The 111,159-nt window shown below is 41.9% G+C and overlaps 1 protein-coding gene and 1 long non-coding RNA gene across 8 annotated transcripts; both read right to left on the bottom strand.

Moving 5' to 3' along the window:
- Positions 1-645: 645 nt before the first annotated feature.
- On the bottom strand, positions 646-40,216 carry SMAD5 (SMAD family member 5). 7 transcript variants are annotated; one of them, XM_043490464.1, is made up of 9 exons: positions 26,120-26,272; positions 20,937-20,998; positions 12,402-12,485; positions 11,935-12,302; positions 10,356-10,607; positions 9,540-9,659; positions 8,511-8,732; positions 5,518-5,774; positions 646-3,594 (listed from the first exon to the last, which is right to left on the bottom strand). In XM_043490464.1, the coding sequence occupies exons 4-9, from the start codon at positions 12,191-12,193 to the stop codon at positions 3,451-3,453; spliced, it is 1,254 nt and encodes a 417-aa protein (XP_043346399.1). In that variant the 5' UTR covers positions 12,194-12,302; positions 12,402-12,485; positions 20,937-20,998; positions 26,120-26,272; the 3' UTR covers positions 646-3,450. The 7 variants fall into 7 exon arrangements, with proteins under 7 accessions (XP_043346399.1, XP_043346397.1, XP_038270196.1 ...); XM_043490462.1 differs by lacking the exon at positions 26,120-26,272 and adding an exon at positions 40,150-40,216 and having other exon boundaries at positions 11,935-12,485; XM_038414268.2 differs by having other exon boundaries at positions 11,935-12,485.
- Positions 40,217-92,249: 52,033 nt separating this feature from the next.
- On the bottom strand, positions 92,250-98,998 carry LOC122455552. Its single transcript, XR_006273804.1, has 4 exons — positions 98,909-98,998; positions 97,590-97,860; positions 92,594-94,345; positions 92,250-92,355 (listed from the first exon to the last, which is right to left on the bottom strand). It is a non-coding gene; the product is annotated as an uncharacterized LOC122455552 (long non-coding RNA).
- Positions 98,999-111,159: the final 12,161 nt, after the last annotated feature.

Genomic DNA, 111,159 nt, shown 5'->3' on the forward strand with positions numbered 1-111,159 from the left:
AGGTTGAACCTGTAGTTTACGTTTTACACAATGTACTATACTGTATTTGCTCTTTTTGTTTTTTTCTTCTGGTGTGTCTCTGCTGCTCGATTGCATACTTCGGTTCCAAATGAGGTGTCTGGTTGACCGGTCACGTCGTAACTATGGTGTTCGTAACTCTGAGGTTCTACTGTATTGCTAAGATTATAGTACTGATGCACATATAGCCAGCCTGTCCATATTAAGCACTAGTTCTGTCTCGTGCACACCCATGCAGCCATTCCTGAATCATTTACTTAGCTTCAGCTAGGCATATACATGAGCACAGATGAAGCCAATTAAAAAAAAAAAAAAGTCAAGCTTGGATGCAGTGAAATCTTTCAATTTTAGTAGAGGCGCTGCAACTGAGATTTTACTCTTTTAACCTGCTGTGTCATGCCATTAATCATAAAAATTACTCTAGAAAAGATATCAAATATATGCAGATTTACAAACTTATGAAGAGAACTCAAATATGGGTGTAGGAAAATGTTTATTTTGACTCTGGAAGGCCTGATCTTGTGGGCAACAGCTGAATTTGTAGCTCTTAATAAAACCATCGTTGGCTGCAGTTTAAACGAACAAATAGTGGTCCAGAAGATAAATGACAAAATAACGTTACTCCTCTTTTTCCTGAAAATGTTTTATTTTTAAAATACTGGAGAAAGTGTTTAAGATCAAGTACAAATACTTATTCCTGTACAAGACAGCATTATAGATCTGTGAACGTTATCAGTTTAGCTTTATTCCTTTAAGGCATTTCATAAGAAACAGAATTTATCATGATATGTAAACAATTTTGTTCCTTTAAAAAGATTTACTTATGTATTATGTGATACAGGGATTACCACATTTAAGCACAAACTTTGTCATTCAATAAAAGGACACAAGAAGAACTTAAGTGATCAATACCCTTGGGCTCAAGTAGCTAACTACAAAGCATCCTTTAATAAGTACTTGAGTTTTAGGACCAGACTTCAAAGAGAAACTGCTGAGCTTCAGTTCATTTGCAAATTTGACACCATCAGCTCAGGATTAAATAAAGACTGTGAATGGCTAGCCAACTACAAAAGCAAATTCTCCTCCCTTGGTGTTCACACCTCAACTGCTAGAAGAGGGCCTCATCCTCCCTGATTGAGCTAACCTTGTTATCCCTAGCCTGATTCTTGCTTGCATATTTATACCTGCCTCTGGAAATTTCCACTACATGCATCCGTCGAAGTGGGTATTCACCCACGAAAGCTTATGCTCCAATACGTCTGTTAGTCTATAAGGTGCCACAGGACTCTCTGCTGCTTTTACAGATGCGGACTAACATGGCTACCCTTCTGCTACTTGAGTTTTAGAGTTTTCAACCTACCTCCCAAATATTTTATCTGGGTGGGTAAATAACGTACGTTTGCGACAGGGAAAGGGGAAGGTGAAGGTGAATAGTTATTATAAACAACAGGTCCTGCACTCTGCACATAAAAAACTTTAGAATTAAAAGAGTCAGGCCATAATTCACTTCACCTAGTATTCTCCACAATACATTTCTTTCCCTCATTTTCTTAGGAAAAGGCATTACCCATAGATTCCCCCCTTTTTTATTTAGTGTTTGTATTGACAGCCTGGGCATCAAAAGTCCTCCAATTAGTGACACAACAAATACAGCAGGCAGCTGCATTACAAGCCTTCTCACAGCCTTACACGAGTGTGCTTCAATCCTGACCCTGAAGGATTTCCTATGTGGGAGAAAGGACAATTTAATTTCCATCAAAAAGAACAGGAGTCTGTTCAACCTCTCTGGCCACTAAGTAAAAGATTTAAGGGTGGAATTTTGCAACAGAAAAGCTTCAAAAACAGACTCCAAGGAGAAACTGCTGAGCCTGAATTTATATGCGAACTAGATACCATTAACTTGGGTTTGAATAGAGACTGAGAGTGGCTGGTCATTACACGTATTGAATCTATTTCCTTAAGTTAAGTATCCTCACACCTTCTTGTCAACTGTCTAAAGGGGCCATCTTGATCATCACTACAAAAGTTTTTTTTTCCCCCTCCTGCTTATAATAGCTCATCTTAATTAATTAGCCTCTTACAGTTTGTATGGCAACTTCCACCTTGTGTGTGTGTGTGTGTGTATACACACACACACACACACACACACACACACACACACAACTATATATCTATATACATCTTCTTACTATACATGTTCCATTCTATGCATCCGATGAATTGGGCTGTAGCCCACAAAAGCTTATGCTCTAATAAATTTGTTAGTCTCTAAGGTGTCACAAGTACTCCTGTTCTTTTTGCGGATACAAACTAACAGCTGCTACTCTGAAACCTTTAATCTCCATCTACATGCAATCATTAGCTTCTCTGCTAAGAATGCCAACTGTAGGCCTTGACTATGTGAGGGGAAACTCAATCAGGATTGGGATGAAGACCACGATTTCACACAGGACAAGTCTTTACAGTCATGATTTTTGATAATTATCTACCACATCTGCATTTGATCTAGAAATAAAAGGCTCTGCACTCAATTACCATTTGCTAAGCCATTCAGTCTTCAAAACAGTATGAGAAAGAGATTAATCAAATCTGTATTGGAAGTGAAGTATAGGGTCATTACTAATACTGCAAAACAACTGCTAAGTGATTTAAGAGGCCTAAAACATGCCAATTCTGAATAGGTAAAATAGACAGCTAGAGAACTTAGCTCCTTTGCAATGTAAGTACTGCCATTTATAAAAAGTGGCGTGTATACTAAAATACAAAAGGGTACCTAAAAAGCTAGGTGTTGGCAATTACATCCAAAACAGCATGGGTGCATTATCAAGGCAAAACAAGAACTGACTAGTCCACAGCAGTGCGAAAAAGTTTACCTTGAATCAATTACTCTTTAAATGGTGGTTAAAAGCAATGTTATAAAATTGGAATGGGACAAGGCTAATAATTTATATTACTCGACAGAAGTCTTCTGTAAGATGTTACACAGCTACACATAAAATACTGATTGAAATCTGGAGCTGCACATGTTCAAACAGAATGTACAGTTCTATTAACACTAAAAATCTATGATATGTATTTACTCCTAAAATCTGTCTTCAAAATTCTTGTCCCTATGTGACAGTGAAGAAAATATGTTCCAGTTAGACATATACCTGTTTAAGTTTCATATGAAGAGGGGGAAAAGTGTTGCAATTTTTTCCAAGAAACTTTGTCGCACTCCCCTCTCCCCCAATAGGGCTCAATTGTCACTTTAGTATCACAAGAACAAACAAATGTAAAAATAAATCAACAATATGTAATGGAATTGGTCACAAAGGGGGTAAAAAGTTAAACCATATCTGTTCTCCATCTAGCTCACAGTATCCACACTGGAAGTTTCTCTAGAATTAAAATAAGTTCACTAAAGGTAGCGTTGAAGGTAATACTGCAGCACTATGAAACTGAAGAGATGGGATTAAGTGGTGAGCCCATTTGTGTAAGTACTTTATCCAGCCACTGAAGGGGCCCATGAAGATGAATTTCTATCCAGCATGGGGTGCTTGTGACATCTTGCCGATGATATTCCGCTCCCCAACCCTATAAAAATGAACAAATGTTATACCTTTGATGTTATGAGTGTATACTTTTAATCCAAACTAATTTTAGCAACAGGAAATACAAAAAGTTAGGCTGTAGGACATTTAAAGCTATTAGAGGCCCCCAAATAAGCAAGAACAATTGTAATCTAAAGGGGAAGAAGAGGAAAAAGGAAAAAGAGGAAGGATGGTGTTGAGGTTGTCACTGGACTACAGCTCTGGGTTCTGGTCCTGTCTCAAACACAGACTTCTTGTGTAGCCTTGGCCAAGGTTAATCCCCGTGTCTCCTTTCTCCATTTATAAAATGGGTACAAAACTTCCTAACTTCTGCCTGCATTGTTTAAGCTCTTCGGGAAAAAGACTGTCTCAGTACAAGTTTGTAGAGTACACAACGTGATGGGGTTCCAATCTAATTTTGGGCACCTAGGGACTACCATCAAACAAGTACATAACAGAAAAAGTGCTAATACTAACATTGTATGAGATCATTGATGGACTCCAAGTGATAGAGGCTGCAATTCCACAAGTTATTGGATTTGAAGCTTGTGTTAATTTAGGGAAGCCCTATGGCCTGTGCTACGCAGATGGTCAGACTAGGTGATCATAGATTTTTAAGGCCAGAAAGGACCATTGAATTAACTCTAGAGGCTCAGAAGAGTTATTTGTAAAGAAAGAATCCTAGGAGTAAATTAAAGCCATGCCTTTTACTTCAGCATATCAGAAAAAACAGATGCTTTTTTTTTTTTTTTTTACACTATGATTAACATCAAGTTTATTTTCAAAGTAAGTTCTTTGTGAGTACAAAAACACCCCACATGTTCCACAGAATACTGTGCAAGAACTACACAGACAGGTTGGAAGAGTGGCCTCCACAAGCAATAAAACCTAAGAGCATCACTGCTCCATGCCACTAACAAAATAAATTACTTTACAAATGTGTTAAGTCAACTGTGTTTATTAATTACCCATCAAACACCTTCTCCCTCCTTTAAAACCCACCTTTCAAAAATCTTCCTCCACTGATCACCTTACAGTGATCTCTACACACACTTCCTTTCTTTCACTGTGGAGACTGAGAACTTTAACCCAACATCTGTGTCTTATTCTATTTTCTGTAATGAGCCATGCACTACTATGGGGCTATACAAGTGTTCAGTATACATTTTGTTTCAACCTTGAATACCAATATTGAACATCCTTTTAAAGACCAGATACAGAAGAGCTTAGTGGCACAATTCACATATTTTACTGTAGTAAAAGAAAGAGTCAGACCATTTACTAATAGAAAACCAGGTTTTTTGAAAACTACAGATATTGCAGATTTTTTTAATTTATTTATTTTAAAAGGCACTGAATACAATTTGACTGCATAAATTTAAAAAATAATCTCCCTTCATTCTACAAAAAGGTATACTGAAGGCTCAAGAGGTTGATGAAATTCATTTGTCCAAGAACTCAAACTCTTTTGGGGAGCAGGAACTGAGGAAGGCACAAGGAGGAGTCAAACTGTTATGTATTCCTTCAGTTTTACCATATGGATCACAGCCACGTTAGTGGCCCAGCAGGTCACTTTATTCTTACCCCATCTTTCAAACTGAAATATGAGTGCACATTGCAAGTCTCCTTTAGAAATGGAAGTTTACAAGACTTAGAGCATGCTTTGGATCTGAGAAAGGAAGCATTTAACTGGACCAGATGGAGCAGGGGACCTACTAAACTACTATGGCCAACACGCTCACCTGGCAAGTATCACACATAAAAACAGTAATGATACTCCAACACAAGGTGTCAGATTCAAATGTAAAAATCATGTTACACTGCAAATAACTTTCTGCAGTATAGTATCAGTGCCAAGCTGAATACTTTTCTTGAACCTCTCTCATTCCACAGTAAATTTAAATGCTTAGATAAAGAATGTATTTACCTTTACAAAACTCATTCGAATGGTGCACATTTTGGTAAGCTCATACACTGCCTCAAATCCATGGTTGACAGACTGAGCTAAAAGCTGAGCAAACTCCTGATTGTTAAAAATTTTAAGGCTGCAGCCACTGGGAATCTTGCACACAGTTGTAGGGTGAAATCCATGATGGTAGTTGCAGTTCCTGCTCTGTACAAATATGCTGCTGTCACTTAAGCACTCAGCATAGACTTCCCCACCAACATAGTAGAGATGAACTCCTTAAAAACAAATTAAAAAATTGTTTCAGGTTATAATCAAGTTGTATTACTGTAAATAACTTCCTTGAGCTCTGAGACAATTTAGTCAGACTTCCATTTGAAGAACTTCCCTGAAAAGATATTTTTCCAGTCATATACACATAAGCAGTTCAACATACTTTTTCCACCTCAGACTACTTCATTTTATATCAGCCACTAGATGGCCTTCTCTCACCAATTATAGGACAAAATGCCTAGTGTCCAGCTCAAAGCAGCACTAGACCCTCCCAGAACAGATGCATAACCTACAGATATACCTTCACTGCTACGACTATCATCACCTCCCTCCCCCCCACACACACCACACCTTTCAAGGTCCATGGGTCCTATACATGCCTATCGCAAAATGTTGTGTACCTCAGTGTACTAAATGCCCCAATAGCAATTGTGTGAGTGAAACCAGATAAACAATCACTACACTCTCGAATGAACTTGCATAGGAAAATGATAAGAGACAAACACCATACCACACCACCTGTGGGTGAATATTTTTCACAAAGCAATCATTTTGTATCTGACCTATTAGTCCTCATCCTCAAAGGAAACCTGCAAACTTTCAAAAAGATGAGTCTGGGAGCTTAAATTAATAGCTTTGCTAGACACTAAAAATCAGACTGAAGAGACACACTGGATTTATGGATTACAACAATCTATAACCCTCTAACAACCCCTCCCCGCAGCTGATTTCCCTCTCCCCCTTCCTTTCTTCCCGATGTTGGGACAAAAGTTTGTCTCTCTCACCAACAGAAGTTGGTCCAACAAAAGATACTACCTCACCGATCTGGTCTCTCTAATATCCTGAGATGGACACAGCTAGAACACTGCATATAATAAAGGAAGACCTGAACTAATCTTTCAGACTGACAGCTATTGGTGAACTCATTAGGTCCACTGTGAGTCTGGGGTGGGATGAAGTTTGGGGAAAGTAACTTTGAAGCAGATTGCTTCGTCAGCTGATCAACTGCAAGTGGCTCACAGTAGATTTGGGGTTAGGCCTCTCTCCTATGTAATTCTGTTCTATTCTGCTTCTTTCCTGCCCCACTAGTCAGTTGACCTTCCCATGATAAGGTATTGATTGGGGATCTCTGAGGAGTTGAATTGGAGAGGTAGGCTGTGTTGAGTTGGAGAACAGAGGTACATAGCAGGCTGCAACAGAAATGTCTGCTTCTCCTGGGGAAAATAAAACTCAAGATGAAGAAATAAATAGCTTAAAAGTTAATTCTGAAATTTCAAAAGTGACCCATGGCTGGGGTGCAGTGCTTTTACAAAAATGTGAGAAGTTTGGCATTTTTGGTGGCTGTGTTGTATATAGAAAGGGGAGACATTCAGAGTAAATTTCATAAGTAGATAATGTAACTGTATTCCCTTGTAAGGTTAACAGAAATCATCCTAGAAAATTCAACTGTCCCAGGAACAGTGACTCTACACTTATCCTAGAGTTAAAATTCCATTATTAAGATTACAGATTTTAACTTTAAATTTTAACTTATGCAAGCCTATCTACCTAGTACTCCTGGGGGAATTCTGTACCCACCCAGGCCCCAACCACCTTCATCTGAGGGGGGGGGGGTCCAGAGTCCCACTTCTGTGCATCCAGTGGCCTGTGTTCCCCAATGCCATGCTGGAGCCTCCACATTTATCTGACAAATAAAACCTGCAGAATTGTTGAACGTTTTGGCACAGAACGCCCTCAGGACTAACAGTCATTAGCACAGCTCTGTAATATTGTCTCCATTTCTAATCTATTGATGGTTCCAGTAGTCCACATCAGAAGTAGCCCAAAAAGTACTTTGTTACAGTACCTTTGGCTTTCTAAGGCACTAGGCAACTGTTTCAGTTTGACCAATGGTAATGCAATTTTGAGAATAATCTAAACAATTTTAAGTACTAAAATGATCTTTATAAAGCAGAGGAATAAGAAAATGGTTCTCTTCTCAAGACATGAATAAGGAAAGGCACATGAAGAGACATTTTAAAAATTCACTAAAATACTTTAAGAGATTGAGCAGGCTTCATCTGTGTGAAAATTGTGTGTTCATATAGTGCTATCATCTGAAAAGCATGGCTGATCCAGGGGAAAACTGCAAGATCCTGTGAGACCTGTCAAACCCAGAACTACCCCCACCCATCTTGGATTCGCTCCAACAAAACAGATCCTTAAAGCCTTATTTTAGTTTTGCTTTCAACGTACGATATTTAAACATATTAGACAGCACTCAAATATCCTGTATGAACTGAGAACAAAAAACTGTGAAATATTATTAACCAGCAGCAAGAACTTTTTCCTGAGGAACATATCTAAAATGGTAGTTGTATATATGGAACTTGACAGATACTCCCAGGACCTACAATTTTGTTGAAGTGCTGGCACTGAATACAGTACAGTCACGGCAGGCATGTTTGCTAACTGTATTCCACCTACTCTAGAAGCAGGCAATTTTTATATTGTACATCATTTAGGTTAATTGGATGGATTCTGTGACCAGAATTCTTCAATGTGCATCACATATATACAAATTGTATAAATCACAATTTGTTTAAATAAACCTTTTCTCCAGCCTTATTATTTACCACTGCAACCACCATATATAATTTCAATTTTTGCACATTACAATATGCCTGTTTTCAATGAAGTCTTTAATAGCAATAGGTTGACAAGCAATCATAAAGGAGACATAACGTACACTTATGAATTACCTTTTCCAATATGTCGCCTAGTGTTCTCAATAGTTGAGTTGCGATTAACATTGGACAGCAAACCTAAGCAGAACCTGTTTTTATTGTTAGAAGGATCTGTAAATCCATCCACTAAGACACTGGTGGAAGATGCATGAAAAGCTTCTCCAACGCGATTGTTTAATTCATAGTACACAATTGAACACCAGTGCTTGGGCTCTTCATAAGCAACAGGTTGAACATCTATAATAAAATGGAATTAAAATCGATCAATATGTATTTCAAATTTAGAGGCATTTAACAATTCCTTTCACATAGCAGTAAAAAATTGCTCCCGCAATCTCACGTCTGTATCTTATGAAGGACAGTATGATATGTTTAAAAAGGCCACTACCAACTTGTCGAAATCTAGTCAGTTTAAAAAAGGTGAGTAAGAGCATCTTCAGGTACTGAAGATGCCCCGAGTTACTCTGAAAGTTTTGTTTCACAATATTTTCTTATTTTGGTGCCCTTCCCTCTTCCTGAGCTTTATGTGAAAGACTCATGTAAACAAAGGGGAAAATTATACAATAAGTGCTGCCAAACAAAACAAACAAACAAACAAACAGAGAAAGATTTTCTGTATAAACTTATTTAGAATTGACATTTTGAGGCATGATCTTCAGGGATGCCGAGCAAGCACAACTCCATGTGCAATCAAAGGTAAAAGATAGGGTCTGAACAATTCAGGGGGCGGAAATCAGACCCTTAGTTATTAAAAGAAGCGCCATTCAAAAAGAAGAAGAGGTTTTTTATTGTTTTCTTCTTAAGTGGTTCAAAAACAAGCCAATCAACAAAACAATGTAAAAATGAACTAGACAGAGGTTGTTTCATCTTGCATTCTCTTCCTGGTGGCTGCTCCTCCTGGTACAACCTGGACTTCTTTCATTTTCATTTGCAAGTTATATCTACTTAACACCACATCAATTACTCCAATTAAGTTACCACTGAATCTGGCTCTCAGCATTAAATAAGCCAACTAAAGATTAATTATATACCATACTATCTTACCTCTGCTGGATATATTTGGCATAATTTGAGGAATCATAGTGTTGCTTGTGTCCATAGACTGTGAATTATCCTGCCCCATCTGATCTTCGGGGGGCATATATGCAGGAGGTGGAGTATCAGCTTCAAATAGGAAAAAAACCACACAAGTTAAAACTATAAATGAAGACTGACAGACAGATGCCATCAAGCGGAGCATAAGGCCTTGCTTTGCTCACTCAGCTAGGCCACACTTAAATGTTGTCAGGTGCTTGGTTATTAGAGTGATGAGTAAATACACATGCTTAATTAGATGCATGTATTTATTAAGAGTCCCAAGTCAATACTCTTCAGCACAACTCATTGCCGCAGTATTTGAGGTCTTATAAGAAAGAACCATTCCGTACTACTGGATGATGTTTAATATAAGCTATGCCCTCTGTGAATTCAGAATTTGTTCATGTCAAATTCCTTCTGTTTTAAAAGAGGACTGTTACATATTAAGATACTTCCTCTCTGCTTTCCACCTCATATTTAAAAACAGTGAATTCATTTAGTAACCTCATTTTTCCATATCCTAGCCACAAGTCAGATGGTATTTGGAAAATAAAAACCATAACAAATAATTCACAAGAGCTCGTTTTGATCCATATCAAAGACTAAGGAAAAGTAGTAATGAATGATTAACATAGTACCAGAATTGGTTGATATTAAGCCTATATCAATTGATACCAGAAAACAAACAAACAGAGAGGCAAAAGGGGATTGCAATAGCTTTTGGTATTACTCTACAAGCATATTTTAATTTCTCATCAGAGTTTGCATATGGACTGTTCTCACCTGGTAGCTGAAATGGACTGGATGGTCCAGAACTGGCAGGGGAACTTGGGTAAGTGCTGCTCACTGGAGAAGGTGGGTAGGGGCTGTTTGGTGAAATGGAAAATGGAGTGCTGTTGGGTTGCTGGAAAGAATCTGGAAATGTAGCATTTTGTGGCATGTGCGGTTCATTGTGGCTTAGGTTCCTGAACTGAACTAGAAGGCTGTGCTGTGGATTGAATTCACTATGTCTAGGCACTAACACTGGAGGTAGAACTAAAAAAAAAACAAAAACAAAAAAACAATCAGACAAAACAAAATTGTTGAAAATATAGCTAGAACAAACAGCATAAAATAACGCAAACTATTCACTAACCACCAAAATAAATAAATAAATAAAAATTCCCATTACCAGCTGAGGAGAAGCAAGAAAAAGATGTTACAAGATGTAAGTGCTTCTTACAATTTGTGGATTTAAAGAATAAATAAATAAAATAAATAAATACACTTTGTAAAACTATTTTACACTTCTGCTCCGTTTCTTGCCAGACTTAATTTATACTTCACAGCATGAAAAATAGTCATTTGTTACCAGTTTAGTGAGCCTTTTGTGCAGAGCGTGCATACTAAGTGGAAAGTACTAATGATTTTAAAGGATTAGTGTCCGTCCTCCTAACATACATTAAGTGCAAAAAGCTACATTAAATAAATTGAACTCTAAACTCAAGTAAGCAAATTCAAAAGTCAATGTTTCCACAACAACATTAGCAATCTAAGTACACATCTGATATATGTTATTTTGGATTGTGTACACACGCTTTCAAATATACACCTTCCTACAAGCACCATTGCTGAGATAGTGGGAGAACAGCAACTTACAAATTCCTGATTTGTGTGTGCAAATTCTCCACTTTAACCTTGCATTAAATCTTCCTATGCCCACGCTAGTGGAAAGCGGATTCCCCTGCTAAACATACTTCCCAGAAATTACAAGTCTGCCTTTTCTCATTCCCAACTACAACTCTACTTTCCCCAATGTCTCCCATGGACCCATGCTTTTACATACCACCATGCTTACCTTTGGGAACCTTGTATAGGAACATGGCTTTACCTATCATTCCTAGGCTGCCCTCCCACAATCACCTGATGTCTAGAACTTGACTGGGGAGCACCAGTCTCTCCACATCTCTTCTTCCTGTCTCATGCCCACTGTGACTGATAGAACACCCAGTGAGTAAAAAACAAAAACAAAACCAAAAAACATACTGACCTACTAATAAGAATTCTGAGGTTTATAGCTAAATTTCTCAAAGAATATGAAGTCTTCAGTTGACTATTTTTGCATTTAGAGCCGAATGCTGGTCACAATAAAGTCAAAGACGACTTTGTTATTGACTATCGGAACCAGGATTTAGAAATCCCTTCCATAGATCATATGCTACACAGTAAACTGTAGTTGTAAGGTTTTTACCAAGAAAATTGTATCTATTCTAACCAGAATGTTATACTCCACCCCACCCCTTTCCCTGACAATTTAACTGGCAAAGCAACACTGTCTGTGGACAATTTGTTCAGTTTTATAGACAGCGATGCTCAAACTTACCTGGGCTCTCCACCCTTTTGTAGTGGTATGGATTAATACAAACTTCCTTCTGTTTAGATCCAAATGGAAATTCACAAATATCCAATGGCTTCAACTCATGATGACTCTGTAGATCAGGCCAACGCCAGACACGACAGTATATAACATGGGGCAGGCCTTTTCTGTGGGAAACTTGAAGTCTCCCATCTAAAGAACGAGGAATAGTAACACACTTGCTGGGCTGTCCAGGACTGCTCAAGGCTTTTTCTAGTTCTTCCATAGCACCCTTTTTCTTTTTCAACTTTTTTACCAAAGCATCAACTGCCTTTTCTGCCCATTTTTCCTCTTCATCTCCTTGCTTCCAGCCCAACAAACGCTTTACAGCTGGGCTAGTAAAAGAGAACAAACTGGCCATTGACGTCATTTGACACAAGTCTTCAGAAAACCTTTCTATAAATAAATGTCAATGTCTACAAGAAGCAACTGACCAACTGTATTATTTCTTGGAAGACAACACCTGATTGAATAGATGTCACTTATAAATCAAAAGGGACGATTCTTCTAATTTAGTCCTGTTTAAAACAAAAAAAAACAAAAAATAGCAAGTAGTTAGCCACTATGTTTTGTTTTGGGGTTTTTTGGTGGGAGGAAAGAGGAAGGCAGAGCTGAAAACAATTCAGATATTAAATATGAAGAGTGATTATTTCCACCCTTGATTTTAGATCTAATTTTTAAAAAAAAAACACTGAAGTCCCACATCATAACTACCATTCTTCTAACTGAAGGAAAATTTTGTAGGACTCCTTTCAGACTATCAGTGCTAGCTCGGGGGAGGCCAGGGTAGTTTCCAAGAGATGCAAGGTACTTCTCTCCACCTCCTATAACTTTGGATTTCTTGACATTGGTTGGTTTAATAGGACTTTAATGCAAAGCTTTCCGAATTAGCTTTTTATAGTATGCAGTTTAGTGTAGATATGGCATAGGTAAGAAACAAGTACAAAACTTATTTGCTTAATAGGTAAAAAGTTTACTAGACTACAAACAGAAGAAGAACTCACCAAAAGCTAGATAAAGACAAAATTGAGGGATATGGGTAAGCAGCAAGTTCCAAGGGCAATACGTTGGAGCAGTGGTTCTCAACCACTATACAGAGGTTTTCCAGAGGGTACATCAACTCATTTAGATATTTGTCTAGTTTTACAATATGCTACATAAAAAGCACTAGTGAAGTCAGTACAAACTAAAATTTTATTACAGACAATGATTTGTTTATACTGCTCTATATACTGAAATGCAAGTACAATATTTATGTTCCAATTGATTTATTTTATAATTATATGGTCAAATGAGAACAAACAATTTTTCAGTAATAGTGTGCTGTGACATTTTTATGTCTTATTTTGTAAGCAAGTAGTTTTTAAGTGAGGTGAAACTTGGGGGAATGCAAGACAAATCAGACTCCTGAAAGGGGTACAGTAGTCTGGAAAGGATGAGAGCCACGGTTCTGGAGAATCCTATCCTGCCATCACCTTACTGCCGAGAAGGAAGAGTATGCTGAAGCTTCTACTGTTGTACTGGGTGCTGTTCTTGGACATTTGATTTTTTTTGTAGCTAATAGTGATGAGATTGGAGGAACAACTGAGGATAGCTAATAAAAGATTTTAAACAGTCAATCACCTTGGCCACTTCACTTATATGCTTATCCATTTCCCCCAGTCTCCTGGCTGCTGGGATAGGGATTATAAGCAGTAGATTTTCAGGCTTTTGCAATACGTTTTCTTCCTAAAAAGGTGAAGAGACTGCAGAATAAGTGCCAGAAATAAGACCTTTACAATAAAATGTTTGAGGGAATTAGTTTGAACAGTACTGTTCTATACACAATATCATAAAGAAACAGTGTTCACACACTGCCTTTGTTTTCTCAAATACCCACCAGATTGTGGTGTAAATTTTTTTTTTTTTAAACAGGGAGTAAAGATGACATGAGGAAATGATGTGCTGTGGCAACTAGCTGATAAGAGCTCGTGAAATCCCATGTGATTACTACACAAGCAAGTTCAGACAATGAGCAGCTGGCGAAAAGCAAGAGCGGAGCTAAAAGAAAGGATGTCAATAACAAAAGATGCTTCCTTTCTTGCTACAGAGACTGCCAAACAATATTGTCTCTCAGCTTTTGATAAACTCTGGTGAATGAGAACATCTAACATACTCTGGAACACTGAATCCGCATACAAGAGAAAAAAAATCCATCTAAGTATTTCAGTACTAAACAAGATAAAATTATTCACTTTCAAGATGTCACTATTCTCATACCACTGTCTTTAATCATCAGAACTTGTGTTACTTTTCTTACGACCCATAAAAGTAAATTAGATTACCTAAAAGAGTTTGTGGTGTTTTTTAATTTCAGACCCCATGCTGTCAGACAGCTTTAAAAATATCTAGAGATAATGATTGGTACCTTCCTAATATTTAACATTTATCCACCAGAAAAACTGTTTAAGTCCCAGTTTACGGCACTGGTTATGACTGAAACTAAAGCATTAACTTAAGCCTACGTCAAGCAACCATTTTGAATATCGGCCAAGTGTAAGCAATTCAGAACCAAAACATCAATACTCTATCCACATTTTTGTTGTTTAAAAAAAAAAAGAACACGCACTTTGCCATTGTAAAGATAAAAAAGGTGAACACTACTTTGGACAGACTTTCTACAGGAAGAAAAACTATCCCAGATAGCCTACCTCTCAATGCAGCATCCGTTTCTATGAAAGCTCTGGGAGGTGTGCCTAAGTAATAAGGAATTCAAAACTAGGAAAAGCGTCAGGAGAAACCCTATTAAAAATACTTTACTTGCTCCTAAATACACACCATACTAACAAAAAAGAAAGATAGATAGATGTTACATGGCTTTGATAAGTACTTATTCTGTGTTCCATAACCATCTTTACGTTACAGGTGCTATATTTTAAACAGCAATTATTCATAAATTAGTTTCCAGACAAAATAGAGGGATGTGACAAATGGCTTTCATGTTATTTCAGTGAAAAGTTTGTTTTCTGCCTGAACCATCATGCACACAGAAATCTTTTACCTATATGCATCATTACAAGTAACAGGAAACACAGAAAAGGAACAAAGCTTGGGAATAAAAGAACAGACTAGGAACAAAAGAACAGACTAAGTTTATCGTCTTAAAAAGAATGCAAGTTTAGTGAAAGACAAGTAAAAGCAGCTCCGTCATAAATAACTTACTTTCCAGGTATGAGTACCACTCATTTGCTAGCTCTTATTAATACTCTCCACCTTCAAGCTTCCTTATAAACATTAATTCACTCCGTAAGGTAAATAAGTATCATGCTCATTTCTACCCAAAGCTAAGAAGCAACTCAGTGGCAAAACCAGACCAAAACCCCACAAAATAAACTTTCGGGAATTTTAAGGTCTTTGCCCTTGCTCACACCACCTCTAATAAATAAATGACAAAACCACTACACATGTCCACATATCAGGGAAAGGAATATCCAGGAAAGGAACAACAACAACAAAAATTTCCCAAACATGTTCTATTTTTGACGTTTTCACAAGCTTAAATGTAGCCCTGCGAGAGGGGAAAAAAAGCAAATTACAAGTTTTGCTATTTATATCATTTTAAATTAGAGCCATCTTTCTGTCCCAAATATATCAAATACTACCAAGTGGCAGAGCATAGCCATAGGAAACACTTATAATGGATTATTATTACAAATGCATACCCTAGAGATCCCTTAGCATTTATCTGATTTTAGGACATTTCTAGACATTTTCTTCTAAACTGTTCTGATATGGCTGTCCTGCATGTCACGCAATAGAAGTGAAGAACATGTACCGATCAACAGTATTTTATTTGGTATGTGCCATGACAACATGCAATATATATTTGAAATTTTACCAATTTTATATTCCTTGTGAAACATATGATACAGTAAGCAAGTGGCATTTAAAACCAAAATGAAAGTTAGAAAAAAGGTCATTAAAGACAAAGAGGTCCTTCACAACAACCAACCTAAGCAGCTCCAACACTGCTTTCCTGTTAGAAGTGCTTTAGTGTTCTCAATTTTGGCAAAGAGAGACTCAATTGGAAGGAAGCGTCAACAGAATTTTGTTAGATTTCTCCATCTTCCACATACATGATTTTAGGAAAAAATGTTGGAGTAGATATTGTCTGCTTTCCTGCTCTGAGTGCTCAATAATCAGACTGCAAAACTAAGAGGTGCTGTGTTCCTGAGATCTAACAACAGAAGGTTGAGGCTTTTAGGGTTCTTGTACGTCTTTGAGAAAAATGACCATATCCATTCCCATTTTTCAGGAGAATGACAAAGACTACAAGGGATAACATATCAAGAACTTGTCTACAAAGGCCAAGTTGTTAGAAATTGCTAAAGGGATATCATTCGGGAAAACATTTTATTTTAAGTATTGCTTATGCGCAATCCTGGGTTGTTTTTTAGAACAGCTGAAGAGAATAGGAGTAATAGAAAGATCATCTCCTCCCTTTGCATAGCACAATATTACGGAAAGAGGAACAAAACTCATATTGGAGTACGAGATCATGGTGTTCAACAAACCATTTCAAACTGGTCTTATCTTTTCCCATCTCTCAGTACTGGAATGCACCAACAGAGTCTGTTAAGACAGTTACACTGATACATACTTTGTGCAGCATTTTGGGATGTAGGCACCATCTAAAGGGAAAGATTTAAAATGAAGAAAGTTCTTTTTTCACTATTTGGCTCAGAGATCTTGAGTGCCAGGTGTCCTTATATTAGGGGCTTGTCTACACTGGCATTTTACAGCGCTGCAACTTTCATGCTCAAAAACACTGGCAAGTTTCAGCACTGTAAAGTGCCAGCGTAGACAGCGCTCCCAGCGCTGGTAGCTATTCCCCTTGTGGAGGTGGGTTTTTTGCTGTGACTACACAGCCACATTCATGTTGATAATCAAGACATGCCCTTATTCAACGTTGCTAGTGAAGTCTTGCCCTTATTCTCTCAAATGGAAAGGAACAATGGACAGTTCATGAAGTGCAGAATAAAGACTCATTTACACACAGGAATTTCAAGTACACCTAACTTTACTCAATACATGTGCTTGAAACAAAGTCTTATACAAACAGTAGTAAAACTGACTCAAGTACCCATTGTCAATTTATCAATGGTTATTGTACTAGATTGGCCTGCAAAATCCCTCTTAACTTCACAGAAGACCAGGCTCTAAGAATTTCAACTAGATAGACAAACTAAAACTAAGAAGATTCTGTTAACTGAACTATATAATCTGTACACCATAAAACACTCAACTTCATATACCATAAATCAATTTTGGCTAAATGACAACATGATCAGACTTCCTGGTCATCTTTAAGGAAAATTCATTTCCACTTTTCATTTAAGAGCAGTGTAAAATCAATAAAGCTTCCAGCAAGTTAAATGGTACTGTGAATTTTGGTTTCATTATAATCCCTTGGGAGATGGCATCTAGAGATCAATAGTGATGAAGGTTAAAAAGCCTTATTTTAATACAAAACATAGAATGCAAAAAAAAGTTTTATTTATTGGTAGATTAAAATTCTGATTTCTTGGGATCTTTATTAGTGCCATAAAAATCTTTTTTTAGATAAATAGCTTAAAAGGAAATGTGTTTTTATCTTAAAAACTGCAGTTTTTAAAGATTGTTAAAATTTATAAGCTACATATATATCCTACATTTAGATCCTTCACTTGTGTTTTATGCAGATAATATAGGGTCAAAAGACATTTATAAAAAGGTTCTGAGGTACCACAGTGACCGCTGCTTGAAATATTTCAATGGAACATCCACGTTCAAAAGTCAGCTTTCCTGATACTTTAAAGCAAGGACATATTTGTTATAATAGTTGTGGCTGCAGTGCAACACTGTCTCACCAAGGAGATCATTTGTTCAAAAATTAACTTTAAGATCAGGTGCTTATTCAGAAAGGTATACATAAATTACCCAAGAGCTCATCTCAGACAACAACAAAGTGTGTTCATTGTGTCTAGTTTCCTTTTCACAAATAATAATTAAAAAAAAAGCAATCATGAAGGGTTTTAACAGACCAAATAAAATCCCTTGAAATCTAGAGAATCCACAATGTATTTCACAAACATCTATCCTACTCAGCTATTTAAGTACTTGGAATGTCAGATTGTTTGCACAATATTTCGATAGCCTAAACTACACAAAAGTACTTTAACATGCCCAAGTAATGCACATGGCTCTTTACTTGTGGTATAAAAACATAATGTAACTCGGTAGGTGGCATGGTGTGTGCTTCATTACTGAACACAAGAGGAAGTAATCTCTATATCCAAACTAGACTTTGGGGCAGACTTGATTTATAGATCTAGGGTTCTTTCTAACAGTTGCAGCAAATGGAAGGAAACAATCTGTGTGAACAAGTCCATTGTTTGAGCCCCTTCTTAGTACCATATCTGGCCAGCTGAATATAAACAAAGCTGTTTATCAGTAGAAATGGCAGATTAAGTTTCATTTGTCAAGGAAATATTTTATTTGTAAGTCTTTCAGCTATTGAACGAAACAACTATGAGACTGGTAGCTGAAACAAACAACTGCCCTATCACCAAAATTAAACAATTCACAGCTCTGATTTTACACATTTCTCTTCCCCTCACACTTACCTATATGTGAAAAAAAATTACCAACACCTTTCATTACAAACACCTCTGGCCCAATATCATGGCAAATCAAGCTTCTGGATTAATAGGGCCTGAACAAGACTCATGCCAGAACATATCAACAAAAGATGACATGTGTTTGGTATATAATGATATGAGATAAACCCTCCATTTCTCCATCTGAACTGTTAAATGGATGAAATGGACAAGAACTGCATAATAGATAACACTGCAGGAGCAGAAGAACTATCCTCTTCCTGATAAATTAGTCTACTTAGTAGTTTTAAAAATGCAAGAGACAGAAACATAAGGATTCCTGAACACCATGTCCAATCTGATACAATGAACGTATTTGTCAGTAAAGAAGTGGCTTTTAGTGACTCAGTTTCATAATATAAACAACAAGCTGCCCACTAGAATTATCTACACAACTGGAAATTTGGTTAGAATCTCCGCAGTCATTACAAGGTGTGTACTATAGACACCATTTGCAGTTCACAACAACTTTATTTGTTCCACAAATATTATGTGCCATAGATGGTTTTCTTTATATTAACTATATACGTACATTTGCATATATGCTGATCTATAACACATGAAACCTTTATAACATCTCTTCCTATGATGGAAACTAAATAATTTGATAAATAAGATCTTTGAAACCATGAGGCAACTTTACGGTTCTTCCACTGCACCTGATTTTGTTTAGAGTCCATTCCTTCTGTTGATGTTTGCCCTCTATGCAGATATATTTTCTGGCATCACTTTGCCAACTCACAAGGGTCCCTAGTGAGCTAACTCATTTCATAATCACTGCTAGTTTATCCTGTAGCCACCGTCTATGTACCCACGTCACAGGATTCATTATAGTCTTTTCCTGAGGACAAATAATTCCTTGCTTGTTTCTAGGAACTGATAGTTACAGTAGTAGAGTTCAGAGTAGCAACCATGTTAGTCTGTATTCGCAAAAAGAAAAGGAGGACTTGTGGCACCTTAGAGACTAAACAAATTTATTAGAGCATAAGCTTTCGTGAGCTACAGCTCACTTCATGGGATGCATTTGGTGGAAAATACAGAGGGGATCTCCCCTCTGTATTTTCCACCAAATGCATCCCATGAAGTGAGCTGTAGCTCACGAAAGCTTATGCTCTAATAAATTTGTTTAGTCTCTAAGGTGCCACAAGTAGTAGAGTTGTCCATGTAATTCTACCACATATATGAAGGTTTGAATGGTCATTGAAGGTTTGTCTACACATACAATGCTGCAGCTGTGCCACTGTAGTGCTTTAGTGAAGACACTACTATGCCAAAGGGAGAGCTTCTCCTGTCAGCACAGTTAATCTACCTCCCCAAGAGGCGGTAGCTATGTTGACAGGAAAAGCTCTCCTTTCAACATAGTGCTGCCTACATGGGTGTAAAATATCCACACCCCTGAGCGACTTAGTTATACCGATATAGATCTATAGTGTCGACCTGGCCTGAGAACAAGTCACTTTCCCATGCTGAACCAGTTTCATTTCAAGTAATGAATGATGAACTTTCATGGGGTGGCTAAAAGGAAGTCTGCTTTACCACTGCTTGTGCCATACTTGTTCTGTGAATATCAAGTTTCCTCTTCAGAACTAAGAATTCAGCTTCTTTCACAAACACAATATAACCTTAAATTTAAAAAATAATCTACTTTCAGACTACTAAATTGGAAGTTGGGCAGATTTTAGAAAAATGGTTTTAACTTTCAGCCAATTGGATTTCCATATAAACCTTAGTGACAATTGATTTCATATTACCATTGAAGTCGCTTGCTTCTGTTCAAACATCCAAAGTAAGGCAATTTTGGGCGTGTAAAAATATAGATATTAGAAACAGAAAAATAGCTTGATCTTAAAAAACAAGCTTTTACATCCACAACTGAATGATTTAAACAACAAAAGCTATGAAGTACTTCAAATGCTGCTTTCCAATTCAATACTTTTTTTTATTTCCATAGTCCCACATCAGTTGAAACAGATTTTTTTAAATGAAGCTTACCAACAAAGGTAAATATAAATTTGTCATTCTAATCACTATCTTCTTAGATGATATCCATGTCTAACACTGTAACTCGATAAACTATGGCAGATGTCTATAAGTAGAAAACTCGCAATTAACAACCATTGACATGAGGAAGTCACCAAAACAAGGACACAAACTGATGCCTATGTGGGCAGTTTTAGCGGTTAAGATACCAAGGACCAGACGGTATCTTTAAAATGAACTACACTCATCACTAAAGGCACTCTCTCCAAAAAAGTATGGCAAAAATTCATTCAACTACAGCCCATACTATACCTGTTCTGTGGAAAAATGGAAGACTCTCTCCTGGTCTATCAAGACAGCCCTTTTCAAAAGCCCTACAACACATTAAAATAAAGAGACATTTAAGAAGCTGCATGAACCCTTCCAAAAGTTTAGCTGTCCATGTGCAAGAACCTAAAAACAGTACAAGACGCTAAACACTATCCATGAGAAAATGAACTGTACACAAAGACAGTCCTAGTTTTACCAGAAAGGAGGGATTTTATAAACTTCCATTAACATTTTTTCTTTTAAAAAGGAGGAAATATATACAGAAGATTCCACTATGTTAAGGCTGTTACAAGCTTACAAAAGCCCCAGAATTTAGAAGGAAGACTAACAATAGTAATTCTCTAATGTACTTCTTTCCCTTGCACTGCGAGTTAATGGCAAAACATTCTGGATGTGTCAGTTTGTGACCTCCACTGACCCAGAACTCAGAGACACTACCTCATAATTGGTGGATCAGCGTCAACTAGTCTGACAAAGGTCCTCTATGTCAAGGATGACAGTCATCTTTGGTAGTAGGTCAGTAGGGATACAAACTTGGCAGACACTGCACTACACCTTGCCAATCTGCACTGGACAAGCACGTTGATGTGCCAGCCAAACTCTTTTGCATGGATCCAGGAACATTGCTGAAGAGGTTTCCATCAAAGAGCAGCATAAGAATTTACAAGGCCACAGATGTGTGAAATAATGTATTAAATATTAAAATTAAATATTAAATATGAAAGTAATTTTAAATGAATTATTGTGAGCCATGAAATGCACAAATACTCCATGTGATAAGGATAAATACCATTAATTTGTATGAGCTTGTTCCCTTACTGCAGGAGCTTCAGTTTGATGACATATTTTATAGACAATAGCAGATAAGTCTTTTACAGTGTTCTTTGTAACAGCTATACTGATTTGTTTGAAGAGATTTTCATTTACTTTGCATTTCAAATCAGATCACCCATGCTCCTCACACCCCACCTCCCAAGAATGGAGAAGAGTAAAGGTCTTTGGAGAACACTATATATAACTGTCATAAAGAACGTCTCTATGCAATGGTTTAACTCTATTTTAAAAGCAAAGAGCTATTACGCAATAAGGCACTTTCACGTAACACCTCCCTAAACAGCAGAATCTAGAAACGGACCAGTTACAAAGAACTGCTTCTTAATCTTAAAGATTTAATCCTCTGTAAAGACTGTTCAAGCAAGCCTTGAAATGTATATAGTGCATTTAATAAACCATTATTTGCATTTTGCATTGAGAGATGAGAACAATACTAGGCATTAAGATAAGTACTCTATCAATATGAAGATTATAAAACAGGTCATCAAAACAAATATTTAAAGTCTGACTTCACAGCAAAAATAAGGAAACAAAGAAAAACATGGTCTGTAGGCTTGAGTTCTTCAGGTTCAGCCATGGGTTAAAATTCAGGAGGGAAAGGAAGTTATTCAACACTGTAGTGTGTAGACTTCAAATGTATTAACTTCAGTAACTAAAAATATCAGAGAAACAATTCAATCCAAGTCCCACTGATGACATTCTCTCAATGCATCCCATCCCTCCTTTGCATTCCTCATAGTTCTAAAATTCCCCTGAGAAGAGGGAAAGTATAAGAAGTTACTTTATCCTTCCCCCATTCATTTTTTAATCAATCTTTATTTATCTTGTGTCTTCTTTGCTTTCATTGAAAAAGTTTTCTTTCAAAATTTCCTCTCCCCTCTACAGTATATCCTCCATATCGGGAAGCAAAATATGCTGGTTTCACTAAGTTAGGCAAACCACTGGGCAGATGTTTTTTAAAAAATAAATGCCTCGAGGCAATTAACAGTAATTTCAAGGCTTAGTCAGCAAAGTTTGATTCAAGTGAGGTAAGCGTGGAACCACTACTGTCTTACTGTGGGGATCAAATTATGAAATCAAGCAGCGTATTTATTTAACCACAAAGTTTATTTTAATCTAAGACCTACATTTTAATGTTTTCAAAAGTTGTACTAAAACTCCTTTACTGAAGTTACTAGCTTTTCCATCACCTTGTAGCATCACTGTTCGCTGACTAGTAAGAAATATTGCAGCTTTTGAAGAAAATGGCAGCAAAACGTAGATAGAGGGAAGGGGGAAAATGAGGTTGAACACAACCAAAAACAGGATTCAGAATCTGACAAAGTTATGGTACTCATGAACATCAGGCTTCCTAAGCATTACTGCAGCTGGGAAAAGTGTGCATTGAATAATCCTTCTTAAAAAAAAAAAAAAAAAAGTGCTGACCACTATTGCTGAATATTTGCCATACCGTTTAAAGTAAGTTGCTCTATTACAGCGAGAGGAGAGCAGCATGACATGGTATCTACAACTGAATTTTGCAGCTATAATCAAGACAACATGGAAGTATAGCACAATAATACAAACTTTGCAAGTTATTCCCTGGATATCTCATTATATTGGATCTGATCTCCAAGTTATTCATTAATTATAATCTTTACAATTTCATAGCACCTTCCATTAAAGAACCATAATGTACTATACAAATATTAGTGAATTATGTCTCTGGAAGGCAAGGAAGTACTATACCCACTTTACAGAAGAGAAAAATTAAACATAAAGAGGTTAAATAGTTTGCCAAAGTACACACAGGAAGTCACAGAAATGGAAAAAACCCACAGGTCACTTGACTTCCAGTCTCGTGTTTTAACCACAAGACCATGCTTCCTCTATTATGTCCCCCTAATCAGATCACAAGCCATGGAAACACAGGAATTGCCTTAATGCAGGGGTGGGCAAACTACAGCCCGCAGGCCTGAGCTGTTTTAAGACAGCTTGCAAGCTCCTGCTAGGGAGCAGGGTCTGGTGCTTGCCCCACTCTGGCGCTCCAGCCGGAGTGCAGGGTCGGGGGCAGCACACGTGGCTCCCAGAAGCCACGGCATGGCCCCACTCCGGCTCCCATGCACTCCAGTGGCCCCGTTCCAATGCCCCCCTCTGATGCTTCAATGGGAGCTGCAGGGGCGGTGCAGTGTGCAGAGTCACCTGGACGTGCATCTGTGTAGGAGCCGGAGAAGGGACATGCCACGGCTTCTGGGAGCCGCTTGAGGTAAGTGCCGCTCGGATCCTACACCCCTGAGCCTCTCCCCATGCTCCAACCCCTGCCCCAGCCCTGATCCCCCTCCTGCCCCCCTCGATCCCAGCCCAGAGCATCCTCCTGCACCCCAAGCCTCTCATCCCGAGCCCCACCCCAGAGCCCGCACCCCCAGCCAGAGCCTTCACCCCAACCCCAGCCCGGAGCCCCCTCCCGCACCATGAACTCCTCATTTCTGGCCCCACCCCGGAGTCCACACCCCCAGCCAGAGCCCTCACGCCCTCCTGCACCCCAACCCCAATTTTGTGAGCATTCATGGCCCGCCATACCATTTAAATTCCCAGATGTGGCCTTTGGACCAAAAAGTTTGCCTACCCCTGCCTTAATGGATCAGAATAGTCCATCTAATCTAATACCCTGTATCAGGCCATGGTCTGTACGGCATGAAGGTACAAGAAATCCCATAGTACAGCGGTTCTCAACCTTTTTTTATTTGCAGACCCTTAAAAATTTTCCAATGAAGGTGTGGACCCCTTTGGAAATTTATTGTCTGTATATATAGCAGAATTCTGTTCAGTGAGTTTTCAATCTAAGTCATTCATGGACCCTTTAGACCAGAGGTGGAATGTTCACAGGGGTGCAGATGAGGCCTGGGCCAGCCCCCATGGCTCCGCTCCCAGCCTCGGCACCCTTACCCCATCCATGGTCCTGCTCCCAGCCTGGGGGGGGGAGGAATTGTAAATAGGGATAAGGGAGGACATGATCTGAAAATGTTGGGGGACTACCACTGCCTTAGACAGTCTGTGGACACCACAGGTTGAGAACCACTGCCATAGTGAATAATTAGTAGAATATCTAATTATTCTCCACAAATGTATGCCACAAATCATGAGGGTTTACAGCCTTGTTTACGCTGTAGATAACAAAAAGAAAAGGAGGACTTGTGGCACCTAAGAGACTAACAAATTTATTAGAGCATAAGCTTTCGTGAGCTACAGCTAATGCATCCGATGAAGTGAGCTGTAACTCACGAAAGCTTGTGCTCTAATAAATTTGTTAGTCTCTAAGGTGCCACAAGTCCTCCTTTTCTTTTTGCGAATACAGACTAACACGGGCTGCTACTCTGAAACCTGTTGTAGATAACGTAACTAGGATTGTTCTTATTAGTTCCTCATCTTTTTTAAATCCTGTTAAATCCTAAGCTTCAACAATTTGAGGCAAGGAGTTCCCCAGGGACGAACACACAAAACATATTTCCAGTTATCAGCATTAAGTGAGCCGATCTGCAATTTCACTGAAGGTCCTGCCCCCTTACCTTTGCATTATCAGAAAGTGTCAACAGGCGCAACTGATCAGTACTTCACTCACCCATCCTGTCTCATCTGAAGTCTCCTCACTAAGCTAAACAGTCCCCCTCTTTCCACTCCCCTCAGAGGGACGCGTCTCTGTCATCTTTCTTGGGCATAAGCTTTCGTGGGTAAAAAAGCCCACTTCTTCTCCACATGCCTCTGAAGAAGTGGGGTCTTTTACCCACGGAAGCTTGTGCCCAAATAAATCCGGAAGGTGCCACCGGACTCCTCGTTGTTTCTGTGGATACAGACTAACCCGGCTACCCCCCTGAGACGGGTCATCTTTCTTACTGGTCTCCGAGCCGCTTGGGTTTCCGCCCCCCCCCCGGAGCGTGAAGTCAACCCGCAGCTCCTCAGTCACGGCTAAGCCTTGAGCCGACCCGCCGAGCAGGGACGCCCCGTCCCAGCACAGGCTGCTGGAGAAAAGATGTCGGACTCACAGGACTGTCAAAACGCTCCACGAGGGGGCCACGACTCCCCCCCCCGCCACGCCCAGCCCCCCCCCCTCAACGTCCACCGACCCCGCCTCAGCCCTGCCCGCCCGCCTCGGCCCCCCAGCCTCACCTACCTCCTCCCCCCAACCCAGCCCCCCCGCCATTCTCCCTCTCCACGGGACGGGACAAGCCCGCTCCAGGGGGCGCCCTGTTCTCCGGGGTCCGGTCCCCATGGGCTCAGGGACCCGCTGCAGAAGCCGGGGCGAGGGGGGGGGGCGACATCCCACCCCCAGGGGAAAGGCCCCGGCTCGCACTTACCGGACGCGCGGCCGCGGAGCGCTGGGCCCCAGCCTCGCTCTCGGCAAAACTTTATTCAGGGCCGCGGGACACACACGGCGCCTCCGCTCGGGCAGAGCCGGGCCCAGAGCCCCGGATGTGAATCTGGGCCGGGGCGGGGGAGGGGAGGGGAGAGCGCGCGCGCGCAGGCAGATTCCTGCGACACTGCGCAGGCGCCGGCTGCGCAGGGAGGGCTCTGAGCCAATCACAGCTACGGGGGGAGGGGGGCTAGGGTGGATGTGGGGATTTGCTGTAGGGGTGGAGAGCAGGGAGGTTGGGGGCAGATGGGGGGCTTTGGGCAGAGGTGGGGTGGGGGAGTGTTGAAGAGGAGGTAGGGTCAGGGTGGAGAGCAGGGAGGTTGGGGGGCTGTGGGAGGAGGTGGGGTCAGGGTGGAGAGCTGGGAGGTTGGGGGGCTGTGGGAGGGGGTGGGGTGGGGGAGTGTTGAAGAGGAGCTAGGGTCAGGGTGGAGAGCAGGGAGTTTGGTGGGCTGTGGGAGGAGGTGGGGTCAGGGTGGAGAGCTGGGAGGTTGGGGGGCTGTGGGTGGGGGAGTGTTGAAGAGGAGCTAGGGTCAGGGTGGAGAGCAGGGAGGTTGGGGGGCTGTGGGTGGGGGTGGGGGAGTGTTGAAGAGGAGCTAGGGTCAGGGTGGAGAGCAGGGAGGTTGGGGGCAGATGGGGGGCTTTGGGCAGAGGTGGGGTGGGGGAGTGTTGAAGAGGAGCTAGGGTCAGGGTGGAGAGCAGGGAGGTTGGGGGGCTGTGGGAGGAGGTGGGGTCAGGGTGGAGAGCTGGGAGGTTGGGGGGCTGTGGGAGGGGGTGGGGTGGGGGAGTGTTGAAGAGGAGCTAGGGTCAGGGTGGAGAGCAGGGAGGTTGGGGCAGATGGGGGGCTTTGGGCAGAGGTGGGGTGGGGGAGTGTTGAAGAGGAGGTAGGGTCAGGGTGGAGAGCAGGGAGGTTGGGGGGCTGTGGGTGGGGGTGGGGGAGTGTTGAAGAGGAGCTAGGGTCAGGGTGGAGAGCAGGGAGGTTGGGGGCAGATGGGGGGCTTTGGGCAGAGGTGGGGTGGGGGAGTGTTGAAGAGGAGCTCGGGTCAGGGTGGAGAGCAGGGAGTTTGGTGGGCTGTGGGAGGAGGTGGGGTCAGGGTGGAGAGCTGGGAGGTTGGGGGGCTGTGGGTGGGGGAGTGTTGAAGAGGAGCTAGGGTCAGGGTGGAGAGCAGGGAGGTTGGGGGGCTGTGGGTGGGGGTGGGGGAGTGTTGAAGAGGAGCTAGGGTCAGGGTGGAGAGCAGGGAGGTTGGGGGCAGATGGGGGGCTTTGGGCAGAGGTGGGGTGGGGGAGTGTTGAAGAGGAGGTAGGGTCAGGGTGGAGAGCAGGGAGGTTGGGGGGCTGTGGGAGGAGGTGGGGTCAGGGTGGAGAGCTGGGAGGTTGGGGGGCTGTGGGAGGGGGTGGGGTGGGGGAGTGTTGAAGAGGAGCTAGGGTCAGGGTGGAGAGCAGGGAGGTTGGGGCAGATGGGGGGCTTTGGGCAGAGGTGGGGTGGGGGAGTGTTGAAGAGGAGGTAGGGTCAGGGTGGAGAGCAGGGAGGTTGGGGGGCTGTGGGTGGGGGTGGGGGAGTGTTGAAGAGGAGCTAGGGTCAGGGTGGAGAGCAGGGAGGTTGGGGGCAGATGGGGGGCTTTGGGCAGAGGTGGGGTGGGGGAGTGTTGAAGAGGAGGTAGGGTCAGGGTGGAGAGCAGGGAGGTTGGGGGGCTGTGGGAGGAGATGGGGTGGGGGAGTGTTGAAGAGGAGCTCGGGTCAGGGTGGAGACCAGGGAGGTTGGTGGGCTGTGGGAGGAGGTGGGGTGGGGGAGTGTTGAAGAGGAGCTAGGGTCAGGGTGGAGAGCAGGGAGGTTGGGGGCAGATGGGGGGCTTTGGGCAGAGGTGGGGTGGGGGAGTGTTGAAGAGGAGGTAGGGTCAGGGTGGAGAGCAGGGAGGTTGGGGGGCTGTGGGTGGGGGTGGGGGAGTGTTGAAGAGGAGCTAGGGTCAGGGTGGAGAGCAGGGAGGTTGGGGGCAGATGGGGGGCTTTGGGCAGAGGTGGGGTGGGGGAGTGTTGAAGAGGAGGTAGGGTCAGGGTGGAGAGCAGGGAGGTTGGGGGGCTGTGGGAGGAGGTGGGGGTGGGGGAGTGTTGAAGAGGAGCTCGGGTCAGGGTGGAGAGCAGGGAGGTTGGGGGGCTGTGGGAGGAGATGGGGTGGGGGAGTGTTGAAGAGGAGCTCGGGTCAGGGTGGAGAGCAGGGAGGTTGGGGGGCTGTGGGAGGAGGTGGGGTGGGGGAGTGTTGAAGAGGAGCTAGGGTCAGGGTGGAGAGCAGGGAGGTTGGGGGCAGATGGGGGGCTTTGGGCAGAGGTGGGGTGGGGGAGTGTTGAAGAGGAGCTCGGGTCAGGGTGGAGAGCAGGGAGGTTGGGGGGCTGTGGGTGGGGGTGGGGGAGTGTTGAAGAGGAGCTAGGGTCAGGGTGGAGAGCAGGGAGGTTGGGGGCAGATGGGGGGCTTTGGGCAGAGGTGGGGTGGGGGAGTGTTGAAGAGGAGGTAGGGTCAGGGTGAAGTAAGGGTGGAGAGCAGGGAGGGTGACAAGCAGGGAGCTGGATGGGGAAGGCAACAGTCTTTAAGGCAGGGTGGATATTTTTCATCAAAATTTTTTTTTTCAACAGAAAATTGGATTTTTGACAAAACTATTTGGGGGGTGGGAGGGGCTATGAAAATGGAACATTTTCAATTTCAAGATTCTTTACTGTTGCCCCAGGGGTGATGTTGTTGAGCTGCCTCATTCCCTCCTCCATGGGCTGTTTCCCCAGCTTGGTTACATAATGCATACTGAGGGCCAGGGACTCCCATAAAGCACCGCTGTGGCTCAGCAAGAGGGGAGGCCATAGCACATGCTGGGAGATGTAGTGTGACCATGGGGCATGCAACAACCAAACTATGGCATGCAGGAGGCATCATGGTTGTATTTCCAAAATGTAGAATTTGGCCATAAAATTACTGATTTCAATTATTGGGGTGGGGGGAAACACCTTTTCCACCTCCTCTACTTTAAACCCTCCTGCCTCAGCCTCTCAGTGTTTCATACCACCCCCTATTCAGACACTCAGGCTGTGACTCTGGTGGAGGCCATAGTGTGCTGGGCGCTGTCCCTTTCCAAACCCAAAAGGAGAGAATTTACCTCAATAGCTCGGGAAATTCTGATCATGAGAGTTAGCACTGGCTTCCGTCATGGACGAATCACTACTCAGGGCTTGACCATAACTTCCCTGCCCACAGGAGTTTTTGTTGGTTTTTTTGGTGGCAAGTTGAGTATTGTAAAACTACAGTGGATAAAGGACTTCTCTTAAATTTCTGAACGCCCTACCTGTAATCTAATAAGGAGCTACTAAGAAATGTTTGGTAGCATTTTAAAAAAAGGATGTTGCCAAGCAATAATCCTATAAAGAATCATACATTGTGTAAGTTTCAGAGTAGCAGCCATGTTAGTCTATATTCGCAAAAAGAAAAGGAGTACTTGTGGCACCTTAAAGACTAACAAATTTATTTGAGCATAAGCTTTCGTGAGCTACAGCTCACTTCATCGGATGCATTATTGTACCACAAACAAAACAACTGTGGGATGCTGTCTCATAAAATTAAATTGTGTCTTGTACTTTTCTTGCAGTTCTTCTTATTTCCTTGAAATGTGAGTGGACAGACACCTTTCTTGAAGAACTAGCAACGCAATAGCTGATAGAGTATTGCAGGAAAACACAAGAAGGTAGACATTCATAGAACAGTACAATGTATTCATTAGAAAATGGAGAGACAGGAAAACATAATGAGCATTACAGTATGTACTAGTAAGCCAAAAAGACCCACACATTTTATTTGTGTAAATTAGAAATTGAACTAAATCAAAAACCCAACCAAACTAAATTTTGTGTCATTCTACTGCCTTTGCAGTGTGCCAAACTTAAGCTTTAGATTCAAACACTTGAGCTCTGGAAAAAATTGGATCCAGATCCAAATGCTGTGGCTCAGGATTATGTCTAGTGTAAATAGAAGTCTTCAGCAGAATGATTTCCCCCAGCATGTTGTGACTAGTCAGACACAGGCTATGTTTACACTGCAATTAAAACACCCACGGCTAGCGCATGTTAGCTGACTTGGGCTTGTGGGGCTCAGCCTGCAGGGCTATAAAACTGCAGTGTTGATGTTTGGGCTCTTGTCTGGAGCCAAGGCTCTGGATTCCTCCCCCCTTGCATGGTTCCTATACCACAATTTTACAGCTGTGCAGTACAAGCCTCAGGAGCCCAAGTCAGCTGACATGGGCCAACCAGGGGTGTTTAATTGCAGTGTAGTCACACACACAGAGGGCTCAAGTAATTCCCCAGGCATATGTTTCTATTGCAATTTAGTAAGTGTGGAGAAAAAGGCTAGAGGTGGTTTAGCCAGTGAACGCGGTCAACCTCCTTTTGATACAACATCTCTGTACCAATGACAGATCTGGAAAAATAATATGCTAATATTTATTTTTGCAGAAATTAAACTATAGTTACAAAATACTTACTGTGGAGGTTTCAGAGTAGCAGCTGTGTTAATCTGTATCCGCAAAAAGAAAAGGAGTACTTGTAGCACCTTAGAGACTAAATAAATTTGTTAATCTCTAAGGTGCCACAAGTACTCCTTTTCTTTTACTGTGGAGGTACTTTATCAAGATCCTGCTAGAAGTATGAATTTAAAAAATAAAATAGCTATTCTGCAAAAATAAAAGTTCTTCGAAGGAGCTTCCTCACCTTCTTTGTAGCCATTAGGATAATAATTGTTCTGGCTTAGCCAACCAGTCTGAACATGGAACAACAACGATAAAAAAGCTGGGTCTTTTCCAACCCTTTTGTTTAGCTTAATTAATAAGGTGAATAACAAATAGGCAGCAGGCATTTTAGGTGTTGTTCCCATGTGTCAGCCATGTCTCCATGAAACAAAATGCACTTGTATTGGAGAGTTACTAAACACAGTCTTACATAGCCTTATGAAAGATACAATAGCATTACTATGTTGTACAAAAATGCCAGAGTCCTGTTACTGATGGAGAAGGTTAAAGCACTCTAAGTTGGGGAGTGAGGGGGAGAGAGAGAAAACATAAAGAGGTATGCAATTCTTAATTTAAACCTACAGAGGTGGTTGTGTTGGGCACAATGCTTGAACCACATAGCATCTCTGAAGGCAAAGTATTATTTTGAAGACTATCCTCAACATTTTGGAGCAAGCCAATGATGAATATATGCCAGCAGGTAAGAGGAAAGTTTCTCTCCTTGTTGTGCAGTAGAGGCAAAGAATTATTCAATGAGAGAAATGTTGCCAATGTCAAGTGTCCAAAGACCAAATGAGCGGAACCTGGACTACCTCCTTCCAGTCAACAGGGAGGTAGAAATGACATGTTATAAACAATTCAAGTTTTGTATATTCTTAAGGCCCTTACAAAATCACGGTCACAAAAAATAGTAGACCGCCTCAGACAAAGCATGCATCAATTTAGATCAGATGGGCTGATCTCAAGTGCAGTACTTAATACGTTGCAACATGCAACAAGTGGACTCAAGTCACCCTAAATGTATTGTTGACAGAAACCGTTTGAATTCCAAAAAGAAGTCACTCTACTATTTTTCATACTCACAGGTCCAGACTTTTAGAAATGCAGGCATGCAGTTGTAGGAATTTGCAGGGAAATCACTACTTAAACATCTAGTCATACGAACATTTAATCAGTAATTGAGAGTCCAGATTATGTAGAGGCAATTGCAAATGCATTTATAAAAATCTTGTTCTTGCTTCCTAAACTCAGGCAAATGTTTTCTGATGATCTCAGCTCCGTTTGCTAATGGATTCCTCCAGTCTTAGTAAAGAGGACAGATTACTGTGACAGCTGTCTCTTAAAACCATCCCTGTCAGTCATATAATACAGTCTATGCCCCCTTCACACTGGGGCTAACTTGGGGTCTGTCTTTTTGTTATGTTTGTACAGCCTCTAGCACAAATGGGGTCCTGGTCCATAACTAGGTGCTACAGTAATAATTATTATTAATATTTATTATTAATACAGTGCCACAGGGCCTGATCCAAAGCCCATTGAAAGCAATGATAAGATCAGGCCCCAAATTATTAGAAGCAACATGTACATCTCAAGTTATATTATTCTGATCTCATCATATTTTGAATATGAACATTGCATTTCTTTTTGTTTAGCTGGAAACTAGCAGTTTGATAACTAAATGTGATGTTTGAATTGCAAGGAAACTGTCTACAAAAAGGTTACTGAATTATAAAAGTTTGGCCTTCCTGTGACTCCTAAAATGACTGCATTGTTTAAATTGAACTTTTAAACTGCTGGGGGGGGGCAGTTTAAATATAGTTAACGTGTTTGCATTACACATTTTCTAAACCATTTTACAGCCATGTTAAGTAACAGGTTGATTCTTGAAAGGTGGGGATGGGGTATTCCTCACTTCAGCTTAGAAGCAGAAGGGTGTGGGGAGGACAGGATAGCATAGGGGAGATTGGAATTTCTCATTTATGAGCATAAATTCAATCTAGTTGAAATCTGGTGGGAGGATACACGATTGGATTGTAAAAATGAATGGCTACAAACTATTTAGGATGGATCAAGTGGGCAAAAGGGAAGGGGGTGTGGCACTCTCAGAAACAGGTAATACCATTTTTGATAGACATTAGGGAGCACAAGATGGGGTATTAAAGTTGATGTCTGCTACAGACCACCAAATCACAAATGGGAATAGAATGACTGCCTCCTTACATGCCTATATATAATGTGTGTGTGTGGGGGGGAAACTATGTAATCATGGAGAATTTCAATACGAGTGACATATGCTGGAGGTCTCATGCTGCCAGTACTAAAACATCTTTGATTTTCTACAGGTTATAGATGACTATTTCCTAACTCAAAAAGGGTTGCAGCCAACACAAGAGACTTTTTTTTATTAGGCCTTCTCCTAACAGATAAAGAGTAACTGATCACAGAATCACTTAGGTACAAGTGATTGTGACTTGATCATATTTATACTGTGCAAGCGAATAAAGTTCATACCAGTAATATATATACCTGGTACTTTAATAGGGCCAGTTTCATAATGCTGAAAACAATTATGAGCTAAATCAGCTGGGAGGAAGAGTTTAATCAGAAAAATGTGAGTGATAATTGGAAATCATTTAAGAACACCTTACTAGATGCCCCAAAAGCTGCAATTGGCCAAGTGAGAAAGAAGGCCATACTAGTTTAAAAAATGACCTGGTTTAGAGAGAAGGTGAAAACAACTATATATATAAACATATGGAAGCAAGAGGAAGTTGATAGTAATGAATATAAATCAGAAGTTCGGAATTTTAGAAAATTGATAAGGGAAGCAAAGGGACACAAAAAGAACTCTATGACCGGCAGAGTTAAGGACAATATGAAGGAGCTTTCTAAATATATTAGGAACAAAAAGAATCCTGACCATGGTATTGGTACTAGATGGAAGTGGTAGAATTATCAATAATAATGCAGAAAAGGTAGATATACTCAATGAATATTACTGATCTGTATTTGGGGGAAAATATAGTTTCATCATATGCTGATGATAACACTCTTTCCATATCAGTAGTGTGGTCTGAAGGATGTTAAACAGAAGCTATTAAAGTTAGATATTTTTAAATCAGCAGGCCCAGATAACTTGCATCCAAGAGTTTTTAAAGAGCTGGCTGAGGAGTTTGACCATTAATGTTGATTTTCAACAAGTCTTGGAGCACTGGGGAAGTTGCAGAAGACTAGAAGAAAGCTAATGTGCCAATTTTTAAAAAAGGTAAATTTCATGACCTGGGTAAGTAGAGGCCTGTTAGCCTGACATCAATATTGGCAAGACAGTGGAGCATCTGTTTTGGGACTTGATTAATAAAGAATTAAAGGAGGGTAATGTAATTAATGCAAATTGACATGGGTTTATGGAAAAAGGACTCTTTCAAACTAACTTGATCTCTTTTTTTGGTGAGATTACAAGTTGTTGATAAAGGTAATAGTGTTGATGTAATATACTTGAGTCTTCTGTAAGGCATTTGCCTGGGTACCATACAACATTTTGATTACAAAATTAGAACAATATAAAATTAACATGGCACACATTAAATGGATTTCAAATTGGCTAACAGATACATTTCAAAATATAATTGTAAATGGGGAATCATAAAATGGGTGTTTCCAGTCATGTCCCACAGGGACTGGTTCTTGGCCCTATGCTACTTAACATTTTTATCAGTGACTTGAAAGAAAACATCAAATCAGCATGGATAAAGTTGGCAGATGACACAAAAATGGGCGGAGTGGTAAATAATGAAGAGGACAGCTCACTGATTCAGAGCGATCTCGATCTCTTGGTAAACTGACTACAAGCAAACAATATGGGTTTTAATATGGCTAAGTGTAAAAATATACATTGGAGAGAAAAGAATGTAGGCCATGCTTACAGAATGTGGGATTCTATTCTGGGAAGCAGTGGCTCTGAAAAAGATTTGGGGGTCATGGTGCATAATCAGCTGAACAAGAGCTCCCAATGCGACACTGTGACCAAAATGCAAGCCTGGGTGCCTAAGTGGGAATTTTGAGTAGAGAGATTATTTTACCTCTGTATTTGGCACTCGTGCTGTTGGAATACTGTATTCAGTTCTGCTGCCCACAGTTCAAGGAGGATGTTGATAAATTGGAGAGGGTTCAAAGAAGAGGCACAAGAATGACTAAAGGAATAGAAAACATGCCTTGTAGTGACAGATTCAAGGAGCTTAATCATCTGTTTAGCTTAACAAAGAGAAGGTTAAGGGGGATTTGATTGCAGTCTACAAATATCTACATCAGGAACACATATTTCATAATAAGCCTTAAACCATTGGAACAATTTACCAAGGATCATAGTGGATTCTCCGTCACTGACAATTTTTAAATCAAGATTGGATGTTTTCCTAAAAGATATGCCCTAGGAATTACTTTTGGGGGGGTTCTCTGCCCTGTGTTATAAAGGTGGTCAGACTAGATGATCCCAATGCACCCTTCAGGCCAGGGCCGGCTCTACATTTTTTGCAGCCCCAAGCTCCGAGAACGCAACTGCCCAAGCAAAAAAAAAAAAGGGTGGTCGGAATGCCGCCCCTGGAATTGTGCCGCCCCAAGCACGTGCTTGCTTTGCTAGTGCCTAAAGCTGGTCCTGCTTCAGGCTTTGGAATCTATGAATCTACAAGCATACTCCCTCTCACTGCTGCCTTTTTGGGAAATAGGGGTGAGGGAAGGGTTACATAAAAAGAGGGAGGGGAGAGGAATTTGAAACAATCCATCTGTGTTTTGGCTGAGTTTACCAAGATGGGAAGGGCAAACATATCACTTATATCTACAAGTGTTATGGTGGGGAGGAACCATCACTTTTTAGGTGTCTGTGCAGAAGAATAGGATCAACTTTTGAGGAGAGCTTAAGGGATAGGGAGGGAGCTGCTGGTCCTCTTTTTATCCATTTCATCTTTTCAGGTAACCCCACTATTCACTACTTGATGAAAACAAGCAAAATACATGACGAGTAGCTACTTCCCAGCAAGAAAGTAAATTCAGAGGTTTAGTATGTCTTAGACTTTCTTTTCCCCCCACATGTACTATAAGTGTTTTCAAAATATGGAGTAAAATGTTTAATTCATCTATGGTGAATTATGGGCTACTATGGGATATTAACTTATCAGGTGTATGGCCCTTGAGTTCTATAATGGTACAGTGTGGATGCTTTTGCAGAACAGCAACAAAAAGTATAACAAACTCCTTTTAAAGTTAGTTGGAGCAATATGAAATGTCCTGTAAGGTCCCTGTGACCTATCCAAATGTGAAGAAAAAAATTCAGGAAATAGTTTTGCTTGCATTTCTAGACAGCATTTCCACATTATTGTTGCTATCATTGCCCACCTGCTGGCGATCTGCTGTTGAATGACAAATGACAGATCACTGAACAGTAAGGGAAAGGATGTGCAACAGTATGTCCTTGTGTGCTGATGCTACAGATGTGTGATACTAGATATTGTAGAGCAGTGGTGAGAAAGCTAATGTTATATCTATGAATAAAGTTAAAGCCACAAACTTTTTATTATTAATTGACTGGAAAAATGACTTGGACCAAATATGCGATCAAACACTGATATTAGTGAAGATGTTATAAACAAGGAACATTATGGCAAGATTAATATGACTATTCTCAGTTGAACACCAACGATCTTCTCTGCACTGAAAAGAACACAGAAGAAGCGCATGAGTTGTTGATGAGATATCCATGTTGATATGTCTGGAAGGTGGTGAAAGTTGAAGACTGAACAGAGATAGAGGTACGCAAGTAGATTGGGAGTCTTAAGCATAAAAATATTAATCAAAGCCATGGGAAGTGAAATGTGGAGAGGATCAAGGACAGAATAGGTCACAGAAAAAGCTACCAACAAGGGGACCCTTTGTTTGAATACTGTTTCAAGTTTCTGTATTACAGCATGATCCAACTCCCATTAAAGAAAGAATCTTGCTGGAGCAAAACACGGTTAATTGGATGTGGTCCTTGAAGAAGAGAAAAACTTCCTGGAAGAGCAGACAAAATGTCCCATTTACTTAACTCAAAATAAAACAAACACTCTCACAGAGGAAATACCAGAGAGAGGAATTTAAAATTGCTTGATTCCTCAGAATATCTATCCAATGTTGTTCACTGCATAGATCATCCTTCATCTTATACTCCTTTTATCTTTCATGGAGAGAACCGTGGTGTACTCTCACTTTTATTAACTCTCAGTCAATGGTTCTCAACCTTTTCTATACCGTGTTCCCCTGTTATAACAAAACTTTCCAGAATTTTAAGACCCACTCCCTTCCGGCTATAAGGAACAGGAGAGAGGCCTGTTCTAAAAGCTCTACCTGGAGCTTTTTGTGTCCACCAGATTGTGAACCTATTCTCTAAATCATTGAGAACAGAAATGCTGGATCATGAAACGGAAGTTATAGAAAGTTGTAATATACAAGGGAAATTATTCCCACATCACTATATACTTCCTGCCCTATTATTATACTCAGGTAGCTCATTATCAGGGTTTTTTTTTCTTTATTTAAGGTTTAAGCTCTGCTGACAGATTTTTAAGTCACTACAGATTTACTCACTTGCAAGACAACAACCTTCACATGGTGCTCCTGTTAAGCGCTGGTGTTTTTTGTGCTTTGTGCAAATTCACTAATATATCAACATCAGCAACTGGCCACTGGACGTTGCATTATCGACCTCCCAGTGAAAGTAGCAACTTGCATACCTTATGGCTCCTCTAAATGTGTAGTACATTGTGTGTCCGGCACAGAACCCTGGGTATATAACTTCCAAGGTTATTGGCTACAGGGATGTTGTCAGTTTCTGAAAAGTTGTCACTCCCAAATGTCAATATACTCTCCTGAGCATACTCAATTTTGAAAGTGTCTGACATCTGGGCGGGACACGTTCCATATATGGGATGGTGGGGAGGTCTAACGTGCTGCATCGTACTCATTACAGCAATCTGTTGACAAACCACTGAATTGGATGTCCACTTTTCCACTTTCAGTCTTGGAGTTAGGGCTAACATCTGACAATAGCTATGCACTGAAAGTTGTCCTCACTGCACAGCCAAAGCCACAGGAAAACTATTTTGAGCCCTAAGTAGTGGAAACATTGGAAATACAGCACATTGCTCACACAATGGGCCAAATTCTCTGGGTTACACCTACCCTTCTGGAGATGCTTGGATGTTACTGAGCAGATTTACGCTGCAGCAGAGATAAAAAAGTTTTCCTCTTTTTAATTTGTGAAACCAACTTATTCTTTAAAACAAAGGAATATTTTCCACAAAAATATACAATTTATAGCTGTATTTATGGCAGTCTGTCATATCTGTTACAATAAAGTTAATGCACCCCACAGTACCTGTGTGCATACATGATGCTTACAACTAAACTATCAATCCATTTATTATATAGATACTTTTGGCTGTCATGGAGTGCAACTATCAAGACTACTACATTTTATGGTGAGCTCTTATGACTAAACAATCTAGAGCAAGTAGAAAGCACATTGATATATCTATATCTTTATCTTAAGAGCAAATGAGTGACGTTAAAGATAAACAATGCTAAAGAGGACCAAACCAACCTTCCATACAATACATGCATACACAATTCTTTTTTAAAAAAGAAAAGGAGTACTTGTGGCACCTTAGAGACTAACAAATTTATTTTTAGTTATCAACCCAAATGATTCAGCAAGACAAAATGGTCCAGTGCCATTACTGTGACATGCCATTCATCAGGACAGTGGTACAATTAGTGATGTCAATATTCCCAGGAATCAAAAATCACGCACATCTGAGCTGCACAGGCCTGAGTCTCCTCTCATGCTGATTTAAATAATGTAGAGTATCTCCTTTGATGTCCCTAGAGTTACACAGGTGCAAAACCAGGGTAAGGATCAAGAATTAGGCCCATTTGAGTTTAAATGCATCTTTGCACAAAGTAACACACCTGTATTTTTTCTGACCCTTAAGCAAAGATTATGTTTTGCTTTAATAATTTCCTCTCCAGTATCAAAATCTGCTAATATAAGTACACTAATGTCTATCTCAGGAAATGAAACTGCTGAAAAAGAGCAAAAATATTATTGGCCTTTTCTGTTTTGAACAAATATAAGCAAATACTTTTAGAATAAAAAACAAATGCTATTCCCTTTAGTACCGAATTTTAGGTAATAGTGAAGTAAAAGAGGAGCATAATTTTTGCAACCTTTAGGCACAAATTTTACAAATTACTTTCGTTTTCACTGGAGCAATTTTCAGCAGCAAAAATAACTTTTTATGCAGTCAAAAAATAGAAGTGGGACATTTACCGAGATGAAAATTAAATGTTGCCTGACAAACAAGTGAAGAAAAGAATCCACTTTTCATAGAAAGTAGCCAAAAATTGGACTTCTCATCATTTCTCCAGTGGTGCCATTTCTCCCCCACCCCTTTTGAAACAGCTCTATTATGCAAGTATTTAAAAAAAAAGATACATGGGGAAAAACAGCTTTTAAATTTAAGATGCTTTTTACAATGCTGCAAGAAATTGGATGAATATATTTCTCTGTTTGGAAATACTAATGTTTAAACTCCTCTACATTTGGCATTGCAGAGGGAAAGTTAAAAGTTCATAAACTTTTTTTCTTCAGATGCATAGATGAGCCCCATGTAAGGCTGTGTCACCAAAATAGTTCACAACCCTAATTACAGTGCACACATCTTCTACAGAATGACATTTTGGGTTCTCGAGGCACTTTTAGATCATATTTAAAATACACAAACTACTTCATTTGTTGTAAGCATGTGTTATTCTGTAATATATTTTCTATATTAATTGCTTCCCATTGTAATAACTACGGAATGGTGTATTTGGATTGGGCTAAAAGATGTTGAAGTATAAAATATTATACAATTTGCTAAACCAGCTGGAATAGAACTCCTAAAACCATTAAAACAAAATCATTTTTAGTCAAGAATCTTTTTGTAACCATTTTTGAAAGCTACACTTCAGCTCAAAACTCCAGCGTCTCTATATTTAGAGTCTGCATTATTCCAAACCCACTCTGGATGTCAGGAATTTTATACAACTACAGTATTGGTATTAAATAAATCTTTATCACTTCATGCTTTAACTGGAATCCCAGAAGTTAACGGCAATGACCTTGCTAACATATACTATCTCTGGGATTCCACTTTCACAGGCACATATTTAGACCTCCGCTGCATTGTTGAGGTGCCTAAAAAGAGTACAAATCACAGCTGAAACAGTAAAATCTGCAAACTTTTAGAAATTTATGTCATGTCAGAAGATCTCCTTCTCCTTTCTCCAAAATACATTTCAGAGTTTAACAAATTAAGGAGTAGAAGCACTGTTGTAGAAAAAATAACCACATGAACAAAAATCAGTTTTACCTTGGAAAATGTTATTGCCGGTCCATTTTCTCTGCACTTATTTTTTCTCTCTAGTCCCTTTCCAAGTGATTTCTATTTCTCTGTCTTTTTCTCTCATACTGGCGACAGAGAGGCTAGGGGTGGAGCCCTAAGCAAAGTATCCCCCTGCCTGCTGGGAGAACTGAGGTATCAGATAACACATACTCCACAGCAAAGGAGCAGAGGCAGTCAAGCTGGGAAATCTGTGTGTATGTGTAAGACAGAAAGAGTTCAAATTCCCACTTTAGAAACTTTGTGGAAAAGTTATCCCTCAATTTTATTTTTGTTTCCTTCTTCCATCTTGAAATAATGTCCTTAATTCCAGTACAATGTAGCCATATTTTGTAGGGCATCTTTCATACAATCCACATAAAAATGCTGCATAAGTATTAAATCATATCATTACTAGAAATTATCGATTTTTTTCCCCAATGAATAATTTGTTCAGTGCATTTTTTTCCGGATTGCCAATTGTGAACCAACAGTGATATTCTCAAATGTAAAGGAGGACTTGTGGCACCTTAGAAACTAACAAATTTATTTGAGCATAAGCTTTCGTGAGCTACAGCTCACTTCATCGGATGCATTTGGTGGAAAATACAGAGGCGAGATCTCTGCATCCGATGAAGTGAGCTGTAGCTCACGAAAGCTTATGCTCAAATACATTTGTTAGTCTCTAAGGTGCCACAAGTACTCCTTTTCTTTTTGCGAATACAGACTAACACGGCTGCTACTCTGAAACCGGTCATTCTCAAATGTCTTGACTATTTATTTTGTTTCCCTGTAAATAGATACTTTTGGGCGGAATGACCCTTATTTAGATTAAAAGGACAACAGAACAAAGAAGAACAAAAGGTAAGTGTCTAGGAGAGAGCAAAGTATATGCTCTCTCTCGGTAAATGTATTGAACTGAACACAAAATGGCTGCCTATCCTGCTTACAGCGGAGTCCTTGGAGATTTCCAGGTGCAGTGTACTTTTATAGCTATATTCATGCTTTGGGTATATCTGCACTGCAGTCAGATGTGTGATGGCAGCACATGTAGAAACACCGGAACTAGCTTTAATCTAGCAAGCTAGTATATGAATAGCAATGAAGGTGTGGCAGCATGGAGTTCAGCAGGGGCTAGTCACCTAAGTAAGTGCCCAGGGTCCCAGGCCAACTTGTACAGCTGCAAACACTTACACCAGTAAGTAAAATTATTCACGGGACTAAGTGAATCGAGGATGAGCCCTTAACAATTACAATAAGCTCTTTTCAGTCTCTTGCGGGGGTCGGCAGAAGTGGTGTGCCGAGTCTTCATTTATTCGCTCTAATTTAAGGTTTCACGTGACAGTAATACATTTCAATGTTTTTAGAAGGTCTCTTTCTATAAGTCTATAATATATAACTAAACTATGGTTGTATGTAAAGTAAATAAGGTTTTTAAAATGTTTAAGAAGCTTCCTTTAAAATTAAATTAAAATGCAGAGCCCCCCTGACTGGTGGCCGGGACCCGGGCAGTGTGAGTACCACTGAAAATCAGCTCGCGTGCTGCCTTTGGCACGCGTGCCATAGGTTGCCTCTTCCTGGTCTAATGCTTAAGCACTTAACACACATATTAGTCCTCCATGCTCACTAGGTAATTAGGACTGCTTTGACTGACCTTATTTGCTACTATTTTACTGTATTTATATTTTATTATACAATATCTTGTATGTTTCTAACTGTCTGTTGTTTAAATTATTAGTGCAGCAACCGGAGCATCTCTGTTACTCTAAAAAACAGCGAGAAGTCCGGTGACACCTTAAAGACTAACGGATTTATTTGGGCATAAGCTTTTGTGCGTAAAAAACCCACTTCTTCAGATGCATGCAGAAGTGAGTTTTTTACCCACGAAAGCTCATGCCCAAATAAATAAATTTGTTCATCTTTAAGGTGCCACCAGGCTCCTCGTTGTTTTTGTGGATAGAGACTAACACGGCTACCCCCTCTGATATCTGTTACTCTACAAAATCAGTATAAACTTGTAAAGTACACAAATAACAAACCAAAGTGATTAACAGGGATAAGACTGTTCAGAGCCAGGAGGATGTGAAACGATTTTTGTTTACACCAGCAGGGCTTTCACTGTCAGATAAGAACAATGAGCTTCAGGTGCGAGAGATTCTACAAGTCTATAATGAGTTTACACTGTTATACAAATAGTCATTAATTATTATAATCTACACTAAGAAACTATTACTAACAGTGGCAGATTAAAGGTGATTTGAAGAGATGCCTCAGTTTAATTAATCCTCATTATGTTAAACCAGTCACATTGTGTAATGTTTCTGTGCAAATAATATTAATACTGCTAAGCATATTAGAATTTCTTCCTTCAGCACTTCAATTTTCATTTTATACAATGGAGAATAGTGTGCTTTGAAATGGACACTTCCAGCACATCTTTCCTCCAAGGATGTTAAACCCCTTGACAAACATTTACTAATTCATTCCTCTGGTGAGAAAGGTATTATTATCTGCATTTTAAAGATAGGGAAAATGAAGCACAGATGGAGAAGGTGACCTGCCCAAGGGTCATGCAGCAAGTCTGTGGCAGAGCTGGAGATAGTAGAAACTATAATCTTGTCCCATACTCCCAGTTCTGAACTCTAACCATTGGATTGCATTGCTTCTCTAACAATGTACTTTTATGCATGTGTAATGCTATTGTTGGTGGGTGGGATTGAACCAGTGACCTCTGGAGTTTAGTGCATGAACCTCTACACTCAGTCTGAGCTAAAAGCAAACGGGTTCTCAGCTGGGGGGGGAAGCAGACTCATGTAACTCTCTCTAAGAGGTCTCAGTGCCACTAGATGGGACAGAACACCACACCCAGAAGATGTGTGAGTTACATACTTCCCCTAGCTGAGGAAGTGTGTCCTGAGCTTCAGAGACTTCCTAGCTGAAATCCCAGATGAGCTCCCACTTGTAATGCCAACAGACGCTGGTTGTCTGGTTTGAACCTGGGGCCTCTGGAGCTTAGTGCATGAACCTCTACCACAGCTAAGGGTATAGACCAGACTCATTTTATATCTCTCTCTAAGTAGTTTTGATGCCCTAGACGGGACAGAGCACCACACCCAGGAGGTGTGTGGGTTACATATGCATAAAGTAGATGCAATTCCATTGAAGTGTTCCAATCACATCATGAACTCTGCCTTTTTTCTTTTTCAAGAATCAGTAGAAGGAACTAGGTATTACAGCCTTGGTAACCCAGAGTGATATTTCTGAAAAGGCCACAATAAAACAATTTAAAATCAATCCTTTCTTGCCTTTCTGCAGCCCGATTTGATTGTGCATTTATAAACAGGCACAATATGATATGCAAGATACGTATTTCGATTTATATTCAATCATGCTGCACAAAGGCTTTAAATCAATGGGGGTTGCATGAGCATAACCAGACATTTTGGTCCTCAGTGTTTAATAATATGATGCAGCAAACATAACTATATACTATTGTCACCTATCTACTATGTAAATAAAGGTAGTATTATTATTCCAATTCAGTACTCTCTGATTGTCATATTTTGAAGATTATCAGTGAATAAAGGAGACTAAAATTATAATTAATAATATATATTGGTTTGTACAATACTAATTAGGCAGACACATTTGAAGGCAACTTCTACCTGGTGTCACTCCTCAGACACTCTTGTCTGCAAGCGGCACAGATTATTTAAATTCATCAGTGTAAACAGTTTTTGGTATTTAAATAGTTTGGGTCAAATTCTGGGTTTAGACCAAGTAGTATAGTTACCCCTCTCGTCCTGTAAACAGGACACATTAATTGTGCAAAAACAGTGTTAAATTGAACTTTTTCCCCCCTCCCAAATCCTTCATTCAGATTAATCCTGAAGGAGGGAGATTAATTTGCACAGGATGGAGGAAGATGAAGCTGTATTAGCATGCATGTTGTTGTGTGCTAAAACGTGCGGATGACTTCTGTGCCCCATCCCAGAATGCCTTTCCACGGCTCCAGTGATGTGGGACTGTAGGATAGCAGCATCTCCATTGTTTCAGTGGGGAGCTAGAATCAGATCCTCTCCCCCCGCTCCCCTTCGCTCTGTGGTGTTTGAGGCCTCTGCAGTACATATATGCAGCTCAGGCCTAAATTTTTTCCACTCTTTGTAAGAATAAGGGGCCAGGTTGTCCAGCACATTATGGCTCCTTTACGACACTCAGGTAATATAAAGGGAATGCAATCTAGCAACAAATTCTTAGCAGAGAATACCCCCAGCATGGAGAAATTCCCTGTTGGGAATAACTGAGTTGTAGGCAGGTCTGTACCTCTGGCCCCTTCTCATTCTCCATACTCCCCCTGTGTAAAAGGCATGTTGTGGGAGAAGTGGTGGTGAAGCAGAGATTTCCTAGGTCAATCCTCCACTGGTTTAGGGTCCATTAAGAAAGCTAGGGGGGACTGGATGGCTCAGGGACTATGAAGGTGTTTACCTCTAAGTCTCTTATGGAGATCTGGTGTGGATATTATAGCTACAGGAAGGTTATCTCATAATCTATTCAATGTGAAATGCCTTGGAGGTTTAAATCTAGGTTCTCACCACAGAAGCTATCACTACTACTGGCACTAATTTGTTACCAATCTCAGCAGCGTGGTCTGAGATCAGCAGGCATGTAGAGTGAATTACTTCCTTGGTCCTGCAAAGTCTGAGCTAAAGCTCATTTCAGGAACAGTGCGTGGAAGCCCATGTAATATTTATCCTGTGCCTAGCCTGCCCGGTGTTGAGTGCCCCTCCAACCTTCAGAGCTATTATCTATAGATCTTGCATTTTGTTAAAGAAAAAAAGGAACTAGCAGGAATTGTAATGCAATAAGCCTAGCAGATGTATTTCTTAAAGCACAGCACATCACACACAGACTTTAGTATTAGCAATGTTTTTTTATTCCAACATATTTACTTAAACAAGTAAGCTGTACATTGACCTGCACCCTTTGTCAGACAAATTTAATTAGAAAAGCCCAGCTTTCATTACTGGGATAGTCTTCTTTTCAGAGATGATAGGTTCGGAAACCGTAATTCAGCAAAATTCTTTAAGCATGTGCTTAGATGTGAGTAATCTCATTTCTGTTCAGTAAAATGCTTTAAGTACATGCTTAAGTCCCATTGACATTAAGTACTTTGCTGTATCAGGCTCCTAAGGCTGATGGCATTGCATCTGTCTCAGTGAGCTTGTTTTGGCAAAATGTCTTTTACTTTCAAGACCAACAAACTGACAAGCAAGCAAATCAGAATAAAGTTTTTGCCTCTCTGAAGAAAATGATAAACTGAATAATCATACAGTCCTTAGGGAAAACACCCATCCACAGAATGTGTTGTGCATTCCCTTGATGCTATCACACTGTTATTATCTGTTAGTGAGAGGCTGCCTTATAAGCAGAGAATGAATGAATGAAGGAGTGTGTATCCCTACCTTTTCTCTAGTTCTATACACTAGTCTTAGTGGTCACCATTTTTATTAAACTAGAGCATGTTCTGGCTTTTTATGTTCAATTGCTTTTACTTCAAACATAGACAAAAGCTTGTGTTGGTAAGAGACTCTGAGCCAGAGCTGCAGGTGGCCTAAATTTGCTCCGCGGACTTCAAAGGAGTTACACCAATTTACACCAGCTGAGAATCTGTCTTTATGAATTCCCACGTCATGTGTGAACTCAAATGAATTGGTTCTACATCCAGGGGTGAAATCATTATTTGCAAGTGTTTCACATTCTGACATAAAACATGTCTGGGAATGTTTGGTTGCACCTGTTTTTCTAAATACAGTTGGATCAGGTAATTTAGCGGGACCAGTTGTTTAGAAGAATGAATGAATGAATGAATCTCAAGAAGAATGAATGAATGAATGAATCAAGTCTGAACGTTAGCCAATACAAGTTCCAGTCATCCTTAAGTTTTTAATTAAAACAAACAAAACAAAAAGGAAAGAAAGAAATTAAACATTGTTAAAAAATGTTGTATGCAAGATTGTGTTACTCGGATAAATGACTTGCAAACCATTTTTTTCATTTAAAATGATACATTTAAAACCATTAATACACTTAGATTGATTCACCAATGCAGTGATCAGAACTGAAACAGTCATCAGAAGTCACTGAATACAAATTCCTTTATAGAGCTGTAGAAAAAACTCTGATGGAACAATTTTCTATTGGAAAATGCAGTTCTGTTGAAATTGAAACATTTTGCAAAATCATGTCAATTTTGCCAAAATTTCAGTTTGAATTTAAAAAAAATGGACTTTTTGATATTATCGGAACAAAACATTTTGATTTTTCCCGTTGAAGTGGCTTACTTCAATTGTTGTTTTTTTAAAGTCAAAAAGAAAATATTTCAGTTATGCCAAAATGAAAGATTTTAATCACTCTGAACAAAAAAAAATTGGAATTCAAATTTTCCTTTGGAAAATTTCAAAATTTATGAAACTGGAACATGGACAAATTTTGAAATCCTCTGCAAAATGGAATGCCCATCCTCTGCACAACTATTTTTATTTATACTGACACTACTACAGACTCATAAGCACAAAATATTCCTGCTGGCATTAGCCACTTCTGCCTCAAAATATATTGAAAATACCATTTATTAGAAAGTGAAAAATGTTGAGTAGGGTGGCTTTTGCCTGGTCCTATCCCCGCTACCTGCCTAACACATACCTTTGTCCTTACCTGAAGAAAATGATTATGCAAAGATCTGCAGAAAGTCTTCCTTTGGCCCATACAAGGTAGGTGATGCTGTGGAGTGACTGCTCCCTTCCACCCCCAAACACACACATTCTGAATCTGCCACGTGCAGAGATATCATCCCATGTTTCCTCTGTGCCTTGTATCAAGGGGAGCATAGGGCTTTCAGTAAGGACTGCATTATTTGACCCTGTATTATGAAACAAAAGATAGTTTGAAGCAAGTGTACATTCAGGGTAGATAAGTCATTTTCAAACACCCTGGAGTGATACTGCATTTCAAAACCACGACTTTAAGCCAAAGATGCCAACTTCACATCCAGAATCACTGTAAACTATAACTATTTTAGCACTTCCTGAGTTTGGCTGTTTCTGAAATGCAGGGCTGTGCACACATGTGGTCTTGTTTTTTCTTGAATCCCGCAGGAGCTGAATGCTGATCATTTAGATGAGGGTTAGTACTTTGAAAATAATGAGCCCAATTCACCTTCCACTTGTGCCAGTTTTGTAACAGTATTGTCTCCCGCTGAATTATTCTTAATTTACACTGGAATAAAGTGAGAGGGAAGTCAGGGCCAATGTGCACATTTGGCATTGAAAACTGTTGCTTTTTTCTGTTTTTTGCAAATCTAGAAGTATTGTCCCAGCTTCTGAGTACAGAAAGAGTTTGGACTTCTGCAATGGGCTATTTCCTTGTTAGGGGTGGCTGTAGACTCAGACTTCTTATGGTTTTTTATTATTATTATTTACACTATGAACATAGGGCTAATTCCCCAGCAGTGCCTTCTGTCCCCTCCCACAGATCAGAACTGAAAAGCCAATAAGGGATGATGGCTTGATTTCATTGATAAATTTGCTCCAAAGGAATATGTTGAATATTGACAGCCAATTCTATCATAAATGTATACCTGTGCAATCACTTTGAGTCCATAAAATTGAATGAGTTCAATAGGATTATGTGGTGTAATTGAGATGATTATATATTATAGGCCAAGTCATACCATTTTTATGCAGGCAAAGGTCCTCTTGGCTTCTTCCTGAATAAGAGTTGATTAATGGCTGCAGGATTTAGTCTGATGTTAATACAACATTTTAATGCACAACATTTGCACACTGCAGTACTAAATCTGTGTCTACTTAACATGGTCAGAATAAGTTAGCTGTGAAGAAGTATGTTAAAATTCTGCATAAAGTGGAGTTCAGATTTGGTGGAGTGGATTACAGGGAGTCCACTGTATTCCAAACATCTTTAGACATAGTTTTGGCACAAGTATTTTTGAATGACATGCTTGCCATTTGGTCTGATGCCATGTTGCATAATGCTAGAGTGCTAATGTTTGGGGTCTGGGAGCATTCTTTTATAGCAAAAGGAAAGCTTCAGGTCAGTGAACTTTGCTGTGCCATCATGGCAGAATGCCACCACATAAATAGAGAAGCAAGAGCGTTTGGAGACACAGGTTACCTCTTTCAAAAGACAGACCACATTGTTGTCAGGCATCTGAGCCTTCCTAATAGAATTCATCATCCCAGAGGAAAGGAGGGGATTATTTTCTTTGGAAAAGTTATTCTATTTGCTGTAGGCTGAAACTATTAAATAACTTCTTGCTGTGCACACATGCATTGGAATCTGGGGAAGAGGCCACAAGGCATTTGCTTCCCTAAACGGGGGCAAGTTACAGTGCACTCCTGATGCTCCCTGATAGCAAGGATTGGTCTAGGCTAGCATCACTAACCACCGCAAAGGAATTGGGGTGAGAGGACTGAGCCACAGCCACACCGCCCACAAGTGGAGCCCAGCCAGCACAGCTGGGAAAGCATGTTGCATTCTTTCCAAAGGTGACAGCGTGCCCCACTGAGGCCCCTGAGGAATTCCAGCTGAATCAACATGAATTCCTCCAGAGACTCCCCCTGCGTCACAGCCCCTCTACATTGCCCACAATGCATACCCTGGCTTAAAACCACACAATCTGGCTCTAAGACTATTTCCTCTGAAAACTGTCTCCTCACCCAGGTGCTGGGCAATACAACATCTTATCCTCTTGGTACGTCTCTGTAGAACTTTATTATCCCAACAAATGGAAGCATATCACCATATAGGGGGGCAAATTGAGTCTGCTCAGCATGGCTCAGCAAGCTGCCACGTTGTGCTCCAAAAATCTAAGTATTTGTTTAAAAACTAATTTTGGGTCTCTGGCCTTGATGGTTGCAAAGAGAACCTTCCTCTTGTGAACAGAATGTAAAATGATGCAATGTTCATCTGTCTGAATCTGTGAACAACCTGGAAAAGATAGCTCTAGGGAGTGTTAACATCCATATTCATGTAAGTGGGCTGTGGATTCCTTCTCATAGATCGTGACTGGAGGATGTGTGGAGAACTACCTGAGTTCTCTGTTGCATACTGTCCCCATCTCCTGATCCCACAGAAGCCTCTTTGCAGGCACTTCATTTGGATTCTTATCCATGTGCAGGGGGGAGATGGCCACTCTCTGTATCATTAACCCCCACAGATTTTTTGCAAGATCATGTTGACATAGGGTAAAATTCTGCCCATGGATGCCGGCACTGATTTCAGAGGGAGTTGTGCCTGTAAGATCAGAATTTGGCTCCAAGTCAACATTAACTTCATGCAAAAGGGCCAGTAACGTGACTCAAAGTAGTTTCACCAGTTATTTGTTTAAAATATTGTATCGGTTCCTCTGACAAGAAATAATTTGTCTTTTTGTGAATCCTGCCTTTAAGTTCTTTCATGTCGCAGAGAAAAAGAAACTCATCTGTGCTGATGCGCTGTTTGCAGATTGCCTTCCATTATAAAGGGCACAATGTTATTTCACTGGCAGTGGCATGTCTGTGGGAGAATCTTCAGTGTTTATCTCTTATCCTTTTCATTTTTTTCCTCCCCCATCACAAATATTTCCTATGATGCCTTTGTTTTCTATTGGCATCCTCAGTCATCCAAGTTAATAGTTAGGGGCACACTGGGCATTTTGTTATGTTCCTTGATGTCCTGGCAGGCATGAAAACACACAGTAGGGATTCCATTATGTTTTAGCTCTTGTGCTCAAGGATGAAATAGCTTCATAGCTTGTCAGAGCAGTGATGCAGCATGAATAGCTCCTTTTTTATTCTACATATCTTTATTTACTAGAAGTTGTTCACGTTCTACAATAAACTGTTCTCATTGTACAATACTGATTAAAAAGGGAAGATGTTTTTATCTACAAATGGCCATGAATGATTGCAGGGAAAAAACTTCTGTATTAAGTTATCAAAACCTGATTAACCCTCATGGTTTTTCAGCCTCATTATGCACAAAATGGCCTCAACTCAAGTGGGAAATGTAAGCAGAGAACAGCATTTGCCTTCATTCAGTGCATAGCTGCCCTTATCTTAAGATGTTGGCATTGTTTTCACATGGATTTTGATTTCTACTTGAAACTAAGCAATTGGATTCCATGCTAGCTATGGCTGATCTCTCTGTGAAGTCATATCTGCTGTGAATTTCAGGGGTGGAGCACTGTGCACCTCAGTGTCAAAAGGCACATTATTTTTCCTTTTCTGGACAATTTGTGTTGTCAGAAGTCTGTCTTGTTAAAACACGCTGCCATATCCCATTGTTTCGAGAATATAAAATTGTGTGTTCGCCAATATGTTTACTGTTCAATATGTCTCATTACCACATTCAGATGAATAACAGTACCAAGTTGCCGGTCAGAGGGATTCCATTTACATATGTGTTTGCCCCTAAGCTGTCTTTTAAAGAAGCAATGATAATTTAGTCTTGATGAGTGGAGCTGGTTTGAAGGCATCAGTGATTGAAATCAAAGGTGCAACCACCGCAGGGGGACTAAGAGGGGACAACATTTTTCTAGCACAGGGTTGCCCTCAGTGCAATTCCAGCACTCATGCATTTTTCACTTGGGGTTCCTCCTCAGCATTTTAATGTGATTGCTTCACTGATTGGATGCTTCTTTGTATCCACAGAGCAAAGCCCATGGAAGTCATGAGTGCTACAGTAGCTTCCACACATTTCTTTTCCAATATTCCTCAGTTCTGCTCCAAAGAACAGGACCCCTTTCCATTCTAATCTAGGGGCTGAGGTTCTTCCCACCATAGGTGTATGTTGCGGCTTTGCCATAAACCCTGTGAGGCCTCTTACACAACAACATGCTGTCCCAGGAGCAGAATGGGAATCACATTGTGACTCAGCCTGAGTCACTCTCTTCCTCTTGGTTTTCCCCTGCTCTGGGATGCGGGGGCCTGTACTGTGCACCAGCCCCATGACTGGAACACTGTATGGCCGCATCCTGCCAGCTAAAGAGCACTGGCTGGAGTGCAGTAAGGGAATAGAGTCAAGGCTCAACCCTGTCCCTGGCACTTCCTGCCTACTCCTGGGAGGGTGGGGAGGGACAGACACTGGGACCCTGCCAAGGTTGCTCCCTTCTCCTTGCTGCTATATCTGGTACAGGTAGTTTGAACTGGGAAGTAAGGAGGTGCCCTCATTCCCTGTGCAGGTTAATTTGACCAGGAAATGTGTACAAAAGCTTTCTATAGACCTCATTTTTCCTTTAAGTAACTTACAACTTAAAGGGTCAGATCTCCGTTTCAGGGAGGCTTTTAGAATGAAGAAAGAACAAAGACTTTGGATCTAAAACATAGGCAGGCCATATTTCAAAATTATTTGCAGGCACAGACCTAGCCTCAGTGTAACTGTACTCCAATAGTATAAGATTGATTACGAGTAGGGTCCTACCAAATTCACAGTCAATTCTGGTCAATTTCACGGGCATAGGATTTTTAAAATAGTAAATTTCATTATTTCAGCCATTTAAATATGAAATTTCATGGTGTTGTAACTGTAGGGGTCCTGACCCAAAAAGGAGTTGTGGGGGGTTGCAAGGTTATTGTAGGGGGATTTGCAGTACTGCTACCCTTACTTCTGTGCTGCTGCTGGCAGCTGCGCTGCTTTCAGAGCTGGGTAGCTGGAGAGTGGCGGCTGCTGGCTGGGAGCCCAGCTCTGAAGGTAGAGCCACCATCACCACCAGCACAGAAGTAAAGATGGCATAATAGGGTATTGCAACCCTTACTTCTGCACTGCTGCCTGCAGAGTTGGGCCCTGAGTCAGCAACCACCATTCTCCGGCCACCCAGCTCTGAAGGCAGCACAAAAGTAAGAGTGGCAATACCACGATCCCCCCTAAAATAACCTTGTGACCCCCCTGCAACTCCCTTTTGGGTCAGGACCCACAATTTGAAAATCGCTGGTCTCCCCTGTGAAATTGGTATAGAACCGGGTAAAAGCACACAAGACCAGATTTCATGGTCTGTGGCGTGTTTTTCATAGCCGTGAATTTGGTAGGGCCCTAATTATGAGGATTTGTCTGAACTCTGCCCAAATAAAAAGATGTACAACTAGAAGCTGAAAGTGTGGATGCAATCCTTGCTGAAGAATTAAACAAAAAAAAAACCCCAAAGCCACCTTTTTTAAAAGTACAAAATAATTCAATTTAGGATTCTATGCAGACCAAATCACCACCAATAATCCAGCTTTGATTCCTCATTTTCCCCCCAACATATATTAAATAGACTGAGAAGTAAGGTCCCCAACAAATTGCATCAGATTAGATTTTACATAAAAGAGGGCAGGAAGCTGATCAGAATCAAAGATGATGTAGGTATTTGCATCTAATGCTCCCTCGATTTGCAAGGTAAAAAGCAGAGAAAATTTACACTGAAATCAAGCAATTCCTGCTGTAAAGAGGAAGGCAATGATGTTGGGTTTGTCTAGGCCTCACAATAACTGGGAACATTGGGAGTATTTTGCTGCAAAACTGTTTATTCCGGTTTGATACGAATGTATTAAAATTCAGTAGCTGTGAGCCATGAAGACAAAAGTTATTAACAGTGACTTGGCCAGGGTTTGAAACAATCTCATAGCTACTTTCACCATGTGTTATAGAAAGTGCTGCTTTACATTTATTCAGCAAAAATAAGCCCAATCTATCCGGGGAAATTTTTGTTTGAGAAAGCCAGGACTTTCCACAAGATGCTTCTCTAAAGTCATCAGAGGCTCTTTATTATCTTTGTGGGATCACAGGATTCTCAGGTCCCTTGATTTAACTGCATTCTCCACACTTATTTTTTCTTAGCCCTGGTCTACATTACAAGTTTAGGTCGAATTTAGCAGCGCTAGGTTGATTTAACCCTGCACCTGTCCACATGACAAAGCCATTTTTGTCGGCTTAAAGGGCTCTTAAAATGGATTTTTGTACTCCTCCCCAACAAGGGGATTAGTGCTAAAATCAACATTGCTGGGTCAAATTTGGGGTAGTGTGGATGCAATTCAACGGTATTGGCCTCCGGGAGCTATCCCAGAGTGCTCCATTGTGACTGCTCTGGATAGCACTTTCAACTTAGATGCACTAGTCAGGTACACAGGAAAAGCCCTGGGAACTTTTGAATTTCATGTCCTTTTTGGCCAGTGTGATGAGCTCATCAGCACAAGTTACCATGCAGTCCCAGAATCGCAAAAGAGCCCCAGCATGGACCGAACAGGAGGAACTGGATCTGATCGCTGTATGGGGAGAAGAATCCATGCTATCAGAACTCCATTCCAAAAGACGTAATGCCAATATATATGCCAAAATCTCCAAGGGCAAATGTGAGGTGTTTACAATGCTCAGAACTGCAGTGGTGATCAGAGCGAGCTCCTGCTTTCAGTGCTATGGTGTATGCGCGGGCAATCCAGGAAAAAGGGCAAGAAATGATTGTCTGCCATTGCTTTCACAGAGGGAGAGAGGGAATGGTCACTGACGACATGTACCCAAAACCACCCGCGGCTATCTTGTCCATTATCTCAGTTTTTTTAATTAATAAAGAAAGAATGCGTGGTTTCAAAACAATAGTTACTTTATTTCGAAGTGGGGAGGGTGGTTAGCTTACAGGGAATTAAAAGCAACAAAGGGGGCGGGTTTGCATCAAGGAGAAACACACAACTGTCACACCGTAGCCTGGTCAGTCCTGAAACTGTTTTTCAAAGTCTCTGTGATGTGCAGCGTGCCTTGCTGTGCTCTTCTAATTGGTGTCTGGCTGCTCAAAATCGTCCGCCAGGCAATTTGCCTCAACCTCCCACCCCGCCATAAATGTCTCCCCCTTACTCTCACAGATATTACGGAGCACACAGCAAGCAGCAATAACAATGGGAATATTGGTTGCGCTGAGGTCTGACCAACAGCACCAGTGAGCTTTTAAACATGCAAAGACACATTCTACCACCATTCTGCACTTGCTCAGCCTATAGTTGAATTGCTCCTTACTACTGTCCAGGCTTCATGAGCCATAGGAGCAAGGAGTAGGATGGGGTAGGTGCGACCGTGTGGTGCAGCCGGCTGGGAGACCAGCCAGAGGCAGAAGACTCCAGCTTTCAGGAGATCAAGATAGCAGAGTTGCAGCGGAAGCGGTGGAGAGAGCAAAATACCATTGATGATGACGGCTAGCAGTCCCACTGTACCGTCTGCTGCAGAGTTACAGCAGATCAGGATAGCAGAGTTGCAGCGGAAGTGGTGGAGCCATTCACCATTGATGTGAAGGCAACTAGGAGCTGCTGCTGTGTGGCCAAGGCAAAAGAGCAGGAGCCCTGGAGCTGTTACATGTGGAATGTACGGCTGCAAGATTCTTCACCAGCGACAAAGGACAGGAATATGATGCACCTAAAATCTAAAAAGGTCCGCACATTTCCCAGAGTACTACCCTTGATAACAGAATGTCAATCATTGCATTGGCTACTTGGATCACAGCAGCCCCCACAGTAGACTTGCCTGCAACATCAGTGGTGACGGTGAGCTGAGCGGGCTCCCGCTTGCAGTGCTATGGCATCTGCATGGTTAACCCAGGAAAAAAGTTGTGAAACGATTGTCTGCCATTGCTTTCACGGAGGGAAGGAGGGAGAGGCGACTGACGACATGTACCCAAAACCACCCGCGACAATGTTTTTGTCCCATCAGGCATTGGGAGCTCAACCCAGAATTCCAATGGGCGGCAGAGACTGTGGGAAAGCTACCCACAGTGCGCCACCCTGAAAGTCGACGCTAGCCATGGTACTGTGGACGCACTCCGCCGACTTACTCCATTTAGTGGGGACGCACGCAATCGACTGTATAAAACCGCTTCCGAAAAATCAACTTCTATAAAATTGACTTAATTTCGTAGTGTAGACATATCCTTAGACTCTATGGCATATGAATTCATCAGCCTCTGTAATGATTTAGGCTTCCTCTCCCTCAGGCATGGACTTACAGAACTTCAGATATGTTCTCTGTGATTTTAGTGCATGGTTCTAATTTCTCTCTTTAGACAATGACTTTTCCATTCTCAAAGGAGTGATTTAAATGAAGTATTTAATGACCCATTTGGCAATTTTTAGTAGTGGCCATAGCATAATATTTTGCTTTTATATAGCACTTCTCACTCAGCGCTGTCAAAGAGCTTCACAAAGGAGGCAAATAACTCAATTTTACAAAGAAGGAAGACACACAAAGAGGTGACCTTTCCCAAGTCACTCAGCAGGCCAGTTCCAGAGCTAGAAATAGAACCCAAGTCTCCTGGGTCCCAGCCTAATGCCCTATCCATTGGACAATACTGCCTCTCCTCTAGCTGTGAAGAGAAAGACTGTCATTTCAACAGCTTACTAGCTTGGGCCCAAAACTTCTTCACCTGCTAACTAAGGCCCCAATTCATGTAAGCATTTCCATTCAAGAAAGCACTTAGACCACATTTACCTTTAGGCATGGGCTTAAGTAATTTCCTGAATCATGGTTTAAGGGCATAGAGATTTTTCTCTTGTGGAACAGTCCAAGAAAATCAGTCATGCCAAGAGAGCTCAGTGCTAGCAGATTTAGACAGGCTCCCTCCCTTCCTCTTCAGTCAGGGTATTCTATGAAGCAGGAAGAGGACAGAACAAAAAACCAAACAGAGACCATTTCAAACACTATTTTACTCAGCATTAATTTGGGGAATGGGCAAAATAAATAAAAGGGGTTTTTTTCATTCCAGGTTAGCAATGGTATTACTCAGAGCACATTGTTCACGCACCATCTTACTTTCCTACTTATTCTATGATTCCCTCCCATTCTTCTCCCAGGCAGTGTCATAGGGTGACCAGCTGTCCTGATTTTATAGGGACAATCCCGATTTTGGGGTCTTTTTCTTATAAAGGTTCCTATTACCCCCCACCCTCTGTCCCGAATTTTCACATTTGCTGTCTGGTCACCCTATAGTGTCACCATGTACGGACCCCACCATGGCTGGGGCAGTGGCCATGGTGACTTAGGAAAGCAGGCCTCAATGTACCTGAAGTAGCTATTGCTAAAGGAACCAAAGCTTACATGCTCACCTCAGGAAGGTCAAACATGGGATGGCAAAAGCAGGGGGAGCAGCCATCTTTGTTTTACTGCATTAACAGCTAGAATTAAAAAGTATTTGACCTCCTAAATTGTATCTTAAAGGGGATCAATAGAAGAAGATTTTTGGTTCAGTTTAAAAATCTGGTTTTGCTCACTTTTTTTTTAATATACACTCATGTAGGGATCAGGAGGTTTACATAATCTGATCATTTGAGTTCAGCACTTTGTACCCCACAATATTTTATGCTGCCACCATGTCACACCACATTTGCAAAATCTTTACAGCTAGTCACTGTTATTACAGCTGCTACTCTTGTTGTTCATAAAGTAAATGTTCTCTGTGTGTTAAAATTCTGCCTCATTTTTTCAATGTCCTTTGGCTCTTAATGGGCTTAATCCTACCTCCTCAGCAGTCCTGGCTAGTCCAGATGAGAGTCACCCATGGCAGGGAAGAACATTAAACAACTCACTGCATCCGCCTGTATTCCATTCACTTTCACTTCTGCACACGCAGGGTGGGCAAGATGGGGGACAACTGTGCCCCATCCCCAAGCGGCCCCCCAAAATCTTTAAAATCTGCATACATAAGGTGAAATAGGAGGGAGTGGGGCCCCAGCCAATATGGTGTACCAGGGCTCCACATTTATCTCCTTGGGCCTGTGCATAGGTAATACTCAGTAGGGACAAAAATTAACATGAATAAAATTGGAGCCTTTTTTATGATGTCTGAAAATGTGGAGTAAGTTTTAAGAAATACTGAACCAAATCTAACCACTCACACCCCTCCTATTGCTTCATAGGAGGTTCTAGCTGCTTATTTCTGAGCTGTCTGTGGTGCAAATTTGCCCTAGTTGGTTTTGACTGGAATGAGACAAATACCCTAAGAAAGGAACATATCATGGCATTAGTAGGGCTGCTGGCCTGTCTCCCTCAGCCCAGGCAAGGCTAACATTACACCCAAAATCATTTCAGGTCCCTCCTTCAGGGCATGATTTTATTCTTCAAACATAAAATCCCCAGGATAACACCTGAACAAAAGCTATGCTATTCTCCTGACCAAAGCAGGGATCCAGAGGCCTTTCGCCTTATACCTCCTCCCTCCCCTCATGCAAGGGCCAACCACAGCTCCCCGTCTTCAGCTGACTTCTCTCAGCCCTTTATAGGAATGATCTGACCCCTTCCCAGATGGATCTGATAATTGAACAGGCTTGGCTGGCCCCAAGGCCCCCTGCCGTTAAAGAGGCAGACCACCACTACAGTATTTTCATCCTGGCCAGACTGACTGCAGTGAGGCTCCCGATGGATTCAGCAGTGGAATTGGAGAATGTGAATTACAGAAACTGTGCCAAAATAGAACCAAGACATTTTAAATAAGCAACCGCCTATTTTGGATGCTTTTCTGCACTAAATCTTCACAGACGTATCACAGCGAGAAGAGTTGAACGGGAGCTAATGCCTCATTTAGGAGGTTGGCCTGTAACTATTTTTTACAAAATGGTGATAAATCCACACACACTTAGACACAATTTTGCAAAGCTGTTCTTTCTGCTCTGTTAATGAATATTACAGACTAGGTGGGATTTTCAAAAGCAGCTAGATAATTTAGGAACTCAAGTCCCATTGAAAGTTAATGGGATTTGTACTCGTTAATCATTTAGGTGCTTTTGAAGTTTTAATTTTCTTGGAATGTTCAAAAATATTTTTTGTAGTAAAACCAGAGCTGTTTTGAGAAACTATTTATTATAGGGATAATTGTAAATTGTGTCCTAAACTTACCAGCTGCACAAAGCTTTAACTCAAAAGGAGATCATGGAAAACACATGGAAGAGTTAGTGCTGCCTAATGACTGGCAGACACTTTTATCAGCTGGAAGGGCAAATAATATAACATCAGTCTTGTAGCAGAATGATCTGTATTCACATGCTCAATGTGAAAGGACCAGCATGGAAAAAATAATCACATGGAAATGTCCAGAGAAAAAGACTGGTAGCATAAAGTTGGGACCTGGCACACTGCTGGCACTTTATTAATTAATAAATGAAGTGTAAGGAAAGGCAGTCCTAGGGATAACATGTGTCAAGAATTCACAGTTAATAATTGAAAGGCAGGGCGTCATTGTCAGGAAAGTGGCAGAGAGAGCAAGAGAGGTCTCCTTATTCTGGGATACTTGAGAAGAAGTTTCCTGAGAATTCATTAAGTCAGATAGGCTGAAAATTAACAGAACTGAAACTGGTAGCGTAAGTCTAATTGGTATCTGATTATATACTCCATTCTCAAAATCAAGTAGGGTGTTGGAATATGCAGTTCTTATAGAAAGCTAATATCTTGTATGCTCTGGCACCATGTCTGTTCTTTTCCCTTCTTTTGAGAAGGGATGTTCCCTTGCAATTGCAATGGGAGTGTTTGTATTTACGTCAGAGAACTTTGGATCACGCCCAAAGTGCTCAAATTTGTCCTTATTCTGACAAGATTCCTACCGTTGTGACTGGGAGTTTTGTTAGAATATGGATTTCAGCACTGGGTTCAGAGGTCCAGATTTTCTGTGGTGTCCAATTTCCATTTGATGCAGCGAGCCGGGCAGGAGGGGTGAAGGGGTATCTGCAAATGAGATGGATGCCACACCCAGTTTGATCAAGCCAGCATGCTAAAAGTTGCAGTGTAGTCACGGTGGGAGGGTGAGCCCTGCTGAGTACATACCTAGGGTTTCAAATGTGATTGTACATGGGCCGCTAGCCCATCCCACCACCCACGCAGCTGCAGCTACACTGCTATTTTGAGCAGACCAGATTAATCAGAGCTAGCATGGGTATGTCTACCCGAGCTGGAAATTACACCTTTAGGGTAGAAACAGCCTAAATGTTATGGATAGCATAGAAGCCAGCTATGAGGGCTCTAAGCCAGCTGAGGCATTCTCAGTTGGCAGGATTTGACCTGCCCCCTTTGTTCCACCAGTGTGGCATAAACATTCTGGAGCAGGCTAAAGAATCTGGCTCACCCTCTGCAATTTGAGGGGATTTTTTTTTTGTTCTTACCCAACAGAGAAGTTCTGTTTAATGATGTCACCACTTTCCTTTCTCAGAGTTTATAAACTTTCAGAATCCAGAGAACAATTACTAATAAAGTGTGAAGTATTTCTGTCATGGCAGGTTGAAACTTCTGACAACGTCCCTGTAACGGAAAACTCCAATTTGCTCAGCCCTGCAGTCTAAAAGTTCAAAAGATAAAAAAAACATTTCTCACCATGAGTGTTTGTGACATGCAATTGAAAATAAAGATTCTAATTACACTTGGCATTTCTGAGAGTCAGTCTCTCGCTAAACAAATGACATCATTTGTGGCACTGGCAGTAAAAGAGCCGAGTCTAAGAAACTATAAACAAGAATTTATCTAGCTTTCATTTTAAATTCAACAGAAGGAAGGGGGGAAATCGTGTTTAATAGCTGTAATGTTCAAACATTTTAAAAGTATTAAACATGGCCAGAAAGTTTCAGTATATACTTCTGCAGAGTGCTATTGAAGTGGGAAAATACACACTGGTACTCTGATTTTCAGCAAATTTAGGCAGGCCACCAAAGTTGTATGCACACTTACAATGGTCCTGAGTCACAAATTCTGGATCTGAACTTTGTCAGTGTTCAGAGGCATTCAGATCTGGGGTCTTTATTTGACAGGTTTTGTTAGTCTCTAAGGTGCCACAAGTACTCCGGGTCTTTATTTGGTCTCCCTTCATTCAATTACTATATTTTTTATTTCCTTCAGAACCATGGGAATTACTTTCCCAGACGGCGGCCTCTTCAAAAATGTACTCCTCCATTCGGGTTCCCAACTTTGGGTGGACAAATTCCTGGAGGTTTCATCACATGACATTTTCTTTAATTAAAGATTAATCTTTAATGCCTGGAGACTCCAGGACAATCCTGTAGAGTTAGCAAACCTATCCTCCATTGTTTTATTTATAATACCGTGTACTTCTTTTTACCTGAGGGTCTCATAGCAGTTACACTACACTAACTGGTCCCTAACACTTTGCTGGGGTACTGGTTTAATACCAATTCCAAGCAAAGAGTATTACCAACACCTGTGCATTTTTCTGAGCTCTCCTTTCCAAATAACGATCTGTCTCGACCCTGCTTAATTTGTGAGATATGATGGCATCACAGCATGAAGTGGTATGAATGCCACCCATTAACTGTAACAGGATACTCTTTGAGGCTTTTCAATACATACTTGCCCGTAACAGTAATCTGCAATCACATGCAGATATTTTCATCTCCTAATAGAAATGGAAATAACATTTTGCATTCAGTTTGCCTTTAGTGCACAGAGCTATAATATGCGATAATGCGACCGTGCAACTGTTTCACGGTTGTTACATCTCATTCAGGTGAGATTCATATTTGCGATGGTGAGTGTGAAAGGGATTTAAAATTAACAAATGATAACCAGGAGCAGATAGACAGACTAGGAACAAAAAGCAACAGGAAAGAACACTTAAACGTTGTCAATAGGGGGAAATGGTCAGACATCTGGTTGTTCGTGAGATTCCTCATTGCAGTCCAAAGCGAGAGGTTGCGAAAGGAGGTGGGGCTTGGACTCATCTTTATGTCATCTCAATGGCAGGCATGATGGATGGTCCTTGTGGACTCGAGAGCGTGCCTGACAGCACGAAATCTTTCTTCAAGGAGGCTGCAGTAGTGACAGCCCAGAATTTGCAAACTTTACCTAATCAAACTCCCAGTGAGTAAACAAAATCAGAGAGAGGGTATTTTGCATCTGTTTTTATTATTAATTGGGGAGGGAGGAATTTGTACATACTTTACAAGCAACAATTATGGGGATTTTAGGTTTGGTATAGACTATAAATAAAATAATCAGGAAATATCTCAAAAAATCTGTCATGTCAGATTAATTCTTGTTAAATATTTAAAAAGTAAAGGCCAGATTCACTGTGTGGTCTAGCTGACTTTGCTCTATTTTAGCAATGCAAAACAGCTGTAACCCCAGTGTATCAGTAAGCTAGTATTATGGCTGATTTCCATTGCTGTGGTGGCAAATCTGGCCCTAAATTCTTAATCACACAACATTCTGGGTTCTCAGTGGTTTTTGCCACCACCTTGTTTCAAGTATTTGTTGTGGGTCAGAGGAACCTGAAATGTTAAGTGGATCATTATTTGGCACATGGAGCATGAAAAATTATAGGGTAACTTTTCCAATGGGGCCTCGACTTGACCTCTGTACACGTGCGGGTTTTTGCTTATCAGCCACGCAAGCAAGTGTTGGAATTTAAATGCACAAAGCCTTTGTGAACTCGATTTGCATTTGCCAATGGAGTTTGCAAATGTAAATTCACAGGCACTGCTTTTGCTTCTTCTTGCTGTGATAGTGATAGGATTGTTGTTTTGCCATTTGCTGCCTGGCCCAAGGTCAATGCAATACAGAAAGCTAGAGGAGGTGGTACCAGTTACAGGGGAATAAATTCCACACTTCCCTAGACCCAGTCCAATGGCTGAGCATCTTTTGAATTCTCAGCAATTGATAGGAAGGCTGGAGCGTGTAGCGGGGTGGTCACCTGTTCCTGCCCTAAAGGGCTTAAAATCAGCCCTGGGAGAGGGCTGAGGCTGAGAGGGGGCTGCTGCTAGGGAAAGCGGCAAGTCTCGGCTGACTGGAGAACCAGCCACAGCTGCGGCCATGCCCCATTCAGGGCCCAGCTGGCCTTTATAAGAGGGCAGGGGGCCAGGAGGAGTCTCTTTCTAGCTGTAGAGAGAGAAGGCCGTGGCTGCCTGGGAGCTGAGCAGGGTACCTGAGTGGAGCAGGGCTGGGGAAAGGCCAGAGGAGCTGGGGAGCTCTGGCCTGAGAAACCCCCAGGCTGCAGGCCTTGATGAAGGCCTAGGAAAAGGGTACTGGGGTTGCAGAGGGCAGCCCAAGGGTAGGCAGAATCAGCAGGTCCAGACCCTCCTTGCTGATGATAAATGGCAATTATACTGCAGTCCGCTCCAGGGAGCAGGAGCTAGATGGTGACTGGCAGTAGCCAAAGACTGAGGCGGGGTGGGGATAGAGGGTGGGAGTTCCCCGGGGGGGCAGGGGGAGACCCAGATCTGTGGGGGTACTGCCAGGGGGCAGCACCCCAGTGTGAAAGGGGCACCGGGGTCCGGGAGGGACTTGGGGCCCGGGGGCAAGCGGGACACCAGCCTGAAGAGGATGCTCCGGAGGCTGGAAACGCTAATTCTCTGGACGACCAGCAGGAGGCGCCGCAGGGTGAGTCGCCGCCCTGCTACAGAAAGACACATGAATTTAATCATACCATCAAATCCAGCAGGATCCCACATAGCTTTTTCTTTCATGCCACATTTCAGCAACATCCAAACATTAACTGTAACTGTTTTCTCAAACAAACATTCTTTACATCCATATCCATCCACTTTTAAACAAAAATAAATTCAAATGCACATTAAATCAGCAAAATATTTCTTTTAAGGATCATAAGACTGCTTGATTACATTTTTTTCTGGCACTTGGTCATTGGATTATGAATTATTTTGTTAGTATACATGTAGGTACCAATGACATAGGGAAGGATAGGAGAGAGGTCCTGGACGCCAAATTTAGGCTGCTAGGTAAGAGATTGAAGTCCAGGACCTCCATGGTAGCATTCTCTGAAATGCTTCAAGGTCCACGTGCATATACAAATGCTAGAAGTCTAAATAATAAGATGGGTGAACTAGAGTGCCTCATATTAAATGAGGATATTGATATAATAGGTATCACAGAAACTTGGTGGAAAGAGGATAATCAATGGGACACAGTAATACCAGGGTAAAAAATATATCGGAAGGACAGACTAGGTCATGTTAATGGAGGAGTGGCACTATATGTGAAAGAAAGCGTAGAAACAAATGAAGTAAAAATCTTAAATGAACCAAACTGTATGATAGAATCTCTACGGATGCTAATTCCATGCTCTAATAATAAGAATATAGCAGTAGGGCTATAATACTGACCTCCAACCCTGGATGGTGATAGTGACTATGAAATGCTCAGCAAAATTAGAGAGGTTATAAAAATAAAAATCTCAATAATAATGGGGGATTTCAACTATCCTCATATTGACTGGATATATGTCACCTCAGGACGGGATGCAGAGAGAAAGTTTCTTGACATCTTAAATGACTGCTTCTTGGAGCAGCTAGTCCTGGAAACCACAAAAGGAGAGGCAATTCTTGATTTAGTCTTAAATGGAGCATAGGATCAGGTCCAAGAGGTGAATATAGCTGGACAGCTTGGTAATAGGGACTATAATATAATTACATTTAACATCCTTGTGGCAGGGAAAACACCACAGCAGCCCAACACTGTAGCATTTAATTTCAGAAGGGGAACTACACAAAAATGAGGAGGTTAGTTAAACAGAAATTAAAAGGTACAGTACCAAAAGTGAAATCCCTGGAAGCTGCATGGAAACTTTTTAAAGATAGCATAATAGAGGCTCAACTTAAATGTATCCCCCAAATTAAAAAACATAGTAAGAGAACCAAAAAATGCCACCATGGCTAAACAACAAAGTAAAAGAAGCAGTGAAAGACAAAAAGGCAGCCTTTAAAAAATGGAAGTTAAATCCTAGTGAGGAAAATAGAAAGGAGCATAAACTCTCGCAAATGAAGTATAAAAATATAATTAAGAAAGCCAAAAAAGAATTTGAAGAACAGCTAGCTGAAGATTCAAAAATAAAAGGAAAAAAAAATTATGTACATCAGAAGCAGGAAGCCTTCTAAACAACCAGTGGGGCCACTAGACGATCAAGATGCTAAAGGAACACTCAAGGACAATAAGAACATTGCAGAGAAACTAAATGAATTCTTTGCATCAGTCGTCACAGTTGAGGATGTGAGGGAGAGTCCCAAACCTGAGCCATTCTTTTTAGATGACAAATCTGAGGAACTGTCCCAGATTGAGATGTCATTAGAGAAGGCTTTAGAAAAAATTGATAAACTAAACAGTAATAAGTCACCAGTTATAAGGACCAGATGGTATTCACCCAAGAGTTCTGAAGGAACTCAAATGTGAAATTGCAGAACTACAAATTGTAGTTTGTAACCTATCACTTAAATCAACTTCTGTATCAAATGACTGGAGGATTGCTAATGTGACACCAATTTTTTTTAAAAGGGCTCCAGAGGTGATCTTGGCAATTAGAAGCCAGTAATCCTGACGTCAGTAGCAGGCAAACTAGTTGAAACTATAGTAATTAACAACATTGTCAGACAAATAGATGAAAATAATTTGTTGGGGGAAGAGTCAACATGGTTTTTGTAAAGGGAAACCATGCCTTACCAATCTACTAGAATTCTCTGAGGGGGTCAACAAGCATGTGGACAAGTAGGATCCAGTGGATATAGTGTACTCAGTGATTCTCAAACTTTTGTACTGGTGACCCCTTTCACATAGCAAGCTTCCGTGTGTGCCCCGCCCCCCCGCTTATAAATTAAAAACACTTTTAAACATATTTAACATCATTATAAATGCTGGAGGCAAAGCAGGGTTTGGGGTGGAGACTGACAGCTCGCAACCCCCCATGTAATAACCTCATGACCCCGAGGGGTCCTGACCCCCAGTTTGAGAACCCCTGGTGTACTTAGATTTTCAGAAAGCCTTGGCAAGGTCCCTCACCAAAGGCTCTTAAGCAAAGTAAGCTGTCATGGGATAAGAGGGAAGGTCCTCTCATGGACTGGTAACTGATTAGAAGATAGGAAACAAAGGGTAAGAATAAATGGTCATTTTTCAGAATGGAGAGAGGTAAATAGTGGTGTCCCCTAGGGGTCTGTACTGGGGCCAGTCCTATTCAATATAGTCATAAATGATCTGGAAAAAGGGGTAAACAGTGAGGTGGCAAAATTTGCAGATGATACAAAAATACTCAAGATAGTTATGTCCTAAGCAGACTGCGAAGAGCTACAAAAGGATCTCACAAAACTGGGTGACTGGGCAACAAAATGACAGATTAAATTAAATGTATTGTATTTTCAATACAAAGTAATGCACATTGGAAAACATAATCCCAATTACACATATAAAATGATGGGGTCTAAATTAGCTGTTACACCTCAAGGAAGAGATGTTGGAGTCATTGTGGACAGTTCTCTGAAAACATCCACTCAATGTGCAGCGGCAGTCAAAAAAGCAAACAGAATGTTGGGAATCATTAAGAAAGGGATAGATAATATGACAGAAAATATCAGATTGCCTCCATATAAATCCATGGTACACCCACATCTTGAATACTGCATGCAGATGTCATCTCCTGGTCTCAAAAAAGATATATTGGAAATGGTTCAGAAAAGGCAACAAAAATAATTAGGAGTATGGAATGGCTTCTGTATGAGGAGAGATTAATAAGACTGGGACCTTTCTCTTGGAAAAGAGATGACTAAGGGGGGGATATGATAGAGGTCTATAAAATCATGAGTGGTGTGGAGAAAGTAAATAAGGAAGTGTTATTTACTTCTTCTCATAACACAAAGAACTAGGGGTCACCAAATGAAGTTAGTAGGCATCAGGTTTAAAACAAACAAAAGGAAGTATTTTTTCACACAATGCACAGTCAACCTGTGGAACTCCTTGACAGAGGATATTGTGAAGGCCAAGACTATAACAGGGTTAAAAAAGAACTAGATAAGAACTAGATTGATGGCTATTAACCAGGATGGGCAGGGATGGTGTCCCTAGCCTCTGTTTGCCAAAAGCTGGGAATGGGCGACAGGGATGAATCACTTGATGATTACCTATTCTGTTCATTCCCTCTGGGGCACCTGGCATTGGCCACTGTTGGAAGATAGGATACTGGGCTAGATGGACCTTTGGTCTGATCCAGTATGGTTGTTCTTATGATGAGTACATACTTGGTAGTTTAATGGCTAAAGGGGTTGTTCTTGATATATGGAGGTGGTTGTTGTGGTAACCATGCTAGGACGCTTAGTACATGCTTAAATTAAGGCATGCAATGTATACTTAGTTGCTTTAGCTACTCTTTCATTGCCTTGTTTGGAGAACTTCATCATATCTAGTGAAGTTCTCCAAGACATCTTGCTGGATTACCCTTCACGAGAGAACAATATAGAAGTGACTCAGCAAGTGCTTCGAGTTACAAACATGCCATCCTTGGTATTAAACCATGGCCATGGGCAGTGTATAAGGTGGGAGCTGTCGGAGCCACAGAACAGCAGCTACACGGTAATGTTGTCTGTTCAGCAATACCTGAAATTCTTTCCAGCTCCACTGACGTAATCCTTAACTGAGGAGTACTTAGCTGGAGGGTTTGACTGAAAGACACAGGGGTAGATTTCCTAAGGCCTCCAAGGGCGTTTGAATGTCAGTGGGAGCTAAGCTCCAAGGACCAGATTTTAAAGGCATTTAAGAGCCGAGGGGGATTTTCAGAAGTGCCCATCTGCATCTGTAGGTGCCTAAATACCTTTAAAAATCTTGGCCCAGCTCCCTTAGGTGCTTTTGAAAATCCAAGCCACGGGATCCCCATCCCACAGATTTTGTTCAGCGTTCAAATGAAGTCACCACAAGCGGTTTCCTCAGGAAACTCCCTGATGAAGATAATATTAGTCAAATGGAAAGTTCATACATTTTCCAAATTAAAGGACAAAGCCTCAGCTGGTGTAAATTGGCGCACCTCTATTGACATCTATAGAGCTATGAGAATTGACACCAGCTAAAGATCTGACTCTAAATGGATGGTCACCAGGAGTTCTTTCCCTACGCTGTCACATGTGGTCTCAGTGCTGGGGGATGCTCACCAAAAGCCCAAATCTTTGAAAGTTTGTATAGCAAAGGAAAGTCACTGCAACTCCAAGCAGATACTTGGGAGATGAGTCCATAGAAACATCTATAAATTAAACATAAGGAATGCAAAAACAAAGGTCTGACTTACAGATACACAGATGGATAATGGGTAAAATTTTCAAAAGTGCCTGAGAGAGACAGGAACCCGTTTTCAAGTGCCATAGGTGCCTAGACTCAGATTTTTAATGGTATCTAGGCGTGGCTGCATTCAGCGTTGCAAGGCCTAACTCATTTAGGAGCCTATATTGTTTTCAAATGGGGTTTAGGAACCTAGGAGTCCAAATTTCATCAACTCTCAAATGGATTTTGGCTATTAAGTGCCTAAATCTCTTTTGAAAATGAGATTTGCAATCCTAAATCAGTTAGGCATTGTGCCACTGAGCAAAGCAATACCTAAATACCTTTAAAAATTGGGGAAGTTCACTGCTAAGTCCTATTCACTTTTAATGGGACTTAAGACTTAGCAGCCCAGATGCTACTGAATATTTTACCCATTGACTCTCTCCAGAGCCATCCCTTAGGTAGGGTGAATCGGGGCGACCACTCCGGGCTCTGTGCTTTGGGGGTCCCTGGTGGCCAGTCTGATTGGTCAGAGTGGTCGGTCCCAGAAGATGTACGTGCAGGAACTAGAGGTCTGGGGGGTGTCAGCACCCCGGGGCTCCTGGCTGCCAGCCCCGCACCCAGAGTCCGCAAGCCGGTGGGGGATGGTTTGTCCAAGGCTGTGCACCCTCCTAGGGATGGCCATGACTCCCTCAATTATTACTGCTGTGGAGTGGGATTTCCGCACATGCTCAGTGTTGGCCTAGCTCTGCTCCCTTTGGATTCAGTGGGAATTTTACCATTCACTTCAATGGCAGCAGAATAAGGCCAATGCTGAGGGCTTGTGAAAAAAAATCCCACCAATTATTTTCAGTGAATTTAGTGCTGATGAAAGGTTTTAGATTGACAGCCCTGGAGAGAGAAAGTCCTCTTCCCGTGTATCCTCAAGAGAGGTACAGTATCGGTATAAGCAATCCAAACATCCCTGTCTTCTCACCAAAGTGCTGAACCATAACGGTTTTGTCATGTGCGACTGTTTCTGTGGTGCTTAACGTTTATGAGCCAGAAATGGGTGGAAAGTCTCCTCCAAGTAAAAGTAACGGCCAATAACAAACCGGGGGGAAAAACAGCAGTGGAGCTGATGTATTATTTGCAAGCCCTACATGTATTAAAGACACACAAGAGTTGAGTACAGATCAAATCCACACAGGCAGTCTTCAACCATTCTAAAACATTCTCTAGCGTATGAAGTTAGGAGTATATAACTGCTATCTGGGTTTGAGAGATCACTGCACTACGCGCAGACAAGAAAACACTAAGATGCGCTTGAGACAATAAATGAATCCAAATGTCTCCAAAGTTCAGAGTGCTTGGGTCAGAAGCCTCGTTCCTCTGTGGAATACACTAATGTTTCCATTCTATACCCTTCGTGATTTCTCTGGGATCCCAGCCAACCTGTTTCCCGCTTAGAGTCTAACCAGAGAGAGTGGGACCATGGAGAAAGGGAGTTATATTTATGGGACTCAGTTCTGCCCTGATTAAGACCCGGTGAGCTCAGTCAAATAGAGCCGCTTTGGCAATCACTAGTTCCTCGTATGTACTGGGAGATGAAGTCACACCAAAGGATAAAAGGAAAAAAGCTACTAAACTCTTGGGAGCAACTAGTGGGAGATTGCAACCATTACTGCACAATTATTACCCACAATGGTGAATCTTCAGGAATGTGAATACGTTAGGGCCAAATCCTGCTCACCGATCCACAGCAGGAGTTGCAATGACTTCAGAGTGATTTGTAAGGTGAGCAAGAATTTGCCCCTTTAACTGCAACATATATTGGAAGTCCACTGTCCGCCAAAGGCCTGGTCCCATGCCATTTGAAACCACTTGCAGAGGTCCCATTGATTTTAATGGTGAAGGATGAGGGCTCATGCACACCCATAATAATAAAGTTGTGTTACAAATTGTTAATTTAGGCTAGAAGTTTGTCTATTAAAACACCTTCACACACACACCCCGGAAGTTATTAGTTAAAAACACTGGTATAGGCTACATGTTCCCTATAAAATCAGGAAAATAATTTTTTAGTGCACTGTACGTGATCCGCAGCTTGCAGCAAGGATGACCCCAGACACATGGGAAAATGATCAAAACAAACAGGCTATGCTTCTTAACAGAAATGACACGATCCACAGAAAGGACAAATACACATGGCCTTTCAATTCCTTTAAAACAATACCAAGACTACATCATGACCAAAGCTGGGGAAAAAAAAAACAGATTCCTTCCAAAGAAGAATAAATATGCTAGAGAAGTTTAACATGCACTGCAGCCTTCAGGAAATCGTAGTGTTTGGCATGAGTTGGGAAAAGCTCAAGCCATCCTTATTTCAAGTTCATTTGTGGCAAGACAAGTGAATATAAATGAAAGATGGGCTCAAGATGCAAAGTTCAGAACAGAATCAGTAAGTTCACACTCTTCACCTTGGATCTGGTTCTTTGATTCAACTATTTCACAGAGGCAGAAGCCAGCTACAAAACTTGGATTTGTCTCAAGATCACGGTCTGCTGAAAACACAAGAAGAAATGCTACAATGCCGTTCTTAACAATCACCATTATTCATAGCAAGGACTATATGCCTCAATTGTCACCTTCATTCCTTGAAATATTAGAGAGGCTCACACAATGCATAAGATGTCCATGAGACCCAGTGTAAAAATGAATTGTTAGAGCTTCCTTCACTTCCTCAGAATTACAAGCAATATATTTAACATAGCTGGTTTATGAGTACAGCTTTAAACCAGGCAGATGATTTAATCTGGGCTGGAACCCACCCACTTTACTGCTAGGACACAGGGAAAAAACAAACAAAAAAAAATCACTCAAGTGAAGCTAATCCTCCAATGCCTTTCCCACAATCCTCTCTCTGCCCGACAAAGGAGAGACAAGTTATATTATAATTGGCACAATTGACTGTCTCAGCACAAAGCACCATGGGATATGCCCCAAGATGGGCACAGACAAGAGCAGAAATAGCGAGGACACAGTAAGGTGAACAGGGCGTTACAGTGGGGACACTCATACCCAGGTGTCAATCGCCAAGGCAAATTGTGCAACGAAGACATCAGGTAGTGCCTCTAAGGGTATATCAGGCCCCCAATTCCAGACAGCTTGTAAATCATGCCTTAACACACTGAAAATTAAACTGTTTGAGCCCTCCACGCTCCATCCTCACTTGACACCAATAGATTACATATAGATACCACAGGTGTAATGAATCATTTACCTTGCTCCCTCTGGTGGACTCTAGTTGCAATTGCACTAGTAGTCCAAATTACTTATATGCACGGCCCCAGTGTTTGAACAGGGTCAGGTCTGTAGTTTACCTTCATGAGGCAGAAGTGACAATACCTGTGCTTAAGGGACAGTCATCCATTAGACAAGAAAGGCCACAGACCAAGGGTAATATTGCTAAAGGGTGGAAACTGCCCAGCCAAGCTGCCCAGCCATGGTAGCACTGGTAGCTTGTCAGGAGTTCAAAGATTGCGTATAATATGCAGAAAAGGAGCAGATGGCAACTGACACATTTTTACACAAAGGTGCAACCTGCTTGGATTAAGGTGGGGCAAATGCATACTGGGACACGTAGTCTGCTGGAACCTCCCCTTTGTAATAAAGCTCAGGGAAGCTGATCAGACACAACCAAATCTCAATGGGCTGCATTTGGTTTCTGACCTGCATATGGACCGCCTTTGATTGGATCATAAATGAAAAAAAATTGGGGCTATGGTCTTTGCAGTGGAAATGACTTTTCCTTAACAAATTGTTACTTTGCCATGCACAGCGCAAGTCACTCTAATCCTCAACAAGGTGGTGCCATCACAGTGACAAAGCATCGCTCAGGGAAGACATTAAATACAGAGCCTGGCCTCAGGCACAAACTCAGCAGGGTTAATAGAGATGCAAGGCAGCCACTTTTTTAAAAAAAAGATTTTTTTTCACTTTCAAATGTGTGTGTTTGGAATGAGCATAATTTATCTGGGGAAGACGCTGCTCTCAGATCTATTGGTCTCTTTTTAAAAAGTTGATATAATAGCAACAAAGCCATTAGAAAATTAACCAATTATCATACACGCAACAGACTCTGACCATCTCGCACTTTTCCCCACATCATGCAACTCTCTCCCTCTGTAGCGCCTTTGCCAGTACTTATTTCATCTTTACCTAGTTACAGGTATCCGCAGTTCATGAACCAGAAGAGACCTTTACCACTACTAAATACTTCACCATTCAAAAAGCTTCCAAGACATTCCAGGCCAAATCATGGAGCCCTTACTCAGCATGGTGAACAGTTACTTACACATGTAATCCCATTGACTCAAGTGGGACCATCCGTGTGTGTACCTTCCCCTATGATGTGATTCAAAACCTGTCCCTCACTAAGCATTCCCTATTGCTAGAAACAAAAGGGACTGTTGAGTTATTTAGTAAGTAATGGAAGAGGCTGGCTAACAAATCTCTTATGAAGAGATATTTACAATACTAGATTATAATGGCAGTGTGCTAGCACTGAAGTTATTGGCTTAGTATTGTTTTGAAAAGCTCATAATAAAATTTGTTGAAAATCAGCCTCTCTATTGCAGAGATGGGTCAGAGGTCACAAGCTTCAAATTGTATCTGGGTTTTTGTATGGGCCCCATCTCTGCTTCTTTTCTCCCCCCTCCCCCGATTGTGCAGTATGTTAAATAGTATACAACTCATAGGACAAGAAATAAGGACCCAAATCCCGCTCACCTTTGAAAGTACCAATGACTTCAACGAGCCACTCCATGTGAGCTGGGCAGGGTTTGGCCCATGACATTATGTTTTCAATATTAGGCAAATTAAAATCAAATATTAAAAATATGAACTTACTTCCAATGGATTTAAAAAAAAAAGCCTTGAAGAATGGAGCTTCTGGGAATAGATTATAGACTATAGGCTTATAGTCAAGTAGAGGAAGCAGGAGACAACTAAATGCCAAATTCCTTGCCTCAGTCACTCATCGAGCCTTTGCAAAGACTGTATTGTGGTGCGGGGAGAGAAATTGACAAATTCCCATGGACAACTCCTGAAGCAGGCACCTCACGATTTAATAAAAGAGCTTTTATTAGGTCTTAATTTTTTTATTCTGAAAAATCATTTTATTTTCTTTAGGCTTCTACTTCTTAAGTAAAAAAGGGTAATGAATAGTCTCTAATGATCCTCTCGAGAAATCATTATGTGGGACTGCCAAATTAATCTGCCAAAATAGAATTACTGAGCTCCCAGAAATTCATGACAATGAAATGCATGTTTCTAAGTACCTTATTTAATTTATATTATTCTGAGGAATCAGCATGTGTGTTAAGAGAAATGCACAAGAGATTACTGTAAGATTGCATACAATCAGTCAGCCTGTTCCTTTTTAGAACTGGATTGAAACAATTTGAAGAGAAAAATGCCTTTTCTTCTCTCCAAGAGTTCTCTGTGGGCAAAGACACAACAGCCTTTTCCACTGTAGCTGTCACTTGGTAAGTTCCAGTGTTCTTATTCTTTTCCACCCCTTACGCCAATGTTTATTCTCCAATTGCTTCATGCTTCACTGCAATTCAAATGTCCCATTCAATACAGAATACTTCCTCTCATGCACCACTTCCTAAATATAGATGCTTATTTATGTACTGCATTTTCAGTAAATATTCATAAAATGAGAGAGTTGCCAGAACACAGTTAAAATCTCCTTTAAATAACTGATTAGTCCATAACGTGGTCTCCTGTAGAAGAGCTGAGTAGGGAACTGAAAAGAGGGTTATGCAAGGGAAAGTTTCAGATGAACATTTACAGCATTTGTCTGTGGAAATGAAAGGACAGAGAAAGGAGCAGTTTAACACTCCAAGTACAAGATGGAGAGACAGATCCTTAGCTGGTATAACTGGAAAGGAAGTGTGACCTATCCAGCCCCTTTACATCTACTCCTGCCTCTGTAGCATTGCACACATTACAAATGACCAAGTCTGACTTTCCTGTCTGATTGATATTAATGGGAGCTTGGTCTAAATCAGGACTGCAGGATTTGGCTCCCTAGGCTCAAACTTGCACTCCATGCCTGGGACGCTCTCTCCCCACGTGGAAGGGAAGGCGTGCTGCCTCCATGGTACCTTTCTCCCTAAAAAGTCAATCTGGCACAAATGGGGAGCAAGTGAAGCTAACCGACTCCCTCTGTGTGGAAGGGAAGCCGGTTGGGAACCACAGGAGGTGGTTGCAGCACTCCCACATTTCCCTGGAAGCAGAGACACGTCCAAAGACAACGTCCCTCACCCTGCTGCTATGGGGCAGTCCCAGCAGCCCTGAGTTCTGCAAATCATCCCAGTAGGTATTGTCCTCTAACAGGATCTCCATGCAGACACTAAGACCCCTAACCTCCATGGAACTGGTCCTAGATGCATCCCAGAAAGGGAGGAGAAGGGCAACACACAGGTGTGCCAAGAAGAGACTGAGCTTTATTGCCTGGCCTCACATCTGGCCTGGGGAGATGGCTCTCAGTCACATGGCAAGGGTCTTCTGTCACAGAGCATGTAGCCTGTGGTCAGGCAGGACTGGTGGCCGACTGGGGTTCAAAGTAGAGGTGCTACAGTGACACAGAAGCAGGGTGGCGTTAGGGGATAGTACTGTTCCCTTTATCCCAATGGAATTCCTTGGTTAGTGTTCGAAGAGAGAGATTCTAGCTTGGCACTTGACACCCAGGTCCTTCTATCTCCACCCTGTGGTGTTCTCCTTGTGGGTTGCTGCCAGAGCCTCGCTAATGACGCTGAGTGGAGACACTGGACCCCAGATCTGCCAAAAGGGAGGGGTGGGGGGGAGGGGTAGAAGCCTATTTGCATGAACTTCCCAACCCTCCATTGCTTTTGATGTCAGGCATCTCTGGAAACAATGTTGGGCTTTGCTTACTTGCTAAATCTGTCCCATTTTTACAGCACTGTTTAACTACTTCCCCAGGAAATTTCATAGGGCACACTGGCAGGCATTGATTTCGAGCAGAAAAGATCTCGTTGGGAAGCTTAAAAAGGACAGATGTGCAGTAATTATATCTCTTTTGAGTTTATAGGATTGTGAAAGGCAGGACGTAAGCTAAAGTGTACACTGAAGAGACAATGGTCTAATGAATGCCATCAGCATTTTTAAGGCATTTTCACTGTAATTTGAAGTCTGAAAGCTAAATACACACAGTTATATTTTGTAACACATGATCACAGCAGTGGAGTCATCAAATGGCATATACAGTCCCCACAATTGTTTCACGTAGACAAGGGCAATTAAATATTCAGCTCGGTTTCTAGTTCATTAAAACAAAAGAAATTAGGGTGCAAACATGGTTCCACAAACCAATTTCCGGAAACAAACATTCTGTAGGACAGGAATAAAATTTGCCCTGGATGTGGATAAAGGTTCTGACGGTTGGATTTGGAGAAGATGTGCTAGTGAGGAGTAGTCTCTTTGCACAACAACATTACAGCTGGGATATTAGTTTTACACAGCATTTGGAGGCCATTTTCATAGAATCATAGAATATCAGGGTTGGAAGAGACCTCAGGAGGTCATCTAGTCCAACCCCCTGCTCAAAGCAGGACCAATCCCCAACTAAATCATCCCAGCCAGGGCTTTGTCAAGCCTGACCCTAAAAACTTCTAAGGAAGGAGATTCCACCACCTCCCTAGGTAACCCATTCCAGTGTTTCACCACCCCTCCAAGTGAAAAAGTTTTTCCTAATATCCAACCTAAACCTCCCCCACTGCAACTTGAGACCATTACTCCTTGTTCTGTCATCTGCTACCACTGAGAACAGTCTAGATCCATCCTCTTTGGAACCCCCTTTCGGGTAGTTGAAAGCAGCTATCAAATCCCCCCTCATTCTTCTCTTCCTCAGACTAAACAATCCCAGTTCCCTCAGCCTCTCCTCATAAATCATGTTTTCCAGTCCCCTAATCATTTTTGTTGCCCTCGCTGTATGTTTTCCAATTTTTCCACATCCTTTTTGTAGTGTGGGGCCCAAAACTGGACACAGTACCCAGATGAGGTCTCACCAATATCGAATAGAGGGAAACAGTCACGTCCCTCGATCTGCTGGCAATGCCCCTACTTGTACATCCCAAAACGCCATTGGCCTTCTTGGCAACAACGGCACACTGTTGACTCATATTCAGCTTCTCGTCCACTGTAACTCCTGGGCCTTTTCTGCAGAACTGCTGCCTAGCCATTTGGTCCCTAGTTTGAAGAGGTGCATATTTTCTGAAATATATTTTTTCTTAGCCAAATGAAGGCTGAGGCAAGGTGCCTGATTTATTTAATTTACCTAAATATGTACCAATTAATATATGGGCCCAGAGCCCCAAAGGTATTTAGGGGCCTAAATATCTTTGAGCATGTGGGCCATGGTGCCCAGAGCCTTAGTGTGTGGATGCCATATGTGAATTTAAATGGGCAAAATCCTGTTCCCTTTGAAGTCTCTTAGGTACTTATCTGGCCCCATTATTACAGTATCTGAGCCCCACGCAAGCTTTCATGCAGTTCTCCTCACCTGCCACAGAAGGGGAATGGCATAGCTAGTGGAACTGAAAATGTCTTCACACTGCCCTATCTATGTATCTGGCAGGCACAGTCTACCTTCGTAAAAGAGGTGCGAGAGTAATGGTCCTGAGCCACCAGATCTTATTCAATAGTAAGCTTACTGCACTGCAATGGTATGAGTGATTATTACTGTAGTGTTTCATAAGGCGAGGCATTGAAGGATTAACCCTGTTTGATGCTATCTAGGCCTAGGAGGTCAAGAAAGATACACAATCAGTGAAAGTAGTGGTTTGGTCAGCAGGAACTGGGTTGCAACCACAAGCCATTTGCAGTAATGCATATGCAGTAAAGCATCACCAAAAAGCCACCAGATAGTAGCGGAAACAGTTATTACTAACAATCTCAGCCGGATTTGAACTTGTATGCTAGAAGGCAGTACCTCCATCTCGTATTACTAAAACCCTGAGTCATCCAGCCCTTATCACAGGTGTCTTGGAACAGACACAACAGGAACGTTTCAAAAACTAACAAAAAAGTATGAATACACTGTTGACTGTCCTTTAAGATTTTGAATATATCATCAAGACACTCTACTATTATTATACAGTAGAGCCTCAGAGTTATGAGCATTACAAACTGATCAGTCAATCACATACCTCACTTGGAACCAGAAGTACATAATCAGGCAGCAGCAGAGACAAAAAAATATAAAGCAAATACAGTACTGTACTGTGTTAAATGTAAACTACTAAAAAAATAAAGGGAAAGTAGCTTTTTTCTTCTGCATGGTAAAGTTTCAAAGCTGTATTAAGTCTATGTTCAGTTGTAAACGTTTGAAAGAACACCCATAAAGTTTTGTTCAGAGTTACGAACATTTCAGAGTTCGGAACATCCTCCATTCCCGAGGTGTTCATAACTCTGAGATTCTACTGTCCCTTGAAACTCTTCTAAATTCAGTTACTTGGATCTCTCATTGAATTTTTTAAATCTGAATTTACAAAGTCATTACACTTTGGAGAATAATTCTCCATCTCATCTGTAAGCCTAAAAAAGCATATAGATCATTCAAGATATGCCACATTTACATTTGTACTTTTGATAGTTTTCTCAGGTCAGGTCTAGCAATTTGGATGTCATCTATTGGGCATGAGACACAAAGTGCAGAACTTTTTTTTTTTTAAATAGATAAATCCAGGTTTGCCTGGAGCCAAGGTTTTGGTATCTTTCCTACTTTTGTACCATATTACAGTTTATTTCGCTCGCCTTACCTCAGACCTAAAAAGGAAAAGGAGCTCTAATTAAAAAGTAAGTCTTAGTTTTCTTTACTACTAGTGTGTGGCTATTTATATACACTTGAAACAATAGCTGACCTTGGACTACTATGAACATTTGGATACCCCTGTGTTTTCATTGTCCTTGAGTATTCCCACACAAATGCACAGGGCTGCCTTCCCTTGCCAGTGCTGCCAAGCCACTGAATCAAGGGTGGGGACAGCACAGAAAAATATAAATAAAGTCAATGAAGTTAGGACAGTCCAGGGCTTACAAGATGCTGTGTTTCTAAGACAAGCAGAGATAGGATTTTCCCCCAGCACAAAGTGTAAAGAAAACGTCACCATTGTCTATTACTGTAAATTAATATTTTGCTTATCTATTTTTCTGCAGCTGGTAATTGCTTCTGAGAAGCACAAAAGCAAATGACCTTTCCCTGGTGGTTTTGTCCCTTCCCCTGTAGCAAACATTACATTTTATATTTTCAGCGACCAAAGGCAAGTGGACTGAAAGACACATCAGGTGGGAGCATTCCAGTAGTGGCTTAATTCTGCTCTCTTCAAAGTCTTTGGGCAGTATTCCTCTGGCGGTGCAAATTGCCATCACTTTCGTAGTCAACAGAGCCATGACAACTTATACCAGCTGAGGATCTGCCTCATTACCCTGGGGTTCAGTGAGAGTCAAATCAGTCCAGTGCAGCTTGCTTTTGAAAATCCTGCCCATATTCAGTTGCGTGCTTTCTTATCTCTTCACTGATTGCTGGCTCTATCGGGAGAACTGCTCGGTTACCTCTTTGAAAGCTTCTTTGTTGGGTTCCCATTGTGTTTGCAAATGCAGTGTGCAACAGTGTGATAAAGTGAAGGTTGCTGCCTAATGTTTGGCTTTACTGTGGTCATCAGTGCTCAATTTGTAATGAAAGAGGTGCCCGGGCTCAAGACATTTTTTTACATTCATAATGGATGTAGCAAGCCCAGAGGTGTCAGGGCTATGAACTGCCAAGCCTAAAGGTGCGGGAGCTCAGCCCTGGCACAAATTAAGCACTGGGTGTCATGCTTAGAAAGGCAGGGTTTGGTGGCGGTAGCAGTGCAGTACAGAGCTAACTACAAAGGACTGCTTGTTCTGCAATTTCCTTTCCAAAGGCTTAAGCTCCATGAAATGTTACAAAGTTTAACCTCCAAGGAATAAAGGGTCATCCAACATCAAGAATATGATCTCCCAAAGCAGTAAGTCAGAGGTAAAGAGCTGAGAAACAACTGTGCAGCAGTATCAGAAATAAAGCACTGGTGTGCCCAGCCTTTCCCACTCCCCCATCCCCGAGAGCAGGGTTTAAAGGATGTTTTGAAGAAGGAACCGGTAACATACAGCCCATAGGGAGTGTTTATTTCGTCTTGGATCGTGCAGGGTAAATGGTGCATACAAATGAGTAGCAATCCAATGAAGTTTACCATTACAGGAATGCTCTAAAATGATTCACCACTAGATGGACCTCTTGTTTAGAGCTTTGGAAAGTCAGGAGGCTATCAGATTTCAGAGTAGCAGCCCTGTTAGTCTGTATTTGCAAAAAGAAAAGGAGGACTTGTGGCACCTTAGAGACTAACAAATGTATTTGAGCATAAGCTTTCGTGAGCTACAGCTCACTTCATGCATGCATTCAATACAGACAAGTGTTTGGGGATGTACCCTTCTCTCTCAGCTGATCCCAGCTTCCCAATTTACACCCACACAGGTGCAACTGTGGCATTCTCACTGCTTGCTTGCTTGCTCCATGAATTTCACCTGCTTCTCTGGTTGGCCTGCTTGCAGTTCATTATCTGATACAAGTCACTGGCTCACTTTGGGAGCTGGGTGAAATCACACCCCCAGGAAGCATAATGCCTCCTGGAGTTCCCAGGGGTGCTAGGTGGGGCAGATGCATTATTCTCCCTTCTGAGGGGAAAAAGTACATGCTCCTCTGTGTCATCTGCCAGTGGGGATTGGGTGGGGCCATGTCCCTTCCAACCTCTTTGGGCTGACTAGTGCATGGCTAGCAGTTCTTTGGGCTCAGGAATGAACTTGGGGCTGGTCTGTGCACAGGCTGGCCACCATCAGACCCTCCATCAGCAGGACTAGGCTGTACAGAGCAAGGGGGCTTTATCGCAGCAGTTTGTTGTCTAGGTCTGAGCAATTTCCTAATCGCACATCTAATAGAATCTTAACTGGCACAGACCCTGGCGAAGAGGAAACCTGCCAAGGGAGTCGTTATTCTGATTTGTGGAGTATGTGCAGGGAAACAATTATTTCTATCTCGTGCGCTGCTGTATAAATAAGGATTGTACAAGTCATTAGAACAACTGTATTAGAGGTTATATTGCCTCCTCTAGAGCAGTGAAGCAGCAGGAAGTGGATAGAGAATTGCCCGGTGGGCAATTTATGCCAGCACACACCTGCAAGGCACTCTGAAAAGGCTTGTAAACAACATTAATCATGTGTCACATCACAGCCTGGTGCACCATTCGCTTATTCTTTAGAGCCACTGCAATGCAGTGCACTCAGCCTTTGCCTGGCATTCATTCCAGCCCAATGGCAGAGGCATTCCAGAAAGTTGATGAAGTGGATTTCACTGAGTAACTCAGACAGGCTCTTGTATTCATTTAGATTAAATAAATGGGTCAAAAGGTGTTAACATAACCCAGTCACTGTCCTGTCCAACTTTGAATAGTGTTAAACAAGGTCCAGGTTAAGTATATAGAGACCTCAGCCTGCTGAGCACCATGGCAAACACACCATTACAAACCATTCTGGCCTTTTATTAAAGATACAGGAAAGAAGGGAAAACAATTAAAGCATTTGAAACGTATTAAGTAAGGTTTTCAGGTTAACAATGTTTCTTGTTCTCCAAGCATGATTTTAACACAGTCATTGAGTTATATTAATAGGCCTTTTTGTTCAGGCTAATTCAGTTGTTTTGTTGGGTTTTCTTGTACTTAGGGTGACCAGATGTCCTGATTTTATAGGGACAGTCCTGATATTCAGGGCTTTTTCTTATATTAGCACCTATTACCCCCAACCCCCATCCCGATTTTTCACACTTTCTATCTGGTCACCCTACTTGTACTTGTCTCTAACATTTTTTATTAAAAATAACTTGACCTACTTTTCATGGTTAATTCCCAAGCAGTCAAAACATTGGAGACCTAATTGTCGCAACAGAGCTCACAACCCCTCACTCTGATCAGCAGACCCCCTGAATTCAAATGGGCTGATCGCACAAGCAAGGGCCACTCACGGGTGTAAGGGCTTGCAGGATCAGGGCCACAGGTACAGCTGCATACAAATCAGCAAATGTTCAGAACCATCCTCCTACCTTCGATGATCAGCCTGAGGCCTGCCCCAGCATGTGCCAGAGGGGAGCAAAAGCTAGTAGAACTAGGCCGCGGGACGGGAGAGAGGAGCTCTTCTGTAGCATGCTCCCCCAATCCTCATAGAAGCCCTTCTGAGGGTTACTCACTTGAGTAGTCTCGCTGCTGGATTCAGGCCCTTATTTTGCAATCATTACAGTAGCAATAAGTGATTTCTTTCATGGCACGAAAGTCATGGGCTCATGTGATTTTGAGACTCCAACTTTAACTCTCTCATCCTGTGCCTTTTCATAGATTCATAGATACTAAGGTCAGAAGGGACCATTCTGATCATCTAGTCCGACCTCCTGCACAGCGCAGGCCACAGAATCTCACCCACCCACTCCTATGAAAAACCTCACCCATGTCTGAGCTACTGAAGTCCTTAAATCATGGTTCAAAGACTTCAAGGAGCAGAGAAGCCTCCCTCAAGTCAACCATGCCCCATGCTACAGAGGAAGGCGAAAAACCTCCAGGGCCTCTCCAATCTGCCCTGGAGGAAAATTCCTTCCCGACCCCAAATATGGCAATCAGCTAAACCCTGAGCGTATGGGCAAGATTCACCAGCCAGATACCCAGGAAAGAATTTTCTATAGTAACTCAGATCCCATCCATCTAATATCCCATCTCAGGGGATTTGGCCTATTTACCCTGAATATTTAAAGATCAATTACTTACCAAAATCCCATTATCCCATCATACCATCTCCTCCATAAACTTATCGAGTAGAATCTTAAAACCAGATAGATCTTTTGCCCCCACTGCTTCCCTTGGAAGGCTATTCCAAAACTTCACTCCTCTGATGGTTAAAAACCTTCGTCTGATGGTTAATTTTGATGGAGCTCCCTAAAATTGAGGCTGAAATGTCTCCCCAGCTTTCAGCATTGGTTCTCAGGGCCAGGCATCACCTTCAATCTGCATCTGAACTCCACTCCACAATGAGAACTACTGCCAAGTAACCACAGGTTTCAGAGTAGCAGCCGTGTTAGTCTGTATTCGCAAAAAGAAAAGGAGTACTTGTGGCACCTTAGAGACTAACACTAGAGTACTCCTTTTCAAGTACTCCTTTTCTTTTTGCCAAGTAACCTGTACAATCCCTTTACCAATAAGAAGAATACAATAAAATCTCCCTTACATAATGGCAAATATAAAGAATGATTTGAAAAGTGGACTGAATTTCAACTAGAAATAGTATTTATCGAGATCAGCAGAACAGAAAGTATTCATTATTGTCTCCTTTTTGTAACATATCAAATTAAATCTCTCTCTCACATTCACTTCACCTGCAGGTGGCAGCGCTAACACTGTTTTAACTAAAAGAAAAGGAGGACTTGTGGCACTAGAGAGACTAACAGATTTATTTGAGCATAAGCTTTCGTGAGCTACAGCTCACTTCATCGGATGCATTCAGTGCCACAAGTACTCCTTTTCTTTTTGCAAATACAGACTAACATGGCTGCTACTCTGAAACTGTTTTAACTGCAAACTTTTGTAACATTTCTTTGGTTCATCTCAAACAAAAGTGACAAACTATTTTCTGTCCATTTGATATTCTCCTTCAGATTTTTGTCTTGGGGGATACATACTTTTCCTGAGCAGAAGTGTTTGTTTGTGGGTGCTAACAAATGGGCCCCAGTTGTACCCTCATTCTAGACTAGGGTGACCAGATGTCCCGATTTTATAGGGAAAGTCCTTAGACCTTTGTGGACTTGAGTTGGCTCCCTTGCTGCGCAGAGGAATCCAGAGATGAGCCATTAAATAAGTGGCAAGTTGCCTTTTGGGGTTAACACTACGCTGCACCTCCTGAGAGGAATGGTGCAGGTGACACAGCCAGGAGGTGCTTTACTCCATCCTTGCACCCCCTGTATTCTGGGCTGTTACATTTGGGTTGTTTTGGCTCTTGTAAGACCATGTCTCCCCAGGCTCTGTACGTATATCTATATTGGTGTGCTATACCAGCAACGCGCTCCTGGACACATCTTATACTGCGAAGCTGTGCTTTTACTGATATAGCTTATTCCATCACTCCCAAACCAAACAAGCTGTATGGTAAAAACACAGTTTTGCCGGTATAATTGTGTCTACAGCTTCTGCCAGCACAGCTATGTCGGATGGGGTTCACACCTCTGCATACTCCTGACCGACATAACTAGGCCACCAGAACAATCGGGGACAGCACTGCATTACAACACCAAACAACTCGAGAGGGGTGAACTGGCTCTGTAAACTCTACCCCCCACACTGGGACCTTTGCCAGAGACTGAAAATGAACTTTGGTTTGAGGTTTGACATACTTCAAGTATTCCCTGCCTCCATTTCATAAGGGACTTTTCATTTTCTCTTGACTTTGCACTTCTGAGTTCTCACCAAGAACACAAGTGAACATGACAAGATACAAATACTGGAATTGTGACTCTGATTCTCGCAAGCACTACAGCCCTGACAATATGCTGTACTATTTTGCACTCTCTCTCTCTCTAACACACACACACACACACACACACACACACACACAAGCACTTACTTTATTCATTATCCAATACATTTCTGTACCTGTTTCCTCTCTATTATTAATACATCCATAATAGTAGCTTTAGAAATATTTAATCAGATGACACTGTTGTATTTGGGGAAATTATTCCTTCCCACCTGTCTGCTAATGGCATCAAATGACAAATTGCAGCAGGAAACCAAACCAAACCTGTAGCTGAAACAGGTTTGTGTTGAGCCTGCGGTCTTGTATTATGAAGACTTAATTTCCATCAGAATCAGTCTAACCAATTTTTCAAAAGCACTCATTATTATAATATCTAGGGGTCTGATTCTGCAAAGTGCTGAGTGCCCTCAACTCCCATTGACTTCAGTGGTGTGCTCAGCACCTTGCAGGATCTGGCTCTATGCACTGTGGGTGAAAACAACCTCATTGTATAGGGCCAACACCAGACCTATGTCCCACTTAGTGCTTAAGGGGGACTGAAGTAATCCATAGGCCACATGCTGGCCTTTTGCATAGGGGCAAAGTTCACCCTTGTACAGGACTCAGAATCACAGTGAGTGCTGTTCAAAGTAGGACCAAAGTCCTCAACCTTTCCCTTGTTCATTTTCCAGAGGACAGCTACCTCTCGCGCCTACTCCATTGTTTTGGGGACACCTTCCCTGACATATGGGCTTTGCTTTGTGCCCTGAATATGCTATGTACTAGTTTGGTAAAGCACTCCTGTGATTGAACGTGGATCACTGGTATTTTAGTCAGTGACCATATGGAGCCCATTGCTGTGACATCTGGATGCTTCACGTTCAAGTTAAAATCCAAAAATCTGAGTCACCCTCATAGGTGAGTCAATATAATTCTTTCTAACTGGTTGTGATGGCAATTAATCGTGTCATAAAATCCAGAGATTAAAACCATCCTGTGTGCTTTGCAGATGGCATTAGTACCCTTGTGTAATCAGACTAAGTACAAAACAAGTAGCTTTTGCATTAACAGGAAACAATGTAAGAGTTAAGAATCATGAATGTTCTAAATTATGTGCAGATGAATTTTTATATTGATGCTGGGAGTTTTCCTTTGGAGATATGATCATTTCCTTTAACTGCTGAACTTGGAAGTGAGCCTTACCCTTTGCCATTGTGGCCGTGTGCAATCAGTGCTTGCATTTACTGTTTATATGTTCATGTTTACAGACAGCTGCATGTGCAGTTCCTAACTTTCCTCCTTGTTCTAAAAATTTATTCTGTCTCTAAGCTATAAGTGGGCAAGGCACATATAACTCAATAATGGAATACATCAGTAGTACGAGTCATTTATGGGAATAAGCAGGCCACCTTCTCCTCTCCACACTTCACAATCTGAAAAACAATGAGCACCCCAAAGATTTTCCTGAACTCAGTTCATCCTGGTTCCAGAATGGTCATTGCTCATACAGTGTTGAGTACATAGCCCAGCACAAAACTGAAAGGAGTCACTCTGCTGTTCTTCTGGAAGGGAGACAAGGCCAGCCTGCCTCCCCACTAATTGGCAGCCCAGGTACTAAACTGTTTATTTAAGTTTTTCCACTTTCTGGCAAAGGAGACTCCCCCTCCCCACTTCCTCACAGACCTCAAAGTCAGATATGTCAACCTCTCCCTTCTTGAGCTGCCACTTGTTGCTTATTTTCTTCCAGACCCCTTTTCCCCTGCTGCTGATCAGGCAGATTAAAGTCTCCAGGTTCCTCTCAAACTCCAGAGTTTTCACATAGCCGTGCAACAAGCTGATGCTGTGTCGATGGGCTATTAAGCAATAGGACATTGAAATGAGGCCTAGATACATCTGTTTCAGAACCCTCCATTCTCATTTCCAAACACATGATTTTCTCATAACTAGGATTTTCTCATGAATCATCAATCCTTATTAAGGACAAAGATGATATAAACAATAATATCTGTCTTCTTCACAATGGTGTCACCATGAGCCTTCACTGATTAATGCTCAGTGGCCTTGGATGAAAGGAATATATAGAAGTCTAAATTATAGAAGTGAAAAATATTATTCCCTTAGTGCCAAACCCAATTCCCACTGAAATCAGTGAACATCTTTCCATTGACTCCAGTGGGAACTGTATCAAGCCCTCAAGAAAGACAAGACTATGCTATCCAGACGATGATGAATGAATATAATTTCTGCCTGAGTCATTTTCGCATGTAGCCAGGTTTGATTTCTTCTTTTCTGCAAGTCTTTTATCTTACCATTGATATTTATGTAAAGAACTCCACCTCTCTGTGGACTCACTACTAAGCAACTGGAATCATGCCAACCATGTTTAAGTTAATTGGATCTGCATCCCTCTCTTCCTCTTAGTTTCTGTCTCTTTTTCATTCATGTGCATAATATTGCTTCCAACAATAAAGTCATCTGATCATTTGGGGAGTGACTCCACAATGTACAGAAATGAATAGAATTCAGTATGGGAAGCAGTGCCGAAATTATACCAATTTGCATAGGCACATTGTCAAATCCCTGTAAATAGGTAGATGAGTTAAAAGATACCTGTGAAAATAATCATGCCATCACATTACCCATAAGGGACAAGTATGGTATATCCTTAAAAGGTGCGATATTCACTAGTATATACTCACTGTGTATACACACAATGCAACACCTTTTAGCCATAACAGTACCTAAGTTCATCATGGGGAGAGGCAATGGCCTCCATCGTGAGCAAATTAATTCCCAAAATAATCAGTATGAGTGTGTCATTACAGTGGTCCACTCTCATGGACATCAATGGGACTGGAACAGTATAAGCAAGAACAGCATGTGGCCTTTTTCTTGTTCACCTGTTTGGTGATCCAGGATGCCGCTCTGCTCAGCTGCTTTGAGTGTCCATGTTACCGGCACTGTAATTCATCTGAGAAACTCGAGACTTCTCATGTTTAGTCAGAGTGTCTCAGTCTTATGATCTTATGGCTAAATCAATATATTCCCCAGAGAGGACAGCTACTATTTGAAGAGCTTGAGTGGCACTTGTGTTTCATGATCTGCAGTGGAGAAGCTTGTGCATCATTGTGTTTCCTACTACAACAGGCACCTTGTTCAAGATGCTATCCTAACCATCATTTCTGAAGGAGAATGTCGATACGCTTCCTGGCAAATACCTGCTGCTTTTTCCTGCCCTAGCTCCAACCTGCCTATTGGTCACCCTAACTCACGGCTAGGTTTATGTTCGATATATAACAAAGAGGACAGAGAAGATGGGAAGGGGAATGCAGAACTCATGGCACATTAAAGATGCTTTTAATAATATAGTGGCTGACATTAAAAAAAAAATCAGCATGTACCATCAACTACCACACAATGCATCCGATGAAGTGAGTTGTAGCTCACGAAAGCTTATGCTCAAATAAATTTGTTAGTCTCTAAGGTGCCACAAGTACTCCTTTTCTTTTTGCGAATACAGACTAACACGGCTGCTACTCTGAAACCACACAATGATGTTAATCTACAACATCTCCTTAGACAGAATTGGACATAAGAGTCCTCGTTATCAAATGAAACTCATATACCATCCATAGGTTTCAAAGTACTTTACAAAGGAAGTACTAGTTATTGTTATCCCCCATTTTACAGATGGGGAAACATAGGCAGAGAAGCAAAGTCAGTTGCCCAAAGTCACCCAGCAGGACAGTGGCAAAGCTGGGAAGCCAGCCCAGGTCTCTCAAGTCCAGTCCTGGCACATATTCATTTGGTCACATGACCTCCTAAGTGATTCTTTTTAAAAGGGAACCCTATATTTGAGAGAGAGAGAGAGAGAGAGATTTTACAAGCAAGTCATGGGCAGTAGGAAGTAGTTCTACAGAGCATTTATGGGTATTTTATTTATTTATTTTAAAGGGGATGGCTAGAAACATGGACATCTAGAAGAAAAGTAGCAAAATGATATTGAAGAAAGGACTTTGAGTAGCAGGAAACTTCCCCTAGATATAATACAATTCAAAATGTGTGTGAGAGAAAAGCTGTAATTACTAGGGCGAGGAAGGAGACATTTCCAAAGCCAACAATTATCCAGTCAAAATAAATGTACTAAGTGGTTAGGCACAAGCAACCACTTGGTGCCCCACTAAGCTGGCTTTATATATAAACAAATGGAGATGTTCTGTTAGAAGCAAGGCTCTATCAGATTTTTTCTGAGGAGTCCCTGTTTTTAGGGACTCTTGCTAGGCTGAAAGCCTGTGCTGATATTTTCAATGCGTTAGGGAATAATGCCATGTTATTTACCTAGGCATGGATAACTCCTTTGTACCTTTACAGACAAAGGATCTTTGGTGCCAACATTCTGAACTCCCCTCCCTGCCATCTTTAAGGAGTTCGCTTCCAGCAATGGACCCAAAGCCCTGTGAATCTGTCTCAGGAAGAGATCTTCTCTCAGAAATAGTCTTCAGAGCAGCTGCATCCACAGGGTCACGTCTCCCTCAGGAAGGAGATGCCTGTCCCAGTAACTACGTTTTCCCCACAGGTTTCTTCAGCTTCCTGGGAGGTTTCCTTGAGGGCATGACAGTTTCAGGGCCTGAGATGGCTACATGGATGGCAGAGGTACCTGGAGATATGTGGTTAATGAACTTACCTTCTGGCTGAAGATCAGCCCACCCTACTAGCTCAGACCACTGTTTTTCAGTCCTCACAGACTTTCTACACTGGCTCGAGGGGCTCAAGACCCCAACTGGTTCCCGAGATGGAACCATTACCCAGAGAACTTAAGTAACCTGCATTCTATACCATCCAGGGCTAGCCTGAGAAGTGAGTCTACTGAGAGGGTAACTCCCCTCCTCTTGCCATAGCAATCTTAGCCCTTCACCAGTGAACTTTCAAAGGCGGATTGTTGTTACCTGAAAGAGGTGTGTTTTACCACAGCATTTGTGAAAACTGCTCTGAAAGTTGTGTTTTAATCAAGGATAAATTAAGCATGAAAGAAAAATGAACATTCAGTAGTGTGGGAAAGAGGTCGCTATTGTGTTAAACAGAGATAGATAAACTCTAGACATAATATATTAAGCCCTGAGCCAAAGCCCACTGAAACATATAGACTCACATTGTCTTCAGGAGGCTTTGGGTCAGAACTTTAGGGCCTAATTCTGGAAGATGCTTAGCATCCAGAAAGCTCAGAGCCCAGAAAGGTGCTCAGATACTACACTGATAGGCTCAGCATAAAACCATCAATACAACTCAATGAAGTTGATAAGAACTGAGAGCCAGATTTTTAAAGGTATTTAGGTGCCTAAAGTTGCAGATAGGTGCTTTTGAAAATCCCACTAGGGAATGTTTATTGATAAAGGTATAGAAGGAGGGAAAGCCGATTTCTGGCCTCCAAAGTTTGTAGGAATAGAGATTAAAATCTAAACACTTATGCAGCATTCTATCTAAAAATAATCTAACAGTGGTGGATTTTGTAAAAAGACCTGATTTAGAGTTATATTTTAATCCTCTCTTCTTATTGCTTCTTTCTAATCAAATAGGTTGGTTTTATAATGCTATAAAATAGATTCTGGGTGACTAGGGAAATTTCCTTTCATTTAGGAGAATTTTTTCCCTTCCATTTGTTTGGATCTGAAGAAAGCAGAGCCTTTCTTATCAGTCACTTATAGTCAGTGTTATTTTTTTTCTATAAACCAAACTCCAGACACCTTCACCTCAGGAGCATGCCAGAAGGTACTATGGCACCAAGGCTGAAGTAATAACTCCTGTAGAAACTACGCAGATTTCCTTGCTGTCAGTGTGTTTTTTCACATCATAGAGAGAAGTTTTGAAAGAATTTGGACAATTCAAGCACATTATAAAATCTGGAATCATGCTACTAAGAAAGAAAGGGTAGGGGGGAGGAGGGTGTCTTTGGTCTCCCATGCACTTAGAAGCCACGAAACAAGGCATAGGAGTAAACTGCAGAAAGTTTGAACCAGGCCCAAGTCCACTTAAGTCAAAGGGCATCTTTCCACTGACGTCTGTTTGCTTTGGATCAGGCCCAACATGCAGAAGTAAGCCAGGATTTCAAGCGTCATTCAGCTCCCACTGAAATCAATGCCAAACCCTGCCTGTATTTCAGTAGAAGCAGGCCTTTACTGTGCAAAGCAGTTCCGCAAGGAGGCCTGCCGTGCTGATGAAGCAGCTATTAAAGACCTAAGCAACAGAAAAACAGCCTTAATGACAGAGATCCAGATTTGCTGGTATACTCCAGCACTTTCGTGCAGCATCTGCAAAGCTGTCAACTCTAGCGAGCCTATTGAGTCTCAGGGGGTGGGGGAGAAGTGGGGGGCAGGTTCTGTGGGGAACACAGTTTGCAATGATCTAGCAAAAATAATTTATTTCACCTTTACAATTACCGTACAGAGTCAGTCCAGATGTGTGAAACTAAGTACACCTCTACTTTGATATAACACGACCCGATATAACATGAATTTGGTTTTACACGGTAAAGCAGTGCTCTGGGGGGCGGATCAGCGCATCAGCATGTCTGGCTCCAACAGTGCTCTGAGCAGCGTGTTAAGGGTGCCGGGCCGGGGCCGAGGGGTTGGATAAGGGGCAGAGGGTCTCAGGGGGCGGTCAGGGGGCAGGGAGCGGGGGGGTTGTATGTTTCAGAGTTTCTGGGGGTGAGGCAGTCAGGGGACGGAGACCGGGGGCGTTGCATAGGGCGTGGGAGTCTCGGGGGCCTATCAGGGGGCTGGGGTGTGGATAGGGGTCGGGGTAGTCAGGGGACAGGGACCGGGGGGGGGGGCGTGGGTCGGGGGTTCTGAGGGGTCAGTCAGGGGTGGGAAGTGACTATTAATAACGGAAATGCTCGAGGCCAAAGCAAGTTTGATATAACACAGTTTCACCTATAACGCGATAAGATTTTTTGGCTCCCAAGGACCATGTTATATTGAGGTAGAGGTGTAGTATCATTACTGCATGTTATCTGCAATGTGTAATACAACTGTGAATTTTTATTCAGCCATTCGTTTTTACCAATATACACTTCTCAGGAGCAATTTTCTCAGCCGTACGTACAAGACAACCTGAGAGGTCCACCTCAGGGGTGATCTCCAGGGGTCCAAGTCAGCTTTGGTGTAAATAGGAACAACTCCATGGAAGTCAGTGGTGCTACATCCATTTATACCAGAACTCAGTTTGTCCCCTGGTGTTTGTTTATGAAATGCTATAGAATTGGCTTCTCCTAGAGAAAATAAAATTATGTTTTTTTAGATTTGTTGACAATGGGGGAAAAAAAGGCCACTTTCTTCCACTTTTCAGCTAGTTAGCAGGATATCTACCACTTCCTGAGAGCATTAAATAAACAAGTCAAACTAACGACATGGTAAAGGACAAGCATATTAACAGTGCTGTTTAAGAATGGATAGAAGGTTATTTGGAGTCGTTTAAGAAAAGTTCATAACCAAGACATAGCTCCTGACCATAGGGAAGAGGAATTTCAAGGATGAAAAGACTGCAGGTTCAAACATGCGTATATGTGAAACAGAAAATAAAGTGGAGTCATGGCTTCATGCCCTCTTATATGCTGGATAGCAGAGCTGGGTGACCCCATGAGAGGATAGGGAAGAGCAAAAATGCTGAAGGCTTTGCAGGTTCAGAGCCTTAGCTCATAGATGCTTGAGGAAAGGGAATAGTTTGTTTGACCCTTACTGTACAGCACCATGCACAATTACTTCTTCAAAGACACGTACAAACATTAGCTAATTAATCCTCAAAACATCCCACCGCCCCATAAGAGAAGTATTTTGTAGAACTACAATTATCCCCATTGTGCAGAGACGTTAAAGGACTTGCCCCAAACCACACAAACTATGGCTGAGTCAGGACAACCAGTCCACAAGCTACCCTAACTTCCCTTTAATAATAAAACAAACCAGCTATTCAGCCACTGGCGCATCATGTACGTGTTGCCTCTGAGAAGACTCCTGTAGAAACTGGCCGGGTGTCATTCAGCGCAATCATAAGAGCTGGTCTGGCTACTTCCTTCATGTAAGGTGAAAATATTTAAAATGACAGCCAGACAGCTCTGTAAAGGGCAGGGTGGTTTAGGATTGAAAGCTCTTGGATCAAGGCCCAGTGGAAATCAGTTTTGGTTCTATAGGGCTTGGTGAAGGCACTTTTTCTACTTAATACAAAACATTCCTTATTGAGGAAATGGGGTAAGGCATAGTAGCCCCATTTAAATAACCCTACAGATGGGAGTAGGCTGCAAAGGGAAACCCAGGACAGAAACCTACAGACAGACTGGAAGCTTAGAAAGGCACTAAATGCAAGGAAATGATTTCTGAAATCCCTAGACTGTCTGAATCCAGTCTGAACCTCTTAACACAGTTGTGGAAAGAGCTTGCTTGAAATAATGGACAAGCCTGAAGAAATGTTACATAGCAGAATCTTATTTTATTGCTTATGTTTTATTTAACAAGAATGCCTTTCATTAAGGCACTTTTACAATTAAATAGTGTTACAATAAATAGTTCTTTGTAAAAAAAAAAAGGGGGGGGGTTGAGAGGGGGATGGGAGAAGAAAGGGATTAGGTAAGAAGAGACACTATAAAGTAAGAGATTAAGGGATTCTGACTCCAGTGGGAGTTTTGGGGGGCTGGGGAAACTAAGCATCTCATAAGAGTGCTCAGCACTGGATTTGCACAGGGGAGAGAAGCATGAGAAATAAGGAATGGATAGAAAATGTTTGTTAAAGAGTTTTAGGAGAGATTTGAAGGAAGATAGTTGCATGAAGGTAGCTTAGAAGCCCCAGGTCCACTGATGAGCAAAAGAGTACAAAAGGCGCAAAGAGCATAAAGGGAATAGGAATATACCAAAGGTGACACTAGTTTAAGAATGGAGAGCATGAGAGGAAAACAGATAAATACATTTGTGATAGGAAACCATATCAGACCAGTGATGTGGAGGACAGAAGTAGGATCTTAAACAATTCAAAGATCACCTGGGAGTCAATGGGGCTGACAAAGGAGTGTGTGTGGGGTGAAGTTGGAGGGAACGTGTTGCAGAGACAAGCAGTTTGATAAATAAGTACTCCATCCTTATTGTGAACATGCTGGGATAATTTAAGAGAAGAAGCAACAAACAACCAGGAGAATTATAGAAGTCCAGTCAAAAAGAAAAGGAGTACTTTTGGCACCTTAGAGACTAACAAATTTATTTGAGCATAAGCTTTCATGAGCTACAGCTCACTTCACCGGCTTCACAAAAGGTTATGCTCAAATAAATTTGTTAGTCTCTAAGGTGCCACAAGTCCTCCTTTTCTTTCTGCGAATACAGACTAACACGGCTGCTATTCTGAATGAAGTCCAGACAGGAGACAGTCAGAGATGGGAGATGACAAGTACCTTACTGGAGAAAAAGAAGAAGTTGAAACTGACAAGATGAGATGCACTGGTAGTAAATATAGTGAGAGGCCAAAGATTGCAGGCAGAAGTTACAGGAATCAGTTTAAAGGCATCTACTTTGATATTTTTCAGAGTAGCAGCCGTGTTAGTCTGTATTTGCAAAAAGAAAAGGAGTACTTGTGGCACCTTAGCGACTAACAAATTTATTAGAGCATAAGCTTTCGTGAGCTACAGCTCACTTCATCGGATGCATTTTCAAATGCATCCGATGAAGTGAGCTGTAGCTCACGAAAGCTTATGCTCTAATAAATTTGTTAGTCTCTAAGGTGCCACAAGTACTCCTTTTCTTTTTACTTTGATATTGACAGGCAGAAGCCAGAGAAAGATGGGGGGAGAGAGAGGAGGAGGAGAAAAATATAAAGAAAGTCTGGTTTTTTCTAGGTTAATTTTAAGAAAGCGTTTGGCCCCCTAGTGAAATAGCAGACAGAGAGATTATGGAAGCAATATGGGCTAGAAGATAAAGAAAAGTCTGAGTTTCAATATCAAAGGTGAAAACTACAGTCAAAGCTAGATACGAGTTGCCCATGTTGTCCAGAAGCATGACACGCCTGTATCATGGAAAGCATCCATCCTGTTCAATATTAATTTTACCTTGTGTATCTGGATGTCTGATTTATACTGGTGTGTTAAATCTATGAGCCTGTCCGATTCCAAAATATACCCAATCTCTTCTCAAAGAATTTTGACTGGATATACTTTGTCCAAATAATTTCTTGCTATTAGCAGGAGACATTTATCTGGAAGGAACCATTAACATGTCGAAGACCCATTATAAAGATGATTTTCAAGGACATTAGTAAGGGGGGGGGAAGCCACTTAAATCTTAAAAAAGACATATTTTCTATGAATATCTAGGGTCAGGAAAGAACATTTGCTAGCGGAAACTGGCATTTGGAAAGGAATGTGGTTTTGCTAATAGCCAAAGGTCACCCAGAGTAAATGCCATCTTAGACTGTCTACAGAAGGCTGTAACCCCAGATTGCTACTTGAAACTTGACATATGGAAGCAACATTTTTTAAAAAAGGCTAACCTTAGCCTCTGTAAATGGACAGCTTTGTTTCTGCAAATCTTAAATGCTATCGCCTGCACCTCCAGTGAAAACAGCATTTATGGCTGAGCTTTTCAAAATGACATAGGTGATTTGGCTTCCCAATTCCCATTCATTTTAACAGATATTGGGAGCACATTCCCCTCTGAAAATCTCAGCCTCCATATGTGAAACCTACTTGCTCAAACAGACGTGTGAATTCTGTATCTTGTGCACGAGTGTGACAGTCCCCCAAAACAGCACACTCAGATGTTTCACATGCAGAAGTTGTGCATATGGAGATCACATTTGAAACCCTGGATCTGAGCAAGAAACAAGTAAGAGGACACTTGAGAAGGATTGAAGAAGTAGGAAACCTAATGGTGTCCAATGGAAAAGAAAGAAAAAAGGGAGGCAATGAAGCAGTAGGAAGAGGTGCTGAAAGGGAAAGGCATAGCCAAGTGAAGGACTACAAATCAAGGCATTAATAATAGTTACTATAGAATTAACAAGTTAAGCAAGATCATCTAAAGAGAAAGCCAGGGGAAGGAGAGAGAGGATGGAGAAGTGAATCAAAAGGAGAGGCAAAATTCGCTAGTTGTATGGTTAATTAAGTTGGTACAGGGCAATCTCAATTAGCCTAACTTCACTGACCATAAAGGAAACTCTTATCCAAAACAGGGCCATGCCCCTAGTACAGTTAGGGACATGAGCTGATTTTCATTATAAGGTGATTTCACATGTGTGAAGCTTTGATTACTGGCATAGCTGACTTGGCATGATTCAGAAGGGTGTCAGCTTCAGTGCTGGATCTCAGGTCTAGTTCTTTCCCTGGAATTCTGCTGAGGAAGCCAGACAACTCTATCATCTGAGACGCTGCCAGCAGGCTTTGACATCTGTGGTCAGGGGACCCTGCTGGCCTGACTCCCCCAGTTTCCCAAAAGTTCCAGGTATCCCACAGACCTTAGGATAACTGGGATTCATCCACCATAGGATTGCTCTACGGGAAAGGATTGCTCTGTGGTTAAGATATGTCAATATGAAGTGTGCAAAAAATCAGAGGTGGCTTGGACTTTTTCCAGCATCCATCTGCTACACAAACAGGAGAGAAACTAACAGGGTGGAAGGGAGCTGGGACCCTAGGATGTTAGGGCAGGCAGAATGTTCCCCTCCATGACTTAACAAAAGGTACATGTACTCTTTACATAGCCGCTGGATGCCCTAGTTTTTAGTGCAATGTATCGTTTTCCTTTCTTAATATGTTTTATTTTTAAACATTCTTTACCTCTTTTTGTCCAATATTTCAGTAGAAGGAGGAGGAAGATACTTAAGTATACCCTAAACTTATCAAAACCTTATGTTTGCTTCTGGCATTCCCTCCTGCTTTCCATGCAGCATGCTGGGAATGATTAATACAAAGACAATGGAAAATACCCTTTATGATTAGTCCAGATAAGCAGTTGTAAAAAAAAGTGCTCACCAAAACCAGCTCAAGCCAAAAAGGCTCCTGGGTTTAATATTATAAAATTATAACATTACTTCTAGCTTCCATGGTGGTTTTAAAATGTACATTAAATTGGACATGCATTTACAGACAGCATAGGACTAGAGCAGTTAGATATTTATAGGATCGTTGGTTATGGGCTGGGCTGGCTGCCGCTTCCCGCAGCCCCCATTGGCCTGGAGTGGTGAACCACGGCTAGTGGGAGCTGCGATCGGCCGAACCTGTGGACGTGGCAGGTAAACAAACCGTCCTGGCCCGCCAGCGGCTTTCCCTGACAGACTGCATGCCAAAGGTTGCCGATCCCTGACCTAAAGGATAACAGGGTGATATGTAATCATCATCGTGGGTTTAATCAAAAACAAATCATACCAAACCAACCTAATTTCCTTCTTTGACAGGTTACTGGCCTAGTGGAATGGAGGGAAGCAGCAGACATTATACATCTTGATTTCAATCGGGCCTTTGACTACAGCTGAGGATTTGGTTCTCAGTCTTTTTGCCAGCTAAGTTTCTCCAACTGTTTCCAAACATTCCATTTTGCTTCTACCACAAATAACCTAAACTGTAATGGGCATTTGTAAAATCAGATCTGTAGCTCGTTCCTCTCTTGCATATTTCTTTGATTAGCAGATTGAATACACTCTCACTCTAAGCCATCTGTGAGCTTGTATTTGGCAATTAGCAGAGTGCTACAATCCCCTCATGAGTCACTGGTTCTTCCAGCTGTTTTGCTGTACTTCAACTTTGCCTTTCAGGTTGGAACTCAAAAAACCGTGCAAAAATGGCTGAGCATAGCATGGCCAGAGCCTTCCCCTTGCTCACATGGCTAACCCCATGGAAGTCAGACAAAAGACTCTGGAATGGGGCCTTACTCCTTATTTACACTGCAGGGAAAGAGCATAATCAGGCCTTAAATATTTTTCCATTGTTTAAGAGTCATAGAGTGGCAATCTGAGTTGTGTGTGCAGAATTTAAAATAATCTGTGACATAGAATCCCTCAACACCAAGGATAAAGGGGGAAAACAGAATATGATAGCAAGAGTCTTATATTAGATCTTGATCCTGGGATACCAGTTCTTTCTCTCTATTTACAGAGGAGAGAGACTTTCGGACAGAGCATATTGTTGCCCTGTTAGGTCTTTCAACTCACATCTTAGCCTTGTTACTAGACCTGCTCCCTCATACAGGACTAAGACTTGATTTTGAATGTTTACCTCAGTTCCTTTTTCTCTTGTGCTTGCCTCTTTAAGATGTTCCTGAATACATACCCAAAACAGCAAAATCAGACATTGCAGTGAGTATTTCCAGCTGTTATATAACCTCCTAGAGCCATTTGAAAATCCCAGACTTGGGCTGCTGAAGCTTTTTATTTTATTTCTTTCAATGTGCCTATGGGATTTAGTTACCCAAATCCTATTCAGGTGATAGTTATGTGCCTCATTCACTTGGGCTCCTTTGAAAACCCCAGCCTAAGACACTTAGCAACCTTTAGTATGTGGTTAGGAATAAATTAAACAGCAGTATTTTTCTCTGCTGGGATGTAAAAGTCCCAACTGGTTACACATTTGAGGAGGCACGGGGCACTGTTTATTCCAATTAAGTGTTTGGTGTTAATTAATCTCTGTAAATTAGCTCTTGATGCACCTGTTTCAAATGACAGAACACAGAGACCTTGTGTATCATGCTAAATTATTCTTGTTTTGGCCAAGTCTGGGAATCCAGACCTAAGGGGGGAAGGCATATGGAAAGCCTCACTTTTTGGCGGATGGCAGAACAGTTGGTGCATCGATATTGTATTGTGAAGGAGACTGCCATCAGCCCCTCAAATGCAGGACTGCGACAGTATGGAGATCTGCAATGAAGGCCTGAAAGCACAATCAGGCCTCTAGTAAAGTTGGCTCAAGAGCTAGATTGGATTGTTTTCTCATCCAGCCATGAAATTGATGCATTCAAACACCTGGTTGATTCTAAAAGTGGGGGATGGTGGGAGGGGGGGAACACACAACTCAACTAGGGCCAGTTTGCATGTACAGTTACTATATTAAATGAACATTTGAGTTGACGGGCATTTAATATTACTCTTGGAATATGTGGTGATAAGTGACTAGTGTGCTATTCGGTTTAGAACTATTTTTCATTAAGAAAAAGTTATGTGGGCACTATTGAAGGACCTCACTTTTGGACTTCAGGTGCCATGGTATCGCAGTGGCATAACCTCTATAGTGGAAACCTCTATATCTTGAGATATTTCTGTGCTGCCCTGGTGCCTTATTTTCAATACAGTAGATGCACAGACAGCAAAATGAGGAATTGCTTTAAAATTGCTTTAAAGATACTGGGCTTAGTGTCCATTTGTTGGTGCAAGGAAGATCAAATTGCAAAGGTAGAGGTTCCTCTGTGCTCAGGGTAAGATTCACCACCATTGGAAAGGCATCCATTCCCAGCCACCAAGGCAGGACAGCTTGAATCTCATATTGTTGCACCCTATAAGCCCAGACATGAAGCAGCCCAGCCGCACTGAAAGCCTGTCCCCATCCTGGTCAGCATCACCCACTTTTGAGTATGGTGCTGGCCAGTGGGCATACTGCCCAGCAGCCTAGACAGTCCAGTGCTCACTCACTCACAGTAGCTGTTCAATTGTTATGGCTCCAAGAAAGGACTGGAAGCCAAAAGCCATAAGAACGTTCAGCAGCAGCCCAGGAAGAGATCCGTCAATAGGGCTAGAAAGATGGATTTCTGAAATAAAAGCTATTTTACATTTTTTGGTGTTGTAAATTTCAGCACACTATGTTCACAGCGATTCAGACAACTCAGAGAACTTGTCAGGATGCATTCTGATGCACAGGTGGTATCCCTGTTATCCTGCCATAAAATATTGCTTGTTACTCCTGTTCACTGTAATAAAACCTTTCCTCCATTTCTCATGTGCTCTCCGGTAATAAATCAAGAGGCCATAGGTCAGCTATCCACCTTATTTTCTGACCACAAACAATCCAAGCAGACTCCCATTCAAGTAAGGCAGCAAGCGCTATGAAAAAAAATGTAAAAGCTTCAAGCTTTTCGGGACTCACAAGTTGTGTTAGTGCAGTATAAAATGTGAGAAGGGAAGCAGTGAAGTTTACAAGAAGCTTAACAGTCATTGCCTTAAATAACCTCCCCCACATCGTATATATGTGCTGCCGCTCAACACATTGACAATAAGTCATACATGTATATCTAGAGCCAAATCCTTGTCACTTCTCTTCATGCAAGGTGTTCCATTGCAAGTCAAAGGACTTCATGCAGTTCATAGTGAGTAGGGATTTGGCACCTAGACCAGACCCAATAAGCTCAGTACCCACAGTCGGGACCTGATTTTCAAGAGCTCTTCTCCCTCCCTTAAGGCACCATAATAAATAGACAGAGTATTCAAGAGTTCAGCATTTTGGGTGTGGAGCCCTTTAGAAAAATCTGGGTTGTAAGCACCACAATAGGAGCTGCTGGAATCAGGCTGGCTCTTTTGGTTATATGGCCCACGGGTACATAGAAGGATTTACAATGACCTTTCTCAAAAGCCTGCAGGCTACAGATCTGCATGTCTTAGTTATGATCTGAAGAATTTGTAATTCTGAACATCTTACAGATTAAAATCAGTGAGAGAGGGGGAGAGTTAAGAGAAGAGCAAGGAGAGCGATTAAGGGGACTGGAAAACATGCCTTCGGAGCGGGAGACCCAAGGAGCTCCATCTATTTAGCTTACAAGGGGTTGATTGGTCACAGTTGATAGTACCTGCCCAGGGGAACAATCCAGCCGCAACAGTATAACAAGAACCAGTGGCTGGAAGATGAAGCTAGACAAATCAGACTAGAAAAAAGGTGCAAGTTTTAACAGTGTGGGTAATTACCCATTGGTACAACCAGGGTTGTGGTGGACTTCCCATCACTGGCAATTTTAAATCAAGACTGATGTTTCTCAAAAGAGTCTGCTCTCATTCCAACAGGAATTATTCAGGGAAGCCCTAGGGCTGTGTTATGCAGGAGATCAGAGTAAATGGTCACAATGGTCCCTTTTGGCTTTATAATCTAGAATTGCCTTACCTCGTCCCTTTGCCCCCTTGAGAGCACCACCGAGATTCATCTGCTTTTACAATCAAGTTTTGAGAAATACTATTGGTTTTGCCCTATGTAACCCCATAGAAAAGGGAAAAAATATCCTGGATTCATTCAATTTTGTCTTTTGTTTTAACACAGGTCCTTTAAAATAACCACAGATAATTCCACAACAGTTTAAAATGATAATTTGACGGGTCTGTCATATTTCAGTCACCCTCTTCTCCAGATACCGTGTCAACAGAAGCAAGGAATTCTAGGGAAAAAACTTTTAACAAAATGTTGCATGGAATTCCAGACATGATGGGGCAAATTCATTCCTGGTGCAATGGATGCAGCTCCACTCTGCTTACATGAAGGCTGAATTTGGTCCGTAGTTTTCACTGGATTTTGTTATGTTTTTTGCCTGTTTAATATAGCAAATAGTTCAAAGTGCAGACTTCCTGAGACACATAGCTTGGACTCTAGGCATCGACTTGGTACAGCATGAGCACTGGCAATGAAAGCTTCCCTGTGCTTCTCTGCTAACATGCCCTAATTTAAAATCTGCTGCACATTCCCTGTAGCAGCCCACTGACATCTCAAATCCTCCTAAATTCAGAATACATCCCATTTACAATACGAGCCCTTTTCTTATCACTGTCCAGACATGCTCAGATAGAAAAGCTACACACTGTCGTAACATGTAATATCTGAACTGATACGCTTTGTTATATTTATTTACTGATTCCATACTACAGTTTACATTCACATCTTAGACAGAAAAGTTTGCTCATTTTAAAATTTCCTGTTTGGCATGAACAGCTGTTCACAATGATATTTTTAAATATTTCAACAGACTCTCTGAAGGAAATCTGGTTGCAATTACCAAAAAATAAAAGGGAGATGGGTTTGAGCCTGAAAACCCTCACGCCCAGGAATAATCCTTGTCTGGGAGCAGTCCCATGAGAAAGGGTTGCTCAAGGGAACAAAGGGGCTCATCGTTTAGTGCACTGAATTCATACAGTTGGAAAATATGCTTTAACAGACAGTGGTTTAAGAGACACATTTTAACCAGGAAAGTTACAGTGCTCTTGTGTAGTATCCAGAGACAGTAGTTTGTGGAAGAACATTTGGCAGGCATGGAAAGGACCACCTACTCTGTGTGTTAGTCATTCCGCTCCCCTTCCAGCGCATTAGAGCATCTACATGTTTTGTGTTTTCGAAGCTTCCTTCTTAGTGCTGGCTACTCCTTTCCCTCCTCTTTGTTCACTGCATCCTTTGTGCCTCTGTGTGTCCCTCTCCCTCATTATAGCCCAGATGTGCAAACAATCTAGTATTCATTCAACAGGAGATACATAGTTTTTATTCAGTGGCAGAGCTGTCCTCAGAGCTACATAGCAGACTTTGATCCTGATATACTGCTGGCCCTGTGAGTGAAATCCACTGCTCCTTGCTGAAAGCCTGAGTAACTGGGATTTATACAGGGAACACTAAGAACGGAAGCTCCCCTCCATGACTGCTATTGCAGCCTAGGAGGTGTGGACAGATATGTCCATTTGACAAATATGGAACCTAGGCACAGAGGTTAAGTGCTTTGCCCAAAGCACTCTGGGAAGTCAGTGTCCAGAACTCTGGACTGCCTGGCCTCAGACTAGGCCTCATTCACTACTGAGACAGCAGCTTACCTGATCTGGTGTTTGGATGCACCCACTGCTTCAGTTTCCCCACTAGCTGGACAGCGGATTTGGAGTTTGTTGAGGATTTGGCCTCCAACCAAAGAACAAAAAGAAAACCCTTCAGGGCAAAGCAAGATCCCAACAAAGCAACTCTTCAGCATTTCCCCATGTGCAACAGTCCCAGCCTCCAGCACCTCTCCACATGGCATCACAGGTAGCCTTCTACTACAGGCCCCAGACCTTGAGCCCTGAACTGTGGGCAGCAGACTGCCCAGCTGTACTGTTAACCAGAGCTACTTCCTACAGTCCTCAGTGTCCAGCTCCTTCCACACACAGCCCTTCTCAGGCTCCCTTTCAGCAAGGAGCCGCTGCCAAAGGTCCTTCCCCGTTCCTGCAGAGCCTCCTAGCACAGCTCAGCTTCCTTGCTGAGAGCGGACTACATGCTCTCAATTATCGGCTCTCTCAGCCATGTGATCCAGGGGGTAGAAGAACCATGCACAGCTTAGTGCTGAGATTTGAAACCGTTCAAGGCTGAGGTCCCCTATTGACAATTTATTATAATATTAGTCCAGAAAAGAGAAGACTGAGGGGGGACCTCAAGAGATCATCTAGTCCAGTCCCCTGCACTCATGGCAGGACTAAGTATTATCTAGACCATCCCTGACAGGTGTTTGTCTAACTTGCTCTTAAAAATCTCCAATGATGGAGATTCCACAACCTCCCTAGGCAATTTATTCCAGTGCTTAACCACCCGGATAGTTAGGAAGTTTTTCCTAATGTCCAATCTAAACCACCCTTGCTGCAATGTAAGCCCATTGCTTCTTGTCCTATCCTCAGTGGTTAAGAAGAACAATTTTTCTCCCTCCTCCTTGTAACAACCTTTTATGTACTTGAAAACTGTTATGTCCCCTCTCAGTCTTCCCTTTTCCAGACTAAACAAACCCAATATTTTCAATCTTCCTTCATAGATCATGTTTTCTAGACCTTTAATCATTTTTGTTGCTCTTCTCTGGACTTTCTCCAATTTGTCCACATTTTTCCTGAAATGTGGCACCCAGAACTGAACACAATACTCCAGTTGCGGCCGAATCAGCGCGGAATATAGCAGAAGAATTATTTCTCGTGTCTTGCTTACAACACTCCTGCTAATACACCCAGAATGATGTTTGCTTTTTTTGCAACAGTGTTAGTCTGTTGACTCATATTTAGCTTGTGGTCCACTATGATCCACAGATCCCTTCCACACTATTCCTTCCTAGGCAGTCATTTCCCATTTTGTATGTGTGCAACTGATTGTTCCTTCCTAAGTGGTGTACTTTGTATTTGTCCTTATTGAATTTCATCCCATTTACTTTACTCTAGATGACCTCCTGAGGTCCTTCCAACCCTGATATTCTATGATACTTCAGACCATTTGTGTTGTGCTCAGATGCCCTTAGGACTCTCTGCACTACCATATAAATGAGGGACAGGGGAGAAGCGAACAAATTAAAGTTCCAGGTATGCTGCTTTCTCTAGAGGAGCTGTGGAACAATCAAATAATACAGTTTCTGTATTGCCTCAGATTCAGCTAACACGAGACAGAGGTTACTCTTTTTACGCTAAGCGACTGAGCAAGAGACTGATTGAAGAATGGGAAAGTCAGGTAGAGAGGAAACACTTGCTGCTAAGCTAGCTTCCCCCAGACTGGTCTGATTTTTAACTGCCCATTGCTGCATTCTATCCTTTGACAGGGAGATGACACGCAGGCTGTAAAATGGACTGGTGTAGCCTCATAGAAACACCAGTGTGTGGTTTTGTCTGGGATATTAATGGAATGAAAAATGCTTATCAGGGGGCTTGGGAATTGACACAGCAGGGACAGATATTGTAACCATACGCCGTATCTTTGGGGGCCATATTTCTTAAGTGTATGGATCACTGTGGGCCAGGGTTGTATGCACCTTGAGGAGTGAAGGTTATCACAGCTCCTCCAAAACAGTGGGGAGTGATTAAGATAAATCACTTAGGTTGTAAACACCTCCAAAGGGGTGGGGAGGCTTGCATATACTGATTCAAACTCAGTTTTCCAAAGACCAACAGAAAAAAAAAGGGCTTTTGATATAAAGAGGCTGGATTTAAACGGACTTGAAGCTATCTTTTTGAAGCAGCAAAGCAGGAGCTTCATCCCGTGTGGAAGTGTTGGAAAGACTTTGGCTTGCTAGGGCCTCATAAGACGGATGGATGACTCCTGGTATGTTTTCTGTGTTTAAGTCTGTTTATTGTTTTTCATGTGTTCTCTGTAATGCTTTTACCTTAAGAATAAACATGCTTGCTTAGCAAGAGCTGCGGGGTAAGTTGTAACGCGGGGTAACTGGTTATAACCCTCCGAGAGAAAGCAAAGTGCTGGCGCTGGCTGTTAGGCAGACTGGCTTGTTGGGGAGATCCTATCCCTGTAAGGCAGGGAGCTGGGCAGCCTTAAAAACCTCTGGTCAGAGGAGAGTGGGATAAGGATCCCTGCCCAGAGACAGGTGAAGGCTTGAGATCTGACTGGGCACTTATTGAGTGGTCCTTGAGGGGGCTGGGGAGTTTACCCTGAAACTGTGACACCAGTGATCAGAGGGTCTTACTCAGAAATGCCTGAGTAACGAGGTGTGCTCTTCGATACAGAGGAAACTAATGGGACCTCACTGAACCATTCAGAACTCTGCAGCACACAAAGAGGGAGTGGTGTTAATAATGCTAGGGGAATGGCTATAAAATGCAAGCTAGCGGACGTTCATTGCAGCAAGGGAAGAGCTGAGCGGAAGGTGTTAAGGGTTTTATTGACGTACCCATGTGGGGGCTATAGAAGGGCACAGTGCATTGAGCTATAGAGGTTCAGGTTTTATATGGGAGAGGTGGGTGGCAAGCCATGGAATTCACAAACAAGACAACTTCAACCCCTGCCTGTGGTGGAGCTAGTTCTGTGCTGACCTCCTCAGAGGGAGACTTCTGCCACAGTTATGTGGCACTTCTGGTGACACCTGCTCTCCTCCTTACAGAGGAGTACAAAGGGATCACATGAGCCATTCTAGACCCACCTCTTCTATGCAGAGAAACTCCATGACTGGGCCCCAAGGAGCTGTTTGAATCTGCTCAGGACCAGTATGAACTTCTCCTGAAATAAGAAATAAAAGCTGTTTCCCTTTCCTTTCCTCTCCCTACTCTTTTCTGGGCAGTATATTTCATATGCACTTGGTTGTTGAATTCTGATGCAGGAGTGGGCCAGGGAGACCCACACACTGAGGGTGATAGCTGAAAGTGGAGCTCCCCTTTTCTGTGGGGAAGAGGAGAGAGCCATCTATGGCACTGTGCCCCTCTCCATCCCCAGAGATGACTCTACACAAACCCTACTGAGGTTGCTTTGTGGATTCAGGAGGAGGGGAAGGAATCACTCAGGTCGAATCAGGAGAGGGTCTGATCTCCATGGCACCATCCTATGGTCTGTACCTTGGTTTTGGGGGTATCCTGTGCAGATGTTACTGAGCAGCTGCCTGCAGACCCAGGTGATGGCAAGTGCCTGGGAGATGGGGGCCGAGGATAACACTTTTAGATCCACACAGGCAGGGGCCTAACGTCAGTGACTGGGATGGGGTAGTCATGCCTAGCAGTTAGCGCCAGCATAAATAGACAGAAATTGGGGCTCCTAGTCAGAGTCTGAGGCCAAATGCCAGGGTCAGAGCCAGCTTATCGTTACTGAGGCATGGCAGGGGCACTGCTGGGAACAAGCAGACCCAGGCACTGTGGCAGCCTTGGGGGAATACTTTGTGAATTTCATCACTGAACTGCTGCCAGAGCTGTCCCTGGAGTAGGATGAATCGGGGTGACTGCCCTGGGCCCCACACTTTGTGGAACCCCACAGGCGAGGCGGGGAGGTGAGGCGAGTTGTCAAGCAGGTGAATGGGGAGACGAGCGGCAAGCGGGCAGGGGGGGCAGTGAGGAGGAGCCCCGCTACCAAAACCTCCCTCTCCCCCAGCGCCTCTGCCACCCTCTTCAGCGCCTGTCATGGATCAGATGTTTTGCAACATCAGGAGACGCGGGGAGGGGGGGGCGGGGAGGCGGAGAGAGGGGAGTGGAGCAAGGGTGCAGTGTGCTCAGAGGAGGGAGCAGAATTGGGCAGGGAAGAGGGGGGGGGGGGGGGCGGGCGGAAGGGGTGCAGTGGGGGAGGGACCTGGGCAGAGCCAAGGGGGGTACCCCCTGGCAGATTAGAAACTCGACGCCTATGTCCTGGGCCCTGCAGCCCCCTAGGGATGGCCCTGACGGCTGCTGCTGCTGGACTTAAGAGGCCATCTGTTGACTCGTTCAACCAATCAGGCAGAGTAGCCAATAAGGCAACCTCCTACAGGCCAGCGGTGGGCATTAGATTGCCCAGGGACTGGCTGGGCTGTAGTTTCTGCTTCCTGACACTTCCTGCTCTTGAGGTCTGCAGGGAGGAGAGGCAGTATTGGCTCAGAAATCCGCACCCCTTGCTAAGGGCAGCAGCAAGGTTTGGGGCGTGCCAGCCAGGGAAACCTCCCCGTTTGATGCTCTCCTACTGTTTCTCCCCCCCCCCCCCGAATAAGTGGGCTACCTAGGCCATTGTGTTACTAATATTAGAAACACCTCAAAATAATTTTAAAAATCACTAATATAAATAAAATCCAGTATGATGCTAAGGATCACTCAGAGATAAAGCCAGGTCATCCCACCATTGGCAAGGGACGATAGAACCCCATATCTACCCACCCACATGGGCTTCTGTAGTCAGACAGATACACCCCATGCAGCAACTTTGTGTATCCTCATTTTTTAGGTGCAAGCCCAGCTCACAATGTTACTGTTATACTATCTCGCACAATTCAAAAAACTTAACACTGAGCCAAGTTTTCATTATGGATTCAGAAAAGGCTGGGGAAAGGTTATTTTCCTGCTGTCCTATATGCTTTAGCGAAAGAAACATACAATCAATTTTGCATGGGAAAAAACTCAGTTTTAAAATGACTATCTTACAGGTTCCTAATTTGAAGTTTTCATGTGGTAGAAAAAGAAATTGCTGAGTGAATAACTAGCGACCCCAATAATTGGGCAGGCGTCTGTTTCCTGCCGTACTCACTTAGCTCGTTTACAAGAAACTCCGATTGGATTTCCTGTACTTAAAATGCTAACAGCTGGTCTAACCCTGACCACCTTCTGCTAATATTCCTTGTTCCTCAAAGGGTTTTTTTCGATGGTTTCAAAGGAAGCTTTTGCATCAATACTAGTGAATGTTGCCCAACAGTGAGGTGCCCTTTGCCCTGCATGAGTAACGCATTGCTTCAATGTATTTATTTTGTTGTTTCTGATCATCAGTAATACGATAAGGACACAATCCTGCAACTCATATGCCCATAAGTAACCGTCACTCTTCTGAGTAGCCCCATGTCATCCATTGGAATCAATGGACAAATAGTGGGAGAAGCAATTCATGTGAGTTAAGCATGCAGGATCGAATGCTTAATTTGCCTTAATGAAGGATTTTAAGGGGTGAGTTTGGAAATGTTTCTCTCTTAGCGCTCTCCAGTTTATATTATAAATAAGACTGATAAGGGCCAGGATTTATTGCCTTTCTCACTCTCATTTGCAAAGCAGGAGGTGAGCCTGAACATTTACTGGGGAGGATTCATCCAGAAAAGGTCTAATGGGCTCTTGGTTTAAAAAAAAAATAAAAAAAAACATTTAGCTCTATTATAGGTCAATTTCTTTTTTTCCCCTCCCTCCCCTACCTCAACTGATTTCCCCCACCAGGGACTGAATACAAACAGGTACATTCTTATACAGCCTTATGACAAAGTTGTACAAATACAAAACACCATTCAGCTCAAGCTAAGATTGAGAGTACATGGCCCTGCTTCTTGGCTGCTGCCTGGGAGCACAAAGAGCAAATGTCAAAGGAAGAACAAGGTATTAGACATTTAGAAAATCATGTAGCAAGGAGTAAAGCAGACTGTCTGTCCTCTTAAATTATAGTAACTTGCCTGAGGGTCAGTCACGTACTCCTGGAAAGAATGGAGGGAGGAAGGCAGGCATGGATGTCAGTCCCCAGCTGCTTTATCAGCCCTGGAGATCCATGAGCAGCTGGATGCATGTTAAAGCAGACTTCAGGCTTAAAGCCACCTTTTGTGACCCACTTCATGGGGTCTTCTTCCTTTGACAAATCACATCTTTATGTTTCTAACTTGGGTTCAAAAAAGAACTAGATAAGTTTATGGAGGATAAGTCCATCAATGGCTATTAGCCAGGACGGGCAGGGATGGTGGCTGCTAGGACTGGGTGACAGGGGATGGATCATTTGATGATTACCTATTCAGTTCATTCCCTCTGGGGCACCTGGCGTTGGCCCTTGGTGGTAGTCAGGATACGGGGCTAGATGGACCTTTGGTCTGACCCAGTATGGTCGTTCTTATGTTAAAACAAAACAACATAAAAAACTCTGAGTCTTTAAAAAAAAAAAAAGAACTTGCTTATATGAAATTCTACAAAATTAATTCATCTTTGACCCAAGTTGAAAGAAACTTAAGCTTAAGTACCTTTCCCTGGGAATTTATAACTTTCTGCAAACCTTTCCATTTTGTCACTAAAAAAAGAACTAAAACACACCAAGGTGTTGCCTGCACTACAGCTAAAAAGCACAAGAGGAGCTTCTTGCTCTTTTTCAGTAACTAACTCTGACCTTTTTCTTACTCCCTTAGAGAAAAATTTAACAGGTGTAGTAGGCCCATTTGTAGCAATTAAAATACATATCTAGTTAAATTGTGGAATATAATTTTTCCCAGTGATGGCACGTGGGTGGTTTCATTTCTGCCTTTGTCTATGGCTATCAAAAGGCCTCACACGTCACCCTTCTGTAGTGTATCTGTGAAAGTCCTTCAAGAGATGCATGTACAGGTTACTAGCACTTTCGCATTTGTCCAATGCATGGTTTTGTTAGACTCATGATCCAACTATCAGCAGATGGGTTAAATAACTCCAAAGTTTTCTTTGTAAACTAGTGAAACAATGCTCCAAGGTTTCTGTGCTGTTGAGCAAACACACATTTTCCAGCACCTACACAATTTTTCCTCAGCATAAAGCAGTGTTAGTTTTTCCCCTTATATATTTGCAGAAGACTGGGCTTAAAGGAAAAAAATTTCTAGAGGGAAATAGTGTCACTGAAGCAGTTATTTTTATGACATTGTTTCAAAATCCAAATGGGAAAAAAGCACCTTGTTTGCCTTCCCCGTATGAATCATTTCACATAAAAATGTTTGTTGTTTTGTATAAATTTCCAAGCCTTTCATATTTTCCTTTATTTTCCTGATGCAGGAAATCATCCCTATTCTAGACAGCACATAGACACAGGCTTAAATCTCATGGCAGTTCATGGGAGTTAGCATGCTTAGGGTTAAGCCAAAGAGCTGTTCTTGAATACAGATAAGCGCATGCCCTCACCTAGGTGCTTTTCTGAACTGGAAGGCTGTTATTACAGAGAAGACATGTAAAGTGAAACTGCACATTTTTGCATGTTTTCAGTGTGAAAATACTTTCCCTAAAATAAAAAAAGTGGGCTCCCCAGAAGGCCCATCTTTGCTCATCAGTTGGCCTAGCTTCACTGAGGTATTTCAACTGACTTTTTTTCAGCTGAAACTGGCCCATTTTAGAGCACATAATGAACTGGTGAGAGGGAAACCTTGAATTTGGAGTGATCTTTTATTTTGTTAAAAATATTTCACACCAGAGAAATGAAAAACCTCAGACTGTTTATTGGTGCAACGTATCAAGTTCTGGAGGGGAATGCAAATTCTAGCTGATGATTTTCACTCTGTGGATGCATCCATGATCATTGATAAATAACATCATCCAAGCACATTTTAAACAAGTGCAATCACTATTATTGCATCAGAGATAATAAAGATGTCTAAATACAGTTGCTGAAAATCAATGCACTGTATCAATAAACCTTAAGTATGTAACAAATCACAAGCCTACCACCACTGACTTATGCTACCTTCTACCTCCTCTCATGCAGAGCTTCACCAATTTAGCCCCAAAGAGTTAAGCTGAGTATTTGCTATCTAGCTCACATGCCAAAGCTTACCATGTTAAGGTTAAGATCCAAACAATCATCTTAAAAGAACTCATGCAAGGCAATATGCAATATATTGCCAAACTGAGGCCAATAGGGTGACTGTGGAAATTAATTGCTTTTCTGGAGATTAAAACAGATTCCACCACAGTGTTCTGATGGACAGCAGTCACAGGTAACTGTGCCAGGAGAGAAATATTTCACAGGCATTGAGCCTGGAGTAGTGCTGAACTTGGCACGGAAAGATCCTCGTGAAATAGCTGAACTCCTTTCATGGAGAAGAGAATAGCAGAGACTGTCTGAGCAAATAGCGTTTTTTCCCCAGTTGGTTAAGCCTTGATGTGTATGTAACTCCCACTCATGCCAATGGAAATTTAGACAAGGACTATGACACAGGGATAATGGTAGAGAGCTCACCATATACACTAAGGTGAAAGTGGATTTATAGCTTCTCTCAGTGGTGAAACTTGGAGCCTCTGTAGATGTCAATCATTGCTGCTGGGGTATGCATTAAAGTGCCATTCAAAGATTCCTGGTCTACAAAGTATCATCCTGAAACCAACAGGGCTCAAATTTGAAGTTTTAGCCTGTTTTCCGATTATCCTGAAATACCCTTTTGGCTAGAGTGACTAATAACTCTTGAGATCATATTGGCTTAGTTTGTTGTTGGCTTGAAGAGCAGTGTCTTCCGTTTATCCACACAATGGGCAGAACATACGCAGCAGCCAAACCAATTTCTCCACATTGCCCTGCCAATGCGTCTCAACCTTAGGAAATATCACACTGCATGAGACCTATGGTGCACCTAATTCAGTGTCCTGTCTTCAACAGGGGCCAGCATCAGCTGCTTCAGAGGCAGTGCACAAAAACCTGCAGTAGACAATTAACCTTGACTGGAGTGACCAACTCTAGATTTAAGGGATTGGGTGAATTTCCCTTTGGCTTTCTCCTAACACTGCCCATCACAGGAGCAAATATTGGTGTTAGAGCAGGGATTTTTTTTAATGGAACTTTTCTCTGGAAACTGGACTGAAACCATAATTCTATTCCACATAGTTTTTACTCACTCCAGCTCTGGTCTGGATTTGAGCCAGCATTCTAAAAGACAAAAGACTTGTAACCCATATCCAGTTGCATAAACTACCTCATCACTTGAAGGAATCCACTGTTTGAGACTCATTTAGCTGAGACTAGTTTAGAGCCAAATGAAAGTAAAATGCATATTTCAAAACTAGGGGTGACATCCTAATCTCATTGACATCAATTACAAAATTCCAGTCCCATTGACATAGCAGGGGCCAGATGCTCACTCTTCTTTCTTTACTGTTCCCCTTTCCCCCGCATCCTGTTATTTGGCTCTGTCACAGCATCTGGGTTAATCTAGCCCAGGTGTCAACAGCCACACTGCAGATACATTTGAGGTACCACGTCCTCACTGGTGCTGCACTCAACTGTGTGTGGTGCTAGGCCTTTAGATGGCTCAGCCCATAGCTCCTTGTACTGCAGTAAGTTGAGCTGCCCTATGATTCTTTCCCAGTGAATTGTGGGAGAACTGTCCTTCCGGGCACACGGGAGGGAAGGCATTGGATGACTAGCAGCACTTGAGTGATTTAGCCTGCATCCTCACTGCAAAGTGGGTGAGTTATCAGCCAGAGTGAATGTGGATCTGGGCTCTAACTCACACCCCCAGCCAGGTGGAACTAGCCTAGGCTGAAAGCACCACCAAACTCAGGTGAGAGGTTTGGGTGTCTGGAGAGGAGGGTGTTTAGGGCAACACCTGGCTAAGAGTCTGATTAACTTTTCAGACTCATTGTCCCATCACCTAGTACTGCAGTGAATGTACTTTGTTATGCTGTAGTAGTAGTAGTATAAATTAGATGTACTTCTATAAAACAGCTAGCATCTGGAAACCCCTCTAGCTAATAGGTAGGCTACCAAATTGGTTTCCTATTGCTTAGCTGATAGCAATATGGAGTGTTTACATTGGACAGGCCTAATTTTTATATTCCAGTATATTTCTCAGTTGGTAATTTGTTCTTCCAGTGTAACTTATTAGTGTCAGTCACTTGACCTTGTCTCGGTGGGAGTCCTCTGCTCTTAAAATTGTACTTCCCTAGAAGAGTTATGTTCTTTCTCAGCAAAGTTCAGTTCCTTCTTTTAAGGGTCTTCCTTTCCCTTCCTTATTTAGCCAGATTATGTAATTATTTCCCTTTAGCAAACAAAGAGCAAGTTCAACATTTTCATCTCAGCTCCCCCTGCGTCTCCAGCTGCTATGCTCTCCCACTCCCTCCCTCTTAACCTCGTCAAAAACCTAAGCAACACACTCATACACCTGCAAAATGTAACAGATTTACAAAATAATAATCAGAAATAGGGTTAATGGAATACGGGCAAGACTTTGATCAGCCAATGCTTTAACTCTCTCTCTAACCTGAGCTACCTGTTTAAGTTCTCTCCAGCTGCAGAGAGAGAACAAGCAA

The sequence above is a fragment of the Dermochelys coriacea genome, chromosome 8 (assembly GCF_009764565.3).
Source record: "Dermochelys coriacea isolate rDerCor1 chromosome 8, rDerCor1.pri.v4, whole genome shotgun sequence".
Classification (NCBI taxonomy): Eukaryota; Metazoa; Chordata; order Testudines; family Dermochelyidae; genus Dermochelys; species Dermochelys coriacea.

What these genes read in the sequence shown, in the direction of transcription:
- SMAD5 (XM_043490462.1), bottom strand. Translation starts at nt 12,337, where the DNA reads ATGACGTCAATGGCCAGTTTGTTCTCTTTTACTAGCCCAGCTGTAAAG. An exon ending in CAAAAGGGTGGAGAGCCCAG is followed by an intron (nt 10,608 to 11,934) that starts GTAAGTTTGAGC and finishes TTTTTTTTTTAG; the next exon opens with TTCTACCTCCAGTGTTAGTG. An exon ending in TAGGCGACATATTGGAAAAG is followed by an intron (nt 5,775 to 8,510) that starts GTAATTCATAAG and finishes TTTGTTTTTAAG; the next exon opens with GAGTTCATCTCTACTATGTT.